This window comes from Engraulis encrasicolus, unplaced genomic scaffold (assembly GCF_034702125.1).
Source record: "Engraulis encrasicolus isolate BLACKSEA-1 unplaced genomic scaffold, IST_EnEncr_1.0 scaffold_135_np1212, whole genome shotgun sequence".
NCBI lineage: Eukaryota > Metazoa > Chordata > Actinopteri > Clupeiformes > Engraulidae > Engraulis > Engraulis encrasicolus.
The window spans coordinates 1-126013 of NW_026944856.1; the positions used below are offsets into that span (position 1 = coordinate 1).

General features: G+C 42.2%; 2 protein-coding genes and 2 long non-coding RNA genes across 5 annotated transcripts; 1 reads left to right on the plus strand and 3 right to left on the minus strand.

Moving 5' to 3' along the window:
• Window positions 1-14316: 14316 nt before the first annotated feature.
• LOC134442265 (tyrosine-protein phosphatase Lar-like) lies at window positions 14317-72032 on the plus strand. The gene is made up of 2 exons (XM_063192505.1): window positions 14317-14349; window positions 67764-72032. The coding sequence occupies exon 2, from the start codon at window positions 67788-67790 to the stop codon at window positions 72030-72032; it is 4245 nt and encodes a 1414-aa protein (XP_063048575.1). The 5' UTR covers window positions 14317-14349; window positions 67764-67787.
• Window positions 17166-18727, minus strand: LOC134442263 (uncharacterized). Its single transcript, XR_010033352.1, has 3 exons — window positions 18682-18727; window positions 17812-17838; window positions 17166-17216 (listed from the first exon to the last, which is right to left on the minus strand). It is a non-coding gene; the product is annotated as an uncharacterized LOC134442263 (long non-coding RNA).
• Window positions 72033-92648: 20616 nt separating the features above from the next.
• Window positions 92649-94819, minus strand: LOC134442264 (uncharacterized). Of its 2 annotated transcripts, XR_010033354.1 has the most exons (5): window positions 94548-94819; window positions 94216-94256; window positions 93590-93678; window positions 93103-93247; window positions 92649-92954 (listed from the first exon to the last, which is right to left on the minus strand). It is a non-coding gene; the product is annotated as an uncharacterized LOC134442264 (long non-coding RNA). The 2 variants fall into 2 exon arrangements; XR_010033353.1 differs by lacking the exon at window positions 94548-94819 and having other exon boundaries at window positions 94216-94501.
• A 21836-nt stretch (window positions 94820-116655) lies between these two features.
• LOC134442266 (WAS/WASL-interacting protein family member 3-like) lies at window positions 116656-121263 on the minus strand (the record flags this gene model as incomplete). Its single annotated transcript, XM_063192506.1, has 6 exons — window positions 116656-117178; window positions 117878-117946; window positions 118333-118398; window positions 118552-118590; window positions 119401-119597; window positions 120964-121263. Coding segments are annotated over 6 exons (800 nt in total), but the record flags the coding sequence as incomplete, so codon positions are not given.
• Window positions 121264-126013: the final 4750 nt, after the last annotated feature.

Genomic DNA, 126013 nt, shown 5'->3' on the forward strand with positions numbered 1-126013 from the left:
GTGGCCCTTACAGGCAGTCAGCACCACAACTTCATCTGGTCACTACAAGGGGTACAGGTCTTTTCGTCGAATGGATTCTTGAGAGGGGACCATTCGAACAAAACGTTGGACCATTAGTATAAGGCAGGGGATCTTTAGTCGAGGACGGTCCGTCTACCGCAAAAGCCTATGAAAGGTCCTTAAAATTGAACTAAAGGACTCTTAGTATTCAACTAAAGGTCCCTTCAGTCTGCCTATATTAGAAATGTAAATCAGCTTTTTTAATGCGGGTTTTCTTAGAATCAGCTTTTTTAATGCTCATTTTAACGGTTTTGTCTATTTAAATATGTTCATTTTAAAGGTTTTATCTAGCCTATTTAAATAGGCCGAAATCAGCCATTTTAACGGTTTTGTCTATTTAAATATGTTCATTTTAAAGGTTTTGTCTAGCCTATTTAAATAGGCCGAAATCAGCTGTTAAGTTTTGTTTTTTGTTGATTTAAACATGTAAATCTATAAATAAAATGTACTTACTCGTTTTTTTACTGGTGAGTGTTGTTGTTTTTTATCACGATTACGTCGTTACATTTTTTGACAATTTAGCCTTTGTTTACGCCCATACATTTTTTTGACAACAAAGTTCGGCATGAACCAGAACACTAGGCTTATATAACAGTGTTGAAAACATTAAAGAACCCATTCAACCTGTGTTAAGACCCATGGCTACAGTAAAGAGAGAGAGAGAGAGAAAAGTTAAATCGTTACATTAACACTGCATATAGTGCTCTCTCTCTCTCTCTCTCTCACACCACTCCTCACTCTCCTCCTCCTCTCTTCTCTCAAATCAACTCTCCCTAATCACTCATCGAGGCTCGCTCTCTCCTGCCCGCCGAGGCAATGTTCGTTGGGCTGGTAAACTTTTTAGGATGCGAAGCACCAGGCAACAAGAGAATGCTGTCTGCCGACACTTTGATGTTTTCTTCTGATTCTGAATGAACAACAAAGTTCGCAGCCATGAGCCAGAAGCACTATGCATATACAGTGTTGAAAAACATTCAAACAAGAACCCATGCACCTGTGTTAATGTCCATGGCTACAGTAAAGAGAGAGAGAGAGAAGTTAAAATCGTTACATTAACACTGGCGATAGGACCGCTCTCATCTCTCGTCTCTCTCTCATCTCGTCTCCCCATCCGTCGTCTTCACCATCTCCCTCCTCTCTTCTGTCTCTACTCTCCTCATTCCTTCATGCCCGGCGAGGCAATGTTCTTGGGCTATAGTTTTATTAATTGAATAAGCTGGTAGCTGCCTATTTTGTTTCATAGCCTGTATTTTTATTGTTGGAAAAAACAAATGTCCATCGATCCATGTCAGAGGCTGCCCTATTTTTATATCCTACTTATTCCACGTGTGTCCTAGGGCCATTTCTTTTTTTTTTTGTCCTAAGTCCTAAATATGTGGTAAAACTGATTTACCCGCGATTCATATAGGCCTAATAGTGGCACAAACTGAAGTTACCATAACATTAGTTCGCGCATGAGCAGAAAAAATAACAGTGTCGGAAAACATTATAGAACCCCTCTGCAAAACCGTGTTAAGTTCCCATGGCTACAGTAAAACAAAAACAAAAAGACTCTAAGAGCGAGAGAGGGGAGATTTGAAGTGAAATCGCTAGGCTAGATTAAACAACTGCATAGGAGCGCGTTCTCTCAGTCTCATCTCTCTCTCTCACTCTCTCTCTCTCTCCTCTCTCTCTAGTCATGTATCCTACTATCTAGTAATCTAGTATGTAAATCATACTGTTTTTTATTTTTTTTTTTTTTTTTTTTTTTTTTTTTTTGCTGTTTTTCAGCCAGATGTGCCTGCATAAATAAAATGTATCTTAGGCCTACTCACTCATTTTAAAGACTGGTATGTTGTCGTTTTTTTTACGCTTTAATGCCGTTACAATTTTTTGACAAATTATCTAGGTTAGGCTACTTTCTACTCCCCTTTACATTTCTGGAACAATATTTTCCAGACAGCTTTTTTTTCCACTTTTACGCCGTTACTTCTTACTCCGTTACATTTTTTGACTAAATATCTTATTAGGCCTAATGTTACTCTTTCTACTGCCCTTTACAAATTTCTGGGAACTAGTAGGCTATTTTGAAGGTACCCCCAAGCTTGCGGGCAGAGAGGCGGAGACCCAAAGCACGACAGCCTTGTCGCTTTGAATCAGGCAGCGTGCGTCGTTACTGAGCACATTTGGTTGTTCCATGCCCCCCCCAAAAAAAAAATAAAAAGCCCGAAGTTTTTCCTGACTTTCCCCGGTAACTCTTTTAGATGAACGCATTCTAGCTACCCGTCTTCTGTAGGTCTGGAATATAAACCTTAACGTGTGGAGTAGGCCTAGAGGGTGGCGCTGGTGGATGTATTATTTCATCCGCAACCGCTTCTTAGAATTTCTAATCCAACCTGCTATCCAAACCCGCCCTCAAATGTTTTTTTTTTCCTCCAATTTCCACAAACCGAATTCCACCGCGCCATTCCGCCATATTAGTTTTTTAGTATTTTAAGATGCCTGAGGCACATAGTCGATCGTCTTTTTTCAAGCAGTGCAGGTCATTGCTTTTACATCCTTGCCCAAGCCTATGTTTTAAAAAAACTCTCTAACTTAGACCAGTCATGCCGATTCCCAAGTTGTTCTCCACCCATCGCAACAACGTGAAAGTTTGAAACGTGCGGAATGCATTTAAGAATGCAGCCTAAATTTTAGCAGTTTAACAATAAAAAACAAAAAAAAAAAATACCATCCATCCGAAGCAGCACAATCGAAACTAATTTGGCTATCTAGCCTTACAATTTTTTGGCTGGTAATCCAATAAGAACGAATCTAAAAGTGACAGTAGAGTCTTGCAAAGCATGCATGAGAGATTACGTTCGCCGCGTTCGTGTGTGTGTGAGCGAGAGAGGGAGAGAGAGGAGCGATTCCAAACTTGGTCTCCATCCATCAGCACAACGTGAAAGCTAACGTGTATGGCTTTATAAATGCAGCCTAAATATGTACCAGTTTTGCCTCCTGCTTCCAAGCACACTTTTTAAGTGGTGGCTAACCATGCTATGTTTTCCTGTGGAAAACATCAGGTCCCTCATGGCGCACGCCAGGCTTTGCTGAAAACGTCGACAAACACATTCAGAATACACATTTCTTAATGGGAAGTTGTTGAGAACAAATGTGTTCCGCCTAATGAGCATAGAAAAGTCTTGTCAGTTTGCAAATTCGATATTCTGAACCGTTTCCAGTGGAAGCATCCCCCTTCGGCGAGTAAAGCGCATAGACAACCGGAAAACCGCTTTTTAAACAAAGGGGGAAATGACCCTATTTTTGTTTAAACTATCCACGCTTAAAGAGTGGACATCGACTTCTGGAATGGGAGAGGCTTGAAATAAAATTATCGATTTTTAATGATTAAAAAGCTATTACCCGCAACACTACAAGAAAAGTAATGGCTATTATTACCGTTGCGCCATGGTAAAGATGAGGAAGGGATGGATAGAGAAGGAGTTTGGATGCCTGTCCCCTAATTGAAGGGCCGTCAAACAGTCTACATGACTCTGTCATTAAAGTCGTTAAATATAGTAAATCCATAGCCTACTGTTGTTTGACAGGCCCCATCTTCAGATAAGAGTGGGCGATCACGGCCATTAGCATGAATACTTTGTTCTCACAACTTCACCTATAACGAGCAATGTGTAACTTCTGAAGCAAGCCTAGTCGTTCTCATTAGGACCCGAACTCTTTCATATGTCAAACTAAAACAATGACCTGTGAGGGTTGCAACTTTATTGCAACTGCGGAGATTGTCAAAAAAAACTTTCTGGCGTCTCGTGGTTCACATGTAACACATCCGAGGTCCTTAAGTATGCTTTAATTCCAATTAGCCATTGATGCAGGATCATCCTCAGCTGGACTGAGACACTATTGTAAGAGGTGAAATTTAGAAACCACACGATTCAGGAACGACGAGACAACCGGGGAGTAAATGGTTATGGTAGTTTTATTTTTACAATTTCATAAAATACAATTAGGAAGGGAAAACCACCACAATATCCCATGGCAAAACCCAGCAGCGTCCTGTAAACTGCTATCGTCTTTGAATAAATGAATAAATAATCACAATCTGGTAAGAACACACAGGACGATAGTAAGCCTAACAAAAGTTAAGTTAAGTTAAGTTACAACGCACAAACCCTCAGACCACTGTCTGCCCAGACGTTGGCTCGTCAATTACTTAATCAAACTATAAACAACGCGCAATAGCCCTACCCCAATGCAACTTACACACAGTTCCCAAAGCGACCGAGGCCGCGCGCCAATGGGATAACCTACAGCAGCCCCCTGCCCCACCCCCAGCGAGTAGCGTCAACAAAGTCTACACTATTGACCGAATGTTGTTATTATCAAAGAAAGCAAAACATGGTCAACTGTGCGTTTCCACGCCGCCGCTGTCGTTGAACGATATATTTATTATCACTAGTATGTGAGTAACACAGTGTGGAGTTCCTTGATAGTTTCCTTAAGAGGTGAAGTAATAGCCTACTCTTTTTTAAGGCTAGCGCCGTTGCCTCCTCCAGCCTAACCATCCGCAGCAAAGTTGTTTCACGCATGTAGCAGGCATCGAGATAGATAGCTAAATGATTGGTCAGGGCCGGCACATCATGGTTTTTTTTTTTTTTGTCTATGCTTTTTTTTTTTCTGGAATACTGTCCGCAGATCAGATAGAAATGATCCTGTTATGAACCCGAGTTTAGTAAGATATACCTCTGTTTTTGAGGCAGCCTGCAAACAGTTTGAAGCGCAATGTGGCTGTAACAAGTTAGAAAGTAGCCAACCTACTGTTGCTTGTTGTTAAACCTGTTTTAAATTATCTGCGTAATGGTGGGGTGAGCGTCCGCGAGCCAATTTCCCATATCCTAGAGCGTATTCGGCTTGCTTCGGTGCGTAATTCCAAGAGCAGTAATGAAAAGGAACAGAAAAGGAAGATGATGGGCTGACCGTGAAACGTTTGGTCCCCTGTCTGTCGGTTTTATTTACTTTTTTCGCTTTGTTTAATACAGTTTTATGATTCTGCATTTCAGCCTCCAGTGTGGCTACTTCCAGTTCTTTCTTTTTAAAATTATGAGCGTTCCACGAACTAATCTTTCTTTTCGCACGCTTATAAAATGGCAAATAGGGCCTAAAAACATGTTACTATAAACTACTGTTTTACTATGTATCCTTTGCTAATGGTTGGTAAAGGCGGCATAAGCGGGATATATGTATTGTTTTTTTTCCACACGTGACTACAGGAAAATATTAATTTTCACTTTTCGAAGCGGAATAACAGCAAACTCCGCCTTCGGCATATGGGGGTGTTATTCCGCCCCGTAGGAAAATATTTGTAGTCTAGGTGTAGGCTACTTTTTTGAAGTGGGTATACTGTAACATTCTCGCATTTTTTGAAGTGGGTATACCAGTATATATATTATGCCATTCTAAATAATGGATCGAATCAATTTTAAGTTGGGTATACTGAATTTCCCCTAAAATTTAGAAGTGGGGTCTACTCCGTATACCTGCGTTCTCCTAACCAATCTTTGCCGTGTGGACAATACATTATCCCTTTAACGTTAAAAAAAAAAAAAAGCTGTTGTAAGGCCTACCATTTAAAAAAAAATCTTCGAATATTGTAGCGGTGCCACCCCACAGACTTTAAGTTTTAAAAGTTATGAGAAATGGGTGGGGGCTCCCAGTCCAGCGCAAGCAAAAACACGGCCGTAACCTTTCCAAAAATGAATCACAAATCAGAGACCAAACACAATAGAAATAACTCCGATCATGCACAACGAATATCTTGTCTTATTTTTACTAGTGCACTTTGTGCAAAACCCTTCTCGTTTGCAGAGAACTTGTGCGCTTGTTCTCAATTGGAACAGCTCACATCACTATATCATACTGTATTTATGATTTAGAACAAAAAAAAGAGCTTGCAATTGGACATGCCGCGTTTTTCATTTCGCATTTCTTTCAAGTTCATTTCGGACGATGTCTTTATGGAATTAAAGCATGGGGGACCATTCATTAAGACCTTCCATTCTAAGTAATAATCTGTTTTATATAGACGAATATAGGCCGAGATTGCATTAACAGTTCAGAAAAACAAATACCGTAAACTAGTTAGATGCGTTATATCACAGGACCCAGTTTGACGTTCTTAGGACAATTGTAAAATGCCAGCTTTTGATCTTCTGCAATTCAGGCTCCAGTGTGTGACTCCTTTCTTTCTTTTTAATAATCTTTTTACTATCTTTCTTTTATAATATTCTTTTGCCGCACTGACTATAAAAAAGGCAATAAACCCTGCTACTATAAACTACTGTCTAACCTGTGTAAGTCTATGCTTTCTAATGTTGGAAAAGGCGGGATAATGTATTTTCCACATGACTTCGGAAATATATTTCCATCGGAGCGGAATAAACAGCGTCTCTGCCTTCGGCATCGGGGGTCCTTAATTCCGTAGGCCCCATATAGGCAATAGTTTCCTATAGTCAGATGTGGGACAATACATTAACCCTTACCTTTAAATTACTGTTGTAAGCCTACATTTGAAAACCATTCGTTCGTATTGTAGCGGCGGATGCAACCGACTGTTTAAAGGTTTATGACATGGGGCGCCATCTAGGCAACAATAAGACAGGTCCTTTAACCTTTCCAAAAAATGAAATAAAAAACAGTAACGCAACACAATTAGAAATAACCGTCAGATATATATTATATAGACAGATGTAGTGCACAGGGGGTTAAGGCTGCAATCCTCACTCCGGAAGGAGGCAGAGGCATTCCGCTACGATATAGTATTATTTATAAAATTAGGCTATGAAATGTGCCTAATGATAAAAAACTGAACTAAAAATGAAAAATTAATAAAAAAAAAAAAAAATAATTAGAGACGCACGCACAATGGCACACTTTCTACACGGTGTCGATTTGTGTTTTCATTTGCATTGTGGTGGTAGGACACACCAGTTTGGATAAAATATAAAAATAATAGGCCTAATATAAAATAGGCAGGGGTGGGACTAAAACTACAAACATCTGCCCCATTAAACTATATCAAAGGTCCTGCATTGGGGGTTTGAACCGTAAACGTATCCTTTAGGTCTTCGACGAAAAAATCCTCAGGTATGCTCTCTGCAGCCGAAACGCCCCATCCTTACCTTACTAATGGTCCAACGTTTTGTTCGAATGGTCCCCTCTCAACAATTCATTACACGAATCGTCTCGAATTCACTACAAGCAGACAGCACCACAACTTCATCACTATTATGATTATGATTATGATTATGATGATGATTATTATTATTATTATTATTATTATTATTATTATTATAACATTGCATTTGGCAGACGCTTTATAACCAAAGCGACTTTCAAACGAGGACATAATCATAGCCGACATCACTAACAGATACAAAGTGCGCAGGGATTGTACAGAACATTAAGTGCAGATGCAAAGAGGGGTTCGGGTTTTTTTTGTTTTTTTTTAAGTAGAATACACACACACACACACACACACACACACACACACACACCATGTCAAGAGTCTGGCCTGGGGCAAGGGCAGCTCAGACAATAGTCTAGTAGATGGAGGAGCAGTGAGTAAGCACCACAACTTCATCTGTATTGATTGTGTTTGCCCAGCTGGCCTTGGCCTTATATAGCTTTCCATACAAGGTTCCGGAGCTCTCATCTGAGGTGCCGGAGCTAGCTCCTCCTTGCTCCCCCTCAAATTAAGCACTGCCTACTGCTGATGTGTTGTTGCAATGGTAATCCTGCTCAGTACGAGAGGAACCGCAGGAAGAGATGTTATAGACAGAGATACGTCATTCCAGTTATTTTCCAGTATCCACTTTATGTCGGAGTTCCCTTAGCGCTGTAGATGGCGGTAACGTACTTCTTGTGCAAACACCTCAAAAATAGAAGAAGGAGGGGACATCGCCCCCTTAGGAGACCCAACTTGAGCACACTCTTTTGCATTGGGTGGGGGGTGGGTGGGCAGGTTTTGATTCCTCTTTATTACTCTACCCTCTTTGCCGCAGAGCCTATACATGGGTTCGCAGTGTTTGTAAACACGACAATTATGGGGAGGGGCAAGACACTGGCAGCCAACCACGTGAGCTATTTTTTTTGACTGACAGCGGTTTCCAACAATCAGAGGTTGAGTTGTGCGCAGCTAGGTTACACCTAGAGCCCTGGTGGCGACTCAGTCACATGTTACCCCCCACCAGGGAGTGTTCCACATGCCACATGCCACATGCCACCACAGAGTAACGCAGCACTGGACTGGGACCTAAAAGTGGCCCGGGCATTTTTGGCATAGATCGGACCGAGCATGCACGCACGCACCCACGCAGGCACGCATGCACGCATCCACGCACGCACGCACGCACGCACAAGCCACTTTCATACTTTATCTTGACTAGCTAAATCCACTGTCTATATATTAACGACCGACCAATGGGCCTCCCCCTCCGATTTGTGGGCCCAGGAAAACAACAACCACAACAACAACAGTGTCAGCCCCTGGGGACTGTCGGTCCACCGGGAAAATACCCTGTATGCCAGATTACCAGTCCACCCCTGGAGTAACGGTTGAACCAGTGAGTGTGAATAGCTTGATCTCTATTCTCTTTGCTCTCACTGGGGTGAAGTGTTGATGTGGTTTTACCCACAGAGGAAGGGCAGTTTAACACTGCAACTGGAGCACTCACCCAGGGCGTCAGACTTGCATCCCAGAGGTTGCCGGTTCGACTCCCGACCCGCCAGGTTGGTGGGGGGAGTAATCAACCAGTGCTCTCCCCCATCCTCCTCCTTGACTGAGGTACCCTGAGCATGGTACCGTCCCACCGCACTGCTCCCCATGGGGCGCCACTGAGGGCTGCCCCCTTGCACGGGTGATGCATAAATGCAATTTCGTTGTGTGCAGTGTGCAGTGTTCACTTGTGTGCTGTGGAGTGCTGTGTCACAATCCCAATGGGCTTTCACTTTCACTTTCACTTCACACTTTCACCCCTTTCAGAGTGGCGGTTTGAAGTGACCCAAACCTTGTTTTTAGTTTTTTCCCTCACATGTGGCACTGCATTGTGTTTGTGCGAAGGTAGTCTAAACAGTAAACAAAATGTTAAAAGATAGTTATTATAATTGTAATTATATTATATTATATTATATTATATTATATTATATTATATTATAAAAAGTAACACTTAACACAGCGGAGCGAAAATTGACGAGTTTGATGAGTTTGATCTGTTTGCCATCATCATGTGGTCTCATCTCAGAATGCAAACTTATTACCACACAGGGCACCCATTACACATGTTAACCAACATGGACATTTTCACATCCCAGCTGTGGTAAATGTGCTGTTACTCAACCGATTGCTGCACAAACATCTAGCAAGAGTAGAGTACGAGTTTGACAGTCTTAAAAATCTAACTCTAATTAATATGTGTGCAATATCTAATAATCAATTCGATTCTAGGGTTAGGTGGGGCCCCAAGCGAAAATGCAAAAAATTAACATTTGAACCAAAATCACCACTACTGTGGTGAAGTGTGGGCTATAATTCAATATCTAGGGGCTTAGGGGCCCCAAGCGGCTGCCTGCCTTGTCTGGTGGCAAAACGTGCTCTGGCAAGAGGTGAGGAGAGGAGAAGCGAGTGGAGGAAAGTCTAAAAGTGCCTGCCACTCACATGTGGTGGTGACCAGCAGAGGTCAGTTTTGCATACCCAGCTCCCAACCAAACTCTGAGAATAGATTAATGGCAGTATTTTCTTTATCGCTAAATAAGAATCTGCACGTTAACAGAGATAACGGCCCACCGCTAATTTTTTACTGATATTATCATAGTATTACTCATTCACAAACGTTAAAAAAACTTTAAGGAAATTTTGGGCAATAGGGCAATAGGAGCATGTCAAGAGAAATTAATATATTTCCAAGCTCGCTGTTAAAGAGTTGCATCACACTTTTTTAACTTTATAATAAAGCTTTAAAAAGACTCTTGTTATAAAGTGTCATGCAATTCTTTAACAGTGAGGTTCGGAAATATATTAATTTCTTTTGACATGCTCCTATTGGCCAAAATGTCCTCATTAATTGACCAAAAATTTGTTTTAGCTTTTCAAATTTCAAATTAATACATTATTTAAATCATTGGCTTCGTAAAAGGGCCAGAGTAAAATAAGAGCAGCGTGTTTGTGCCTGTACACGTACACTGAGCTCTGCACATGCTGCACACGCTGCTGCTCCACCACACTAGCGTGGTTTGGCCCACTGACAGAGAAGATGGAAACAGATGCTATGGTCATCGAAATGTTTGGCCTAGTTTGAAATGCCCCCGCCCCCCTTCCCCCTCCATATCAGCCTAAACTGTAGCCACATATGAAGAGTTTATTTGCAAACCGGTGTATCCACCATTTCATTTCATTTTTGAAAATGACTTTTCAGTGCAATGGAAGGCCCAATACAAAATGTAAATTTCCCAACATTCTACAAAATGTCAATACACCGTTTTGCAAATAAACTCTTCATGTAATATAATATAATATAATATAATATAATATAATATAATATAATATAAAACGAATCGGATCGGAATCACAAATCGGATAAAACAGATAGACATGCCATGCTTATGCAGTGAACAGTTATGTTTTTATGCTCCCTATGTTGTTAAGCTTTTATGTTTCTATGTTTTGTACTGTATGCTGCGTGTGATTGAAGCCCAAGAAAAAAATCCCCCGAGAAAAATGAAGTACACAATATAAAACAATATATAAAGGGCCCTTTGTGTTCTGAAATCAGATGTGAATCAGACATATATTTTCATGTGTCTGCTGTCTAAACTGACAGATTGGAACTTCCATTGCTATACAGTACTGTAAATGTTGCAGTGTTAATTCAACACTTGGAGGGTACTCTGGAACCAAATAGACTCTAAAATATGCCAAATAGACTCTGTAAGTGTTGAATGAACACTGTCTTTTACAGTGCAGTTGTCCCGCGCGTCATTAACCTTCTCCGCTGAAAGAACTGTGTGTATACATGCTTTAAGTGTATGCAAATGTGGTGTCCAATGTTTCCTTGTTTGTGTTGGAGACAGATATCCAGATCTCCAGCTACTGTACATGGCTCTGTCGAGCAGTGTTTCTCAACAGGGGTGCCGCGGAAACGTGGCTGATAAATAAATTATGTAATATAATACATATTTGTCTAAATTGATAAGTTAATGTTAGTCAGTAGAATCTTTCATCTGCCAATTACACACAATAAAGTAAATATAGGTGGCCCCAGTCAGCTGCAACGTTGAACATAGGTCGTGTGACGTCTCCAAATGTGTTACTTTTCTAAGCTTGTGTGGTATCGGATGCGATGCCATGTTACGGCTTGTTGGTTTGGGGTGCCTTGAAATTTTTCATGAATTGAAAGGGTTTCTCGCCTAAAAAAAGGTTGGGAAACACTGCTGTAGAGGGATGTGTCCAGCTGTCCACTTCCTGACTCGTGAAAAGGACAAGGCCCATCAGTCATCTCGTCAACAGTCAAGGGCATGGGTAAGACACCCATTTCATACGAGGGGCCATTTCAAATTTTAGAAAGTCCTCCAAGGGCTGTGCTATTACGTAATACAAACCAGGATTTCCCCCTGCACTCTAGGACTGTATTGAAGGCGGTCATCTTTTTTTACAACAGACCACACACCTTCACTAGGTCCAATGAAAATATAAATTCATTGCATTGCAAATGTAATTTCTAAAATTTCTTTACAAACATGTCATATTTTATGTGAAACTGCACAACATTAAAAATATGTCGGGGGCCGGACAAGATGGCCTCAAGGGCTCTATATGGTCCTCGAGACATAGGTTCCCCACCCCTGGCCTAGGATATTGGTGGGGAGTTCTTTTAAACACCCTGGAATGTTTTGTATTTGCTGGTATATTTAATATCATAAAAAACAGTCACTTATAATTAGACTGCTGGAGATGCTTGCAGGATGTGGGGACAGTCCAACACACATACACATACAGACACGTCACACACACACACACACACACGCGCACACACACACGCACACGCACACACACACACACACACACACACACACACACACACACACACACACACACCCACACACACACTCCACACACACACACACACGCGCACACACACACCAGACAGACAGACATACACACACACGCACACACACACACACACACACACACACACATACAAAGATAGGAGGGTGGTGCCATGGCAAAGTAGCAGGAAGCGTACGACTACGCTCACTCAGGCTAAGAACTTGGACGACGAACCAAACTGCCCTTTAAGAGCTTGCTGACGCCTTGTCAAGGTAAGTTTATCAAGATTTTCATCTTAACCCCTTAAGACGCGGCTTTATACATTTGTTGTTACCAGTATGGTAATGACCAAGTCGTGGTGCATTACTAAAGGGCCTGTGTTGTGTCATAGTATTGTAGTGCTATGGTAGGTACATTTCAATGACTATTACAGCGTGCCACTGGAGGTACGGCGCGCATTAAGGGGCTACCTTCGCTGCTGGAGTGGGTTAGCCTACCTGATTATGCAAAGTACATGTTGATTTATCCTGAAATGGTCGACATTTATTTTTTGGCTTTTGTGGAACAGGGACGAGAGCTTAAACAGGATGTTGTGGGACAGGACCATTTAAATAAGTGACAAAAGACGGATTAAATGAGTCATATAAAGACGTCAAGCGTCAATATTCGCGTAGGCCTACCTTTTGTCCCAAACATTGGAACGTTTTCATCCTGAACTTCAACCGTACCATGTTACGCCTATATTACTCTAGATTATTTTACAGCATTCCTCAAAACAGCTGATATGTTGTCTTTGCACAGTTATCCATCTTGTATAATAATAATAATAATAATAATAATAATAATAATAATAATAATAATAATAATAACTGTAGGCCTATTTGTATAGCACTCATACCTGCCGACCATTACGCATTTTGTGTAGCAGAAACGGATTTTGACATCAAACTACGTAGCTGTCGCTTCAAAATACGGGAAAAAACAATAGCAAAGTGTATTCACAGGCCCTTATACATTTCTCTGTAGACTTGCAACCAGCCAGAGCCGTAGATATGGCTCTGCTTGCAACTGTCTCGCGCTGGCATTTCCATCGGCCAGCAACGTGTGGAAAATATTGACCAATCAGAGCGCTAGTTTCAAGGTCTTCATTTGTTGTGCTGCGGTCCGCTCGAGTCGAGGTAGGCCTATATCAGGTATCAGCTGCAGTCAGATAGAAAGTTTGCTTCGAAGACACACAAGCAGAGACTGCATAGGCTAACTGGATAACCAACTTTGCTAAATCCGTAAATTTGTGAATATACGGAATATACGAGGTCTGTCGTCCTTAACACAGGCCTAATGGTTCACCCAATGTTTCGCCATATTTGACGGCAATTATGTTGGTGCTTTTAGCCTTTTTTTGATATTGGGCCGAAACGACATTAGGCCTACTTCCGAATGAGAAAATGTGGTCGACTGCTGACTGTATTACTGCGCTATAAATTAGCAGATTAGCAGCGAACTAAATTCGGGTTCCCTTTGCGTCGGATCATTTTAACTGGGGAAAATAAAGCCATAGTCTAACGGTTGTGCTCAGAGTGTCCGTAACCTACCATGACACCGTATAAAGACATAGGGATACTGGAGTCGTGGCCCATTCTGTGAACAGGCGTAATAGGTCTTGTGCGTCATACCAAAATAGGCTATGCATGACTCCGCGACTAGAACTGTCATCAATGCACAAAGCTACTTTCACTTTCCTTCCTTTCCTACTGCTATAAAAGCAGCCGTCTGCATACTCTTCCTCACACTTCAGCACCTCAGACGACCAGACTGAACTGCAGATCAAGACACACAAGCTTCACATAACACTCTACAGAACGCCTGGTAAGCACTAGCAATTCTGCCATTTTCTTTTTACTGTGGGAATTTCTGTTTTCATGCTGTTGTACATGACATAAGATTTGGAAATAAGATCAGATTCAGACTTAGACATAAGATTTAGAAATGAAAATGCTGATGCATGATTATGTATTGATGGGAAATCTCCTGCAGGATACCTTGTTCAATGACCACATTACTATATCCTCCTTTGACCATATTTGCCAACACTAACAAAGTTCATAGTTATGTTGAATTTTTAAACAATTTTGCCTTTGTCTCTTGTCTTGTAGAGCAGCCATTTTTTCCAGAAGAAGCTCAAGTTCAACCTAGAATTCCAGACGCTCAAGGTCAGTGGAATAATCTCTCTCAGCACCTGCTGCCTCAACCTCTCTAACACTACGGTGTGCAAATTGTATTCTATAGCCTATTTGTCTATTCAGTCTTACATGTAGATGTGGTGTAGTGGTAAGCTATATCGTAGGTTACATTAGCCAAATATTTCATCTGTCTTCTTGATTAGCGATGGACCAAAAAAAAACAGAAGGCCCTCCACAATTTTCCATAATTTTCAGAGTGATTCCCAATAAATTGAAACACTTCACAGCCTAGCTTATGGTATTGATGGTATTTGTTATAGGAGCTCCGATTGCTCGGCAGCCAATCATGATCGGCCGATAATGGCCAAAAATAGCCTGATCGGTGATCGGAAAACATGCCGATCAAAAAAACGATCCAGAGATATTAAATTCCTCACGCAACCATTTTGCCTTTACACCTGGCGCTGCATCCTAGGTGCTGGCTCTGCACAGCTGCTGCACCAAAAGAAGGCATCTTTGCTTGTCTTTAACTTTTCGGAATTCCCTCCTTCATTTTCACCATTTATAATCATATCTGCATCAACAATGATCTGATTTTCCGATCCATGCGCCGTTTACACGACGCTTGTAATTTGCGAATGACGTGCCAGGCTCGCCTAGCCTGGCTCTCGCGAGACCCCTAGTGCTTCGTGCATCTTCGTTACACTTCGTGAGCTCGCACAGGGGTCTGGTTCAGCCTTGCGAGCCCGAAGTCCTCGAGTAGAAAATAAACGTGCCCCGACCATTGGATAATGTCAATGTCAATCATCGTGGAGTGAGGTGTTGACAGGTATGACGTAGCATCTTGCGCGACATCACTGCAGTGCTGCTAGCACACCCCACAGTCAGTGGCTAGCACAACAACGGCGGCCTGGATACTGTATGAACTCCGCGATTTCAAGTGTTATCAAAACTACCAAACATTCATTCTTTGAAAGAGGAACAGAAAACAAGGAATTAGTTGGTGGCAAGAACGTTCTCGCTGTTCTTCAATTATCCACTGAAGGAGATGAGCAGAGCGCAGCGATGTTCAGTCCTCAACTGTTTACAAGACCAACTTTAAGTGGGGATTTTAGTCGAGAGGTCCATGCCACATATAAATGGTGAGTGAAAACCTCTTGGTTGTTTCTAACGTGTTTTTGATGTGTGTGAAACAATGACTTACATGGTAGGCTACAACTGTGAATGCCCCCATAGTGCCGGTAATTCAATATTGTACAAGCCTCATTTCCAGACCTCGCATGCTATGGTGACTGAGTGCTGTTGATCATAATAGTATGCCAAGATGTCGCATTCAGACCAATTTGTTTATGCTAAGTTCGTGTTAAATTAAATGTACTATCCCCGTGATCGCTGCCAATGCGAGAGATGGAATGTTTATTTCACGACGACATTCTGACTTCAAACTCACCAGGATGGCTTCCCCACAGACCTATACATATTGATATAGGTCTGTGGGTTTCCCCATTTCACTTTCTGCCCTAGTTGTTAACCTGTTTCGATGGTAAAGACTAAAGTAATCACAGATTTTGCATGGTTAAGATACCTACTTCGTGTGGAAACAGAATTTACACAAGAGGGTACTGGAATAAAAACAGGGTGAGGCCTGTCACTCACCAGCTACTGGCAACCCCAAGTCTCCCTTTCGGTCAGCAGTAAATTTAAAACTAAGTAATAGTAGCCTACTGCTGTTCAGGTCTTAGCCTTAAATAGGTATGAATTAAAATGCAGATACTAGGCCTATAGAGTCTTTAGAATTACAGTTGCCTTGTTTGCCGATTCTATTTTAACATTGTGTGTTGTTTTCAGGTAGGCAAGTCATGGCGTTGGCAGCGTCTGCTGGGATTGTCATCACAGACCGGGTCATCCAGCTGCTACACATGTACAGTGGAAATTGAATTAGGCTCTTCCCTCACTTGTACTGTTGTAAACCATCAAATGAACACTCTAGGTAGACAAGACAGTGAGTTCAGTAATGGCTGGCACAGACCATGCGCACCACAAGTTTGGAGCCAGCCAGGTCATACGTGTTGCACCTACCACAATTCCATTTCTTTGTTCTTCTGTGTTGAGCCTGTTTCAAAATGCGCCTGTACAACCACATGTGTATAGAATCTACACTACACTACCCCACCAAGATCTAGACATTACTGAAGAGTTGGAAATGTTATCATGGTCTGCTGACAGCTGTACAGAACATGTGTACTTAAATACCAGATGTGCCACTTTCATTAACGAGACTGTCTGCTCTGGGTTTGGGACAAAGCCTAATGAGGCAGCAGTCAACAACAGTCCTTACATTTGACATCAGTTACAAAAGAACCTATGGTTTTAAGGTACTTCATGCTACTGGTTGTGAGCGAGGCTTTTTGTGACTGACTCTCCCTAATGACAGATTCATAGACATAATGGAACATGTAACACAGCATTAGTTCAGAATCTAACCACCATCCATTATGAACAAAGAAGTGGAATCTTGTCACAATATCGAATCGAATATTGAACAAATGGTGTAAATAATGGTGTACACAAGTAATTGGAACATATGTAAATACAATTTTATTGTGAAAAGAAAACACTGTCTAATTTTTTTCAATGTACAGTAATGAAAGTGTACATTCTTTTTTCTTTTAAATATTGGTTACTGGCAATGCAAGAAACATAGCTTACAAAATGTAGCGTTCTTGGTGTTAGGTGATGTATTGTACAAAATGAAAACCCAAATGGTGACGCACTCCTGAAATGTTGCAAGTTCTTTAAGGAAAATGCCTTGAAATCTTGTTCTAATACTTAGAAAGGCATGGAATCTGTGAGGGGATGTGCTGGGTCCTCTATGCTGTCGTTTCTTCATACACCTCCTGGCGTCAGACACAGACAAAGGAAGTATAGAAGTATATTAGACAAACATTTCAGAAGGTTATGTGTGACAATTGTGGCTACATACAAGGTTTTGAACAAAAACAACACGGGAATTGATTGCAACACATTTTAAAATATTTCTAGGTGACTTAAAGTTCATTAACAACAGGGTATGCTACTTACTCTGTGTACAGAGTATTTTCCACCCACATGTTGCATTACTGCCCTTGTACATCACTTTGATCAAAAGCGTCTGTCAACTGTAATGTTATGAGGAGTACAGTCTCTTGAGTAATAAATGTAGGTTTAGGTGGATAGTGGTGCAGGACAGCACATATACTTTTCAGTTACTCTTACTAAGAATTCAAACCTGTAACATTGGATACCTTCCGAGGCCACAGGTACAGGTGAGGTCAGCAAGGGTCCTATTTACCTTGATAATAGGTTCTCAGTCATTTCACATCCCCACCCTGATGAAAAAAACTAATTGTTTACACAAATGGGTTTTACACCCCTTAACAATACGGCTTTGCTTGCTTCAGTAATGTACTCTTTGCCTCTGACCTAGCAATGGATGTAATAAATCAGACATACCTTATATAACCGTGGGTCTTGGGTCACCTAATAATGGAGAGAGAGAGAGAGAGAGAGAGAGAGAGAGAGAGAGAGAGAGAGAGAGAGAGAGAGAGAGAGAGAAAAGACATCACCATTGATCAATTCACAATGGCACAGCGTGTGTGTGTGTGTGTGTCCCAGCTTATGACGGTGAGCACGATTAACTTTGGGTCGTCCGATCAACTAGGGATGGTCACCTACAACTTATCGAAGTGCTTAGCACACTCACGAATCGACTATTTGAATTGACCACAGCTGAAGTGTTTGAGAATACAATCGCGCACAATAACAACGGCAAAAGTGCGACGGCATGCTCCTCTCGTCGAACCGTAATGCAGTTTCTAAAGTGTATAATAGAACTTAAGACGCCCCATCCTGTCTCGTCTGACGTGAACAGCTCTTTATGCCATCCAAGTTAATCAGACCCGAAGTTAATCGTGCACACCGGGAGTAGTTAATGCAATCCTGGTGTATATTTCTCTCATGGTAGGATACAAAACGTATGGGACTGTAAACGGTTTACTGTATTATCATAGGTAAATTGGCATGCCTAACGGTGACCAGAACACAACCAATAATGCTAGTAGCAACTGCATGCTGTTGAGACTGCATTGTTTTCATATGGCTGGCAATTTTGTCTGAATAACATTTTATCGCTGGTCAATCATTTTCAGCGAAATACACATACTTGATTAAGTTTTATTCATCAATATACGTCACATTGGTTGTGCAGGCAAGCAGACGTCCATTTTGTCTGCAATATTTATCACCCCGTCAGAAATGGACAAACCCATGCCCGTGATGTGTTCACTAAAAGAAAATATAGCCATTTCAAGACATCTAACTTACCATATCTTTGTTGTGATTTATCTGATGCAAACGATGCTGGCACCAAATGAGTTCTAGGCGGTCCTCCTCCATTGGTGCTAGGGGCTGGTAGCATGTAACCTGGCTCTCACGCAGATGGATTGTCAGGTAGCATGCCGCTGTTTGGACCCTGCAGAGTACTCGTGCACTATGTCGGATTGCCAACCAAAATCCACCGATGCCTTGTGTGTTTTGTAACCGTCAGTGGTCCGATGTCGGACACAGGTGCATACCACAGGCGGCTTGCCGTTCAAACGCCAACAATGATCCACTATACACATGCTAGCTGGGCTGGAACTACTGTCAACATGCTAACTGCTCTGTTGTGGCTTCTATCTCGCGTCGCTGAAAACTACGTCACGGGCCGCTTCGATGTGACTGGTTGAAGTAGTACGTCACTGTTACCTAATTTCTCCAATCACGTTCGAGCTTTTTTTGAATACACCCACGGGCTAGAACAGCAAGGTTACCATCATAATTCCAGATGGATGACAATCCATCTGAGTGAGAGCCAGGTTAAGGCTCGCCATGTTCGCTATTTTGAGTTACCTGTATGGAAGTTGTCAGTCAGCACGCAACAACTAAACGTTTCCAAAACAAACATCAACGGTGTTATGTACAATATTACGGTGGAATATACTGGACACAGAGGTGTGCAACTCTCGGCATAGCAGCCATTTATTTTTCTGAAACCCGCGTTCCCAGCATGCCCTGCATCAGTATTGCTATCCGCAGCATCTGGGAATATGCGGCATCAACAGGCAATGAAGCAGACATAACATTTCCCCCCCTCTCCAGGGGAGACCCAGGAACATCGTTCATAAAATGTCGAACTCAGAAAGTACAGGTTTTTTTTTTTTTTGTAACACCTACACCCTTTCCCGCACAATATTCGGACATCGGATAAAGTCCAGGCTCAGTCTCAGATTTTCCCGTCCCCTCCCCATGGCAACAGTAGAACAGAAAAAAACACAGTGGAAACGTCTCCTAATCGCTTCCTAGGAATGAAAAAGAGAAAGGTTAGTATGAGAACACTGAAAGCACATAAAACAAGAAACACGTCAGAGCACATGTACGTGTACGAGCTGGACGCCTGGCCGGGTCGTCCGGGCCAGTGGGACCCGGGTCAGGGGCAAGGTTGGCCTCCAGGTCTGCTGCAGTAGGCGGCGGCACCTTGCGAAGGCGGCGGGCATGCCACCTTGTGCCATCCGTCAGCCGGAAAGTGGCAGGCCCCAGCTGCTCAGTCACTTGCAATGGCGCAGACCAGAACGACTTCAGCTTGTGGCCCCGGGTAGGCCTGCGGATCCTCACCCAGTCCAGTGGGGCAAGTGTGGGGCTTTTGACCCTGTGAGAGCGGTCAAAGCGCTGTTTCGCTCTGCGTTGGCGAGTGGCGACCCGGTCTCGCAGCTGCTCCGGTGTCTGGTGTCGTGCGCTGTGCGAGGCAGACGGTGGTGTGCCGACGGGGACCCGCAGACGATCCAACGGCAAAGGCAGTTCCCGTCCCAACATGAGACGCGCTGGCGAGAGTGGTTGAGGCGCTCCACACCCCCGTTGGCCTGCGGGTTGTAGAAGGCGGTGCGGATGTGTTTGATGCCGCGGCCACTGAGAAAGGAGGTGAAGTCGGAGGAGATAAATTGCGGGCCGTTATCTGTGGTTATTGCTGACGGCAGGCCCCAGCGTGTGAACAGAGATTCCAAGAAGTCAATGACGACGGAAGTGGTGACTGATCCTGCTGAGACCGCCTCTGGCCACTTGGAGTGGAGGTCGTAGGCTACAATGAGGAAGCGTTGGTGATGCGGCACGCCATGGAGTTCGCCACAGATATCCAGCTGGACATGCTCCCAGGGTGTGGCTGGCCACTGCAGCGGCTGGAGGGGAGTTGCCGGTGGGGGGCCCGTCTTACCGCTCACCAGGCATGCAGTGCAGTCCCGCCTCATAGCCTCAACCTCACCATACAAGCCAGGCCACCAGACTGAATCTCGGCACCGCTGCTTCATTTTGACGATGCCCAGGTGACCCTCATGTACTATGGCCAGCACGCGGGCTTGGAGGCTAGCGGGGATGAAGGTGCGGTGGCCCCGTCCCACGCAGTGGTCACCCCAGCAGAAGAGCTCATCCTTCGCCCGGTGGAAAGGGATCAGTTCATCGGGGAGGCTGGAGGCTGGGGGCCACCCTGTGTGAATGAAGGAGCGAAGCTTTGCCAGGACCGGTCCTGTTCAGAGGCCTGCTGGAGCTCCTGCAATGACACTGTCGATTCCAGAGGGGAGTGGAGAAGCTGTACGAGGTCGCAGTCCATGTCGTCTGAAACATGGTTCACGGCTGAGGATTGAACGGCTGAGGGCTGAGTGGATCGTGACAGGAGATCCGCAACCACGTTCTCCCGGCCTGGTGTGTACTGTATGGTGAAGTTGTACTGGTGAAGCCTCTCATACCAGCGGTGGATGCGCAGAGGTCTGTGCCCTGATCCAGATGTCGCGAGGAGGGACGTGAGAGCTTGGTGGTCGGTTCGCAGCGTGAAGGAACGGCCGTACAAGTAGATGTGCCGCAGGCCAGAGCCTCCCTCTCCCCTACAGAGTACTTCTGCTCAGCTGAATTGAGGGCCCGTGAGGCGAAGGCGATGGGCCGCTCCACTCCGTCGTGAATCTGAGACAACACAGCACCAAGTGCAAAGTTGGAGGCGTCGCAAGTGAGGAGTGTTGGGCTGGCTGGGTCGAAGTGGGCGAGGACAGGTGTTGAGATGAGTTGGGCCTTCAGCTGGGAGATGGCACCTATGCAGGCCGGAGTCCACGCCCATGTGGCGTCCTTCTTAAGCAGCTGACGGAGTGGTGCTGTAATGGCCGAGTACTGAGGGAGGAAGCGCAGGTAATACGCTGTCATGCCCAGGAAAGAGGCGAGCTGGGCCGGACTGGCAGGCATGGGCAGCCGCTGGATGGCCTCTATGTTGGACTGTAGAGGGCTGAGCCCGTCTGGGGTCAGGCGAAACCCCACAAACTCCACCTCAGGTGCCGAGAAGAGACATTTCTCCCCATTCAGCGTGAGGTTGTGGGAGGTTAAAGTGTCCAGCACCTGTGTCAAACGTTGGTCGTGGATGGCGGGTGTCGGTCCATGGACCACTATGTCGTCGAGGAAGATGACCACTCCTGGAATGCCAGCAAAGATGGTGGACATGATCTTCTGGAAACAGCTAGGGGCAGAGCAGAGGCCGAAAGGTACCTTGGTGTAGCGGAAAACACCGGCATGTGTGACAAATGCCGTCAGGCTGCGGCTATCAGGGTGGAGAGGAACCTAGTGTAAGTAGCCCTGACGGAGGTCGAGCTTGCTGAACAGCTTGGAGCCGTAGAATTGAGAGGTCAACTCCTCTGCAGTGGGCAGCCGGTACTTGTCGGGAATAACCGCTTGATTCACTGCCCTCAACTCGACGCACACTCGTAGGCCCCCTGATTTCTTTTTTGCTATCACCAGGTTGGAGATCCATGGTGACGCGTCCACCGGTTCTATGATGCCGCCTTCCAGCAGCTTCCTTAGCTCCACCGTGACGTCGTCACGCAGTGCCAGAGGAATGTGGCGGAGAGGTTGGATGACGGGGCGCCTTTCCGTGCGCAGGAGAGGCTGGTGCATGAAGGCAGAGATGGAGCCCAGGCCAGAGAAAAGCTGGGGCCACCGCTGCTCCCATGGCGATCCGACGTGGAAGATGGCTGCACCCCTGCTGTCCAGGAGGGTGAAGCCCAGGCTGGTGATCAGGTCCAGGCCCATGAGGTTGGCGCCGTGTTGTGCCACTTGGAAGGTGAAGGCCGGGACGCATTTGTTGCCGTGTCGAACTGCACAGGTCAAAGAGCCCACCAGAGTAATACTTGAATTACCGTATCCATGTAACACTGCTGATGGCGCCTGTAGCTGTATTTGGGGCAGGAAACGCTGTACTGTGGGCAAGTTGAAGAGGGACACAGCTGCTCCCGTATCCAGCAGCAATGGGACACAGACACCATCCAATTCAACATGTCTTGAATGGCACACGGGCGGAGTCGACTGACTGTATGGGCGCAGGGCACGAGCTTACTGAGTGTATGGCAGTGGGACCTGCAGAAGAGGATCCAGGTCGGGGTCCGAGATGAGGGGAGCTTCGTGGTCGGGTCGTGGCCGGTGCAGAACGGCAGACTCGGGCAAAGTGGTTGCTCTTCCCACACTTTTTACACACCTGCCCCCTGGCGGGGCACGCTGGCGCCCTGCTGGAGTGTGAAGAAGAGCCACAATCGCCACAACTGCGGCGTGACTGGAACTGCGGACGTGCAGTGAAGTATATCCCCTCTGCCTCCTCCGTGTTGAGTCAACGCGGGCAGCGCAGAAGCGCGGGAATACAATTTCGTGGCTAGCTCGGTGGCCGTCTCGATTTGCAAGGCAATCTCTAAGGCTTTCGGTAAAGTCAAGTCGTCCGGTGACATAATCAACTTCTCTCTTATCTTAGAATGGCTGGCGTGTTCTGGGGGGAGGCTGAGGGAGGCTAAGCCGCGCAGGTCGGCTACATAGTGTTGAATCGACTCACCGACATTTTGCTTGCGCTGACGAAACAAGATCCGACGAAGGATTACAGTCTGTGGAGCGGCAAAGTGTGCCTCCAGCAACTTCGTGGCGTTTTTATACTTTTTTGCCTGTCCCAATGTCCGAAAGATCCGTTGTCCCTCAGTGCCCAGGCAGTGGATGAGAAGAGCCCGCCTTCGAACGTCGTTAGCTTCGTGAAGTCCCAGGGCATCAATATAGTTTTCAAAAGTTTCAAGCCAACGTACCCAAGGCACCGGGGGTTCACCAGGCAGTGCTAAAAACTGAGGAGGTGGTGGTAGGTTAAGCTCCATCCTTGTTGCCAATGTTATGTACAATATTACGGTGGAATATACTTGACACAGAGGTGTGCAACTCTCGGCATAGCAGCCATTTATTTTTCTGAAACCCGCGTTCCCAGCATGCCCTGCATCAGTATTGCTATCCGCAGCATCCGGGAATATGCGGCATCAACAGGCAATGAAGCAGACATAACAAACGGTATTGTTTTTAAAGTTGTAGCCTAATGGACAGCCAGTTCATTAGTTTGTAGTCGCTGCAACACCAAACAGCAACAGAGGGAGAGTGGACGGTGAAACTCAATGAGTCTGTGCAGGGAATTCTACAATCTATGACAGTGTTACAGAGAAAGAGCTTTCCTCGCAGACACGCTGTGTTGTGCGTGTTGCCTGTTCTTTCAAGTGAAGTTTTTTTTTCTTGTTTTGTGTATGTAGAATCTCAAGAGTTTCAGTCACAATGTAATTTGCGATTGACTACTTCTCGCCAGTTAGCCACGTTATAACCTGTGTAGTTGCCTCGGTCAGCACGCGACAAGTTCACGTTGTTCGCACAAACATGTCAACGTTATTGTTTTCAAAGTTGTAATTGACAGTCAGTCGATTAGTTTGATAGTCGCTGAAACGCCAAACGGCGACAGATGAGGGGAGACGGAGAGAGCTCATAACGGCCCATTCCCACTTTGCCGGCGAGCGCGTTGACGCCGACGCCTTCAATTCATTTTCAATGGAAATCGGTGACGCCCTCGCAAAGGCTTCTGGGATACGCGGTGCGGCTACTTTGACAGTTGACGCGCGTCAAAAAAGTTGAGTGAGCTTCTTCTTTATGCAAATTAATGGCGGCGAACGCAGTGCGTCGTCCAATGTTGTGTAAGTGGCCACTCGTGACGAAATGAAAATATGAAATGTGCACAGCCCCTTTTGAGAAATGATACAACCATATCGAAAAAATAAAATGGAGGAAAGATTGATTACCGCGGTCGGGGGGTTCCCTATCATTTATGATATGGAGGAAAATCGCGGAGGTTGTTGGTGTCCCTGGTGGGTGTCTTTTATCTTTGTTAATTGTACAGTATCGTCATCTCTTAGACATAGCACTGGTAGTTTTGGGTACTTTAGCCCTGTGTAGTTCCAGGTAGGCCTACAGCCTATGTGTAGCCTGTATTTAGAGCAAAATAAAATACATGCAGTAATAAATGCTGTAATAAACTAGATTGCATTCTCACAGAAAATGCTGGAAGCGGGCTTGCCTTTTGGGGCAGAGATGAAACAAAGTTGTAACGCCACATTATGTAATAACGGTGCAATATGTAATAATTTACGCATTTCGTAATACATTTCTTGAACGCATTTCGTAATAACTTTTTTCTCATCTTGTAATAAATTATTACAAAATGCGAAATTTATTAAGGAATGCGGCCGCAACTTTTTTTTTTGATGGAAATGTAATAACATGGTGCATTATGTAATAATCTATATGGATATGTTTTTTCTGCACTTGGATTCAGTAGGCACTGCACACACATAGTCTCAGTGACATGGTAGTCACTGCCCTCTCTCTCTCTCATTCTTCTCAGTTCTCAAACTGCTCGAGAGTCGCGAATGATGCGGTTAAAACCGTTAAGAAATCATTTCACAACTTGTTGCGTGCAACGAGTCCAACGAATGTCTCGCACTTTCTGCTACATTACACCAATTTACAGCAACATTAAATAGGCCAGGTCTAAACACTTCACGAGGTGGTGAAAACTTGTCTTGCACTTGCGTGGGTCTGTGGCGCGAGAGAGAGAGAGAGAGAGAGAGTGTGTGTGTGTGTGTGTGTGTGTGTGTGTGTGTGTGTGTGTACGCACGGAGACAAACCTGGCCCATATTGATCTTAAGCCCCATCTTGGCTCTTTGGAAATATTCTTACCATTACAAAGGCTATTTTAATATTTTCCCCCAAACGACATGAATCAAATCCCAGGAAAAGACCAACCATTATAAGTGACTCGTGGGGAGCTGTCCATGCTGGTGGTGCTTAATTTTTCACGATATTTGCCCATGGAGTAGTGAGTCTTTCATGTCTGCCTACATGACCTTGCGCGCCAGGGTCTGACCATGGTGCTTTTTGCCCGTGGAGTAAGGAGACTGTCTTCTTGCAAAGCAAGAAGTCATAGCACCCGAGAAAAATGCCACTCTTGTTAAAAATTACATAGGTATGCTTATGTCCTATTTTCAATTTCAGTCCACTGTTCAGTATGCCTATTAGGCTGCAATCAAATTCAATAGCCTATGCTCATCCACATGCACGCGAAAAAGAATAACCTAAGCGGCGGGACTAATTCGATTATATTCCTTCCAAAAATGTCAGAACGTCACAAAAATCAGTTATTTGCATTGTCCGTAATTATACCAAACAAAAAGGTATCAATAGAAGCAATCAAGTCTTCAGTTTCAATAATCCACGTTACAAATCCTCAACAACAGCAAGCCATTCCTTCTCTGCTATGAGGCAGGCAACGGAACAAGTGCAGACAGTAGGCTATATGACCACGTTGATGCTGCACGGCTTGAAAGGATTCTGTCTAAATTAAATATCTTGGATAGCCTATATAGACCTAGGCCTAACTAGATTTGTTGCAATACAGATTCATTTTCTATAGCCAGAAGTGTTCCATTGGACTGACGAAACCGAACACGATCAAGTTTGCAACTTCTTTCCCTCATGCGCTGTCCGTCAGCACCATCTGTCATTAGACGTCCGATTAGCTTTCATTACGTGCTGAGGGAAAAACTCTCGCCATTAGGCCTATGTGCTGTTGCACTGTTGTGAGGGATATCACCAAATAATTTAGATAAAAGTCAGAACATTATTTTGGCAATGAAAGGCACACAGGAGGCTGGAAGCTCAAGCAGTCTTCAGTCTGTTCATTTAAGTTTGTTGGGTGCTCTTGGATATCGGGGATCAGTTAATGTAGAGAGAAGAGTTCATCCAGGCACTCCAAAATAAGGTGTCCAAACGGGAAGTTACATTAAAAAGCCTTTAATGGTACTGGGCTGGGCTTACATTAAAAAGCCGACATGTTTCGACCTCACCAGGTCTTCATCAGGGCTACGTTCACCATTGAAAAGAAAGGCCTCCCTTAAATAGTGACATCACCACATGTGACCCATTACGCACTACACACATTTGCGCACACCAGAGAAAACAAAGATTAAAAAATAGCCTGGGGTAATAAGTGATGCCACAGAAAAAATGACCAGAAGTACAAATAAGCATCACAAAAATTAAAGTAAAATCAATATCCACATTTAGACCAGGATAGTGCATGGCATCCAGTTGGTGTATCCAAAAAGTCTGCCTCTGATTAAGTCTTTTTAGCCTGTCCCCACCCCTCGGAAGAGGTTTGATATGTTCGACGCCCTGTATGCGCAGCAGAGAATCATTTTTACCATGGTATTCATTGAAATGTTTCGCCATGGGATAGTCAAAATTGCCCACTCTGATAGCATATTTATGTTCTGCTAGCCTATCTCGCATGCGCCTTTTTGTGCGTCCGATATAAAAGAACCCTTCAGCGCAAGGACAAGTTAGGCGGTATATGACAAATGTAGAATTGCAATTAATGAAATCTCTCTGTCCGTATTCTCTCGTTGTTTTAGTATCCACAAAAGATTTGGCTTGTGTAACATTTGGGCAGTGAGGGCAGTTCATACATCTATAGGTGCCAATGGGTTTACGCTGCCAGGTTTCTCTCTTTTTCACCTGTAGGTGCGAGCGCATTAATTTATCTCCTAGGCTGGGTGCACTCTTTAAAGACACCATGGGTGGTTCTGGGAACACCTCACGTAGTTGCGCATCACTTTCAATAATGGACCAATTGTTCTTAATAATTTGCCTGATCCGCGTCGCTTGTGTACTATATGTCGTAACAAAAAAAGGACGGGACTGCTGGTGGCGATGATGTTTCTTTTTGGTCAATAACGTGTTGCGTTGTAGGGAGCGCGCTTCACTGTATGCGTTTTGGATGGCTTCAGGGTGATAGGCTCTATCACTGAATCTTTTCTCCATCAGCTCGGCCTGCTCGTGAAAATCATTTTCGAAATCACAGATACGCCTTAATCTCTGGAATTGGCCGTGTGGAATATTTCTAATGAGATGCGGGGGATGGAATGAATCCGCTCTCAGAATGGTGTTCCGAGAGGTCGCCTTTGTGAATAAGGTGGTGTGCAGCTGTCCCTCCGCGTCTTTATATATCGTCAAATCCAGAAAGTTCATATTAGTTAATGAATATTCCAAGGAAGCCATCCAAAACGCATACAGTGAAGCACGCTCCCTACAACGCAACACGTTATTGACCAAAAAGAAACATCATCGCCACCAGCAGTCCCGTCATTTTTTTGTTACGACAGTTCATAGATGTATGAACTGCCCCCACTGTCCAAATGTTACACAAGCCAAATCTTTTGTGGATACTAAAACCACGACAGAATATGGACAGAGAGATTTCATTAATTGCAATTCTACATTTGTCATATACCGCCTAACTTGTCCTTGCGCTGAAGGGTTCTTTTATATCGGACGCACAAAAAGGCACATGCGAGATAGGCTAGCAGAACATAAATATGCTATCAGAGTGGGCAATTTTGACTATCCCATGGCGAAACATTTCAATGAATACCATGGTAAAAATGATTCTCTGCTGCGCATACAGGGCGTCGAACATATCAAACCTCTTCCCAGGGGTGGGGACAGGCTAAAAAGACTTAATCAGAGGCAGACTTTTTGGATACACCAACTGGATGCCATGCGCTATCCTGGTCTAAATGAGGATATTGATTTTACTTGTTTTTTGTGATGCTTATTTGTACTTCTGGTCATTTTTTTCTGTGGCATCACTTATTACCCCAGGCTATTTTTAATCTTTGTTTTCTATGGTGTGCGCAAATGTGTGTAGTGCGTAATGGGTCACATGTGGTGATGTCACTATTTAAGGGAGGCCTTTCTTTTCAATGGTGAACGTAGCCCTGATGAAGACCTGGTGAGGTCGAAACATGTCGGCTTTTTAATGTAAGCCCAGCCCAGTACCATTAAAGGCTTTTTAATGTAACTTCCCGTTTGGACACCTTATTTTGGAGTGCCTGGATGAACTCTTCTCTCTACATGAACTGATCCCCGATATCCAAGAGCACCCAACAAACTTAAATGAACAGACTGAAGACTGCTTGAGCTTCCAGCCACCTGTGTGCCTTTCATTGCCAAAATAATGTTCTGACTTTTATCTAAATTATTTGGTGATATCCCTCTCAACAGTGCAACAGCACATAGGCCTAATGGCGAGAGTTTTTCCCTCAGCACGTAATGAAAGCTAATCGGACGTCTAATGACAGGTGGTGCTGACGGACAGCGCATGAGGGAAAGAAGTTGCAAATTTGATCGTGTTCGGTTTCGTCAGTCCAACGGAACACTTCTGGCTATAGAAAATGAATCTGTATTGCAACAAATCTAGTTAGGCCTAGGTCTATATAGGCTATCCAAGATATTTAATTTAGACAGAATCCTTTCAAGCCGTGCAGCATCAACGTGGTCATATAGCCTACTGTCTACACTTGTTCCGTTGCCTGCCTCATAGCAGAGAAGGAATGGCTTGCTGTTGTTGAGGATTTGTAACGTGTATTATCGAAACTGAAGACTTGATTTCTTCGATTGATACCTTTTTGTTTGGTATAATTACGGACAATGCAAATAACTGATTTTTGTGACGTTCGGACATTTTTGGAAGGAATATAATCGAATTAGTCCCGCCGCTTGGGTTATTGTTTTTCGCGTGCATGTGGATGAGCATAGGCTATTGAATTTGATTGCAGCCTAATAGGCCTACTGAACAGTGGACTGAAATTGAAAATAGGACATAAGCATACCTATGTATTTTTTAACAAGAGTGGCATTTTTCTCGGGTGCTATGACTTCTTGCTTTGCAAGAAGAAAGTCTCCTTACTCCACGGACAAAAAGCACCATGGTCAGACCCTGGCGAGCAAGGTCATGTAGGCAGACATGAAAGACTCGGTAACACTTTACTTTACGGATCGCTAATAAGGTGTTAATTTCGTAGTAATTTCTCAGTAATTTCAGTCTAATTTTATGGTAATAACGGCTTGTTATTAGTAATCACAGCAAAATAACCATATGGTTTCCAGTGCAATTACACTATAATTTCTCATTAATAACAGCAAAAATAACCATACAGTTTCCAGTGCAATTATGCTGTAGTTTCTAGTTAATAGTAGGCTAATGGAAACAGCTACTGTGTCATCATAGTAGTTAGGTGGTAGGTATGCCAGTAACTAAACGGTATCAGCCGAAGTAGTTTCATACTAATTAGGCTACATCAGGGCCGTAATGTGCAATATTTCCTCTTCCTATGTTATTGCATAGAAATGACCACCCAAGCATCCTTGTATTATTTCTGCTTAATTACCTTGTAAACAATTGAGTAGTTATATGGAAATAAGATAGAATCAGGGCCGTAAAATGCATTATCACCTATTCCACTCAATTTTATGGAAATTACATATTTTCATGGTCTTAAAATGTCTTATTTCTTATTTCCACTCAATTACTTAGTTATTATCATTTTTAATACAATATAGACTAGCCTACTATGAAGTGATTCAAGTACACAGACAAACACATTGTGTGCAAAACTTTGTTTATTTTTCCAATCAGTTATGAGATTCATGTTCACTGATGTGAGGTTGTCAATCTGCCACCATCCAGAGGAAGTCCTGTGAACACAAACAAACAAACAAACAGAGAAGTCAACTGCAAAACCGGTTTCACCACGTTTATTTTTTTATGTTATCAATTCGCCATCGCTAAATTTGCTTCTGAAATGCAGTACCATGTTAAATGCACGTTGTAAATCTTCCTCAGGCTGACATCGTTGCTGATTTACAAAGGCAGACTCTAGTTAGCACCTAGCTTCAGTCATTGAAAACATGGTGGGCAGAGCTAGCTAGAACTAGTGGTTTCCATTGTAAATGTACCTCTGTAGGCTATGCCATTTCAGCACAAACACGGCTGATAAGACGTGTTTGCAATGTATACAGTTAAAATCCTTCAATGCTCAGAGACAAAATGAAAGCAGGTTAAAGCTAGAACTACATTAAAAGTTCGTTGTCAGGAAGCTTACCTTGCCTGGCTCTGCTGCACTGAAGTTGAACTAGCTCGCGGTGGCGGCGAGTCCTGTTGTTGCTAGGCAACGAAAGTTTGGTTACTGCAGAACAGAAGCGTCTCAATCAGTATACTTCTGTACTTCAAGCACACTCGTTCTAGTTGTACGCTGCCCGCTCTGCTTGCAGTATGGCTCAGAGACGCTGACGTTGTTTAATTGAGTACACTGACACACAAGGGTGGAGTTTGAGACGTACAACAGAGTGCTTTCGCACGCAGGCAGCAACCAGGGTAACTTTCAAGGTGAGCTAAAATGGTCTTGATGTTGATTTCATCCACCTTCAATCGTCGAATTACTTTAGCCTTATGCAAATATGTTTTATGAGTTAGTATTAGGTTTATGTTTGTTCTGGAAATTAAACGGCATACAGAAGTACCTTTACAATGGAAACCACTAGCTAGCTCTGCCCACCATGTTTTCAATGACTGAAGCTAGGTGCTAGCTAGAGTTTGCCTTTGTAAATCAGCAACGATGTCAGCCTGAGGAAGATTTACAACGTGCATTTAACATGGTACTGCATTTCAGAAGCAAATTTAGCGATGGTGAATTGATAACATAAAAAAGTAAACGTGGTGAAACCGGTCCTGCAGTTGACTTCTCTGTTTGTTTGTGTTCACAGGACTTCCTCTGGATGGTGGCAGATTGACAACCTCACATCAGTGAACATGAATCTCATAACTGATTGGAAAAATAAATAAAGTTTTGCACACAATGTGTTTGTCTGTGTATTTGAATCACTTCATAGTAGGCTAGTCTATATTGTATTAAAAATGATAATAACTAAGTAATTGAGTGGAAATAAGAAATAAGACATTTTAAGACCATGAAAATATGTAGGCCTAATTTCCATAAAATTGAGTGGAATAGGTGAAAATGCATTTTACGGCCCTGATTGTATCTTATTTCCATATAACTACTCAATTGTTTACAAGGTAATTAAGCAGAAATAATACAAGGATGCTTGGGTGGTCATTTCTATGCAATAACATAGGAAGAGGAAATATTGCACATTACGGCCCTGATGTAGCCTAATTAGTATGAAACTACTTCGGCTGATACCGTTTAGTTACTGGCATACCTACCACCTAACTACTATGATGACACAGTAGCTGTTTCCATTACCTACTATTAACTAGAAACTACAGCATAATGGCACTGGAAACTGTATGGTTATTTTTGCTGTTATTAATGAGAAATTATAGTGTAATTGCACTGGAAACCATATGATTATTTTGCTGTTATTACTAATAACAAGCAGTTATTACCATAAAGTTAGACTGAAATTACTGAGAAATTACTATGAAATTAACACCTTATTAGCGATCCGTAAAGTAAAGTGTTACCAAAGACTCACTACTCCACGGGCAAATATCGGGAAAAATTAAGCACCACCAGCATGGACAGCTCCCCACGAGTCACTTATAATGGTTGGTCTTTTCCTGGGATTTGATTCATGTCGCTTGGGGGAAAATATTAAAATAGCCTTTGTAATGTTAAGAATATTTCCAGAGCCAAGATGGGGCTTAAGATCAATATGGGCCAGGTTTGTCTCCGTGCGTACACACACACACACACACACACACACACACACACACACTCTCTCTCTCTCGCCACAGACCCACGCGTTTTCACCACCTCGTGAAGTGTTTAGACCTGGCCTATTTAATGTCACTGTAAATTGGTGTAATGTAGTAGAAAGTGCGAGACATTCGTTGGACTCGTTGCACGCAACAAGTTGTGAAATGATTTCTTAACGGTTTTAACCGCATCATTCGCGACTCTCGAGCATTTTGAGAACTGAGAAGAATGAGAGAGAGAGAGGGCAGTGACTACTATGTCACTGAGACTATGTGTGTGCTGTGCCTACTGAATCCAAGTGCAGAAAAAACATATCCATATAGATTATTACATAATGCACCATGTTATTACATTTCCATCAAAAACAAAAGTTACGGCCGCATTCCGTAATAAATTTCACATTTTTTAATAATTTATTACAAGATGAGAAAAAAGTTATCACGAAATGCGTTCAAGAAATTTATTACGAAATGCGTAAATTATTACACAATGCGGCAATTGTCACCGCATTATGTAATAATTTGTTACATTATTACATATTGCACCGTTATTACATAATGCGGCGTTACAAAAGTACTATTGAGAAAACAAAGCAAAAAGAAATCTTGGAAAAAATCCATCCACCCAGTCAGAAGTTATGGGCCAAACAATTCAGCCATCTTGGATTCAGCCATCTTGAAAGTGTTGTAGCTCTGTGTTTTGGGGATATACTAAATGACATACATGGTATTTTAAGTTGGCTAAGGAACACTGCATATAATATAATTTTGAAAATCAACATGGCTTTGAGCGGGATTCGAACTCACAACCTCCATATCTGTAATCCAGCCCCTTTGCCATTGATATTAAATGGCATAAAGCGTGCCTTGATCATTGTTACGGTAACATACCCGATGCCTTTTACGCGAAGGCACTACCCGGTCTCGGGAATTCGGACCACAATATGATTAAATTAAGCCCTGCCTATGTGCCTAGGCTCAGGCGCGAGAAAGTGAGGAAAATGAACGTGAAATGCTGGACTGTTGCTGCGACTGGCGCACTCCAGGAATGCCTTGCAACCACGGACTGGGACGTTATAACGGATGGGACAGATAATATCAATGACGCGGCGTTTGCCATCGCCGGATATATCAAATTCTGCGAGGACACAATAATTCCCCAAAAGACAATTAAAATGTTTCCCAACAACAAACCTTGGGTGACGCCGGAACTAAAGCAACTTCTCAATCAGAAGAAGAAGCTTTTTAAATCAGGGGGTTCTACAGAAGACAAAAAGACTGTACAAAGAAAGATTAAACATATGATCAAAGACTGTAAAGCTGCATACAAACGTAAACTCGAGGGTTTCTTTAACAGTGACCCAAGACGAGCATGGCAAGGGGTACAAACCATAACAGGGTACAAGCCCAAGAACCATCTAATGGCAGTAGACAATGAGCTTGATATGGCTAATAATTTAATGATTTTTTTTGTTGGTTTGATGCACATGATTTTAAATTAGAGCAGCACTTGATTACCTCAGAGGTTAAAGGTATGGACTGTGCAAGTATGGACATCTCTGTTGAAGATGTCAAACTGTCTTTCAGACGATCAAACCCACGCAAAGCTACTGGGCCGGATGGTGTCAGTAACAGGACTTTGAAAATGTGTGCAGAGGAGCTGGCGCAGCCCTTTCAAAAACTTTTCCAGTGGTCCATAGACACTGGTGTGGTCCCCAGTCTGTGGAAACAATCACTGATAGTCCCAGTGCCTAAAAACAACAGACCTAAAGAACTCAATGACCTGCGCCCTGTCGCACTCACATCCACTGTTATGAAATGCTTTGAAAAAATCTTGCTAAACCAACTTCTCTCTGAAGTGTCACACTTACTAGACCCCTACCAGTTTGCTTACCGGGCCAAGAGGGGGGTGGAAGATGCTCTTCTTACCCTGACGAACAATGTGCTCGAGCATCTTGAACAGCCAAAGAGTCTTGTCAAAATTGTATACATTGATTTTAGCAGTGCTTTTAACACAATTCAACCTCATTTGATGGTGAGAAAGTTATTGGACTTAGGTGTCAACGCCAGACTGATATTGTGGATTAATGATTTTTTTTAACTGAACGTAGCCAAGTAAGATTTAACTCCCACATCTCCTCACTGAAAACTATTAACACTGGAGCTCCACAAGGTTGCGTTATTTCACCTATTTTATACACACTGTACACTAATGACTGCCAGGCATCCTCCTCAGATCACACCTTTTTTAAATATGCGGACGACACAGCACTGGTGGGCTTTTTACACCCAAACACTTTTTCTGTTGAATGTTTTGAAAGGGAGGTTGATGGTTTTATCAGACATTTTTTTTACAAGTGAATGTTAAAAAGACAAAAGAAATGGTGATAGATTTCAGCAAAAAGCCAATGTCCATCTCCCCATCTAAGATCAATGGCGAACAGATAGAGAGGGTCGCATCATATAAGTACCTAGGGATTGAGATGGACGACAGAATGTCTTTTAATCAATGTGCACAAAACAAATGTAAGAAGTTGCAACAGAGAATGTTCTTTTTAAGGAAGCTCAAAGATTTTAAACTAGAGTGCAGTATTCTTCAATTATTTTACCAATCACTTTTACAAAGTATTTTATCATTTGGACTTATTTGTGTCTATGGCAATATGCATGTGCAGGACCACAAAAAATTGCAGCGCATCATCAAATCGGCCAGCAGAGTGATTGGTGTTGACCAGACATCTGCAGTTGAGTTGTACAACGAGCTTATTTTAAGAAAGATGGACCAAATTTTAACTGACCCTACACATCCCCTTTACCCAAAGTTTGTAAAGAGTACTAGGTTAAATGACAGACTCCTGCAAAGAACAATCAGGACAGTAAGATACCAAAAGTCATTTGTACCCACAGCGATCAGGCTATATAACAGCAAGCCCAAAGCAACTTCAGCACTTTAGTTCTCTCACTTGCCCCTATTTATTTATTTAATGCATTTTTACACAGCACTGTTTTTACTTCTATTGTTTTTACCTATTGTTATTGTTATTTCATTTTACATCAAATGTTCTTATCCCTTATTTATTTTAATGTGGTATGTCCAGCGTCCACTGTCTATGTGTTGAGGAGATGTGAAATGTTGACCACTTGAGTTTCCCCCTGAGGGATAATAAAGTTTACCTTGACCTTGACCTTGACCATACAATACATGATATTTGAAGTTGGCTAAGGAACACAGCATATGATATAATTTTGAAAATCAACATGGCTTCGACTGGGGTTCGAACCCCCAACCTCCATATCTGTAATTCAGCACATTTGCCATTCATACTAAATGGCATACATGGCATTTTAAGTTGGCCAAGGAACACTGCATATGATATAATTTAGAAAATCAACATGGCTTTGACTGGGGTTCGAACCCCCAACCTCAATATCTGTAATTCAGCACATTTGCCATCCATACTAAACGACATACATGGCATTTTAAGTCGGCCAAGGAACGCTGCATATGATATAATTTAGAAAATCAACATGGCTTTGACTGGGGTTCGAACCCCCAACCTCAATATCTGTAATTCAGCACATTTGCCATCCATACTAAATGACATACATGGCATTTTAAGTTGGCCAAGGAACACTGCATATGATATAATTTAGAAAATCAACATGGCTTTGACTGGGGTTCGAACCCCCAACCTCAATATCTGTAATTCAGCACATTTGCCATCCATACTAAATGACATACATGACATTTTAAGTTGGCCAAGGAACACTGCATATGATATAATTTAGAAAATCAACATGGCTTCGGGTGGGATTCGAACCCTCAACCTCCATATCTCTAATGTAGCGGCATGCATTACCACTAAGCCAAGCAGCTAGCTGTCATGCACAGTCCAGCAAGACTATATTACATTGCATTGCAGAGCTGAACAATAGACTTCTAGAATGGTTGCTCGCACCTGCTCGTTAAGAATAGAATCTTGAGACAGTGACAGTTGAAATGGAACACTTCATTGACTGCACCTGTTCTGAATGACAGTTAGTATTGTCCTCTAAGCAGAGGCCAAAATGAGAATGAGTTTTTTGTCTTTACAACATCGTTGTAAAAAAAACTAAAAGGAGTTGGCACATGTCCTTTTCACAGATCGGAGTCATGCTTGTGATCTCTCTAACAGTCTTTGAATGAAGTTTATAGGTTAAAGGGTTCAGGCACAAATGGACCTCCGTGTGGGACATGCGCTGATCTCTTGAAAAATGCATTTTTGGAAAGACTGGGATTCCCCATAGACCCAGGCCTGTTTTTTTTACAAACCTGCCATTTAAAAAGTATTGGGAGTTGGGAGATGAAACTTTGACAATTCGGAGATATCCCATAGAGCTCGCTAACAACGCGTCAACTAAACTTCTAGGTGAAAGTGTTGATGTTTTATGACCGAAAAAGCCTCCTACACTCTAATCTCTAGAGTGGCGGAACCTTGGTTCATGGAGGTTCCACCACTGTTTTCAATGGGGACCCAGGCTTTAACAAAATCGCCAAAAACGGGAAAACGACAAGAGACACGGAGAAGCCTATAAATATACGTGATCTCCAAGCCGAGCCGGTCGTTTTAGTGTTTGAACGGTGTCTCTATCTCGAAAGGCCTAGGAGGAGATCCATTTTCTATTTTTACTGCCCCTGCACAAGACCAAGCTATAATAATAACGAGAAATGCATTCTCACAGAAAATGCTGGAAGCGGGCTTGCCTTTTGGGGAAGAGATGAAACAAAGTACTACTGAGAAAACAAAGCTAAAAGAAATCTTGGAAAAACTCCATCCACCCAGTCAGAAGTTATGGGCCAAACAATTCAGCCATCTTGGATTCAGCCATCTTGAAAGTGTTGTAGCTCTGCGTTTTGGGGATATACTAAATGACATACATGGTATTTTAAGTTGGCTAAGGAACACTGCATATGATATAATTTTGAAAATCAACATGGCTTCGAGCGGGATTCGAACTCACAACCTCCATATCTGTAATCCAGCCCCTTTGCGATTGATATTAAATGACATACAATACATGATATTTGAAGTTGGCTAAGGAACACTGCATATGATATCATTTTGAAAATCAACATGGCTTTGACTGGGGTTCGAACCCCCAACCTCAATATTTGTAATTCAGCACATTTGCCATCCATACTAAATGACATACATGGCATTTTAAGTTGGCCAAGGAACACTGCATATGATATAATTTTGAAAATCAACATGGCTTCGACTGGGGTTCGAACCCCCAAACTCCATATCTGTAATTCAGCACATTTGCCATTCATACTAAATGACATACATGGTATTTTAAGTCGGCCAAGGAACGCTGCATATGATATAATTTTGAAAATCAATATGGCTTCGACTGGGGTTCGAACCCCCAACCTCAATATCTGTAATTCAGCACATTTGCCATCGATACTAAATGACATACATGGTATTTTAACTTGGCTAAGGAACACTGCATATGATATAATTTTGAAAATCAGCATCGCTTCAAGTGGGATTCGAACTCTCAACCTCCATATCTCTAATCCAGCACATTTGCCATTGATAATAAATGACATACATGGCATTTTAAGTTGGCCAAGGAACACTGCATATGATATAATTTTGAAAATCAACATGGCTTTGACTGGGGTTCGAACCCCCAACCTCAATATCTGTAATTCAGCACATTTGCCATTCATACTAAATGACATACATGTCATTTTAAGTTGGCCAAGGAACACTGCATATGATATAATTTTGAAAATCAACATGGCTTTGACTGGGGTTCGAACCCCCAACCTCAATATCTGTAATTCAGCACATTTGCCATCCATACTAAATGACATACATGGCATTTTAAGTCGGCCAAGGAACGCTGCATATGATATAATTTAGAAAATCAACATGGCTTTGACTGGGGTTCGAACCCCCAACCTCAATATCTGTAATTTAGCACATTTGCCATCCATACTAAATGACATACATGGCATTTTAAGTTGGCCGAGGAACACTGCATATGATATAATTTTGAAAATCAACATGGCTTTGACTGGGGTTCGAACCCCCAACCATAATATCTGTAATTCAGCACATTTGCCATCCATTCTAAATGACATACATGACATCTTAAGTTGGCCAAGTAACACTGCATATGATATAATTTAGAAAATCAACATGGCTTTGGGTGGGGTTCGAACCCTCCACCTCCATATCTCTGATGCAGCAGCATGCATTACCACTAAGCCAAACAGCTAGCTGTCATGCACAGTCCAGCAAGACTATATTACATTGCATTGCAGAGCTGAACAATAGACTTCTAGAATGGTTGCTCGCACCTGCTCGTTAAGAATAGAATCTTGAGACAGTGACAGTTGAAATGGAACCCTTCACTGGCTGCACCTGTTGTGATTGACTGAAAGACGGTTAGTATTGAGCTCTAAACTGGGGAGAAAATGAGAATGAGTTTTTTGTCTTTACAACATCGTTGTAAAAAAACTAAAAGGAGTTGGCACGTGTCCTTTTCACAGATCGGAGTCATGCTTGTGATCTCTCTAACAGTCTTTGAATGAAGTTTATAGGTTAAATTTTTCAGGCACAAATGGACCTCCGTGTGGGACATGCGCTGATCTCTTGAAAAATGCACTTTTCGAAAGACTGGGATTCTCCATAGACCCAGGCCTGTTTTTTTTTTACAAACCTGCCATTTAAAAAGTATTGGGAGTTGGGAGATGAAACTTTCACAATTTGGAGACATCCCATAGAGCTCGCTAACAACGCGTCAACTAAACTTCTAGGTGAAAGTGTTGATGTTTTATGACCGAAAAAGCCTCCTACACTCTAATCTTTAGAGTGGCGGAACTTTGGTTCATGAAGGTTCCACCATGGTTTTCAATGGGGACCTAGGCTTTCACAAAATCGCCAAAAACGGGAAAACGACAAGAGACACGGAGAAGCCTATAACTATACGCGATCTCCAAGCCGAGCCGGTCGTTTTAGTGTTTGAACGGTGTCTCTATCTCGAAAGGCCTAGGAGGAGATCCATTTTCTATTTTACTGCTGCCCTGCACAAGACCAATAAATAATAAAAGAAACAGGACTTAGAGATTACTATAATCGGGCCTTGCTCTGCATGGTCCTTGCTCCGCAAGCCCGCTTAATAATGAAACAGGACTTAGAGATTACTATAATCGGGCCTTGCTCTGCATTGCTCTGCAAGGGCCATGCTCTGCATGGTCCTTGCTCCGCAAGCCCGCTTAATAAAAGAAACAGGACTTAGAGATTACTATAATCGGGCCTTGCTCTGCAAGGGCCATGCTCTGCATGGTCCTTGCTCCGCAAGCCCGCTTAATAAGGATCGGAATGTAAAACTAATAGTAATGCATGAGTTATGAATGGAATCAAACTCCATGAGTTGGCTATCTTAGCATTATGGAAAAACAACACAAACTCACAGTATGCAAACACATCAAAACAGCACCATGGTCATGTTCTCATGAGGTTTGTGTGTGTTATTTTTAATCAGAGAAAGCCTGTAGGGATAGATGGAAATCACTCAGGGACACCTACATGAAGGAGAGGAGGAAGGAGAAGGACAGGAACAGAAGTGGGGCCGGGGCCTCATCACAAACGCGCTGGTGTTTCATGGGTGTGATGGGGTTCCTGGCCCCTTTCACACAAACTAGGGAGACCAGCTCCAATATCCCTAGAAAGTCAGTCCCTGCGCTCTCGGCACCCTCCACATCTGCACCACCCACACCCTCCACATCTGCGGCATCGACCGAACCCTCCTTCCGTCCATCTTCCCCGGAGCTCTTTACTCCTTTCGGGAGTGAAAATGACCCCGATGAGAATACCCTGGCTGACCTCGAAGAGGATGCCACCCCTGCCGCTCCTGCCACCCCTACTGGCCCTGCTGCTCCTGCCACCCCTACTGGCCCTGCCGCCCCTGCCACCCCTGCCGCTCCTACCATCCCTGCCGCCCCTACCATCCCTGCTGCCCCTGCCACCCCTGCCGCTCCTACCATCCCTGCCGCTCCTACCATCCCTGCCGCCCCTGCCACCCCTGCCACTCCTACCATCCCTGCCACCCCAGCTCGCCTTGTGGCTCCAACCCTACGGGGGCGCAAAAGGCCGGCGTCCCAGGCAGTGGATGGGCTGACCCCCTTCCAAAGGGAGCTTGTGGAGGCCCTCCGGGCCAACCCAGTGATTCCTCCTCCTCCTGCGGCAGGGCTTGTAGCTTCAGACGAGGATGAGGTGTTTTTTCTAAGCCTCCTGCCTGCAATGAGGCGGCTCCCTGAATGGAGGAAGGCCGAGCTGAATCTCAGAATACATCAGCTTTTTTTTAGGCAGAGAGGGCAGAGAGGGCAGAGAGGGAAGCCTATGGAAATTAATAAATATTCAATATTGAATGAATACCGGTAGCCCCCACAAAGACACCGTTTTGTTTTATAAATGGTAAAAGTTATGTTATGTTTAAGTTAAGTTTATACTGTTGTTTATGTTTGTTTCAGTTTATTGTGTTCAAAAAGTTATTAAAGCCTATTTTTTATTTTAAAATCTGTCATTATTTTTACTATAGGGTGCATACACATTTGTAGAACAAGACATCAGGGTATTGCAACCATATCTAATCTTAACCTTATCTTTATCTATTAAATTTTAATCTACCACATCTAATCACACTGCTGCTTGAAGTTCATACATTAATTAATGGTATGTTTCATTAACATTGACTATTTAGTATGACAATTTTAATATCATAACAGTCCAAAGTGTCCCATGAACACATGAACAATAAGATAATTACTTGTGTAGAATCGGTTATATTCACAAACTCATTTACTGCTCTTCTTCGCCTTAGTTTACATATTGCCAAACAAATAATAATATAAAAATAATATAAACAACCCTTGTATTGTCGCTACTCAAAATGAATGGTACATATAATTATACTTATACTAATATCCATTTACATTCTGTTTTAAACTAAAGCTATTAAATGTAGCATTACTGTCTTGCATAGTGTAGTATAGAAACCAATATCAATAACGAATAAGTAAGTGGTGGTATAAGTATATATTTTTATCATTTACTGTTTGACAATACACTAAGCTGGGGCCTATAGTACAGTACAAGGGTGGTTCAGGAGTAAACCAGGTAAAGTTAAGAGGTAAATTATCTAATAGAAGATCCTGGAGTCATCATTGAATTTGTAGTATAGGCCCCTGTTATGAAGGGCAGAAAACACTTCAGTAGACAACATGTATGTTCTACAGAGACCATGTTACTCGTAATGTGCATAATGCTTCTAGATAAAATATGTTGTGCAGTGCTTGTGCAACTCAAAATGCAACTTGGAATTCAGCTTTTATTGAGTATTGAGGTGGCTCTTAAAAGAGCCTTTGTGTGATCCTGCTGTAGGATCAAGGCTGCCAGGGAACAGCACCTTCCTCGTTGAAGTAGGTCGTGTAGCGGTTCCGGACCCTCATCGCCTCCCGGGATGCGTTGTTCGATCCCATCTGGTCACAGCGCTCAAAGCAGTCACGGCTGGTGTCCTGCCTCTGGTAGGATGGTTGTATTGTCCCATCACCACTCCGCAGGGTATGGACGCGCAAGAAATTGTGCAGCATACCTGTAGCCTTCACTAACGTCTCAGCAGTATCAGGGTCGACGCCTACCACACGTTTGTAGAACCTCCACTGAGCAGCCAGGATGCCAAAAGCACATTCTACCACCAACCTTGCGCGACTAAGCCGGTAGTTATAGGCTCTCTGCTCACCGGGGAGTTGCTGGCCAGGGAAGGGTCGCATGAGGTTCCGGCGAAGGGGAAATGCCTCATCACCCACGAACACAAAGGGCATTGGTCCGCGGTGCTCCGACCCAGGGATGCCAGCATCCTCAGGAAGGCCCAGGGTGCCTTCATGGAGTCCCTCACCAAAGGAAGAGGCATGTAGGATCCCACCATCGCTTGTCCGGCCGTATCCCCCGACATCGACTGCCCTGAAAAGGTAATCAGCATCAACCACAGCCATTAGGACAATTGAATGCGCGCCCTTGTGGTTGTAGTACATAGAGCCTGCATTGCCAGGGGCCTCGATGACGACGTGTTTCCCATCCACGGCGCCAACACAGTTGGGGAAGTTCCACCTCTCACCGAACCCTTCCGCGATGGCACGCCAGTCATCTGTAGATGGGACAGGCATGAACTCATCCTCCAGGGCGTCCCAGATGGCAGCTGCAACCTCTCTGACAATGCGGCAAACAGTGGAGAGGCCCACCCTGAAGCTCAGTGCGATGGTGATGTAGCTGTCCCCAGTGGCAAGATGTCTGTGAAAATCAAAAATTCCTTATCAATATACTACACTTAAAAAATGTTTCACATTAACAGAGGCTCTACATTTCATACAGCCTAAATTATGACGTTAACATCACATTGTTGACAAAATAAATTTCTCGGTCTGATCAAATAACAGGTTTGCCAAAACTGTTTCATTTGCAATGTTTACATATCTGTAGCCAAGATCAAAGTGACAAACTCTGATTCTGATTCAATTCTCAAAACCATTTTACTCTGCTAACGGGATGAGTCAAAATTAAAATCAATAATAATCAATAATCAATCAATAATAATAAATAAATAATAATAAACTTACCGCAGGCATATTGCCAGGCGCTGAGCGGGCTCAATTGCCTTCCTGAACGTGGTGTCCAGCTTGGCAATTTTGGGGCCCACTCGCGCCAGGAGGTCGTCGAAAAGCTCCGGCGACATCCGAAAATACCGGTGATGGAGGTCGGGGTGCAGTCGGAGCTCCGCCACCAACCGGTGAAACTCGCCGTAGTCCTCCCGGGCAGCAAGGATGGGATGCACCCAGTAGCGACGAGCACCCCCCGTCCCCTCGTCTTCCAGACCCTGCTCCTCCAGCAGTATGCAGACAATTATCCCTCGTCGCGGATCCATGGTGTAATCAAAACACACTTACTTGTGCTGATTATAGACATTAAATCCCCCCAAAAAGTCAGAATTTACGAGGGAAATACTACAATTGGCTAAAATATAGTTCTTGGGAGCCAATTCGCTTCCCCCGCCACTACCGTGAGACACGCCCTTGCAATGAACTTCCGACAACGCCCACTTGCGTCCACACAACCAGGCGTGTCGCGTTTATGAGCGTCAAATGGCCGTCAAAGTGGGAACGGGGCGTAACGGTCGCGGAGCACTGCAGCTGTGGACGGTGACAGAGAGGGGAGGGGCTCTCCTCACGAGGCTGCTCATTTAAAGCGACAGGGTTTTTTCTCGTATGTAGAAGACTATTTGATGTAATGTTTCAGTTTCAATTCAATCTTAAATATTATAGTTTGTAATTATATGCAATAACTTATAAATTGATTAATACTGTAGACTTACTTGTAGGCTATATTACCAACACTAGTCTGAAAGAGCTGAAAGATAATAACAATAATAATAGTAATTAAAGCTGCGAGCAGCCTTGGCGGGCCCTCGCACCTACGGCCCAGGGGGCATGGCACATCGCCCTGCCCTAATACACCCCTACCTGTGAAAAACGGATGAAGTGTCACAATTTTCTGACAGGTATGAGGAAGGAAAAGGCGTCATTGTCTTAGCACTGCTATCTTGTCCACTTCCCCTGTTTGTATCCCTTTGCATTGCCATTTCAATCATATAGACACATGCAAAATGTTTAATTTCCACATTTATAGCCATTAATTCGCCTAAAACATGGTGACACGGCACCTGGTAGCCACTGCAATCACGTATATGCCAGCTTCGGACAGGTCTCTGCAGGGGGTTCTATTGAGTCTGACATTTTTGGATTTGTAAATGCACCATACTGAACAACCATGCCATGTAAGTTTTACAAGCAGAAATGGGGACCTAGAAGTTCTTGTGGGAAGTCATGGGACAATGAGAATGTGTGTGAAAACTCACAAAAGATTCTTACTATGGGTTGCTGAGATATGACTTAACTTCCTGTTTGGAGTGCTAGGAGGATTTTGATTGGCTGTCCTGGCCAAACCGTAAAAAATGTAATAAAACCCTTTCACAAATCTCTTCAGAGTGCTCCTGAAATCATATGTATCAAATTTTGAGAAAATCAGACCGAATTTCAAGGATTAGGACCACGTTATCGATTTTCACCAAATCCAAAATGGCGGACATTCTGAAAATGCGGGTATGATGTCATGGGGTTCGTTGGATTCGTCTTGGCCCAAGGATTTCAACGCTACCACCAGAATTAAAATTGAGCATGCGGTTCAAAAGTTACTGGCAGAAATGTAGCTAAAACTTTTGCCTGCTGTTGGGTGGTGACTTTGAACTTTGAACTGCTGGTGGCGCTAGAGTGTTTGAGCTAGCGACCTGATATTTCTTGTGGGGGGTCATGGGATGGTCAAGGATGTCTGTTACAATTTACAGATGGTTCTGACCATGGGTTCCCAGGATATGACGTCACTTCCTGTATGGCAACTTAATCCAAAATGGCGGACATTCTATAATGGCGGATATGATGTCATAGGGTTCGTTGGATTCGTCTTGGCCCAAGGGTTTCAACGCTACCCCTGGATTTACAATTGAGCGTGCGGTTCAAAAGTTAAAGCTAGAAATGTAGCTAAAACTTTGACCTGCTGGTGGCGCTAGAGAGTTTGAGCTAGCAACCTGAATTTTTTTGTGGTCGGTCATGATATTGACGGAAATGTCTCTGACAATTTAGAGAACATTGTGACGATGGGTTCCCAAGATATGACTTCACTTCCTGTTTGGCGGGTTTTATGCGACTTTTAGTCCGTTTTTGATTGGCTCTCACGGCTAAACGATAAATTATATCCAATATTCTTTGGGACCCCATGTGTAGCTAAGTCCAGAGATACTATATACCAAGTTTCGGGCGAATTGGTCAAAAAGTGCGGGAAAAATAGCTTTTTTATTGATTTTCACAAAAATCAAAATGGCGGGAAAACTATCCTAGCGGACAATGACGTCATAGGGTGCGTTGGATTCGTCTCGGCCCAAGGATTCCCGTGGTACCAAGTACTTTAAAATTGGCCCAGCGGTTCAAAAGTTACAAGCAGAAATGTACCTGAAACTTTGGCCTGCTGGTGGCGCTAGAGGGTTGGGGGTGGGGACCTAAAAATTTGGTTCTGAATAGCGGTCGGCATGTCCAACCACTTTGCAAAAGGGCGTACCACCAAATGCTTCTCAGACAAAGTGCTAGACCAGAACAATGTGAATATCCGATCAAATTTGAAGGATGAGGATCATTTTAAATGATTTTCACTAAATCCAAAATGATGGACATTCTGAAACTACGGATACGATGTCATACGGTGCGTTGGATTCGTCTTTGCCCAAGGATTTCAACGGTACAGCCAGATTGAAAATTGAGCGTGCGGTTCAAAAGTTACTGGCAGATATGTATGTAAAATTTTGACCAGCTGGTGGCGCTAGAGAGTTTGAGCAAGCGACCTGAATTTTTTTGTGGTGGGTCATGGTATGGACAGAAATGTCTGTGACAATTTAGAGAACATTGTGGTGATGGATTCCCAAGATATGACTTCACTTCCTGTTTGGCGAGTTTTAGGCGAGTTTTAGGCCGTTTTTGATTGGCTGTCACGGCTAAACGATAAAAGATATCCAATATTCCTTGAGACCCTATGTGTAGCTCAGTCAAGGGATACTTTATACTAAGTTTCGGGCGAATTGGTCAAAAATTGCGGGAAAAATAGCATTTTTATTGATTTTCACAAAATTTAAAATGGCGGGAAAACTATCCAGGCGGAAAATGACGTCATTGGGTGCGTTGGTTTCGTCTCGGCCCAAGGATTCCAGGGATACCAAGTTTTTGAAAATAGGCCCAGCGGTTCAAAAGTTACAAGCAGAAATGTTCCAGAAATTTTGACCTGCTGGTGGCGCTAGAGGGTTGGGAGTGAGGACCTATTAATCCGGTTCTGAGTAGCGGCGCACATTTCCGACCACCGTGCCGAATTGCGTCCCACCAAATGCTTCTCAGACAAAATGGCGGACCCGAACAACGAGCAAAAAGAAGAAAAAAAATAATAATAATAATAATTAAAGCTGCGAGCAGCCTTGGCGGGCCCTCGCACCTGCGGCCCGGGGGGCATGGCACATCGCCCCGCCCGAATACACCCCTACCTGTGAAAAATGGATGAAGCGTAACCATTTTCTGACAAGTATGAGGAAGATGAAGGCGTCATTGACGTAGCAGTGCTGTCTTGTCCACTTCCCCTCTTGATATCCCTTTGCATTGCCATTTCAATCATATAGACGCATGGAAGATGTTTTAATTTCCACATTTATAGCAATTCATTCGCCTACAAATGGTGGCACTGCACCTGGTGGGCCACTGCAGTCACATATATGCCAGCTTCGGACAGGTTTCTGCAGGGGGTTCTGTTGAGTCTGACATTTTTGGATTTGTAAATGCGCCTTACTGAACAACCATGCCATGTAATTTTTACAAGCAGATATGGGGGACCTGAAAGTTCTTGTGGGAAGTCATGGGATAGCCAAGAGTGTGTGTGACAATTTCCAAAAGATTCTTACTATTGGTTGCTGAGATATGACTTCACTTCCTGTTTGGGGGCATCAGAAGGATTTTGATTGGCTGTCACGGCCAAACCGTAAAAGATGTAATAAAACCCTTTTACATATCTCTTCAGAGTGCTCCTGAAATCATATGTATCAAGTTTTGTGAAAATCAGACCAAATTTGAAGGATTAGGAGCACGTTATCGATTTTCACCAAATCCAAAATGGCGGACATTCTGAAAATGCGGGTATGATGTCATGGGGTTCGTTGGATTCGTCTTGGCCCAAGGATTTCAATGCCATCACCAAAATTGAGCATGCTGTTCAAAAGTTACAGGCAGAAATGTAGCTAAAACTTTGGCCTGCTGTTGGGTGGTGACTTTGAACTTTGAACTGATGGTGGCGCTAGAGTGTTTGAGCTAGCGACCTGATATTTCTTGTGGGGCGTCATTTGATGGTCAAGGATGTCTGTTACAATTTACAGATGGTTCTGATCATGGGTTCCCAAGATATGACGTCACATCCTGTATGGCGACTTAATCCAAAATGGCGGACATTCTATAATGGCGGATATGATGTCATAGGGTTCGTTGGATTCGTACTGGCCCAAGGATTACAACGCTACCCCTGGATTTAAAATTGAGCGTGCGGTTCAAAAGTTACAGCTAGAAATGTAGCTAAAACTTTGACCTGCTGGTGGCGCTAGAGAGTTTGACCTAGCGGCCTGATTTTTTTTGTGGTCGGTCATGGTATTGACGGAAATGTCTGTGACAATTTACAGAACATTGTGACGATGGGTTCCCAAGATATGACTTCACTTCCTGTTTGGCGAGTTTTAGGCGACTTTTAGGCCGTTTTTGATTGGCTGTCACGGCCAAACGAAAACATTATCGCAAAATCCACTCGATAAGTTTTGTAAGGCTCAGTCCAGAGATGCTATATATCAACTTTCAGAACGGTTGATCAAAAATTGAGGGAGGAGTAGCGTTTTTATTGATTTTCACAAAATTCAAAATGGCGGGAAAATTATCCAGGCGGAAAATGACGTCATGGGGTGCGTTGGATTCGGCTCAGCCCAAGGATTCCAGGGATACCAAGTTTTTGAAAATTGGCCCAGCGGTTCAAAAGTTACAAGCAAAAATGTCCCTGAAATTTTGGCCTGCTGGTGGCGCTAGAGGGTTGGGGGTGAGGACCCTTGAATCCGGTTCTGAGTAGCGGCGCACATTTCCGACCACCGTGCCAAATTGCGTACCACCAAATGCTTCTCAGACAAAATGGCGGGCCCGAACAACGAGCAAAAAGAAAAAAAAAAATAATAATAATAATAATCCGAGGGAGAACAATAGGGCCTCGCGCCCTACGGTGCTCGGGCCCTAATAATCCGAGCAAGAACAATAGGGCCTCGCGCCCTACGGTGCTCGGGCCCTAATAATAATAATAATAATAGCCTAATAATAGGCCTACATTGTGAAAGTGACATGTGCAAATTAAGATTGATTGGTTTATGGGCAGAGATGGTATTCAATAAGGCTATTAAAAAAATAGGAAATAATTTCTGTGATCGGCAATGATCGGTGATCGGCAGATAAAGATTTTTGGTGATCGGGCCAAAAAATGGTGATCCGAGCATCTCTAGTTATTGTGTAGTTAGCCATTCCCTGCACATTTCCTGGATACTGTAGTCCAAGCCAAGTAACTCATTTTACAGTTAAAACAGAATTATATATATTTCTCACCCAATATTTTTTGGGGGCCAGAACATTCTTAAGTTCCTAATTGAGGTAATGTGTTGAATTCTCAACATAGACTGCCACCCAGAAATCCTATCTTGCAAGTGGCAACTTCATTTTTCTAATATGAATCCATGGAAACCCACTAGTCAATATTTTGTCTGTTGCCACCCTCTTAAAGGATAGAGACAATTTCAACATGGAGTTGTTATGCTCACACCACCCTGGACTTGTCAGTACCTGAGATTTGTTGTCTTTTCCAAGATCCTGGTCATTGTAATAGAGAGTAGAGTAGAGTATAATTTATTGATCCAGAGGGAGAACCTGTGTGAAGTTGGCACCCCATATGTTGAAAATCTGAATAAAAGCATTTTGGTTCATTTGTGCATCGTTTGTGCACGATTGTGCAGGCAAAATGAGCGTTTGTGCACAAACCCTCTTTAAGATATTTACATTTCAAGAGGTTGGTGACCTTAGGTCACTCAGCACCCCATTAACATCCAAATGACTCAAAAATGGTTGAAATCGTTTGTGCTTAGTTTGTGCATGTTTGTGCAGGCAAAATTATTGTTTGTGCACAAACCATTTTTTTTATTTAACTTTTCATTTATTGAAAGTAGGTCACTCAGCACCCCGTCGAAATCCAAATGACTAAAAAATGGTTGGAATCGTTTGTGCACATTTGTGCAGGCAAAATTAATGTTTGTGCACAAACCATTTTTAAGATATTTAACTTTTAAGAGGTTGGACCTTAGGTCACTCAGCACCCCATTAACATCCAAATGACTCAAAAAATGGTTGGAATCGTTTGTGGCCATTTTAATGTGCTCACTTGTGAAAGTAAAACACAGAGAACTCAGCCCTTAAAGTTTCTGCTCAACCCACACCTGATTAGTACATAGCCCTCCCCCTGTAAAGTCCTCCCTCTACATGACATCATGCTAAACCCTCCCACCTACCATACAAGCTGTCACAGGCTGTCAGACTGATAACCATTGACAGGCCAGAATCGGGGGATAAGTACTGTCTTCTGTTAGAGTGGAGAGGTTTTTGATTTGATAAAAAATGGCTTTTGCAGAATGGGATGGCAGTCAGAAACCATTATAATACTGTATTGATATTAAAAATGTACATCATTTTAATTGTTAAAGCATTATTAATGGAATGTTTATGAAAATATTCGGGCAGTATGGCACAGCAAAGAACAACAGTAAGGCATACAATTAGTACATTCAACTATCTTATCCCATTTACCTTCTCGTCCATGCACACATCTGTATACACAGCTATTCTAAACCCAGCAATCCCCCATGAAAATGTGCATTACATTAAGGAGACACTTTCGCCGAAAGTGAATTACAAACAGGGACATCATCAATAGCCTAAAATGCGCTCAATGACTTTTATAATAAAAAAATGTTTTTGGTTTCTACACACGTTTTGGGTCACTTTGTATTTGATGATATTAGTCATACACAAAATGTACCAGTCATAAGGCATTCTTACATTTCATTGGTGTTTTATAATATGGCCTTTACTGATTTTTGAACATCAGAAGTAAGGTAGGACTGTTTGCTGAATATGTAAGTTGTCAAACATTTGTGATATGGTAAAAGTAAGGAGTGAACATACTGCTCTATGCCCCGTAGCCGTCCATGATCTGCTCTGTAGATGTTGAACATGGCTTGAAGCACATACACATTGAGGGACGTGGCATAAAATCAAGGATGGTCCATCACACACTGAGGCTGAGTGCCCTCTACCTGCTCCATGCGCCTTGCGACCTGTTAGGTAGTAGGATGATACAGGTAAGCTGAGTGTTGCAAGCAAATACTATGGTGGCCCTGTCACCTGAGGAGGCCAAAGTAGAAGTAGCCTAGTGTGGTGAGTACTAACTGGCACATGATATTTGTTACATCAGTTACTACATTGCATCTAATGTGTGGGTGAGATGTTACTGGGGGGATGCCCTAAAAATATCCTCCCTAAATTTGATCTAGCCAGTGCAGGATCACACAACAATCTAGCCTACTGCAGACCAGTTACTCTACCAAAGTATTGTGTTGGAAGGAAACCATGGCATGTTTATTATTATTATTATTATTATTATTATTATTATTATTACTATTATCATTATTATTATTATTATTAACCTCTACTTTTACTTTGGCCACCCTTGTTTACGCTGACCCTACATGACAAACACCAAGAGATAGGCTACAGACCACGTGATGGAGAAAACATAGTAGTTACCTCTGGGACCTCCTAACAGCACAAGCTCTCCTGTTCAGTAGGCATTGCACCACAGAGTTCCCGCATCTGCACCTATGAAAGGATGGGGGAATGAGTCAAATTTCCTCCAGCATTGTACAGTCTAGATGATGTCCTTGACCACGTCCCCTGTAAAGCTTAAGGCTTTTGTATTGTGTTGTGTCATTGTAATTTCTAAAGTTGCTTTACGAAGGCAAGCTATTTCTTTCTGAAGGTTCCATACCATTTCAAACGATAGCGCCTGGGTGGGAGACGTGACACCTTGTTTTTTCGTAACATTGGTTAAAAACCTACAAAACTGTTATTTTCCTTTAAAAAATGCATGTCAATGAAAGAAGATGTGGTACATTATGTTTCGTATTAGTCTTAGAAGAGAAGAAACATTTTTGTTAAGATTTATGTAAAGGTTTATATGTCAAATTTCCTGCGGTGTGACTGTAACATTAATGAAACAATATATAATAATATATATATAAATTAACCAACAACATTTTGAATAATGTATGAAGCATTTGGCATGATTGCATAAATCTTAACTTTAGATTAAGATATGTGAATGTGTAAAAAACTCAAGACAGTAATATTAACTACAAGTTCAATTTCGTAACACAAATTGTGTCCTGTGGGGTGACATGTATGTCAATGTTTGTGAATGGGCAGCTGCAAGGCCAACTACAAGGGTCTTAAAGACTGGCTCCTAACCAGTCAGTACCTCAGTTATTGGAGAGTACTGTGGAAGTTTAAGGTGACTCTTAACCTCTTAATATGTCTTCATATTGCAATCTTTCTGTCACGCAATGCTTAGGTTCATTTTATGATGTCCTGTGGTGTGACTGCTCTTATAGGAGGAAAAAAAAGTTTTTTTTATTAATGAAAACACATATTAAGATTAAACACAATATCATTATCAAGTTAGCATGAGCTCAGATGTCAGTCATGTATACAAAAGGATTAAAATGGCCATAATGCAGTGAATTCCCTGTGGTGTGACTCTATTTTCCTGCGGTGTGACATGCCTATGCTATGTGTTGATGCAGGACACATTTTCCCAAAAATGGCAAAAATAAGGTGAAATTCCACAGACCACTCAGTGCTTTATTTTTTTCTATTTTTTTCCAATTTTTATCCATCATTTTTTTCAGGAATTTGAAAAACTTTTTTTTTTTTTTGCGTTACGCCCTTAAACGTCAACCACCCGCCTATGGAATGGTACAAAAAAATCGCCTCGCCTAGCCTTTCCAGTCAAAACACTGTTCAATGTTTACATAGACTACAGGTAATAGACATACAGAGGGATGCAATATGATTGCTGCAATCATATTGTTTGGACAGTATGATCTCTAACAGAACAATTAGTACAGTAGGCTACTTTTACTCTGCTAGACAGTAGCTGGCTAGCCTGCCTGCTGAAACTTGAGAGATCAGCGATGCAGATGGAAAGAAAGTACAAAATTGACTAACCATTCAGAAACTGGTTTTGGCATTCGTGGGGATCTAGGTGGCTCCACTTCCTCTTGTTCGGTGTCTGGGTCTGACAAGGGGTCAAGCACGTATGGGTGGATAATAGCCGGTCTGTTAAAAAGCCATTGCGATTTGGTGGTGCTACGCTCCAGTTCTCACGCTGCAAGCCAAGACGGGGTGTGGCTAGACCTGGGACCGAGCAGAACGGCGCAATTTAGAAGTGACTGGCACTGACAAGATTTCAAGCTGGCGAAACTTCGGTGTTCTGATGATTTTGAATAAATAACTTCATGGACGTGTTCTGTATAGCCCATAGACCAATTCTAACTGCTGTATGAAAGGGTTTAATCTGTCACCTTTAACTACTATAGTACTACACTACTATGACAGTGCACAGGGCCTTTAGTAATACATTACCACTTGGTCATTGCCATTCTGGTAACAGCTAATTTATAATGCCGTGTCTTAACACATTGAGTACCGACGACGTAATAATGCGTTTTTCACGCCCATGCGTTGTATACCAAAACGTAAAAATACGTTTTTGCATTTAAATATCATATTTTGAATCTACACCCTTCAATGGACAATATATGTGATTTTGGTAGCTCTGTGATGGACATAAATGACAACATTTGCAGTCCAAAGTTGTTTGATTGTTATGATGTTTGAGTGTTATGATTTGGATATTTTAATTTAACTTACCAAGCGTCTGGATGCCAACCCATGTCGCCTATCGCGCTGCCTGCATTGATTTCTCTAGTACGGTCACTGTAGCATGTGTTGTCTCTGACTTCACGCAATAGGTAAACACCATTGTATAGTGCCTGGAGTATCTTGAACTTTCTGGACTTGCTAGACCTTTACCAGATCCTTGGATCCAAATGGCACCCGATATGTGATTGGAGTAATGCGCTCCGATTTGGACGTTTGATCGCCAAAAAGATAAGTTTCTGTGTCTTCCTGTATGTGAGAAGCCAGAAGCTAGCATGGCTACATATCATGATTCCCTGATTGTCGCTCCCAACGCAGGACGCTCCCCTGTCGGCTCGCTCCCACTAGCCAAACTATCGATCCCACCGCCATATAACGGAGCTAGTTATCTTTTTGATGTTAGTTTTTTGTTTCTAACCCTAGCCCTAACCCTAAATTAACCCTAAACCTAACCCTAACCCTAACCTTAAATTGCTTGTATGTGGCAGTGTATGATAATACGTGAAATATAATCGGGTGGGACTACACGTCCGGGAGTGATAGAAACACCTGGGACTACACGTCCGGGAGCGATCTCAGTTGGGAGTGTCCATCTGCCACCGCATATGATTCGGATCGGATGGGCTAGGCTACATCTAAGCATCATATCATTTGGATTTGTTGTCAATGTTGGGCTATTATTTCGGGAGTCATCGGGAGCTATTTTAGCAAATGTCTCACCCTCTGCATGTGTGCAAAGAGTTTGTGTTCAGTCCACGTGAAAAACGGGGATTTCAAAGGGCATCGATTGCTGGTGTCGTAGTGTGACAGAGCAGGAGGTGTGCTGCCGTATTCGTGAATCGTGCTATGTTGTTGTTTCCCTAGTAGCCTACGATCGGTAGCGTGTATTGTGTCTGACTTCACGCAATAGGTAAACACAGAGACCTATATCGTGCCAGGAGTATCTTGAACTTTCTGGGCTTGCTACCTAGACCTTTACCAGATCCTTGGATCAAAATGGCACCCGAATTGTAATTGGAGTAATGCGCTCCGATTTAGAAGTTTGATCGCCAACCAGATAAGTTTATTTGATTATTCACCCCCATGTTGAACTGTCTTCCTGTATGTGAAAAGCCAGAAGCTAGCATAGATGGCTACATATGGATCGGATGGGCTACATCTAAGCATCATATCATTGGGATTTGTTGTCAATGTTGGGCTATTATTTCGGGAGTCATCGGGAACTATTTTAGCAAATGTCCGACCTTCTGCATGTGTGCAAAGAGCTTGTGTTCAGTCTGTGTGAAAAACGTGGATTTCGAAGGGCATTGATTGCCGGTGTCGTAGTGGTTTAGAGCAGGAGGTGTGTCTTGACGAGCAGGAAGATGTGTGTCAGAGCTAACCTTGCACCAAATTGTGATTAAAACCAACTCATCCCCTTTCAAACTCGTCACATTCTGAAGAAGCGCACCCTTCACAAAAACCTCAATATCTCCGATTGTAGCTGAATTCCATAGATACCCGCTTCGGTTTAGCGTGGGTTTACTCGGCAATAAAAGCTCGTAGAGACACACAGTTTTCACCTACTAAGAGGGCAGCGTCTCCACTTTCAAACGAGTCATAACATATTTCAGTGGCCCTATCACATAATAAGCTGTGAGTCTACAAAAAAACGTCAAAAAGGGCTTAGAACGCTGGTATTCTACGACATAATTCCGTGAGCACCGCCGGTATTCAATGTGTTAAGGGGTTAACGCACTTTGTAACAATTCGCCTGACAGAATCAACGCCAGAGAAAGTCAACGCTATATTTTCACGGGTGGGTCTATTACTGACAATACGGTAACTGCTATACCTTTTTTAGATAGAGCGCAATGTAATTGCCAAGTGCAACACTCCTCCAAACCCCACTAACACTAAACATTAAATTAAGCAAAATAAAGAACGACAACATAGGCAGTAGTCAAGCACACCGTTCACGCTGTATTGAAGGATGTTTTAAGCACAGCTGCAGCACGTGGATCAGCGCAACATTTCAAACATTCACTCACTCTACACAGCACACTCCCGACTCCCGTCTTTTGAACCGGCGGGGTGTGCAGCTATTCTGGACTTTACGGTCCCATTCACTTCAATTCGTTTTTGGGCGTTTTACAGATTTCGGACCGTGCGGACGCCGCTGTAGTCGTGCGAGGAAAACAACAATTGTCTCGGGTGCTAAACATGTCATGGAACCAGAATGATGTGTGTTGTGTCATTTCGAAGATAATTAAAGAAAATCTTATTACAATGGGATTTCTCATAGGCATGGTTTTGCATGTCTCTTATCTCTTTTCATGTTGACTGAGCTATCACCGTTACAAGTTTACAAGGTGCACAGCGCACATATGTATGCATACAAAAAGGAAGAATACATTTCACAGTGTAATTCTGAAAATAATTCACTTCAAAGTTAAGTGTTATTACATAGGCACCATGGTCATCAATATGTGTGTAAGAACAAGTGAAAAAACAAATCGGTCAGTTTATCAAAGAGGAGATGGTAGATATGCGAACCTTCGGCCCATCGGCCCATCGGCCGGTTATTACAACAACAATAACAATAAAATAAGTAGCACTAATAGGCCTAGTTATGACATTTGTTTCATCTAGTAAAGAAAACTAAAATATGTTGAATATTTTGTGTGTGTTATAATAATAATAATAATAATAATTTTATATATTGCCTTTCAAAACAACCAAGTTAGCTTGATAAATCCAAAGGCCCATGCAAAAGATGGGTGCTGGCACTGACATTTCCTCATTAATTATTATATTTCCAGTGAAATACTGGACGACATACAGATATATGAACACACAGCCAAAGTCTTCTCTGCCATCTCTACTGATGTAGTAGCAATTTCTTCCATCATCACATTATCTGCCCCCCCCTGCCTTTGGTTTCTGAGCCTTTTCCCAGAAGGAAAGAATGCTCTTCTGTTTCTTCCCTGACATTCTAAATAAACAACAGCCTGTTACAAACGTGTAGAAAAAACATATGCATATCTGATCACAAAACAACATCCGGTCGATCGACCACTTCCTGGTTTATCTGAATGTTTTATCCCTGTATTTTAGATATCAGAGATTTCTAAAACCAATGAAAACCATAGTTACAAAGTTAATTATATTTGCAACCTTTGTCGCGGAAGGAGGGATCAGAAGCATCAGGCAAAGAGAAACATCAAGGCCCTTCAGTCCCGGCCAGGATTGGAGCATGAAGGTCGACTTGGACAGGAAGCTTCTGTTTCCCACAGAGATTACCACCACATCTCTCCGGCCAGACATAGTGGCGTGGTCCACAAAGGCAAGAGCGGTGGCCCTCATTGAACTCACCGTGCCAAGTGAGGAAGGAATCGAGGCTGCCTTCGAGCGGAAAAAGGCCAAGTACTCTGAGCTGGCTGCTGAGTGCCGAGAGGCGGGTTGGAAGACTACCATCTACCCAGTGGAGGTTGGATGCAGAGGCTTTATGGGGTTGTCGACTCTACGCCTCCTAAAGGACGTGGGAGTCACCGGAAGGAAGCTTAAGAAGGAAACAAAGGAACTGGCAGAGGAGGCGGAGAAAGGGAGCTTTTGGCTCTGGCTGCGGAGGAAGGACAGAAACTGGGGGAAGAACACCTAACCCCCAGACAGCAGCTGCAGGGAACAGCAAGCCTATCTCCCAACCGGCTTGCGCATTCGGCACTTCACTCAACACTGTTGTCACCCCAGCAACCAACGCACCCGAGCACAGCTGCATTGGAAGGGGGTTACAGCCAGCAGCCAACGAACACCAAACAGCTGAACTGCCTCACAAACAATTCGTCAGTAAGCATTCAGCGCATTCGGCACCTTCACTCAGCACTTTTTTTTATTATTATTTATTTTTTTATGCTTATCAAATGTATGAAACGTATGTATTGTTGGTGTGAGCTGTACGCCAGGGGCAGATGGGCAGTGAGCCTGGCCACTCACTGTTGGCCCACTAGCTGGAGTTGGCGGTGTTGTGGTTCAGGGCCGAAACACCGCAGAGAAGGCTGGACACCACCTGACGACATCTGCTTCTGGCGTAGGGCTACAGCTACCTGCGAAGGTGGTTGAGGAAGGCACCTCCTGTGCATGCATGATGAATGTGAATGTGTATTCCCGGTTTGTCTAGTAATTTATACAATAAAGATGTTTGTGTCACAAGTCTTATTTTCTCTCGCTGACCCATGGGCACCGGAGGAGGTGCGACAGGCAGCAATGCCCAGCAGGTATTAACAGCTACCTGTACAATCCTGCTGCTGGTTATTTTCTGTTATTTTGACGGAGAATAATGATCATGATCGAGCAGTATTTTTGCCGCGACTTCAAAGTTGCGTCATTCCAACAGCATTCAGTCAAAGTAAACAAAATATTAAAACACGTTTTTAAAAACAATGTCTCTGTTAGTTGTATAGCAGATACCCACACATATGAGGTATCAAAATGATGGTTGAGATGTCTAGTTTTCAAAAAACATGGGTTGGACTTCCAGTTATGTGATGTTTTTGTTTTAATTACGTCAATGTTCAACATGTCAAAAGCGGCACAGAGTTCTGAGGGTTAATGTTGGTCACTCACCACGAGTAACACTACAGCCTACTAATGGAACTAATGGAATATATTTGTAACGTGATTTTTTTTACCTGCCGGTCCGAAGTCTTGGGAAGGCCAATCCAATTCCCTTGTCTGTCACAGCTGTGCCGTTCTCCAGAAAAGTCAGAAAAGTTTCGAATCTGACAGTTGTTCGCGCGCTTAGACACCCTAGCGGAAACTCCACCCTCTTTGACTAGGTGTGCGCAACAATCTATTATTCTGATTGGCTCAACGACAGTGCTGTGTCTGTTACTTCCTGAAACTGAGCACGCTGGGAGTGGGTTATGCTTATTAATGTTTATGGTTTAAAAGTGTGTTTGTGAATGTTCAATGTACTGGGGGTGTAAATATACTGGGGATATTATTGTGAACATTTTATGATCGCGATGTTGGGGTGGATGGATTTATTTTATATTTTAAATAGTTGTCACCAGAGGTGTGACCAAGTCACTAATGTGCAAGTCACAAGTAAGTCTCGAGTCTTTCCACTCAAGTCCGAGTCAAGTCACAAGTCAAGACACATCTGACCAAGTCAAGTCCAAGTCCAAGTCGTACCCCAGCCAAGTCAAGTCCAAGTCCAAGTCTCATTTTTTTTCAAGTCCTTAACAAGTCACAAAGGGATTTTCTATTTCCAATCACAATTTCGATCATAAATTCATTAGTATAATAATGAGACCTGAGTAAAAAGATGACAATTACTAAAACAGTTGCTGAGAAATCAGTCTAAACCAAACTACTGCTTGTGCGGTGTATGTAAAATGACATTTAATTTCATATTTTTTTTCACATAAAAATACATTTCATGTGAATTTGTACTTAAACAAAGGAGCAACCATATGCCAAATATTTACTGTCCAGTGGGAAAATAGTCCTGTTTGCAAGAATGTGTGCGTATGTGTGTGTGTCCGTTCCATCATCTGATGGCATAAACCTATTCCACTACTCCACCCTGGTCTTGGTGGTGGGCCGGTCATATCTAGTCAAGGTTGTAAGTTATACAGACTCTAGCATCATAACGCTGAGGACAGGACTATGGTTAACAGGGCCGCTGACAGCTTTGGCTGGAAGGTTTTGTCAAGACATTAGGGGGGCATATTACACTTCCGACCTGAAAACGTGGATTCATACTTTCAGCGTACTATGTTTGAGTTTACCCACAAAGGCCAAGGGTGAAAGTAGTAGCCTATTCATGTCTTACAGGTGCTACCCACCCTCCCCCCTCTCTTTACTGTAGCGTAACACTCGACTAATGTAAACATTTTGGTTTGGCTTTAAAAGACGCCATTTTCCCTAAGGTACCATATTAAGCTCACCATTCTCATCAAGATATGACATACAGCAGGGGTAATCAATTTCTTTTTTTTAAATTGAGCCCTGTGTGTGTGTGTGTGTGTGTGTGTGTGTGTGTGCGTGCGTATGGGGGGTGGGGCTACACATGTGAGACAAGATGATGAGTTAACAGCACAGCTCAGCAGGCAGCCCTGTCTCAGCTGGTCCATGATGTTCACTTCATCCCATTATCTGTGAACCAAAAGCTGAGCATTGACAGTGTCATAACTGTGAACCCACCAATGAGCACATGCATGGTGCAGCACTAGGCTATAGTCTGCTGTAGGCTACGTGCCAACAGTATTTAGCCTAGTAGACACTTGTCCATATGGGCTAAGAGATGGGGACAATGTAGGCCTAGTTAGTTGGATTAAATTCCTGGTAAAGTAATGATGAATTTCCTGAATTTCCCCCTGGGGGTCAATAAAGTTACTCTACTCCTCTATTGTTGAAGCTGATATCGCCATTGTCGCTTTCCCCCTCACATTCTCGCCGCAATGGCCCATCACCAACCATTTTTACTGCGTCACAGTCCAAGTTAACTAGAACTTCGTTTGCACAGTCATCAATCCACGTCTTGTTAATTATATTAGGCTACTAGACTATTCGCCAGCACGCTGTCAATTAAACATGGCGTTAGCGCTGCAGAATGTCAGTTATGGCAACGAGGCAACCTTGTTCTGCGCTTCTACAGTGTAGGAAGAAGGAATGTGTGTAATGCCCTATCCAACATTTCGCTCTCATTTTCCCGAACGAATATGCGCCTCGCGCCATGCTCTCGTCTCCCTGTTCTCCCCAATCGCGCTCTCCTCCCCCACAAAGGCACTTGTATGCTGTTCATGCCTCTTCAAAAAGAAGTTCACCGTCCAGGTCATAGATTGTAGCCAAACAAAGTTCTGCTTCTATGTTTCCTAATTTTTGTTAATTTGGAAAACAGGGTTACATCCCAGTTCTCCAGTGCTGGCGTCGTGTAGCTCTAACGTGTCATTTCCAAGCAGCGGTAATTGCGACTCCAAACTCCCCCAAAATACCAAACAAAGCATGTAGTTCGAACTGTGAGAAACATAAGATAAAGCGGTGTCGACAGATACAAGGTTCGCGCACGCAAGAATTGGGCTGGGAGCAGCACGCGAGAGGGAACATGCTTGCAACCTCTACCTCGCATTACATTTAAACTTCACGATAGGCTGCATTATAGATTGCGTTTGAACTGATGTGGCTGACATGATAGTGTGTCAAGGCTGAGTTTTAAAACTTTCAAGGAACAGGTATGGCATTATCTTACCATTTGACACATGGGACACTGCTACTCTGCTTTCAGCTGGCTGAGGCGGTATTCCAGGAATCAAAGATAGCCCTGATGTCCTTAGAAATGTTTCGATTCAAGTCATCGAACAACAAGCAGTGAGGTTCGGGGCGCATAGCTTGTTTATGTTTTTCCAATAGCCAAGTATTCCTCATCTCGCGCCTTGACCAATTATTTGACAATTTTGGTCGTTTGTCTTGTCTCTTTGCAAGACTGTCATGAATAGGCTATAGGGTAAATTATTTCCCTTTGGAACCATTCACCCAGCATCTAGGCAACCGGTGGAGCTCTTTTGATGGATGCAATACCAAGTGTTCTCTGCTCGCCTATTTTCGATTGCATGCTGGAAGACTAAGACATGTATAAACGTGTCTTTTTGTATTGATTCTAACACTCAACCGATGGTGGCTGGTCAATGCAAAGAATGTTACCGAGAGGTTATCTTTCTAGACTGAGAAGCGCGAGCTTAACATGCATTTTCAGCGCGTGGAGTTGTGGTCGTGAAATAGCCCTGGGATATCAAGCCATAGCCTACGGACACATCCTGGGTTGGGGAAAACTTAAAAGCAGGCCATATTCGTAACGTTTACCTCGCCACATATCCATCATAACGTGGTTTTGTCCGCGATGGTGGAAATTATTCGCAAGGCTGCACTTCACTTTGAAGTGACTGACTCGCAAGCATAGTGTGTGGGAGCGGAACATACTGTAACAGCCTTCAGGGGCTGAAGGCAAACGCATTCATAAAGGACAGGGAAAGCAAAACGGATAGGCGTAGCCTACTCTTTTATAAAACAACAATAGATTAAGTCCTGTGGTTCGGTTATGTCAGCAGTGTGTGCTTTTTTATTTCAACTGCTTAAATAGCCTAATGTTCAACAATCAATGTCCATCACCATTTAGCTAAAATATTTAGACAGCTTGGTTCTCACTGAATTTCTGTCGTAAGCGAGGGGCGAGAGAGCGAGAGCTTCACGTGTGTAGCCTACAGACGCGTGTTGCACATCACAGCGCCCCACCACACACACTTCCTACAACATTGATAGAAAATTTGTTGATCACAGTGCAAACTTCCATAGCCTACCCTATTAAGAATGCAAAATGAGTTGGGGCTGAGAGGGAGATAAATTAACTTCCGCGATGGTTTAAAATTTAGGCTATGTTTGTTCTGGAGACTCGCAAATGGTGTTTCACTGTTGCCGCTGGTCGCCTCGTCCAGGCCAGCCGCGTCCGGCCGTATGGCCGCCAATGGCATAGCACCGCTTAGGACAATGACGTGATTCAAACAAAGAATGTGGGCGGGCTGTTGCATTCTAAAAACAAGGGTTGGACGTGGACTTTTTTTTAGACCCAACATGGCAAGTCACGCCAAGTCATTGAAAGTTACAACTGTCAAGTCCAAGTCGAGTCCCGAGTCAAAGGCGTGCAAGTCGAGTCGAGTCGCAAGTCCTTTCTGATCTTGAAATTTCAAGTCGCAAGTCTTCACACCGCTGACTCGAGTCAGACTCGAGTCCAAGTCACTGGACTCGAGTCCACATGTCTGGTTGTCACCATTGTTATGCAAGCTGGTGCACAACACCTGTAGGTTGATGCATGCAACCTCCCTCTCACACGTGTCATGCGCGGTACAGCCAGTAGGGCTTCACCTCCACTCAAAGCAAAGCCTAAAAAGCTGCCAGGAGGAAATTTGACTCTGGCGAGTTTTGAGGGCGGGCGTGTGAAAACGCATGTGTGGCGTGTGAAAACGCATGTGTGGCGTATGAGCGTGTGAAAACACTCTGAAGAGTGTGTCACACGCTCAGTGCGTGAGACTTGAGAGCCCTGTTGGCTGCGATATTTGCCAAAAAGCTTAAAATAAGCTAACTCCGTAACAGCGCTGTTTTTCTCAGAATGTCTCATCATTAGATACATTTTGTGGCATGGCAAAACGGCATTTCTCAGAATGTCTCATCATTAGATACATTTTGTGGCATGGCAAATCGATGGTGAAACTTTCATTTTACGCCGGAGCTATCCTTTAACTCATTGGCTGCCAGCCATTTTCATAAAAGAGTAACCCAGAGTGCCAGAGATTTTTCAGCATTTTGGGTGTTTTTTGGGAGGCTCACAGAAAATTGAGTTCTGTGTCTATGTCAACACCATACCTGTCAAAACACAGATTAGACGCTCATCTGTCATCAGAAAAAAACGGTGTCTCTCTACCCCTTTCCGTTCATTCATAATCATCTGTTGAAATTAAGTGGAAAACGCCATTTGAAGTAGAACTATAACTGCAAACGTTTTTGCCCATAATGGCATCGTCCTAACAACTCCAAACCTATCAGATGCTATTACAGAGTCTTCTGTCATCTGTAGCCTGAACAAAAGATCGTTTGTATGATCTTTTCAACCTAATATGTACTGAAATATAACGGGGGTGGACTCGAAAACAAGGGTGTTTTGGTTTAGTTGCTGGCGCGCACAATGGATCATGACAGCAGGTGCCCCTAATTCCGTGAACTCACAGAAATACTGTCTCATCGTCCTCCCTCTGATTGTGCTCTCTCTCTATACGGGCTGTGCTCTCCCCTTCTTGGAGAACGAATCACAGCTGGTTTATTTCCTCCAGTAGTACCGTGTTGTGTGTGTGTGTGTGTTTGAAGGGGAGGGAGGCAGGTAGGCAGGCAGCTCAGCTTAGCTTAGCCAAAGAAAATGGAATATTGTACAAGAACGACCACTAGCTGGTGTGGCCAGGAGTGGCACTGCAGCTATGTTATCGCAGCCAAGTAAATAATGAATGGGTGCCAATGGGGCTGTACGCTTCTCATAGAACTATCTGCCCGTGTGATTTTTTCCCTGGAAACAATGGAGTCGCGTTCGATAGATATGAGCAAGTGAAAGCATTTGCCGACACGTTTGCATCTTGTCAAGTGTTAAGATTCGTGAAAATGACCCTTATTTCAACTATAGCAATGATATAACACGTGACAATCGACTTTACGGCACTACGCCATTTGTTTTGTAGTTTTAAGTCTGACTTCAGATGTCGATGTGTTTAAAGTTATGTTAGGATTGTTGCGGACACCTGTTATTTATTGCATTTAAGGTGGTGGAAAAGCGGCATGTGTACATGGGGTAAAGGAAATGACTGCGCTCATCCTTAAGAATTTGGGCACCTTCAATAAGCCTGTCACGATATACGATAAGTCAATAAATCGGACGATAACTTTTTACAAGAACGATCACTTTTCTGGCCCCGATAAGTAACGATAAGTTATTTGCGTGATGTTTTGTTTTCCCTCTCTCCCTTCCTCTACCGTGGCCGTAAGACTACTGATGGGGCGTTATAGGCCAACGCAGCGCAATGACGCTTACGTGTTGGTGTAATTTTAAGTTTCAGTGCAGTTCTGGTTGGAAAAAGTGCATTGATCTGGCTACTTGCGTCTTTGAAATAGAACGCTGGTGTTCCCGCGCGTCGCTTATAAGCCTCGACAAAGAATCAGCGCTACAGTAGGAGCGCAATATTCTTCCAGTCTCAGTCAGCGCATCTGCAACGTTCCTCAGAGAGGGGAATGAACAGCTCCAACACGGAGGCAAATGTTCATTTTGAAACATGCGCAGCAACCCAATATCCGAATACACGAAGACGTGTTTGTGCAAACATGAAATAGTGGTAACCGTCGCGACAAACTTGCTCTGAGGCTGTTATTTTAAACCTCGCCGAGTTTCCACTATTATTTCAATGCGCCTCCTACCCCGACGTTCGTTGTCTGTTCTTTTTGTGATTTTCGCTATATTTCTTGTTTATTAAGACTTAACAATATGAGTAGGCAGTCCGCAAGCAAATCTTGAAGATAAGATTTGTGGATTTAAATCTGTCACACCAAGAGAATGTGAACGGTTGAGCGCGCTACAGGGGAAACAGAGGCATGCGACTCAGAACTCATAAGAATCAATGTATGGGCGTTCATGAAGGACTTTAAAGTGCGCAGAATTGCAACTTGTTCCAGTCGAGGGTATCGGAGAGAGAGAGAGAGAGAGCTGCCTGCACCTGGAACGTGTGCATCTGTTCATGCTCTTTTGCTTTTTGCTGATGTTGAAATGCCTTTAACAGGGCTGATGGGTTTTGACTGACAATTAGCTAGTAACAACGTGCATTTGTTTGAAATAAGCTGTCTAAGTAATAATTTGTGAATTAACAATACCCCACCAGTAGGTTATATTACATCACACCATGGATAGGCCTATAAGCCATTCAGTGTGCTTGAGAAAGATAAATAACAGAACATGTTAAAGAAAGACTATATAACTTACCCTAATAATAAATACAAAAAAGTCTATTTAGAGCCTATTGTGCTCCATGAGGATGTATTTAAAAACATATATATATATATATCCCCCGCCGTGATGCTTTAAAAATGTGAAGGGGTGTAGTCACATGTTTATTGCATTTTTACGTCATTATAATTGACACATTTCTTCTTGGAGCAGGCGTCAATCTTAATTATTTAAACCTCTGAGTCTGCTGGCCCAAATGTTAAATTCAATGTTTCAAGAAGGAGGCCGCACCTTGCATAGCAGTGTTTTTTTATTGCACATTATATTGTTTGAAAATGGCGAGAGATACAATATTATCGATTATCGCAATAATTTCTTGTTATCGTTATCGTCTGGCAAAAAATGTTATCGTGACAGGCCTAACCTTCAATTAACATGTTGGACGGCGGTGGGGGGTTTTGAGGTGTGTGACCGTAGATGTCTCTGCTAGGATCAGTCAGAGTACGTCTCTCGTCAGCTCTGGTCGTGAATAGTCGCAGAGATTCCTCAGCCAGCAGGTATTAGCCGAATGCTAGCGTGTTGCAGGACAAAACTAACACGTCTTTGGGAGAACAAAGCCAGGAACCTTTAACTTCACTTCTAATACAACTTCCATGATAAGGTACAGAATGTGCACACATCTTTACAAACCAGAGAACAGAACCGTCACAAATCCCTGCTGAGCCATTGAGCCCAATAGGCTCCCATTCATCTTTTACTTGGCTGCGTTCGCCAACGGGGCTATAATGGGAGCCAATGAGAGAGGCCTATCTCATAGCTTAGAGAATTTCTGGCTTAGCTTACTGCAGCTTCTTTGGCAGATTGATGATTACTGTCAGTGTTGCCAGATGTGTCTGACCAAATCCCGCCCAAAAGGTTATCAAAAACCGCCAAAATGCGCTAAATTCCGCCCAAATTCAACAAATTACATTGACTTCTATGGGCCCAAAATGGCTTAAAAAAAAACGCCAAATGGTCAATTTTTCCCGTTTTTGCCCGCCGACGCTCATCCCAAGTAGCCCAATTGGGCGGGCACCCGCCCAATCTGGCAACACTGATTACTGTCATCATGTTTCTGCTATAGTGATCTTGTCATATATTGTTCAATGAATTTTCTTTTGATAAAGTACTGATCACATATCCAACATTTCACAAGCCGATTGGAGTGGTGAAGGCTAGCTGGTCTGAGGCTAAGTGCAATGCTTTCTCATGTGAGCTGAATGCATCTGACCAGACACAAAGGCTACTCTGTTCCAAGAATCTGCAACCCCCCTGTTTTTTTGATGATACAGTAAGCTGATCATACTATACAGATCCATAAAATGTAACTGTAGAATGAGTAAAAATAGTTGACATACCAACGCTCCTTTATTTAGGCTTAGTTGTAAGTTGTTAGCGATTTCGTGCTAGCTAGCTAGCGTAGCAAACTTTATAGCCAAGCATTCCCAACTGAGGTGACACATCACCACTAGTCCCGTGCATTTTCCTGTTAGATGATCTTTTGTACGCATCATCCTGATGTTGTGTAGGCTGATCACATTATCCAAAATGAAACGGTTGCCACACAGATCATCTCAAGTTGAACATGGTATATTTTGGGCAAGCTAGCTACAATGCCTTCTAGCTAGATAGCAACAGGGGGTTGTATTTTGGTCATGAGAGGAAGTTTTTTTGTCAGGCTCTGACACTAAAATCAGTAGCCTACCTGTGTTAAAATCAGAGTGCAAGAAAGTAGACTACTGTCACAGGTGCTTTACTTTCAAAAATGATTTTGCTATGCTACTTTTGAGATTATAATAGTAAAAAGGGGTGCTTATGTCTTGACATTTCCTCTTGCTCTGAGCTAAAGTCCTGCCCTGACTGTTCCTAAGGACACTTCTGCCACCTACAGGAACAGTTAGAACATGCCTAGAGGCGTGAAATTTATACACAACATAGGTCAGACCGTCCTCAAGGCGTGGCTGTAAAAAAAACGCAATTATCGGCGAACGCCGTCACTATTCGAAATGACGTCATTCGCCACTGAAGGCAGCCAATGAGTTAATCTCTAAAGAGTCATTATAGTCTATAATCTGTCCTGTGACTCCTCAATGCGAGCTGCCGTTGATATTGAAGCAATACATGCTCAGTCTATCTGGACAATTTTTCGCGCTGCGAAATTTCTCTACAATTTTAAATGAGACGCTCGATGCGCATTAAAAAAACAAAAAAAAATCATCAAGGTTTTCACTGATCCACAAATGGCCAATCATATCTTAACAGCGTTGCACACAACCAATCAGTTGAAAGAGAGCCACGTCATGCTTGGTCGTGCACACACTCTTGTAAACAGACACTTGTGTAGAAGAAGCTGCTGCAGCGCAAAGCCGGTGAAGTTTCCAGCAAGCCATAATTCCAACCAAACCGTTAAACTAAGCCCAAGGCTAGAAAGAACGAGAACTCTGCTGACAGGACTTCAACAAAGAAAATAAGTGTGAGTAGCCGAGGCTGCTACCCAGGGCGACATGTTGATGATGAGAGTAATGCCTCCTGAATACCTGCTCTTTTCAACATAACGGGGCAAGGCATATGAAGAAAAATCGAAACGACACAAAGACATTTCACACGCAATCACGCAAGTTATCGCAAAAGACAAACTGGCAAGGTGCACTGTCGAAACAAAAAACACTAATGAAAGTGATCGAGCCTTGTTATCAAGCCCGTGGGCGCAAACACTTCCTTACAGTAATCCCACACTGTACTGTACGTGGAGTGGTGTGTTGTTAAAGTGATACTGTCCCATTTTTGGAAATGAGCTTATTTTACACCTCTCCTAGAGTTAAATGATTGAGTTTGACCTTTCACCTGTACTTTCAACCATTCTCTGAGTATGGCAGTGCAAATTTTACCTCTAAGCTAGCAGTTAACATTGATTCCTATGAGACTAGTTAGCCGCCAGCTGATCTCATAGGACATCAATGTTAACTGTTAGTACATACAGTACATATTCGAAGGCCAATGCTTAGTGTAACAATGTAAAAAAAGTCAGCCACGTCATGCATGGAGAATTATGCATAGTTTTCTGATAGTTTGTCTATGACCTAATATTATTTTTGTTTATCTTTCCCTATGTCTACATTTTTTCTGTTCTACAGAAGTTCCAGCTGTGAGCTCCACACATGGACCCACCAACCAGCGTGGAAGTCAAGGAAGTGAAGGCAGATTCCATAACTTTGACCTGGAGGAATCCATCTGATCAAAAATGTAAATGTCTAATTGTTGAATACAAAAAGAAGCAGGAAACTGAATGGACATCTGACCCTGTGAAGAGGGAGCAGGAGACAACAACTCTGTCAGGACTGGAGCTAGACACTGAGTATCACATCAGAGTCATAGCTATAGGTAAACAAGGCGGTTCTGTCAGCAGTGATGTTGTTACGGCTGTGACTGCTAACAACACCATGAAACCACCAACCAATGTGGTGGTCAAAGAAGTGAAAGCAGACTCCATAACCTTGACATGGCGGAATCCATCAGATCAACAATTTCAATTTCTTATTCTTGATTACAAAATAAAGCAGGAGACTGAATGGACATCTGATCCCATGAAGAAGACCCAGGAGACAGAAACTCTCTCAGGACTGGTGCTAGACACTGAGTATGAGATCCGAGTCACAGCTATGGGAAAACAAGGCTGTTCTGTCAGCAGTGATGTTGTTACTGCTCTGACTGCTAAAACTACCATGAACCCACCAACCAATGTAGTTGTGACAGAAGAGAAAGCAGACTCCATAACCTTGACCTGGACAAATCCATCTGACCGAGAATGTCGATTTCTCATTGTTGAATACAAAAAGACACATGATACTGAATGGACTGAATCTGACCCTGTGAAGAAGACCAAGGAGATGATTACTGTATCAGGACTGGAGCTAGACACTGAGTATCACATCAGAGTCACAGCTGTGGATAAACAAGGCTGTTCTGTCAGCAGTGATGTTGTTACTGTTGTGACTTCCAAAATTACAATGAAACCGCCAACCAATGTGGTGGCTAAAGAAGTGAAGACAGACTCCATAACCTTGACCTGGAGGAACCCATCTGATCAAGAATATCGATTTCTAATGGTTGAATACAGAATGACACATAAGACTGAATGGACTGAATCTGACCCTGTGAAGAAGAACCAGGAGACAGCAACTTTATCAGGACTGGAGCTAGACACAGAGTATCACATAAGAGTCACAGCTATGGGCAAGGACTGTTCTGTCAGCAGTGATGATGTTACTGCTGTGACCAAAGCCATTAGTCCACCAACCAATTTGGAAGTTGAAGGAGTGAAGGCAGACTCCATTAAGCTGACCTGGAGGAATCCCTCTGACCAACAATACCAATCTCTATCTATTGAATACAGAAAGAAACATGAGACTGAATGGACATCTGACCCTGTGAAAAAGACCCAAGAGACAACAACTCTGTCAGGATTGGAGCTAGACACTGAGTATCACATCAGAGTCATAGCTATAGGTAAACAAGGCGGTTCTGTCAGCAGTGATCTTGTTACGGCTGTGACTGATAACAACACCATGAAACCACCAACCAATTTTGAAGTCAAGGAAGTAAAGACAGACTCCATAACCTTGACCTGGAAGAAACCAGCGGATCAAGAATATCGATTTCTAGCGGTTGAATACAGAAAGGCGAATGAGACTGAATGGGCTGAATCTGTCTCTGTGAAGAAGAACCAGGAGACAGCAACTTTGTCAGGACTGGAGTTAGACACTAAGTATGAGATCAAAGCCACAGCTGTGGGGCAACAAGGTGGTTCTGTAAGTAGCGATGCGGTTACTGCTGTGACCAAAGCCATTAATCCACCAACAAATTTGGAAGTTAAAGAAGTGAAGCTAGACAGTATAATATTGACCTGGAGGAATCCACCTGACCAAAAATATGAATCTCTATGTATTGAATACAGACAGAGAGAGGAGAATGAATGGACACCTCACTCTGTGAAGAAGACACAGGAGACAACAACTCTGTCAGGACTGGAGCTAGACACTGAGTATCACATCAGAATCACAGCTATAGGTAAACAAGGTGGTTCTGTCAGCAGTGATGTTGTTACTCGTGTAACGGATAAAATTACCATGAAACCACCAACCAATGTAGCGGTCAAGGAAGTAAAAGCAGACTCCATAACCATGACCTGGAGGAATCCATCTGATCAAGAATATCAGTTTCTAATCATTGAGTACAAAAGCAAGCAGGAGACTAAATGGTTATCTCAATCTATCATGAACAACCAGGAGGTAGCAACTCTATCAGGACTGAAGCCAGACACTGGGTATGAGATCAAAGTCACAGCTGAGAGTAAACTCGGCAAAATCAGCAGTGATGTTGTCCCTGGTGTGACTGTCATCATTAGCCCACCAACTGATGTGGCAGTTACTCAAATGAAGGCAAACTCCATCACCTTGAAATGGTCAAACCCAAAAGAATGTAAATATCTGAAGCAGTACATCATTGAATATAAGACTAAGAAAAGCAGTGTCTGGCTGAAAGAAGAAACTGGAAAGGAGGCATATACATCTACTCTGACAAATCTGCAACAAAATACCGCCTACTCCATCAGAATGCTTACAGAGACTTGCCACGGAATGAGTGAACCTAGTGAAGAGATACAACATAAAACCAAAAAAGAAGTCCCAGACAGAACGAGGTTCATCCATAAACTAGACACTGATTCACCATCACTGTATGTCTTAAAGCTACAGTCAGAAGGAGGACCTCAGTTCCAGAAAAAGATTTTTGGAGAATCTCAAGCAAATTGCCTCTCAAATAGAACCATCATGCTTGTTGGTGCCACTGGATCTGGCAAAACAACCCTCATCAATGGCATGATTAACTATGTACTGGGAGTTGACTGGGAGGACAATTGGAGATTTAAACTGATAGATGAAGAGACCAATAAATCACAAGCACACAGTCAGACCTCGGAGGTGACAGCCTATCAGATTAACTGCACAGAGGAATTCCAAATTCCTTATTCGATCACAATCATTGACACCCCTGGTTTTGGGGACACCAGAGGAATCAAACAAGACAAGGAGATCACAGAGAGAATAAGACAGTTTTTTACCAATAAGGATGGCATTGATTCAATTGACGCAGTGTGCTTTGTAGTGCAGGCTGCTTTAGCTCGCCTGACACACACACAGCGATACATATTTGAGGCAATCCTGTCTGTGTTTGGGAAGAACATCGCAGACAACATCATCACTCTGGTCACTTTTGCTGATGGCAAAAGTCCTCCAGTACTGGAGGCCATCAAAGAGGCTCACATCCCATGTGCTATAAAGGATGGTACTCCTGTCCATTTCAAGTTTAACAACTCTGCCCTTTTTGCCGACAACACAAGAGGCATCGGTGATGAAGGAGACTTTGATTTCATGTTCTGGAAAATGGGAAATGCAAGCATGAAAAAGTTCTTTACTCAGCTAGACACAATGCAAACCCAGAGTCTGACCCTGACAAAGCAAGTTCTCCAAGAGCGCAAACAGCTTGGAACAACTGTTGAGGGAGTGCAGCCACTCATCAAAAAGGGATTGTCAACCATGGAGGAAATACGAACCACACAAGCCATTCTGGACACACACAAGACCCAAATTGAAGCAAACAAGGACTTTGAGTACGAGGTAGAGGTAGAACAAACAGACAGGATTGAGATTCCAACGGGAAAATTTGTCACCAACTGCCATACTTGTAACTTCACCTGCCACTACCCTTGTATTTATCCAGACGATGGTGAAAAAATTAAATGTTCTGCGATGACAAATGGAAACTGCACTGTGTGTCCAGGAAAATGTGTGTGGAGTGTTCATTTCAATATAACCTACAGATGGGAGATTAAACGTGTGAAGGAGAAGAGGACATATCAGGATCTTAAGAGTAAATTTGAGACAGCACTCGGACAGAAGATGAGCACCGAGAAAATTGTGGAACAGCTGAAAGTAGAGTATGATGCTGTGAAGCATGAAGTTTCACTTATGATGGCAACTGTTTCCAAATGCCTGACACGTCTGAATGAAATTGCACTTCGGCCAGATCCTTTGTCTACTCCAGACTACATTGACATGTTGATAGAGGCAGAGAAAGCGGATCCCAAGCCTGGATGGCAGCAGCGCATCCAAGAATTACAGGAAGTCAGAGAAAATGCCGTTCTAATGCAGGAGATGAAACAGGGCCTCAGTGGAGCACTGTCAGTGGATGAATCAACAAATCAAGAGACTCCTCAACTTCATGAAAATGACAAGGAGGGATCAGTTGTCCCCACGTCTCGTGTACAACAAGTGTTGCGGGTGTTTAATCCAATGAATTGGTTTATCCAATCAAAACCTAAGCACCTGCAAAAAAAGTCCTGCTGAATGCCCCCTCAGCCTATAAAAACCTACATATCTTAGCTTCTGATGCGCATAACAACATGAAATGAAAAAAGTTGCATTTAACCCTAAGACACTGATCTTGCATTGGAAATATGTTCTTTCAGCTGTAACATACCCAAATTTTTATTTAAAAAGCTAAAATCTCAAGAGCCTGAATGCAGCGTATGTGTGTCTCCAGGCAAAAAGGGAACAAAATATACGGGTCATCAGGCTAAAATGGGTTAAATCATAACAGGAAGGTCTTTGAATTATGTATTGCCAATGATGCCCAATGTCCTGTAAAACTATCCAGAGCTCTCATGCGGAATGTGAATAAACCTCAGTGGAACACTGCCAGTAGATGAATCGATCCATCAAGAGACTCCCTGAAAATAATCCAAATGGATGGATGAATGCGACGATTAATTGTTTTGAAAAAGAAACATTTTAGAAATGATATATTGTCTGTGGTAGGATGTTTTAATGTTTGTATGAAAATGCTAGATGATTTTTTTAATCTGCAATGCTCTTGTCATAACTCACTGATTCTTGAGAAAGTGGCTAAAACAGGTTGTAATGTTGACAGAAAAAAACTAAGTGAATTACAAAATTATATGGTATATCCTCGTAGACTAAGGTCTTGGCTTTTCAGAAATGCACAAGGCCAATCGCCCCATTTTGTATTTTTTTCAGAAATCAGGCTTTTCTCCGATCATACCTTGTTTTTTGTCAACACCGTCAGACACAATTAAAAGTAATTAAAATTGTATTGATTTGGTTGCATATGTATCTGGAGTTTTTAAGTGATTGTGTGTATTTTTTGGTTCACACATATGCCTTTAAATGTTGAAAATTCACTTTTGTTCTATTTTAATACTGTTTCATGTGTTCTAATTTTAAATTATACAATAGTTAGATCCGGTCAATTTATTTTGCGATATCTGATTGGATGAGACGCGTTCTACTGGCATTCTACGCGTCGGTAAGGAGGATGATGTCTAGGTGGACATCATCCTCGGAGACTCATCACACCTAATAATCACTCCGCCGTGGATAGAATGTAACCAGGGCCGCGCATTTTGAACTCGCCATCATTCTATCGCATAGTCTACTGCGGAGAAAGTGAATGTAAGCAGGGCCGCGTAGTTTGAACTCACCATCATTCTATTCCATTGTTCTATGCTGGACTAAGTTGGGCGCACGCACGCCCGCATGACAGAGAGCGTAGGCTATCCCAGTTGGTAGCTGGATTCTGGCAGAGAGGAAAGTTATCTGATTCTAGTGCAGTTGTCTGGGCAGTTGGCAGACCTCTGCGGCTGCTATTTCGTAGTCTTTTGAAGGCAATAGCCTACTTTAAATATTAAGATAGTTTCAAACGGGGGATATGCGAGACAACGGACACTTTTTTGACACAGAGACGGAAAGGCTATGTCAGTCTACTGCAGTGTATGAGAACCGCTATAATCGGATCTCATTTGTGCTGCGGGAGAGGGAATGACGAGGAAGAGATGCTCTTAAAAATATAGCCTAGGCTATCAGCAATTGCCGTCCACCACGTGCAAATTAGTAGGCTACAAAGTGGGCATCTGGAAGCAAGATACCGTGTGCCATGCGATTTAAAATCATGGCCGCTTGGAACTGGAATGAGTTTCCTTTTCGTTTAGGAGGGAAAACGCGAACCCCTTTCTCGGGTTCGCACCCACATCAGACGTTTGCATGAGAAAGTGTTTCAGCAACAAAGTTGTAGCCTGCAGTAGCCTAAACTTTAGCAGACATCGGGGTATCATAGGCCTACAAGGGATTGATTTGTGTGGTTGTGCGTGTGAGAACAGCGCTCGGATCTCATGCGGCACTGGAGAGGAAAGGACGAGGGGGGGGGGGGGGGGTCTTTACGCAGCTAGCAGCAAGTTTGCGGTCCACAAAAATGTGAAAATCAATATCGGCTGAAAAAGGCTTATAAAATAGGCATCTAACTAAAATGTTGAAGTTGCACAGTGTTTTCATTTATCATGCATCATTTTAGTAAGCGAAGCCCAGTAGCAGTCCACACAGAAATGCACTTCACACCGTTTCATGGAACTTTGCGCGCTGGCGCTGTCAGCTTGTCAGCTCGTCATTGCATAGCAACCATACAATCAATTCGGAACTACTTTGCTTAGCGGAGCAGGTAAACAAAGTATGATTAAGGTAACTAATAAACACGAATTCGAACATTTATTCTGGTATTTTGTTGGCAAATGAACTATTGTATAAAAGCAATATGACCCTCGTGGTCGGGATGATGTGCACTGACATCCTCCCTGGTGTGATTGCCGACGGCACTCAGCCTTCGGCTTCGTGCCTATGGCCGAACCACACCAGGGAGGATGTCAGTGCACATCATCCCTCCCACTCGGGTCATATTGCTTAAATATGTACCATCATATGATGCTTACTTAACGCCTAAATAGAACAAACATTTTTTTGTAATTTCAAAAATATTCATATAGGCTTAAATTGGCTATTACTTTGATAATTCAACAACTCCTAAGGAAAATGTTGTAAGCACATTCATTTAAAATGTCCAAAACTCCTTCTTACGGTGGTGACTTAAGAACTGACGGTGGTGACAGTAATCTGAGAGTGGTGAAAGTGGCCTAATTAGTACCTGCATTTAGCAAAATAAATAGCCCTCTCAAGTCAATGGCATCTTGCATTAACACTTTATTTTTGTGTGTGCACAGTATGTTTGTGCATGTGTTTTTTATTCATTTGTTAGATACTCTAGGAAGTAGGCCACTGGTTCTTGAAAATGTGGCAAAAACAGGTTTTAAGTTGTTCAAATCCAAAATATTGAGGTGTATTATCATAGATGTAGGTCTTGGCTGTGCAGTGAATGTATTGGCCAAGCTCCCCATGTTTAACATTTTTCATAAAATGGGCTCTATCTTGTTTTGTCAACAGCGGCAGACAGAATTAGAAGTAAAAACATATGTTTACTGTATTAAAGTGAATTACTTTAACAATTCAACATAACTGTAGATACTTATTGTGTGTGTCACCAAGTGGTAAGGACAGGAGAGTTTTAAACTCTAAATTTCACAGTTTTTCTTACTAAATAGACTACGCCACCCTGGGATAAGAATGGGAACTACAGCCCAGGGACTGTATGAAAACCTTAGATTTGACCCCCACACAAGTTCTGTTGCATTAACGAGGAAACGTGGATTCCGTAACAAAATAATCTCTTTATTAACAATTCCACATATAAATATAAAAATCCGGACAGTTTAAAATATTTCCCACCACAATACACACACACACTCACACTCACATACACACTCACACAAATCGGTACAAAAGGGAGGGTTCTCAAATACAGGGCAGGTGCACCCAAGAGGGGGGAATTATACTAAGCCCCTGGTATAGGTCTTGGATAAGTACACACAAACACTCGTGCCCATGCACACACTAAGTGAAGGTGAATTATTGCACTCACACACAGGTAACACTGCACTGCACTGCAATTCACTGCACACCACGTGACCGGACCCACCACCAGGGGGGAAGAGGACCTCCCTCTGGGATTACCTGCACCTGTTAACAGAAAAGAAAAGGGTAAATAAAGGGGGTAATCAAGGGCCTGCCACTTGCCCAGCAAATAAAGACAAACAAAATGAAATAAACTGAATTGCAGGGCCCACCAGCAAAATCTAACTCGCCACAGAAAGAGGTTGCTACAGGCGAGAGCAGGACTGATGAGAATTAGTAACGACACTCAGGCCAGGGGCATTGGTTTAGGCTACAAGCCGTGCACATTCAGTAGTTATAGAAACAAAAACAAAATAATTCAAATTGAAGTTCTCAACTCAAGTCAAAAGAAAATAATCAAACAAAAGAAAGAAACATCCCTCAAAGAAAATGTACAAAATAAACAAATTAATCATGCTCTCACCACGACATAACAGGACACTCACTCACACAGACTACATTCACGCACACACTGAACTCGGCCACATGCGCCACCTGCGCAAGTTAACTTATGCTGGGCTGCTGAATGCTTTCGGAGTGATAGCCCTCGGATGACCGGACACTACGACGCGTCAGTCCGAAGCACGTATTGAGGGGGGACAAAACAGCAGCAATTCAGAGCGAACCGGGAGTCTGCAGCTACACCCAGGCGCCTACAAATACAGAGGATAATGCGATGTAACTGGGCTATTGTACCAATTTTACAACGTGATGAAAAGTTGAAGCGGTATACTCACGTTCCACAACAGCAGAGGAGGAGAGGACGAAGACAATAAAGGCCGACGAGTCAGAGGAAACTCAAACCCACGCTACAACAAAATACATAATCGGTTAGACCCGAGTCAAACAAATCAAAACTTTAGCGAACGTGTGGCGTCATTTGGGTGGCCTACCTGAGCCAGAAGGAGAGAGCTCTCGGAGCTTTGGTAGATGAACAGGGTAGCCAACAAACAGCTGATGGCACTGGTAGATACACTTGTACGAGGCGGAGAGCGTGTCACGCCAAGTTGAATTTGGCAACAGATCGGAGTGCAAAGAGTAGACCAGAATGCACGTTTGGATGGACAAAGGAAAGCACGTTGACCGACAGCTATTCCTCCTAGCTTGCGAAAAGCCGGCGTCTCAGCTGGAATGAAATCAGCTGTGAGATCAGCTGATAGGTCGGTGTGACGTGATGACGCACGCACCGCAAATGAAAAAGGAACGTCAAAGCCCACTTTGCTACATAGGCATAAAACATGTAAAACGTGTTTTTTGGTGAACTCCATCAGATGTCACCACCGTCAGGTTTTCTGACAAAAAAACCTTCAAATGCACCTCAGTGGTGGCTAGAGTATCATTTTGGATCACATTTATTACTAACATGCCTAGTAATGTTTCATTAACCACCACAATTTAGTAAAATAAGGAACAAGATGAGGAGCGGAACAAAATCTGACGGTGGTGACGGTGTGAGACAAAAAAAACACACTTTTACATATTATGCATTGTTTGTTCACATTAGCCATTTCATTTTCGCTCTGTTTCTTGGGTGCTTCATAACTCTTCTGAAAAAGTATATATTAATTAACATTAATGTAATATAATACTATTAAAACCCCCGACGGTGTTGACAGTTTATGGTTGGGACAGTACCAGTGTCCAAACAAATTAACAAATTGAGGACAAAATAGTAAACTTACAGGAGCTTCAGTGATGGAGAAGTATGCAGTAGAGCTAAAGGTTTGAAAAGGGGTCCTCAGTAATGAAAATGACCTTGTGCATACCTGATTTTATTGTCTTTTAGAAAAAATCTGACGGTGGTGACCAATATCCTGGACACATTTTGAGCAATCAGAAAATAATAGTAAATATTGCTTTACATGCACTATGTGCACATCTGTAGAACCACTTTAATATGGTCTTCCAAATCATGGTGATATAGTTCAATTCTGTTAGTGATTTTTGTATTTTAAGTCAATTGAAATGATGATGCCAGTCCTTGGGACAGGCGTTTTTACAGGGTGTGGACAGGTTTATAGCCATGAAAAGTAATAAAATTACACTTAAATATTTCAAACAACTGTGTATTTGTGTAACAGACCCCTTGGCCATTACCTGGATTCATTTTGTTCGTGAAAATTGAGTTGATTTTCAACAGAATTAGCATTTTACTGCTTGGACATGTTTTTGCCAAACTTTCAAGAATCAGTGAACTACAAAATGTCAAAAGTGTGACGGCTTCGATTTTAAGATTTTTTTCTATTCTCTAGAGACATAGTTGCATCACACTGTTATGCTCATTCTCTTATTAATTTCTCAGATTTACAGTAGTTATTACTTGCATTTTATTTTGTTGGTTCTTTTTCTAAAGGTGTGATGTTTAGATACTTCTGATTTGCAAGTTGTTGTGTATGGATATGGGTTATATAATCATAATGTGTATTACGGTAACTAACTGATTATGTTTGAATTTTATAATCTGGTTAGGTTTGTCTTCACTGTTGAGGATCCCATATGGGAAAAAAGGTACTTAGAACTTATAAGAAATATAATAATTATTGATATAAAAAATGTATGCAGTGCAGTGTATGATTTACTCCTGAAGGTTACCCCTTTTGGTCTTTTCTCATACATTATTATTAGCTGAAACTAGTATGAATAAAGTAAAAATTGAAGCATACAAAGAAAGTAATGGTATCATACACATTATTTGTAAATGCCATAATTGTTACTTAAATCATGCTAGTTTCACCTAATACGTCTCTATGAGAAAACACGAAAAGGAGCCACTCTCAGGAGTAAAGTTAGCAAAAATAAATGTATATCTGTTTTCATTTTAGAATTCATATAAAATATTGTATAACTTGTGTATGATTTTACAATATCCTTTCCCTATTAGATCTGGGAGAAACAGTCCTTGTGCTGTAACTTTGTGCACATATGTAGGCACAGAGAACTTCAGGCTTGCTTGTAAAGATTGCCATCTCCTATTACTCTCCCTTATAATTTGCTGTATCAATGTAATCATGTGATTTCGGTTGAATAAATCATACTTAATCTTCTTTAATGGTTTTGGGTCAATTTCTGCTTGGAATTTATTCTCTCATCAAACTGTTTTTGTAATTGCACTTGAATTCTACGATTGCATCTAGTATTATATTCCAATACTTATTTGAACAGTATTTCCACGGTAATCTGACTTACAGAACTAGCCTAGTAAACCAACAACACCAGGGCTGGTCTGGGAGAACAAAACGGCCCGGGCATTTTTTGGTTCAGACTGGCCCCACATACCGGTAATTAGCGGAGAACTGCCATTAAATTTAGGTAACTTATGTCTTCTAATGTTGTGGCCTAGCAGAAAAGGTGCACGATTAAAAAACAAACAAAAAAACTCTCTTTAAGGTACCAAAAAACCCACCGTACATGCAGTGACTTCACATTCAATTGTTTATTTAAAATGACTCTATGAATTGGTCATGTTAGCTGGCAGAAAACCTGACAATTGAGAGAAGAGAGCCCCTAGCAGCTGGTGATAAATTGGCCTTATCTGCACTCTTCAGTCCAATCAGCTCCTTGGACACACACAAGGGGGGGGGGGGGGGGGGGGGGGGGGGGGGGGGGGGGGGGAGACAGACACCTATTCTAATGTTAGGCACATAGACCTTCACTATTGGGTTTGGAGTGTCTTGCTTCAGATGGTGGTTTAAAAAGGTTTGCAATGTCTGGGCGGCAATAGTAGTTCATTTCTGCCTCAACAGTCTGGCTTGACTAGACAAGAACAGAGGGATAAATTATTCTTTACAAATAATACAATACGTAAACTATATCTCCAAATTTACATTTATTGGTAGTCAAGCGTAAAGAAATCCTGCACACTGTCCATTCCACCAACAAACTTTAATACAACGTTTCTGTCATCCAACCTTTTTCTTTACACTTGAATGGTAACCCCACTAGGATAATGTCCTACACACCTGCTCAACCACAGAGGTGTGTGTAGCAGAGTGGACATTTAGATGTTAAAGTTTACACTTAGATAATTAATTACCAATACCTTGACTACGCCACCTACGGTGGGTAAGTCCGTAGGAAATAATCCCGAAAGGCAACAGAAGCTTGTTGTACAATAATCACGAGGATCCCAAAACACAGTGATGTTTATCATTTACAACAATGATAGTTCATTCTCTTGTGCAAACGATAATTAAAACACTTATTTGTTCACATATACACACAGCCACACATTCATTGCACGCTCAGAGCCGCCGGAGAATGGGCAACAGAGAGAGGTCCTTAAGGGAGGTTTCGCGGTGGGCACAGCCACCAAACACCTCACCCGCAAGTAACGCGGCCAAAGCGGGCAGACAGACACGTAGACAAATCAGCTGCCATGCAGGGGAGCAGAGCAACCCCAAACCAGGTGATTGTACTATGGCACTGCAGCGGGACAAACTTAAAAGAAAATCACACAGGCAACAACACAGAAGGTCAAAGAATCAAAAAGGAAACTAAACAAAAACTTCTCGCCAAACAGCGGCTGAGCGGCTGGGCCCGGGCACACGCCGAGATGTCCTCTTCCTGGAGACCACCAGCACACCAACTTAAGCCGGGCATACACTGTGCGATATTTTCACTCGTGGGTCTTAAGCTTCTGCTCACACTGCACGATGGAATTTCACTGTTTAAAAGTTCACAACTCAAGACTCACGTCCTCACGCTACACGAGCCGACAGTCGGATGCGAGCGAAATGCTTCCACCGTACGACGCGACAGGCATGTTTCCCTGGTCTGCAGAGGAGGGAACATGCGCACCTGAGGTGGAGATGAGGTCGCGCTCAACAGCGAATCGCATGGCCCTATTAATTTGTGCATGTGAAGTGTCAAATCGGGTCCTAGCACTGCTTTAACTGTGCGATTTACGCACGACCACGACCAGAATTTCAAACCGTTTTGATTTTCTTGCGACCCTGCGATTGCACGATCGTGAGGCCAAATCGCTTGTTGTTACCCCATGTACACTGCACGATGCGAGACTCACGATTGACCTGCGATTGAGCAAGAAATCGGCCCGACTCTCAAAAAGTCGTGCGAGTGCCAAATCGGGGCAAAATCGGGGCTAAAGTCGCACAGTGTAAGCCCAGCTTTAGGATGCACGCGCAACTGGCACGCACCAGCCTTGGAGAGCCACCACGTCACACGTCATGCGTCACGGTGATCCAACCTGATATCCAAAAATTCTGTGCTCCTGGACACGGATGTTAAGGACACAAAATCCGTGTCCAGGAGCACGGATTTTGCCAAAATTCCGTGCTCCTGGACACGGAATTGTTTTCCATGCTCCTGGACACGGAATTGTTTTCCGTGATGGGCACACGGAAGTGCTTTCTATAGGCTATTACCACAGCACTGTGTAACTCTATCATTAGAAAATACATACCAAATGCTAATCATAAACAAAATAATGCTATAGCAATTTAAGTTGTGCCCTGACCAAAACATTCCCTAACCTTAACCTGTCATTAAAGACATATTTTTGAGAAATACTTTTTCCAGTTGGTTGCTAGGCTATCAAATTCATATAATGAATGAAAGAAAACTAGCTGTGCCCAGACCAAAACAATCCCTAACCCTAACCTGTCAGCAGGAAATGTTTTTTTTGAGAAAAAATATTTGAAATTAGAAAAATCCTGAGAAAACACAAGACTGTGGAAACATAGAGCTAAGGGAGTAGCCTATAGAGAGAGCACTTCTCTGTGTCCATCACGGAAAACAATTCCGTGTCCAGGAGCACGGAATTTTGGCAAAATCCGTGCTCCTGGACACGGATTTTTTGCCCTTAACATCCGTGTCCAGGAGCACGGAATTTTTGGAGATCATGTTGCGATCCACGACCACGGGTAGGCTTACCCAACACGGTCTGAAACACGGAGCGCTTCTTCCAGCTTATCAGCGCAATACCAACATTGATTAGGAATGCTTGGTTAAGGTTAGGCGATCACGTTTGCGTGGCCTCCAGAGAACACAGCCCGAGCCCACGCCAAACAGTATGGACTGGCTTTGAGCGGAAGACGTCAGCCAGGAAACAGCGCCATGACCAGGTATATAGTAGACTAACGCCCACCTCCGCTGCCAATCAAACGGGTGCAGACGCGCATCGCAGGTGTGCCCTGTTACATGTGCAAAAGCGTCTTCTTGAAATATTTATTGGTAGTAACAATGCTTAGTGGCTACTCACTGGCTACTCTACAGAATCCATACTCTCAATACTCAATACTCTACAGCAATTAGCACATGCCAGTGAATATTTTGGCCTTCGAAATTAGCTAAATTTACAGGAGGATTGAAATGAAGGCTCAGGAATTAAGCATAAACCATTAATCTCCTTTTAGCCTATCAAAACAAATCTAGGCCTATATATTTATCACATGGACTAGAGCAGTGGTGCTCAAACTGTGGTACGCATACAACTGGTGGTACTTGAGACATCTGTGGTGGTACTTGGAATAATTTTTTGGCTGATCAATTTGGTGCAGTTGAAAATGTCTCTTTGGTCTCACATTTTGTAATATTGAATTGTACTGTATGAATCTGAAAACAGAATAATGCAGAATAATAGGCCTACTAGGCAAGCAAGACATTTAAAAACAAACTTGCACTGAATGTGACCGTAGCTAATGATGCCATTATGAACCTCTCTTGTATTGACTGGCAAAAGTGAATATGGAAGGCCTTTACTGTGATATTCTAATGTTGGTTGTCAAGGTGGTACTCAGAGAGCTCAATATTCAGGTGGTACTTCACAAACAGTTTGAGAACCACTGGACTAGAGCATAGGCATATGCTTACAAATCTTCATTGGTACACATTCAACTTGGAAAAGGAAACCAAAACAAATGAAATTCAATGCATTTTCTATGAAACATTGTCAGGATTTAAAAGCATAACTCTGCTTCTATGTGTCATTGTTGTCGAAATGTACATGGCAACTGAATATCATGCATAGCACCGGAAAGAAGAGAGTTTAAGCTTTCAAATGGTAGACCTACCCAACATGTCCCAGTTCACAGCCATAATTTCTTATAAACATGCATCAAAGAGTGTGTGGGGAAAGAAACGTTGTTTTCTTGAACCGCTGACAGGGAGACGTCCCTGTCACTGCCCCGCCACCACGAAACGTTTAGGGATTAAAGGGGCGAAACATTAGTGAAAGGTGGTTCCCGACTGATGACCCTGCAGCTGACCCATGGGCACCGGAGGAGGTGCGACAGGCAGCGATGCCCAGCAGGACGTAACACCTTCCTGTACAAATCCTGTCCAGGGAACCATATGGGCAGGGGAAATTCTGTTCTGCTCACTTACCTTCATCAGACATCTTGGTGTTTTTGTTGTTGTTGTTTGTTTGTTTGCTTTCACTTTCTTTTGCCGAATTAAAGGAATCTGTCTTAATTTTTGTTAAAATTGTGTAACATATTGTCTGCTAATATATTACATCATACTGTATGTAGGACATCATTTTTAATACCTTCAGTATTTAAAAAGTCAGACATGCACATGTACACACAGGATTTGGATTTGATATTAAACTTATAGACATGGCAATATACCATAGACATGAAAGACAATGTTTCTTCATCCTGATTAATGATCAAATCAATTAAAAAAAAAAATAGCCATACGATTTTGCTTAATTAACATAGAATAGCATTGGATAGAATAGAATAGTACAGAATAGAGTTGGATAGAATACAATAAAATACAATTGAATGGAATAGAAATGATGAAGCCTGAAGGTCATATTCTTCTGTTATAGTGCGGTGGTGTTAGCCTACTTGTTGTGAGTTATTGCATCTATACCAAATACATATTTTACTTGTTATTACACATGCATTTCTTCTTTGCGTTTGGTTTGCTTTTAAGTTTACTTTTAATCACCAACAGTCCTGTACACAGGGGTGTAGTCTACGTAGAACGCGGGTATACGGAGTATACCCACTTCTAAATTTCAGGGATTTCAGTATACCCACTTAAAATGGATTGATCCATTGTTTTGAATAGCACAAATATATACAGTATACCGACTTCAAAAAATGCTCAAATATACAGTATACCCACGATAAAAAAGTAGACTACACCACTGCCTGTACACAAATCCCTCTAACGCAAAATATCTAAATGTATGGTCTCGGTGTGAAGCAGTAATATTAGTAGGCTTACTAGGCTATAGTAACATTAGTAATATTAGCAGTAATATTGAATATTATTGTATTCTGTATATTAGGTTGTATCACTCAAAGTGTGGTCTAGTTGGGTTAAATAATGTTAAATACTAAATACTAGAAAGGAGAAGCTGGAGCACACTGCAGCTTAGTTTTCAAGACTTTATTTTGTGCACACACCCAACCAACGTTTCCAACTCCTTTCCAGTGATGTCTGTCCCACTGTGAAGCACCTAAGCAAGCTAAGTGAGGGATGATGCGTAGAGTCCCAATTCTAAAAATACTAAATACTATTTTGTCCACTATGTTGTCCAGTATGATAATTGCACTACTGGATGAGCACAAACGAAAGTTATTTGATTTTCGATTATGCATACTATAGCCTAAAAAGCCCAAATCACAATGAACTTGTTGCGATCATCGCCATGGAGATGAGTGTGGGCATTTCACCTCTATCAGTTTAAATAACCAATGACAAAGAATGGCAATGCTTTAAAAGCAACATTCAAGCAGCATGATCTTGCACAAGTTATGTAAAACACATCTGGACATGTTATGAGTATTTTGGGAAAGAACCGTGGTATGGTTATTTTCTATCTCTATGTGTTTTCCTCATCAGCAGTATTGTATTGCCTTCAACATGAGACATACTGTATATGAATAGCCTGGAAAACCAGCGCCAACTGCTGGACGGCAAAATGTTTTGCCTGCTGGTTGGCCTGGTTTCATATGAACACACTTAGGCCCGATTCGAAACAGGGAAGGCAGCTGTCCTTCCAGTGAGCTAACTGGACATCGAGTCATGAAGTGTGAATCGAAACGAAAAATTGCTTTATTTCCTCCCTCGGCAGTTGACTGCATTTGTGGGCGTAACGAGGATATTTCGAGGATACATCAGATGCTGACTTCGCTGCCTTGGTACCCAACATGCTGTGCGCCACCTCCCTCTCAACCGGAAACCTGAAAAACAAACATGGCTACTACCCAAACTACTACCTTATCATACTCTTTATTCTGATACTTATGTATGTAGATATTGAAAATCGAATGCATAAATCAACATTGTAGTATCTAAATATGCGGTCGCTAGATCTATTTATAGCCTATTTTACGATTCCGCCGTCTGACGATCATTCACCGTTCAAATAGCATGCGTAAGCTATGCGCTAACGTGATGAACGTAACTCCCGCCATAGAATCGCCGGAACATCAAATGCGCAAGGCGGCGCACTCGTTAGTGCCGTTCGGAACGGCTGCCTCATCAGCTAACTTCACCTATCTGATCAGTGACCTGTTTATGTAGGAGGAGAGTCATCGAGTCACTGCCTCCCGTTTCGAATTCAGCCTAAGGCCGGACCCCAAAAATGTCAATTCAATAGTTACCATCAAAGATACAAGCCCATTTTTTGAGTATAGCATTATAAAAACCCGGAAAGTAGTATTTGATTTGTTTCCACCTTTGTTTCGCGCACATTTAGCGAAAATATCGTTTTAAAGCGTCTCATTTTTGAACAGGCATTTACTCAGGACAACTACAGCGAAATTGCGCGTCTCCGTGACAACAAGGCATAAACGTCCTCGGGTTCCACTGTCTGAAGCATTCACGCGCTGTCTGGAGCATTCGTGTTGGGGACTTTTTTCCTCTCTGTCTGGTTGTACTCTTGTACTCATATACTTAAAGAATCTCCGTGGTAAGTGTCAATAAAGAAACCTTGATTTTCACTGAAACATAACCCATGAAAAAACTGCTGATCAATAAGTGTGGCGAATATCAATATATAACGGTAATGAAATCTTGAAGGGTAGTTTATAATGGCACTTGAGTAATATTAGCTTAGAACTAGCTAGCGAGTCCCATTCTCATGTCACCCACTTCATTCATCACGTTGTAATTTAAACGTAGGCCTAATGACAGGGGGGGAAATGACTATTACATACAAGTTGAACAGTCTTGCAACATGCAATCTGCGACTATAGTTGTGAGCCTTCTCTCAAAACAAGTAGGCCAGTGATCACTGAAAGCAAGGTAATGAAAAAGGAGGTGCACCGCACGCATGGCTCGTAGGAGTAGCCGAAAAGTTACAGAAGAAGTATGTCTAAGGAGCAAATGCGTTTAAGAGCTAGTCCATTTTCAATGTCTCCAAGCCTCCAGTCCCTTTTCATAAGGCTACTTTGTTTTTTGAAAGCAATAGCCTACGTTCTTGTGCTGCCATGTCTGCGGGCATGTTCTTCAAATTATGTTCAACATCAGATTAATTGACCCTAACTTACTTCATGCATGTACCAGCTATCCACAGACAGCATATACTCCAGTAATTCATCATCAGGGGCCTCATGTACGAAGCTCACTTACGGACAAAAAAGCTACTTAAGTTGTTTTCCACGGCCACGGTCAGATGTACTAAAACAGACTAGACGTGGAAAACTGCGGATCTCCACGCGAATTTCAGGGCTGCTGTGGAAGTTTCCGTAAGCGTGGAAGTTGTCGTAAGTGGTGCATTGCGTCTTTTTGGCGGCACTCAGAGGCATGCAGCGCAACTACATGTGTTGCACGCGGTCGGAAATATTGCAGAGATGCAGCCAGTTAAACGTGGATTTTAATGTTGAGGCGCGTGATTTAAAAAATGAAGAAAACCACCTCAATCATATTATTGTTGAGGCAGCTGGTTAAAATGAAACGGACTCATGGAACTATCCTGGAATTACAACGAAATTGGATGCCCATCAGCAGTATTATTTCAAGTATTAAGCAGCTATTAAACATTGAATATTTTCTGGATCTGCGTGTCTTCTCGCATTTGTTGGGAACGTCCTCACCGCAGTGCCTGTCTTTCTCTTTTAATAACACTAGGCCTACTGTAAAATTAGTCCATCCATTAACAGGTGATTTTATAGGCTAACTGAGTATTGGCTGCAAGTTATTCATAGGCCTACATGTGGCGTAGCCTACATGTGTCATCTTTCATATTTATAGGCCTACCCGACATAAATGTTTATTTCTCTGAAGCCTTGGCGACTGCCTCATCGCAATGTGTTTTGATGCCTTGTAAATATCAATTGTTGGGAAACCATTGTATAACATGACAGATTTTTCTGCAGTCCTCACATTAAGTATTAGGCTACCGATGCCTGATTTTATACACGCCAAAGTAATTTTGTAAGGCGCGCAGCCTTTTTCCTTTTAAATTGGCTACCTCCGAAACAGCGCCTTCACCTCGCATGAAATATATTTCCCGCGTTCCCCTTCCCGCGTTCCCTTTCCAATTCTTTCAACCAATGAATGCACATGAATGGGTCTGTTCATACTAATTAGAATATTCATATAGAATATTTAAGGGAGGAGGCAAGGCGGAGACTTGGGCCCGTGTGTGCTCGTGCATGTGCGCAAGATTTCACGTCAAAACCTGGTTACGCACTTATTAATACATCCAGATTTTTTTGTCCGTAAGTAACTTCCAAGATTTTCGCGTCCGCACTTTCTTGGTAGGAAATCCACGCACTTCTTTGTACATGAGGCCCCAGATGGGTAGGCTTTGTATGAATAGTTCTAGTAGTCTAATAGCTTAGCTCCAAAATATAAAGGAATCGTTCAGTTTGTGATACAAGCATGAAAATTGGTACACATATAGCCAAAGGCATTCCAAAAAGAACTGGATATGGAGCCATCGTGAATTTTCAACATGGTGGCCATGGCAGCCATTTTTCAAAATGGCCACCAGCAACAACAGTTTTCTTGGATATAATATATTTTATACATATTTACCATTCATACCACTTGGTAAATGTAATATGGATAATTGAAAAGTTGTCATGAATATTTAAGATGGCTGCCATTTTCAAGATGGCCGCTGTCACTTGTATGATTTATCTGATATAGGTGATATCGGTGTCAAATCAGTAATTTTTCATGATGCAGAATTCTAATTTGGAACTTTGGAAATAACCAGAAGCTTCCTTGTATCTCATTCTATACTTGATATACAGTATAGCATCACTGTTTCTTTCAAAATGGCAGCCCATGTCAGATAGTCATACAATAGTGGAGTCTGTTAAAGGCCAACTTCCGATAAAACACAGTTTTACTCACTCCTTTTGAAGATCGGACGGTCACTTGCAAGGCTCTCATAGCGGGGCGTCACCTCGCCTGGCTGTGTTTCCCGGTGTTTCCCAATTGACATAAATAATGCAGAGAAACGAGCGAATCACGAAAGCCTTTCTGTGTTTCGTCACGTCGAAAGAAGGCGTTGGCCACAAAGGTTTATGTCGACCCATTTTTCTAAAAACATGTCGAGCAATTTTTTTCTGCTTGTTTTCAATACAAGCAACGTCTGGTGGCCCGAAATCTAGCTTAGCTTAGCTATCAGCTGGTTGCTACTCTCAGGTACACACACACAGCACAAAGCCTCATCCATAGAGCAGGTCCACTCTGGTTGCTCCGTGCCTGCAGCTCGCCTAGGGGTCGCTGTCGAAAGAGCACAGCCCTGAATGGAGTATGCACGCCTCCGTTGGCGCCCCTATAGTGCAGTACCACCCGGGGAAGTGGCGACTCTGTTTCCCATTACATTCGCTCCAAGAACAGGAGGACTGAGCCAATCAGAGACGCATTTCCACGAGAGCTGGAAGAGTGAGCCAATCAGAGACGCATTTCCACGAGAAACACGGAACACCCTCTCGTTTCTCCACAAGCCACCTTGCTGGCTTTCAAAAACGGCTTGAAACAAAGCAACCAGAACGTTTTTTTAAAACAGGACCAACGCGTAACACATTCAATAACAATGGGGAACACAGCAATAATAATCAAATGACGTTGAGAGGCCATCTTTAAGGGTTTTTACCATTACGGAACAGACAAAAGCACTTTGCATGGTGTTTCCTTAGGGTATATGCTGTAATTCTAGCCTAGGAGGCCTCCGAAAAAAAAACTTTCTACTATGTCATATTGTGTAATGCATTACATTGTTATTACATGACATTATACTTTGCTGACAATGTTAATATAGTCCCGAACTCAGCAGAGATGAAAGGGCAGTGGTAGTCTGCTTGACCAGATTGATGAAAAGTACAAAAATGTACATAGTAGTGGTGTGCATTGGCACTGCCCTCACGATTCGATTACGATTTGGGAGGTAGCGATTCGATTCAATTCTACAATGCATTGCAATGCATTACATTTCTACTGAAAACAAAGCAAATGTTTCATCAGTCATGATGAGGCAATACAAGTAGTCAGATACTGAGCAACTTTTTATTGTCTGTTTTCTGTATTCTGTATTTCAATGCTTTGAAGTGCTTTTATTTAATTAAACATTCATACGTTCCTGAAATATCCACGGAAGTAATTGAAACTTTAACAAAAAAATGCTGCATCGATTGTGGAACTTGCTGCATTGAATTTAATTTTCCATGCCCCGCATTGCATAGTATTACCAAATCGATTATTGTGAAAGTATAAGTCTGTGCTTACATACTTGACAGCAAATGTACCATTGTGAACAATTTGAGAAGATTCTTGGCCTGAATTCAAATTAACATTTCCCACACTAAAACTAGGTGAGAATAGACGACTGCTGCTAATGCTTGCTCAGCAGCATCTGAATCGGGAAGTGACAGTGCAAGATGATATCCAAGGTAGCAGGTTCTCCATCCTCTATTTCCCATAACAGATATTTTTGATTTGTATGAGAGAGGGTAAAAGACAGGATCTCTCCATATGTGCATTTCAGCCGTCTTTACTTGTAGAATGGCATTACAGATTACTCAATATAAATGTAGGCTACAGTATGTCTTCAGTTCAAATTAAATGGAAATGTTTTCTAAGTAGGTGTTGAGTAAGTAGGCAGAGGTCAGTTGTTTTTTTCCTGAATTTGCAACCAAGTCCTCACCTAGTAATTGTGTCACAAGTTGCATTACAGTTAGCTCAGTAATCATTGAGTACTTCAATTGCTACTTCAAAAATGACAGCTGATGGACAACATGTACCGTAGGTCTTACCCACAGGAGAAATATGTTATATCTATATTAAACAACAATTATCATATGGTTTATACTATAAAAGTAAATCATTACCAGTAGTAATTTTCTTGATATGCAAGGCACACAAATAGTCTGTGAGGAAGGAAAGTCTACCATCTCCCCCCCTCCCAAACAAAATGCCACATGACTTTTGTTAACCTTCAAGATTTTGAGTGACAACAGTAACGTAACTCACTACACTTTTTTGCTTTCTACACTCGCCTCCAGAAGAGTTGTCGCCTATCCATCTGTTTGGAATAACAGCTAATAACCTGACTTTCAATTAATCACTTGGCTTCAGAAGTCACTCATATGAAAGCTACAACCCCCTTGAATGAAAATGAATGTACAAAAATAAATTTCATTCACCAAAGAAAGATTGACCCTTTAATGAACACAGACAGGGCAGGTTTTGACAAGACAAAAGTTTTGTCGCCTATCGAACATAATGTGAAAATGAGCAGATAAGTCACTTCAAAACACTTCAAATACGCAGATCGGGTGTCATACTTAATCACTGATTCACTCACACCTCTCCAGAAAATCAACTTTGGCCTTAGGTGTATGTTTAGAGTCACTGTAATCATGGAAAGCAACGCAATGAAAATCAATGGAGTTCAATGAGAGATGGTGACATATTTGCTATTCGTAGAGCAATACATTTTTAACTTCATGATGTAATCAATGATAAAAGCCCTCACACACCAGCAGCATGCATGCAGCTCCACATAAGAGCTGTATCCCTCCCATGTTTGACTTTAGGCAACATGTAATGTTTCCAAATTCTTCACCTTTAACACCAAAGAAGTCTCTCCCACTGTCCTGTCTCAAAAAAGCCAGCCAAGAGTATGTCAGGCCTAATTCTGACAAAAATGAAGGCTAATGGGACTCATACTCTGAAGTCAAGATCCCAAGATCAACCATTTTAGAACTGATAGCATGAAAACTATATGGTGTTGGAGATGAAGAATATGAAAAAAGATAAATGCTGCATAAAGTGAAACATGGCACAGATACAGCTCTTATGAGGAACTGCATGCATGCTGCAGGTGTTTGAGGGCTTTTATCATTGATTAAATCATGAAGTTAAACATGTATTGCTCTACGAATAGCGAATATGTCACCATCTCTCATTGAACTCCATTGATTTTCATTGTGTTGCTTTCCACGATTACAATGACCCTAAACATACACCTAAGGTCAACGTTGATTTTCTGGAGAGGTGAGAGTGATTCAGTGATTAAGTATGACACCCAATCTGCGTATTTGAAGTGTTTTGAAGTGACTTATCTGCTCATTTTCACATTATGTTCGATAAGCGACAACACTTTTGTCTTGTGAAAATCTGCCCTGTCTGTGTTCAATAAAGGGTCAATCTTTCTTTGGTGCATGACATTTATTTTTGTACATACATTTTCATTCGAGAGGGTTGTAGCTTTCATATGAGTGACTTCTGAAGCCAAGTGATTAATTGAAAGTCAGGTTATTAGCTGTTATTCCAAACAGATGGATAGGCGACAACTCTTTTGGAGGCGAGTGTATTGTACATGACCTCAGTATGCTCTACATGTTTCAGTTCTATAGTTGTACAGTACAGTAGAGTAGAGTACAGTACAGTACAGTACAGTAGCATACAGTACAGTGCAGTATAGGAAAGTACAGTAGAGTATAGTAAAGTACAGGACAGTAGCATACAGTATGGTGCAGAACAGTATAGTACAGTAGTATACAGTACGGTGCAGTATAGAAAACTACAGTAGAGTATAATACAGTACAGAAGCATTCAGTACGGTGCAGTACAGTAGCATACAGTACGGTGCAGTATAGCAAAGTACAGTACAGTATAGTAGAGTAGAGTAGAGTACAGTACAGTATTCGGTCTGAGGAGTCAACGTTCTAAATTTCACGCTGTTTTCAGCTCTGTAACGGTAATGGCCTTTTTCTTAAAAATGGCGGCCATCTTGAATATTCATGACAACTTTTAAATTATCCATAAGACATTTACCAAGTAGTATGAATGGTAAATATGTCTAAAATGTCATATTATATCCATTACTCGTAAGAAAACTGTTGTTGCTGGCGGCCATTTTGAAAAATGGCTGCTATGGCCATCATGTTGAAAATTCACGATGGCTCCATATCCAGTTCTTTTTAGAATGCCTTTGGCTACATGTGTACCAATTTTCATGCTTGTATCACAAACTGAACAATTGTTTTGGTTAGCCGCTGCACTATAGGCCAATTTGAAGTGCCACCAGGAATCTTGATGTGCCCTGTATTTAATGTCTAGCCCACCACACACAGTATCCTGACGGTGGTGTATGTAGCTAAACAGATATGAAAGGTCAACACACACTAGGCCTACTGCTAAATCGATGTCAGAAAATGCCAATGTACAGCTACTACAAAGATATTTGCCACTAGAATTACTGAAGTAGAACATGAAGTGACATTGGAGTGATTTACCTTTATGTGCAACGGTTGTTAAAGCATGTATGACATTTTTTGGTTTGTATATGCTTGAACATCCCACAGACAAAACAGCTATCCAGCTATTTTCATACACCATGGTACCACAGCTTCATGATTAAAACTTCCTGGTTTATTTTCTTCATATTTGTTCATTCAGATGGGTGTGTGGAGATCATGAAGATGGAACCTGCCAGCGAGCTCCAGCTCCAGCCCTTTATCCTCCATTTTAATAACAGTCATTTACATTTCATTAAACGTACCTGATGTCTCAACCAATATGACTTAAGTAATACATAGTACTGCTTTCAGTCCCTGAAGAACCCCCATATACATGTACGTCATGAGTCGTGTTGACTTTTAACTCGTTTCTTTTTTTAAATAAACACTTACTATTATCATCCCAATGTTTCTTGTGCTTGAGACCTGTATATTAACATGCCTTTACCATTTGACTTCTCATAATGCTGAACAGAAAAGGCCAGAACAGGCTTTACGTATGTGTAATGTATTTTTATATGCTGCTTTTACTAATACAAATGCACACAGCCATTACTTAATAACTACTTACAATTGCAGGATTTAGCAGTACAAATTGTGTAGTTTATTTACATATTGTTTTGGTTTGTATAAACCAAACAAAACAGTTTTTGTTTGTCCTTGCAATAATCACAGCAACACCATGGAAGGCCCGTCACAGCAGCTGATGATGGGCACCCTGTTTGTCCATGTTCTGAAAAGAGCAAGAGAAAGGGTTGACAAATTATTTTAGACAGTTCAGATAGTCAGGTGTCAGAACAAAGGCCCAGTGTTCTGCCTGTTGTAGCTAATTGTATTATGATGTTATGAACAAAAAGCCGTGAAAGACAGATGAAACTTACGGGCGATGCGGACCGTGTCCTTGCCAGCTCTTGGAGGTCCTCAGGTGGCTCCAGGCCACACACAGGAAGCAGTAGTCTGCGGGGCCGTGGAAGTCCTCCACCTGCTCACGAGTCACGTTGATCACCACCTCCCACATCTGCTGCCCTGAAACACACAGCCATGGATATAGTGCCAGTTATATTTTATTACTATACACAAATTATGAGGGTGATCGCTTGACTCAGGAAATAGGTCTTAGGTATAGAATCAGGAAGCATAATGTAAAAGGTAGTATTTTAAAAAGGTACCAAAGATTACATTCACAAGACAAAAACTGTAACATCTAAGTGTAGGCCTAATTTCAGTCTCACTGATGTGTTAGGTTTATTATGCTTGGGACATTATTTGTACAAATCACTTGGTTACATTTTGTTTATCTTCACCTCATAAGAGCCACACAGGGCAAGGCTATGGATTGCTAGAACCAGGCTTATGATAATGACTCACGTGTGTAATATAGTGTAGATGGCAGTCGTGACAGTAGCTCAAATCCTTATCCAGGAGTGGTCCTTCTCTGGTGTGCCTGCTGAGGTGTACTGTTCAGAGAGGTACAAAAAAGGCACATGGAGGGTAATGAGAACAATATCCATTCTGTATGCAAACAACTTTAATAAGTAGCTGAACTTGTATATTAGTGACAGGTTTTGGGGTTAAAAAATGTCAGCATGGTATGAATATCCAGTAAATAGATACTGAATGAGGTATATTTCATTGAATGGCACTCGACCTGTATGCTACAGCCATGGACATGGACAATAGTCTTGTATTTTATTAAATATAACAATAATAGCTTTACAGAGGAATTGGATCTCAGGTCTAGAATCAGGAAGCATATTGTAAAGGTAGTATTTGAAAAATTACCAAAGACCACATTCACAAGACAATTTACAGTACTTCCAAGGCTCTGAGTTCCCAAGGAGAAATGTGCTTATCCGCAACAGAGTGGTAAGCTTACATCTGCACAATCTGGGTAGGCCTACTTGACTGGTAATAGTCACATTAACAGACTAAAACTGCACAATGTATTGATTGATGTAAATTTGCTTTCTTATACTGGGAGTGTGTGTACTTACATGTGGTAGCCTACTGGCAGATTCTTGTTGGGACATCGCATCTGCAATGACAGAAAACAACACAAGGGAGAAAATTACTCCTAAAAGGAACGATGACATGAAATTGGCCTCCATAGTTTAGAGACAAATATGAAATGGCCTGATCTAAAGGCAGAAGGTTGTTTGCCATTACCCCCATATCATCCTGGGCAGCTGGCACATGACCATCGACGTTATGACCAACAACAATGGCAGCAGAAAAGAGTTGTAGCATTAAAATGATTTACAACAATACAACAATTGAAATACATATATCAAATGTGTAGTCATTATGAAACATTATGAAGTCTTACCTGAAAGTTTCTCCGTGAAGACTTCACACGTTCACACAAGACGAGAACGTTCACTTCCTGGTGTGACGTTAACTCGCCGGAAAATGCCATTGGTGGATGTGTAGCAACCGGCCTTTGGATTGGACCGCACCTCAGGATACGTTAGTAATAATTTTCGCTACATTAATCGCAATTTCCTCATAAACACGCAACATTTCGAGTGGGAAACAACCGGCAATGTGAAACTAAGGATGTTATACAATTTCTGTTAAAAAATGGGCTTGTCTCCTGCAGGGTAATTATAATTTCGATAACTAAGCAAGATAGACTGTCTTGGCCTTCAGTCTATGGTCTAACTGCCCTGAATCTGGCAGATGGCAACTAAACCAATCATCTTCTTCTTCTTCTTCTTTGAGGGTTTAATGGGCGAGTAGCGCTCAGTTTAGGCGCATGTCCGCCCTCTACTGTCCTAAAAGAGCCAGAGTCTACATTCCCTAAATCTCAAGAGTTGTGTAAGGTGTGTGTGTGTGTGTGTGCGTGTGTGTGTGTGTACCTGAGTTTCAAATCCTGTCAAATAAACCTGTTTCTTTTAAATAGGTGAAAAAAGTACTCTGTCTAACACTAGTGATATAATTAACCAGACTGATGCCTTTTCCCTGATTCCTAAGCTCTTGAAGAATTGGCTTCCTCTGAAGAATATATTTATCACAATGAAGTAATGCATGTTCTACTGATTCTTCTTTCCTGCAATATTCACAAAGACCTGATGGGTGTTTCCCTATGATGTGAAGTGACTTATTTAATTGAGTGTGTCCTATTCTGATTCGAGTGATAACTCTCTCCTCCTTTGTACTCCTTATCGCAACTCTTCCCTTTAAACCCACAGTTTTCTGAAAAACAAAAAGATGCCTCCCCTTCACAGCCCTTTCCCAGTCATCCTGCCATTTCTTGATAAAATAATCTCTGACCAGTGCTTTACTTTCTGCTCTGCTGAGAGTTACTTCCATATCTGGAACTTCTGCCACCACCGCCTGCTTAGCCAGTTGGTCAGCTTCCTCATTCCCCTCAATACCCCTATGAGCAGGAACCCACATAAAAGAGACATGCAAATTTTGTTGAGACCTATATAGGCTCTCATAGACCTCAAGAAGTACATCTTGTCTACTAGTAGACCTGAAAGAGTTGATCGCTTGTAGAGCAGAGCATGAATCAGAACATAGGCCTATGACTGCTTCCTTTATGTTGGCACCCTCCAGCACTGGCGTGCACAGACATTTTGGGGGGCAGGTCCTGGGGTGATGGTGGGGGGCATGTGGAACTGGCGGCTGCAATAACGGTTCGGTGATTTTTTTGTTTTTAAATCACATTTGAATGAACATTCTACAGTACGCTAAACAAAACATTTCATTTTTTTAAAAATGAGGAATACTATGTTGGAAAGTTAAAATAATTAGACTACCATGTCAAGTGCATCATTTACCGCATGGACTAAAAAGTGTACTGTCGCTTTAAATGCGTGTCTCCAGCGCAGTGATCAGGAAGCGATTCATTCTAACAGATTCCTTACTTGGAAAACTCTGCATCTCCGGTCATTTTTCCTCCATTAGTACAGATTTTAATTAGTCCATTTGTGTTTCCAAACTGTTAAAACGAATATTAAAGCTTAACTCTCATTTCAAGACGTTGTCAAAAGGATTTAGTCTATTACACGGGTATTGTGAGTGAAAACTGCTACTTTGGGTCGGAGGTTTTATCCGTGTAGGCTACACTTTTCTGGAGGTGTCAAGCACAATCCTCTATAGCCTACCTGTTTCCCCCCACATAAGACATTGCTGTGTGCACCCGAATTTACGCACAACCTTTTTTTCCCCTGGCCATGACCGCTGTTCTGTTCCATGCCGTCTGACACAAATGTGATTTGGTGCGTTGCATAGTTCATCAGGAGGCCAACGTTTCCCAAACATAGGCTACATGAATCCTCTTGCTGTTTCCCAAACATTCTGTTAATCTTTAGACCTGAAACTGTTTGAGCTGGATTCATTAAGCTAATATAATGTTTTTTGCAATCATGTTACACGTGTTAATTGTTGACATTGGCTACCTCTTCTGCGGTAGATTTGATAGGGCCTAAATGCACAATTTGCAAAGTCTCATTATGAAAGCCAGGGCTCTCTTTAGATCACTTCCAAAGTCACACGCAACTTTCAACATCATAAATAGGCTATTGACTGTTACCTGGCTGGAGGGGAGAACGGCATGTGGGGCTGCCCGCCACACTGCTGCCTCTGCAACGCGCTTCCGAATCTGTCAGTTCAAGCGCGCTCACGTTGACAAAGAGAGCGATGTGTGCCGTTGGAGGGGGCATGAGGCATTTTGGGGCATTATTATCACGCGATTTTAATTGACAATTATGTCTAAATGATGATGGGAACATCGAATACAGCGTTAACCCTACATTTAAGGAATAAAATAATTAAAAATAAAAATAAAAACCGAGCTTTCAAAAGGGCACTTTTGTCTGTTAAAGGCAACTTGGTGTTGCCCAAGCAACACCACGTGTCTATCTGTGCACGCCTATGCACTCCAGCCACTGAAGGGCATCTAAAATTGCCAACAACTCAACTGTAAATACTGATAAATTATCTGGAGTCCTCTTTTTTACAGCGATGTGCAGAGACGGGATGACAAATGCGAATCCTGTGCAACCCAACTCAGGGTCCTTTGAACTAAACCAATCACAACGCAGAGATGTGTTTTGAATCAACGCGGGCGGGGCAGAGGGTTCTGGGGCGGGGTTTGGGAGTGACGACAGAGCAGTGAGACGTTGGAAGAAGCACAACAAGAAAGATGGCGGCGGCAATGGAACAGCGCTGACATCAGTTTTGGAAGAATTATTACCTCGTTCAAAAAGTCGATAATCCCAATAAAGCCGACCTAAAACCTCGGGAAAGTGGGCGTGAAGATTTGGTGACGCAATGTCAGATCGATAATTATCGAGGTTGATCTCAGGCGGAAGTATAGAACAACGAGTTCCCGAGCTTGTGTTTTGTATGACGACACACGCATCATCAGCATGGCGCCCATGCATGGAACTAGCATGTAAACAGTATCATAAATGCTAAAATATCATCTTGTAATCACTATCAACAACACCAGTTGATGTCATTCAATTGCAGATGTACATATGTCAGTAATGCTGGTCTCTGCCTGTTTGATTTAGCCTACTTAAGCTAAAATGATATGTCGTGGGTTTGGAGGCTCAAGGTGAGGTGAAAAAAAGAAAAGAGAACCAAAACAAGACACGCATGAATCCCGATGGTTCCGGGGTCTGTTGCGTTTATCTGTCGCCTTCACCAGCTCGGGACCTCTCAAGACAGCTGACGACACAGCTCACATCACAATCGAGATCTGGAGTTTGGCACATGAACGCCACTGATCCCGGAACCATCGGGATTCATGCGTGTCTTGTTTTGGTTCCCTTTTCTTTTTTTCACCTCACATTGAGCCTCCAAACCCACGACATATAATTTTAGCTTAAGTAGGCTAAATGAAACAGTCAGAGACCAGCATTACTGACATATGTGCATCTGCAATTGAATGACATCAACTGGTGTTGTTGATAGTGATTACAAGATGATATTTTAGCATTTATGATACTGTTTACATGCTAGTTCCATGCATGGGCGCCATGCTGATGATGCGTGTGTCGTCATACAAAACACAAGCTCGGGAACTCGTTGTTCTATACTTCCGCCTGAGATCAACCTCGATAATTATCGATCTGACATTGCGTCACCAAATCTTCACGCCCACTTTCCCGAGGTTTTAGGTCAGCTTTCTTGGGATTCTCGACTTTTTGAACGAGGTAATATGGCTCGTTCAAAAAATCGAGAATCCCCAGAAAGCCGACCTAAAACCTCGGGAAAGTGGGAGTGAACACTTGGTGACGCAATGTCAGATCGATAATTATCGAGGTTGATCTCTGGCGGAAGTATAGAAGAACGAGTTCCCGAGCTTGTGTTTTGTGTGACGACACACGCATCATCAACATGGCGCCCATGCATGCAACTGACATGTAAACAGTATCATAAATGCTAAAATATCATCTTGTAATCACTATCAACAACACCAGTCAATGTCATTCAATTGCAGATGCACATATGTCAGTAATGCTGGTCTCTGGCTGTTTAATTTAGCTTACTTCAGCTAAAATTATATGTCGTGGGTGTGGAGGCTCAAGGTGAGGTGAAAAAAAGAAAAGAGAACCAAAACAAAACAAAATTGTTCCGGGATCAGTGGCGTTCATGCGCCAAACTCCAGAACTCGATTGTCATGTGAGCAGTGTCGTCAGCTGTCTCGAGAGGTCCCGAGCTGGTGAAGGCAACATTAGACTTGGGGTTTTCGTTAAAACGTGAGCAAGAGGAGGCTCTACGTTCATTCATTTTTAAGAAGGACGTTTTCGCCGTGTTGCCGACAGGCTATTGCAAAAGTCTTATCTACCAGTTAGCTCCACTGGTAGCCGAAATGATGGGGCTCTTTGAAAATCCGATGGTAGTACCAGTAGTCGTCTCGTCCTTGTTAGCCCTAATGGTAGACCAGGCGAAGGAGGCGAGCAATTTTGGACTCACTGCCATGCAACTGGGCGTCGATAACCCAGCAAACATCAAAATGTGTTGTCAGTGCCAGTTGGTCTTCGGAGCAGTCCGGAGGCATGGCTTTTGCTGAACAAGTGGCGCGACGTGTTGTCTTCCAAGACAAGGTCCTCGGAGTGGACGAGGTTCACCTCATAAAATGGTAAGTGGCATGCTCTTAACAACGTCAGGGTGTGTGTAAAGTATATTCCTAAAAGATGACGGTAATGATTTGGTAAACGCTTCACCCTGTTGCCATTGTAACAGATGGACTGTCGCCCCGGACGTCTCCCTTTTTAATCTCAGTTTACAGTCTTTAATGTTGACTATCTACCGTAAACAAAGTCTGTGGTCGTAAGATTGAAGTTTACATGGACGTTGTGCGAGATGAACGTGGGGCTCGATTGACTGGGGATGACAGATAAACAGCTGTGCACGGCGGCTAGAGGAGACACATGCTGCGTCTTAAGTTAAATTTTATACACTGTTATACACTTTTTGGGCTATGTTATGGACCTAATAGTGCCATACCGGTGGAGTGCTCTACACTAGAATCACACTGATACCGTGTATTCAGACAGTAAATACACAGAGTAAACCAACGAAAACACTTCTGAGACTCATTCTTGTGCGTGATTGTATTCTCAAACACTTCAGTGCGGTGAGCATTCCGAGAAACCATCCCCAGTCAATCGAGCCCCACGATGATCTCTCACAAAGCACTTGCTGAATTAATTGTTCTGTTGATGTGGAAATAACACTAAGAAGCTAGTTTATATGGACTTAATTGCTTTGTGATTGAAGAATAACGTACTGATTTTCCACAGGGGGAAACGTGACAAAGGGAAGGCCTTCAGGTATTGTTTTGGCAAGCTAGGAGAACACATCTGACAGACAACAAGGTTTCACCAAAGACACACAGACAGGTAAGCTAGTTCTATCATCTGTGGAAAGATGTCTTGGTTGTACTTTATCATAGCCAAATGTTGTGTTTGAGTTAAGGACTGTTCCCCACCCCATCTGAGTTATTGAGGGGGGTCTGTGTTAACAATATCCAGCAGTCTATTAGGCCTACAATCTGTTGTCACAAGTTAACACACTGATTGTAATAGGTAGTGTGAATGTTAATGAGGATCATGTCTGTGTGCTTGATCTTAACAATATGCAACGGTACCAGTCCACCAGCGAAAATATAGGCTACTGTTTGTCTGCCAGCTACATTCTTTTTTTTTTCTTTTTTCATATCAAGGACATTGACTGTGTGGATCTCGAGGTGCAGTTATCCAAAAGTTGCTACCCACGGAATACCAGGTTTTGAGGGATCCTGCCAGAGCAGAGAATAAACAGTAAGTCATATCTTAACTTCACACAAATACACATACAAGTGTGTGTGCCCAACACACATGTACTTTATAAGTAATGAGACAAATTGGGGAATACATATTGGCCTGGTTCAGTCAAGTGGAGTTGTTGTATGTCTCAAGCTACAGGTGTTTGCAAGGCAATTTATTATTTGTCGAAATAAAGGCAAATTTCATACATGTGTGTGACCATTCATCTTGCCATCTGTATTATTGTGTAGTAGGAAGGCAGAAGTCTTATGGCAGTGTGATGCTACAGTAATGCTTACAGTAATTTAAAGAGTATAGTTTACCTTCCTTAAAGCAATGTTGGGATATATGCCTTGCTCAAGGGCACTTTAGGCATGGATGGAGGTGTATGCAGTGGTCAGAGATTTGAGTCAGCAACCCTAGTCTGATCTTAAGACCACCTCACTAATCATTATGCCACACTGCCCACCATGTTAACAAACTACAATATGAAGCCCCCCTTTGCCGGTATTCATGACTCATGAATTTTTCTGTTTGATTTGTTGTTATTGACAGGATACATTGAAGAGGAGACTCCGACATGACCGCCGGCAGCTTGTGTTATTCACCCCCACCACTTGTAATACTGAATGCCTGAATTGTTGTTTGTTGCTCAGACTTTGTCAACAGATATGGTCTTCGACATGTTACCCTTAGGTGTGGAAACAGATTGTGACAGTCCAGCAAAATGAGCCAGACAGATAGCAACACTGAAAAAGGACAACGTTGTTCCCATGGCCTCCCACCACTGTGGCGATAGGCCCTAGGGCGGGGGTGGGGATGGGGAATCTTTTTAATTCAAGGGGCCACTTCAGATTCCTCCAAAGGCCCACAGATCCCACCTTATAGGTCCCCAGAAATATAACTTAATTGTATTGCAAATGTGATTTCTAAGATTCCTCTACAAAACATATTTCATGTGACGCTGCATAACATTAAAATGATATCGGGGGCCGGATAAAACAGAGATAGGTTCCCTACCCTGTCCTCTTGTCTTGGAAGAGTTTTAGGTGACCCTTTAGTGAAAGCCCCACTGGGAAACTTCAGCTCCCATTGTCAATGTGACACAGCACTTCACAGCACACAAGTGTTCACTGCACACTGCACACAACAAAATTGCATTTATGCCTCACCCATGCAAGTGGGCAGCCCCCAATGGTGCCCCAAGGGAGTAATATTATTATTATTACTCCCCCCACTCGAACCGCCAACCTTTGGGTTACAAGTCCGAAACTCTAACCGCTATGACTTTAGCTGTGCCTTTTACTCAACAACACTTAAAAACATTGATTCATATTTCAATTCAGAGCCATTTTTATCAAGAGGTTAACCTCTTTTTTGTTTATTGTATTTATACTTTTTCTCTATTACAATATATTCCAAAGAAGACAAGGTTTACATTTTAGAAAAAATATAGAAAACAAAGGACACCATTGCATGACATGGACAAAAGGCAACTACCTACATGTCATATGAAAAGTGCAAGAGTTTAGTGGTAACAGCATTTTATATTATTATACTGTATGTGTCATAGGTTACATGTGCACTACTTCTACCACACATATAAATTACACACACACATATCCCAAAAACATACTTAGAGACAGAGAGAATGCAGTATGTTGGATACTGCATTGGACACTACAAACAACACTGTTAGTCCACGGGCCAGGTGAGATGTCGGTACCACTCAGAGGGGCAAAGGTTGCTTATATTTTTTGAAAAGATACATGTCTGAAGTTAACATTTTTGTATGATAACCCTTCTGGAAGTACAGCCAAGTTAGGGTTATCAGCCGTTAAAGTAACACCCCCCATCAAAAATAAAGGTTTTTAAGATGGGTGCCTGTCTTTCTACTGGCCCTTGTTTAAGACATATAGGGATGGTTAATTTTGTTATGTGTGGTATCGTTGCGAAGGGGAGACTCTGAGCTTTCATCCGACACCTTTCGAGAACATTTTGGTTAAGTATAGCCCTCCCTGCAGCTTTTCAAACATTTACTCAGACACATTTTTTTCCATTTTCGCCGATATCATCTCTTGTCTTTTCATACTGTGGCATCAGGGAGCATCAGAGAAACCTATTTAAAACTCTAAAATATTGTCTTGAGTATCAGGAATCTGAAAATATATCCTTTCACTATGTTATCCCATTTTTAGGGGGTGATTTTCAGTCTTGTATCAGGCATGCCACTTTTTTGTTGCTATTTTTTTTTGTGTGCTAATGTCTCGTATAGTCAGGCCTTTTTGAGACATTCTGCAGTTGGTTATCATAGCTTGTTATATATCATCAAGGAAGCCGACAGGGGGGGACAAAGGGATGTCTTGTCCCGGGCCCAGGGACAGAGGGGGCCCAGAATTTGATCCTTATTACATTGTATGTATTGAATTTGGGGCCCTTTCCGATGTCTTTGTCCCAGGCCCAGCCAAGGCTGTCAGCGACCCTGTATATCATATGAAAGCTTGGATTGTATAGTATACAGATATGACCATGTATTTGGTGTACCTATTTGCATAGTAACCTATTTGCATAGCAACGGTTGCCAATTTGTTGTTATGACTGAAACTTCATTATATGTCCAAAATACCTCAAGACGTTTCAACCTTGAAGATGAATTTGAGTGGTAACCGTAATATATCTGACTCCCACTCCACTTTTCTTTTTTACACTGCATTGTACATGACCCCACACTACTCTATCAGTTCCATGTAGTGGTAAACTGGCAACGCTTCTAGGGCCATTCTGCAATTGGTTATCATAGCTCATTATACACCATATTAAAGCTTGGAGTTTGCAGTGTATGGGATATTATGATATATTTTGCTGTACCTATTTGCTTGGCAACGCAGGTAAAGCATTTTCCTTACCAACCAGCATCAATGATACAGTTTCTCAGCGATTCCATTGTGTAATGATACGTGAATCCTGACTACTTGTCCTAATATCAGTGTTGTGATGCAATACATCAAGAGGTTATATACAACGTCTGCAACATATGTGATAATGGCCCATTTGATGTTAGTCTACCAACCGAAATCATAGCAAATGTGTGAGAAATACAATAGGCCTTTAAACATATCGTGTCAACTTTTGTAGACATATTGTGTCATGTTAAATATGACTTAAAAATGTTTGGTTACTACATGTCAGACATACATGTATCTTAATTTTACATGTGCTTAGCAGAAGAGATGGGAAAAGAGTTGAAGTTGTACTCAAGTGAGCGTAGGCCTATCTTTCTTAAATCTTACTCGAGGGGTAAGTAAAAGTCATGTACTCATCCAAAATCTGCTCAAGTATAGGTAAAGTAGTTCAAAAAAAGTACTGAACTTAAAATGTAATTTGATGAAAAATAGTTCTTTGTTACTTTCAATTAGATGTCCTCTAGTGGCCTAGGCCTCTTTTTTTGGTCTTTTATGGCTCATTTTGTGACGGGAAAGGATTGGCGAGAGAGAGAGGCGGCAGTCTGGTGCCCTATCTAGCGGTCCATGCCTAGTCCTTTTGAGATGCTCTTCATTTAGTGGTTTTGTTTAGTCAATAATGACACATCTGGTGTTCCCAGACAGGCCCTCTTGCAGGAAATCCAGCAGGTCTATCATCTACAAACCTAAAGGCCAACTTAAGTCTTGGNTAGTGATTTGAACAGGCAGCAGGGCTTTGTTGCATCTGGTATTGGAGACCTAGACTGTATCAGAGGTGTCATGATTTATAGCAAAATGTAAAAACTGTCTGTGATATAACAGTTGAAGATCATGAAGAAGTTGAACATATTGCAAAGGAAGAGTGAGGGACAATACCATCAGAAAAGTACAAAAAGCTCATTGATGAATGAAAAACATGTTTGGAAGCTGTCATTGTCATTGTGCAAATACTACTGGTGAGGACTGTATACTGACCATTCAGAAGACAAAAATATAATTTCAGCAGGGGATGTTTTCTTGGCACACGTTGGGCCCCTTTGTACCAATCAAGCATCATTACAATGCCCCAGTCTACTTGAACGTTGTTGCAGGCAGTTAAATGGCTTCTTATTGAAAAAAGGGTAGGCTACAACCCAGTACCCAGCCCAGTACCAGCCCAGCAAGGTGTACCTAAGTAGCAGGTAAGTGCACATCTTCTTTGTGTATGCATTTTTTCTTTCTAAAGTGGTATGTAGTATACAGTATACAGTTTTATGCATAAGTCAGTATACAGGTGGGATTTCAACCTGCAACCCTCTGATCTGATGTCCATCTCCTGAACCACTACGCCACAACTGCCCCATGTGCTGTTATAGTATGTGTAACATGGCTGTTATGTAACTGTATGAATGCCACAGTTGGTCCTACTCTCTACATTTACAGTGCATGTGCAGGGAGTACTATTCAGTGTGATATGAGGTTCTGTGCTATTGTGACATTAGCACATGTAGAGTAGCAGGGCAATAACAAACCCATTACATCTACTGTGACTACCAGGTTCATAGAGGTCAATGCTCAGCATGGTCTCCTATTGTAATGCACTGTACTCTACTGAACTATACTCTACTGTACCATACAGTTCTCTACTCTACTTCACTCCACTCCATTGTTCATTACTGCTGCTTGGGTCTAGGGATGGGTATCAGTGTATTCCTGGAAAGTGAGCTGCAGTTGCTCAGTTGGTACACCAACACATGTGAATACAGTACATGTATGCATGTTGCTTCATCGGTGGCATGGTGTAGTAGTTGTTGCAGCAGTATGAAGTTCAGAACTTCTGCTGTCTTTGCAAAGCTCTGATGACATTGTACCCCACTCTTCCTTTGCAAACCTCTTCATGATCCTCAAATCAAGTGTTCTTGCAGAGGGTTTTTAAATGTTGCTGTAAATCATGATACATGTGGTACGACCAAGGCCTCCAGGAGGAGAGAAGTGCCGCAAATTCTCCAATTAAATAAACAAGTTTTTAATGTGACAACTCGAGAGTGTGCAGCACTTATCTCCTCCTGCAAGTGTGCAACTGCACTCAGGACCCGCCAGGTTAGTGGGGGGATTAATTAACCAGTGCTCTCCACCATCCTCTTCCATGACTGAGGCACCCCAATTATGGTACCGTCCCGCTGCACTGCTGCCTTTCGGATGCCCTTTGGGGGCTGCCCCCTTGCACGGGTGAGGCATAAATGCAATTTTGGTGTGTGTCGTGTGCACAGTGTGTAGTGTGTTGTGGCGGGCTGTGTCACAATGTGAATGGATGTAGGAGTTAACTAGTTGAACTTTCACTTCACTTTCTACTACTAAAGACTACTAAAAAGGGACAAGGGATGAGTTTATGTTGTGTTTATATACAATTGCTATGATTTCAGTTGCAAGACTAATATCATAGGGGACATTATCACATATATTTCTGGTATACAACCTCTGGGCGCATAACAACATTGATTTTAGGACAAGTAGTCAGGATTCAGACACCATATGACACAATGGAATCACTGAGATATCATTGATACTGGTTATGGTAAATGATTTGCCTAGTTAACATTGCTCTGCAAACAGGTACACCAAATATATGATAATATATGAATATGCTACCCACTCCAAGCTTTCATATGGTATATAACAAGCTATGACAACCAACTGCAAAATGCACCTAGAGGTATTGCTTCCTGAACTTTATGAGAAAATGGTAAAACTGTGTTTTGAAAAAAATAACATGCCTCATACAAGACTGAAAATCACCCCCTAAACATGGGATAACATAGTGAAAGGATACATTTTCAGATTCCTGATACTCAAGACAATATTTTAGAGTTTAAAATAGGTCTTTCTGATGCTCCCTGATGCCACAGTATGAAAAGACAAGAGATGGTATCAGCGAAAATGGAAAGAAATGTGTCTGAGTAAATGTTTGAAGAGCTGCAGGGAGGGCTATACTTAACCAAAATGTTCTCAAGAGGTGTCGGATGAAAGCTCAGAGTCTCCCCTTCGCAACGATACCACACATAACAAAATTAACCATCCCTATATGTCTTAAACAAGGGCCAGTAGAAAGACAGGCACCCATCTTAAAAAACCTTTATTTTTGATGGGGGGGTGTTACTTTAACGGCTGATAACCCTAACTTGGCTGTACTTCCAGAAGGGTTATCATACAAAAATGTTAACTTCAGACATGTATCTTTTCAAAAAATATAAGCAACCTTTGCCCCTCTGAGTGGTACCGACATCTCACCTGGCCCGTGGACTATGTACTTTAAGACCAGATTCACACTAGAGCGTGGGGGGACCGAAGCAAGAAGACGGAGATCTTTCTGCTTAGTCTCGGCCGGTATGTTCTACTCAGCCTTTCACACAGACAGCGTCGACATGCCTGGCCAGTCCTCTTCAAAATGTCTGTCGACATGAGCTGCCTCGTCGAGATGAGCTCCCGGTAGCCTAACTCGACAGTGGCGTCCTATCTATTTATGCTGCCTCGTCGAAATTAGCTACCTTGATTTTCATTCCGGAGACGTTTCAATAACTGACTTATTTTGGCTACAATTTTAAAACGAGCAGCGTGTCTCGTCCGTGCCTTTAGACTTTTCCGGAGAAGTTTCTGTATTGGTCTTTTACCAAGTTTCCATTGTGACTGATGAGAGAGTACTATTTCTTGACTGACCACCCTTGCCTCTGAGCACCAAAGTTGAAAGAATGTTGAATATTGAACAGATGGAATGTCCACAAAAGAAAAATAGGTTTAACCTCAAAATGTTGAGGATTTAATTGTATTTCACAGATAATATTAACAAAGAAATGTTCTGGCTTCAGCTTCTCATGGCAGGAGGTAGACGTAAGAAAGCTGTTGCCTCCAATCAGCCACACCTGGTCTGGTCATCAGCAGGTATTTGAAGCCTCAGGTTTGGAGACACAGCCCTCCAGGCCTGTAGAGGGTGCACAAGAAATGCTTCCGACGAAAAGGTTAATTACACTTCAAGACTGTAGGTGGTGCAAAAGAAGTGTTTTCGTGGAAAGGTTAAATTGGCTCTTACACTCCGGCCCCTAATTGTATGGAGTGTGACTATAATACAATTACATAAACATAAAAAAGAGCCTTTAACGATACCAAAATAAAATTTCTTCTAAAGTTAAATAAAACTTCTACATACTTCAATTGTTTTGGTTGTCAGGGGGGCAGACATCTACCAGCAGGCAGACGTTTGTGATGGGGTGTTCAATGCTTGTCTTTGTTTTCTTCATTGAATGTACCGGCCCACTTCCATCTTAAAAAGTGTGAAGGACCTGGCCCAACTTCCAGGACTTTGGGGGACTGCTCCATCCAAATCAAGCTGATGTCTTCTGTTTTGATGTTTGGCTCCACCCATTGTTGCTATTCTTGTAACAGCGGTAAATTTTGTTGGATCCACATCAAACAGGCAGCTTGCTCTTTGTACACCAGGTGGCACCGTTTCCAATTTGTCCAATTTTTTAGAAAATGTCTCACTACTTTCTCTTCCATTTCCAAGTCTTCAATATCAAGATTCTGGCCCCCTAGTGTCGATTTGAAGAATTGCATCTTTAGAGCAACTTCTCTGCTCGGAGAGCGTTTTTGCAATTTCGTTTCTTTTTCTTATAAGGATCTGCAACATGTTCTTAAATTTCAACAGCCAGGCTACTGCCTTCTTATGTTTCAGCCAATCTGAAAATGTGACAGTAGTTTGCAGTTGGGCTTTCTTTACCTTACCTACAAGTACTCAGACAGTGACTTTGTTTCTAGTCTCTTGGTCAGCCATTGGGTTGAGCAGGGAGTCAACAGGATGGACTGGCCAGTCATCTTGTTTGCAGAAAAAGGTTGGATCTTCTATCCATTAGCTGCATTGGCTGCATTTTCTTACTGTCAAGCCTTGTGACATGTCATCGTCTGGGTATGATACTCGATGATGAGCAACGAAGGTGTGGGATTGTGAATGGTCATTGGCAATGCATCTCAGAAGTTTCTGACCGTCATTCCAAAACACTGATCTCTCAAGTTCAAGTTGTAGCTCTATCCCGGAAATTTTATCGATTTTGACTTCAAGCACTGCAGCGGAGAGCTCCATTTTGGGGATCGTAAACTGTTTCAAGGGAGCCAATCTTCCTTTTCCCATCATGGAGACGCAGGCGTCACCCTGACTATTTTTCATCCGCAGGTAAGTTGCAGTGCTGTAGTCATATTTACAGGGATCTGAGAGGTAATGCAGTTGAATGTGTGTTTTTTCAAAGTGCTTTGTTTTGATGCAGCAAGGCACACAGATGTCACTCAACTTCTCCAGACTGGAAGTCCACTCTATCCACTTCTTGGATGTTGTGGCAGGAACAGGTTCATCCCAGCTATACTTGTCACTGCATAACTGCTGGAGCATGTGCAGGACGAGTAACAGGACTACTAAGAAGCTGAGTGGGTCGTACACTGATCTAGCGGGTATGCCCTTTCGAGTAAGTGCTCTGTGTTTCAGTGGGATCTTAAATGCATCATTCTCAACGTACCATTGTAGCCCAAGGGTCTTATCCATTGGCGGTACATTTTTCTCCAGGTCCAGCATTTCCACATCATTGGTTCTATCCCTCTTTGCTTTTTCAATTTTCTTCTTCAGGCCAAGGAGGCGCTGTTCTGCTATAGATTGATTGTTTGGCAGGACATGATTTTCTCTTCTGAAAGGTAAGTGCAGATTATGGTGTCCATTGTTTGGCACTACACGGTTTATAATTTTCACAGGTTTCTTGTTTTTCACTGATATTTCAGGTTTGACTTCTGGTGCCCTTTCATTGAATTGTTGGAAATGATGAATCGTAGGCTCCGCTGTTCTGGCTACTGAGATCCTGTTGCACCTGACCGCTGGACGGTTGGTTGTGTCCGAGTCATGGCCTCTAAGAGGACCACAAACCCACCAGCCTAGGTGTGATCTAATGGCAAATGCTCCACCCTGCTCACTATTAATCACTTCACAGGGCTCCATGACGTTGTGAGCATTTGATCCAATTAGCAATTCAACCTCGGCATCGATGTCAGGTAATATCACCTTTTGCAGGTATGGCCATTTTGACAGATCTTGTTGTCTCATCATGTTGTTCTTTGTTACAGGCATCTTCTTTTGGGTGTAGGCGTCTGGTAAGGTCACAAAATCAGTGCTGTTCAATGCAGCAACTTCAAGTCCAGTGACAAGGTATGAGGGGATGCATTTATCTTGACTCATAGTATGCAGCATAATGTTGGTCTTTCTTCCATTAATGTTCAATTTTGACATTAGTTGTTCCGTGCAAAAGGTAGCAGAACTGCCTGAATCAAGCAAAGCATATGTCTTAATTATCTTATCACTTTTACTGCTTTTTACTTGGACCGGGATAATGGGAAGTGCACATTCTGGCTTACCGGCCCCGATATGCCCATAGGATGTCAAGGCAACAGGTTGGTCACCGTCATGGTCAGCAGAGGGTTTTTGTGCATCTACATCTTTCTTTGTCTTTTGTTGATTTTGTAAGTGCAAAAGTTCAGGATGGGTTTTCTTGCATATATCACATGTGAGGCGCCTTGTGCAGTCCTGGCTGATGTGTCCCTTTGCAAGACATCCAAAGCAGATTCCATGTTTTCTTAGGAAGTCAATTTTTGCCTTGTTTGACATTTTTCTTAGACTTGAGCATTGTGCAATTGTGTGCGTACCTTTACAGAATCCACAATGTGGTAGTTGGACAATTGTTGTGGCGAAGCTTCCAGTAGATGTGGGCTTGTGCTGAAGTTTGGGTTGGTGTGTTTTCTGAGGGCTATCGATGATGTTGCCAAATACTGGGTCTGAGTAGATGCGGACTTGTTTTTCAAGGAATTCTACGAGATGGATGAATGTCACTCTTTTGTTTTCTGTTTGCATATCTGATGCCACTGTTCTCCATCTGTCACGGAGTCTATGGGGAAGTTTGAAGACCATGGCTTTGAGGTTGGATGCCAGGTTCAATTCATCCATGTACATGATGCTTTCCATGGAATTGCAGCAACTTCTGAGAAACAGAGTGTATGCCTGCAATGATTTTGGGTCTTCTGCTTTAACTGGTGACCAGGTATGAGCCTTTTCTATATAGGCATTTGCAATTTTATACTCATTGCCATAGTTTTCCTTCAGCAGACGTTTGGCTGTCACAAAACTTGTGTCTGAGGGCAAATGCTGACAACTCTTAATGAGTTCTTGAGCTGCTCCCTTTGTATACTGCTCTAAAAAAGACAATTTGTCTTCACTGGTCTCAACTTTAGACTCTACAATCAGCTCAAAGGACCGAATAAATGACTGGTACTGCAATATGTCACCATCAAAGGGCACTATGTCACGTTTTGGCAGAGCAGCAATTTGTTGTTGTCTTACCAGAGACTTTGTGATGTTGCTGTGGCTTTCCAGGATTGTGTGGAGTTGATCAGGCTCCGCTGTTCCCTGAGAAGCTTGAGTTTGCTGTGCTGTTGCAGTAGGTGGAGGGTTGTCACTTATCTGTACTGTTTGACGATTTGGTCTGTGGGGTGCAGTTGTCTGTTGAGCGATTGTTTGATGGGGTGCAGTCGTCTGATGAGCCATTGTTTGATGGGGTGATTGTGGCATGCTGACTTTGATATGTTGCTGTTGAGGTGCATTGACTTCAGTTTGTAGAGGGATATGGACAGTAGAATGATGCCAAATGGTTCCAGTTGTCTTTGGTTTTACGCAAGGTGTCATGGCAATGTTTTTAAAGTCCAATGTATCTTCTTTCTCTATGTGTAAACTTTCAAAGTATTCATTCATGCCATCCATGTTCGGTGAATCCATGTATCCCTCAGCAGATTTCAGTACCGCTATTTTGGCTGATGCAGCATCCAACTGTGTTTGTATGTCCAACAGCTCCTTCTTCTTTCTTAACAGTTCCTCTTGTTCCTCTATAGCGTGTTTCTCATGCAGTGCTTTGGCTTTGACTTCAAGTGATTTTCGTTCAGCCTCTGCCTGTATGCGTGAAGACACTGTGCTTTTTACAGATGGGACAGAACGGCCTTTACTTGATGTGCGAGATCTGGGTTTTCCTGCTGCTGATGCACTGTCTTCAGGCCTGATGTCATCAGTAACTTCAGCAGGCTGGTCATGGATCTCCTCTTTGGCCGTCTCTCCGATAGGTTTCAGGTTGGCCCACCATTGTGAAAGAGAGGAAAGGAATTCTGTTATCACTGTCCATTTTGGTTCAAACCACGTTGTTGTATCATTCTCACATTCTTCTTCATTCAATAAACACTGATACTTTGCGTGTGCTTCTTTAAATTCATTCAGTGTTGTGTTGTAAATGGTCTCATTTGCTTTGAGTTCGTCACTACAAGCGGTGTCTTTCATTAATTCTTTGATTATGTTCATGCGCCTAGTCAGCTGGCGAAGCTTGACTTTTCTGGTTGTGCGCACTTCTTCCAAGGTTTGTTTGGTAATTTCAACACCATCTGAGACTTCAACATCTTTAACTAAAGTTTCTTTTGTAATTTCATCAGCCATTTTAACAAACTAAGTCAGCCATTTGGGCCCTCAATACGTGAACAAAAAATGATTTTCTTCTTTCAATCTTCTTAATGTTTTCGTTAATGTTCTTAATTCAACAGAAAAAGTTCCATATCCATTCCAGGTAAGTAACAGAAATCCTCTTCATTCACAGGTAAGTAACAAAAATCTTCTTTTTCAGGTAAGTAATATAAATCTTCTTTTTCAGGTAAGAAATGTAAATCTTCTTCTTTTCCAGTTAACTAACATAAATCTTCTTTTGTAGATAATGAGGCTTTTTTGTACTTGCCTTTGTTCAAGGTTTCCAAGATGGTCGTCCTTTGTTTGCTTCCATGTGCTTTTCCAAACAATTCACTTCTGAGTTCCAATGTTCTTATAGTCCATGATTCCAAAGTAATTCGAAAGCAAAGTCCATTTTAGTCCAAATGTTCCAAGTCTTGAAGTCCAGTACTCCAAAAGGCAGCTTCTTACTTAAATGTATTGGTCTTTTACCAATGTCCCATGGTAACTGATTGGAGGCTTACAGCTTTCTTACTTAAATGTATTGGTCTTTTACCAAGTTTCCATTGTGACTGATAAGAGAGTACTACTTCTTGACTGACCACCCTTGCCTCTGAAGTTTAAAGTTGAAATGTTCAATATTGAACAGATAGAATGTCCACAAAAAGAAAATAAGTTTAACCTCAAAATGTTGAGGATTTAATTGTATTTCACAGATAATATTAACAAAGAAATGTTCTGGCTTCAGCTTCTCATGGCAGGAGGTAGACGTAAGAAAGCTGTTGCCTCCAATCAGCCACACCTGGTCTGGTCATCAGCAGGTATTTGAAGCCTCAGGTTTGGAGACACAGCCCTCCAGGCCTGTAGAGGGTGCACAAGAAATGCTTCCGACGAAAAGGTTAATTACACTTCAAGACTGTAGGTGGTGCAAAAGAAGTGTTTTCGTGGAAAGGTTAAATTGGCTCTTACAGTTTCTAATAGGCCTATTAGCCAACTATTAGCTAATAACTTGCCTATTGATTATTAGGCTATTTTATTTAGTAGGCCACTATTTTAAAACGAGCAGCGTGTCTCGTCCGCGCCTTTAGAAGTTTGTAATAACAAAACAAAGCTATGGGCTTAGGCCTATGGCCTAGGCCAGTGGTTCCCAAACTTTTCCCCCTGTGCACCCCCTTGTACATTTCAATGTGGTTCGCGCACCCCCTAAGCAAATATTTTGGTGTGCTGCAGGCCAGGCAAGTATGGATTCATTGCGCATTGACTGCACATTATGCACAGTTGTTTTAAGAAATCCTCTTTTCCAATAGTCTAGGAGTTAAACTACATTTCAGATGGACACTTACAGCATACAATTTACCATGCAATTAAAAACTACTTATTAATGCTGGATAAAAACTCACATATCCACCATTGCTCAATTTAGCTCGTGCAGCCCCTTATGGCAGGCCGTGCACCCCCAGGGGTGCATGCACCCCAGTTTGGGAAACCCTGGCCTAGGCTATAGAAACGAGCACAGCTCCCTTGAAAAAAATCTGCAAATACTTAAATCCACGCTGAAGGTGTGTTTTCCTAGCCTCGCGAGCCATCCTACGTACTTCCGCCAAATGGTAGTATTATGGGATGGTCAGGACCAGGCTAGTCTGTTCCTAGGACATGACACGAGTCATAATCTAGTCTAAGTGAGAGAGTTTTTGCTTCGCATTTGGTAGGTCTGCACGTTTCGGGCTGGCATGCACGCCGCATAAGACAAGTCTGATGCAACGTCGGGTGTGGGAATTAAATTGCTTGCAACAAACAGAGACAGCCTGTCTAATGACACAGGTGTTAGTTAGAAGAAGTGAAATGCAACGAGAGACAGCCTGGCCTAGGTCAGATTTTCTTAAGGGTTGATTTATTAATAAGTTTTATTAGATTATTAGAACAAGTTTGATGCGGGGTAATTTTGCGCAAGGAAATGGAGAGGGTGTGCTCTCTCACCAGCGTCTGTGGCATGGATATTAGGCTAGCCTACTTAGCGTTGCGTTGTGTTGTTGCAGTTGATATTTCACATGTTCAAGATCGGCTGTTCGGTAGCTCAGCTCGATGGCCAATCAGCCGCTGAAGTCGCGGTGTGGAGGTGCGCATGCGTGTGCATGCTCAGTAGCTAAAAGGATCACATCTCGACAGGGAGCTCATATAGACAGGACACCGGAATCAAACCCGGGTCGTCGGCATAGTAACCCCATGCCCTACTGTTAGGCTACGGCAGGGCCAGCATTGTTACATTTAGGGTGCAAGAGATGTAGTTCTACAATATTTTTGTCAACAACAACAAAAATTTAAATCGAAAAAAAGTAAAGGGATAGTTGTAATAGGGATACAGTTGTAAAGGGATATGTTATCTAAATCTCAAAACAAGCAAAGTCTGTTCTGCACAAGTATAAGACAGGATTAACACCACATACTTCGTAAGAAAGTATAGATAAAAAGAGAGAGAAAGAGACAGACAGACAGATAGATACCGGTAGATAGATAGATACTGCATCCGATGTTTGTTTGCAAATCAAATATTCATAAAGGTTTGGGGCAGGCTTCACCCAAAGGGTGCTGACCAAAATGCATAACTGAAAAGAAAGACGAGGACTCCCAATAGGTTTTTTATATTACACTGACATGTTTCGGCATTCTGCCTGATGCACTGAGGAAGGCAGAATGCAGAATTGCATCTAATATTAATAGCTGACACATGGTGCGAGCTCTCCTTACTTTTCAGTTTCCAAGTGACGAAATACTGGAATTTGCCACACTGTTATTCAACTTGACAATTAACTAGCTTGTTACATGCTAGTATAACCCCATTCTGATTACCCATCAGATGCCTTTCCTGATTCTGACTATTAAACATTTTCTCTGTGAAGTTAACAATGAGGCTTCATTGTTTTTTCAAGCTTCCCAGCATTGATAACTGTTACTTGGGGACATAAAAAACCTTGGCTTGTGATTTCTGTTTGTGGATTTAATTGAAATAGCTGAAATTGTGTGAAGTAGGTAGAAAATCAGGAACACAGTTGTCTTTCCTCAGTTTGTTAGTTGTCTGGTCGGGTGATTTTCTGATCCTCTGCCTCATCACCACAGTCACATGATGTAGACAACAGGGAAGCTGTGGACATGGTGGTAATTTATAAATAAATAATGAGATGTAGCTTGTTGTGAGTGCAGATTTTTCTTCTTTAAGTTGATACCTTTTATTGCGCACCCAAAGTCATTCATTCTTTTTTTCCCAGAAGTTGAGCGCGTCCTCTGACAAAATTGACAACAGGGAAGCCCCCATTCTGTTAAAATACGATTCTGCCCCGCCAAGCACTCTATCTTTTAATGTTTCTAATCCAGCGTTGCAGAATATTTAAACACAATTTGCCCTCTCTGTCAAATTTTAGGCTTGGCCACTTTCACATGTTTTTCTATAAGGCCTTTATTTGAAACTTCTGTGTTACATCAAAAGCTTGAATTTCAAAGCACTTGTGGTTTGAGGTCTGAAGACTTTTTATTAACAGATTTAAAAAAAAAAAAAAACAATTCCTGTTTACTGACCTTCTGCAACGACTATTAAACTACACTACTAAAGGTGCACTGTGATAGTGGCCAAAGTACTGTATTGCAACTATGCTGCTCATCGAAACTGTGCTGCCTATTGCCAAATTTGATATTTTCATTAATATTTACTAAATAAACTTATATTTAAGATTATCTTTTTTTATTTTTATTTCTCCTTTATTTTACTAGGGTAAAAACACATTGAGGCAGTTGCCTCTTTTTCAAGTGTGCCCTAGCCAAAAGAGCAGCAAAAACGCAAAACGCACTCCATACGACACACAGTACAGACAGAAACAAACAAGTCACAAAGACAACATATCCAGACAGCAAAACATAAAAGATTGAGACATAAAAACATGCAAGACATTACCATAGAGAAACATGCAGGACATAACAAAAACAAGACAAACAGCGCTCATCAATAAAATACACAACAAAGACATAATTTAACAAGAAGCATAGACCAATGCAGACACTTACAGGATGAAAATAAGACATGCTACGCTGATTTTTTATTTATTTTTTTTTTTTTTAAAAGAGTAAGAGTACAGCAAGTTTTGCAGCCACAATTTTCAAAATGGGGCACATGGAGAAGATCCACCTTTTCATGTAAGAAAAATGCAATTTTCCCAGTTATAATGATGAATACTTAAAATTTGATGGTGGTGGTAAGTATTTAACAACATTTCTGAATCAGTGGCACAAATTCTGGAAAGAAACTGCTAAATATTATACAGTGTACCTTTAAAGTCATAGAGCATAGATGTTTCTATGCACTTTACGGTGAGATGTTTATGCCCTTTTTGCATTTGTTTAATTTTTTTAAATGAAATGTCTTGTCTTGTCTCGTCTTGCCTTGGCTAAGTCTCTCTTCGAAAAGAGATTCTATATCTCAACGAGATGTACCTGGATAAATAGATAATTAGATCAATAGCTCATAAAATATATTTTTTAAAGAGTAGGCCTATCTTCTCAGATTTGTAAAGGATTGAGTTTAAGTCTTTCAGGGCTTGAGAATGCGTTGATAAGAAAAGGCCTTGTTTGTCAATCATTGGCAATCAAAAATTGTCTATCAACTTCGAGCACGGATAAAGCCTTGACTTACATTAAAAAACCCAATAAAAAACACTCTGGGTACATCATTATCATATCTCCAGTCCTCGACCTGAAGTTATGACCTAGGGGTTTGCTGAGGTCTCGTTTCCAATAAAGTTTCCACGCGGTCAGACTAGCCTTAACAACTTTTGGGGGGACTTTACCCTTTTCAACATCCCAATTGTAACAGAGGAAATAACCTTTGAATTGTGCTTTTGAGAGCTATTGGATTAAACTTCTTCTATTGTCCATGACATCTTGTGACGTTATCACAAGGGCCCACGCACAAGGGAGGACTAGAGTTAGGATGATGGAAAGATCCCTCTTTCTGCTTTAGAAGTTGAGCTTGGCTGAGTATTAGACAGTGGTGTCACTTGTATCAGTGTGGAGAGGAGATTCAACCAGAGAGAAAGTCACTTGTGGTTCCAGACAATCCACCAGGTTGGTACTGGTAGTCTGGGGGTGAAGGGGCGCTGGGTTCAGCAGGGGTGGGAATAACAGGCACACCATATGCTCCGGTTGGACCCTAGAAGAACAAGAAGAAGAACAAGGAGGAGGAGGAAGAAGAAGAAGAGGATGAAGACAAAGAAGAAGAAGAAGAAGAAGAAGAAGAAGAAGAGGAGGAGGAAGAAGAAGAGGATAATGAAGAAGAAGAATAAAAAGAAGAAGAAGAAGAAGAAGAATGATATGGAAAAGCAGGGGGAGAAGTGGAAAGACAAGGAGATTCATTTTAGTTTAATAACTCACTGCAATTGACATTATAATAATTTAATAGATAGGCATCATTTAAAATAGTAATGCCCACGGCTAATTACGTCGATATATATCAATTAGGGTTTTTTTTTTTACAGCTAGGCATTGGGGGTCGTCTCTCCTATGTTGTTTACAAATATCATGCTTCCACGCATATAGAAAGTGGTCCTGTAGGTGTCAGAAGTGTCATTGTGGATAGTCAGGGCAAAAAGAGAGTACATGTAATAAGAAATAGAGGGCCAGACACCAGACAGTCGCAAAGCAGAAGCCCCTTTCTCTGTATTGTGTGTGCTGTCCACAAAGCATTTTGCATATGGTTGGTATGCTGGTTTGAAAATGGCTGCCAGCCAATGAGTTGTATATAGTACACACATGTATTATACAAGGCATAATGTTGCATCTCCAATCAGCTGCTGAAGCGACCTCTATTGGTGAACTGTCTGCAGTCTTCAATACTGTAGAATAAACATACCTCAGGCGGAGCGTAGGGAACATAAGGAACGTAGGGCGCAGGTCCGTTGGCCATCAACTCATCATAAGACTGTGGCAGAAATCATAGGAGAATGGAAAAGATAAACAAAAAACACATTTGCATGCGTTTTTAAATGAATGAATACAAACAAATGTACATAAAATAAAATACTTAATTATATTGAAATAAACAATACATTTAATACAGACACCCAAAAAAACAAGTATGATTAGTTTTTGTTTCTACTACCCCAATATGTTTGTCAGTCAAAGAAAATACACAGAAAGAGTTATTAGGAAAAACGCATAATCTGTGAATGAGAGAGCCATGCCATTGTTGTAATTACTGCGTTATAACAGATATGCGGATATTTTTAATATACATGTAAACAGCTTTTAAGTGATGAATGAATTGATAAAGACAGAGATCTAGAATTTTCTGGGGGCTGAACTTACAGGTGGAGGGCTGTCGTAGCTGTGTGTTGTTGGAGAGTCTCGGATGTCTTCCACTCGACTCTGAGCCTAAAAAGTACATATAAACATGCAGAGAGTCACAGAGAACTATCAGCTATGACACAGAGAGAAGGAGGAAACGAAGAGAAAATACAAAATAGTAAGGCAAAGCAAAATAAAGAAAAACAAGCTTTTCAGAGGAGAAGGTCTCCTGTGTCTCACCCCTGGCTGGTAGGCTGGTTCAGGCCTTGGGACAGGACCCTGCAAGGAACAGACAGAGCAAAATAGGGTTGTGTTTCCTTAAAGTAGCGTTTCTCAGCGGGGGCGCTACAGCCCCCCAGGGGGCATTAGAGAGCTCCAGGGGGGCGTAGAGAAGGATACAGCTGAGTGGGAGCAGGCATTAGTTTCCATTGGGGACCATTAGTCTATTTAATTTTTCAATCCTAAGGGGGTGTTGGCAGGCTTATGATGAGGCCAAGGGGTCGTTTGTTCGAAAAAGGTTGAGAATCACAGGCTTAAAGCGTAGTTGCTAGCCGGTTAGCAACTTGAGTAGTTGTTGCCAATGGGATATTGTATTGCATGCAATTTGGATGGAAAGTGCAGTGACAGAGAATGAGCACAAAAGAGAGAAATAGTGTAGCTTACATAATACAAAGAGAAGCTAATAATTGATTGGATGGTGCTACAAACCAGAGTCTTCCTGATAATTGCATAGTTTGATTATTCGGTTTCTCATAGAGTACTGCAGTGGTCTCCAAATGCTTCCTGATGAAGACAAATCGAAACGCGTAGGCATGTAGCCAGTGTTCAATTAAGACTTTTTAACTTTAGTAAGGAGTGCCTCAAATAGTGTTTTTTCTCTTTTCATGGAAGTTTGGAAGGACAAGTTTTTTTTGAAGAGCACCCTTTTTTACTAATTGGATACAGGACCCAGTGAAGCATTCCCATTTCTCTTTTTGCTACATTAACCGATACATTTGTGGCCATATCCTCGGCTGCGCCATCTAAGTATCAATATGAATGGATTCATACAGTCATCCCTATGCGGCCCAAAGCAACACAAACACTTACATGGATATAGACAGGCGGGTCAGAAGGAGCGGAAGGGGTAGCGGCCGGTGCGGAAGGGGTGGCAGCAGATGCGACGGCAGGAGAGGGGGCTTCCTTCTTTTTATTAGAGCATCTCCTCACACAGCAACCGATGATGAACAGTGTGAGGATACTGGCAGCCAAGGCTATAGGCACAGCCCTGTCTGGAATGGTTGGTCCTGCGTGGAGGAAATGAAGAGCCAGAGTCAGTGATTTAGTGGGAAACTTAATACTGACAAATTTAAATTCTTTCAATTTCTTCAGAATACAATAGAACATTCCATCAGGTGAAATCATGTCTTGAAAACTTTGAGTTTGAACACATAAAACGTATGGAATGGCTTATAAAACTTCTTATGGAACTCACTGGAATACTAAAACTCCTGAATTCCCATCAGAAGTTAGTATTCCATTTCAAACAGGTCAAACCATTTATTTTGAATATACTGTAGAACACTTAAGGGACAACCAGGGCCGGATTCAGATGGCCTGGGGCCCCTGGGCTACAGCTTGCTTTTTGTTCTTGAGTCATTTCAGACTCAGAGATAATGATTTATAGGTTGAACATATTTTGGAAATGACTTGTTTGCTTATTAAAATACTGTTCAAAATGTTACTTTTCAACAGGGGTGTACTCATTATTGCTGAGCACTGCATGCTGTACTTTTACTGCACTAATACTTGAGTTAGACTCTATGGCATAACTTAGTGTGTGTGTGTGTGTGTGTGTGTGTGTGTGTGTGCGTGCATATGTGTGTGTGTGTGTGTGTGTGTGTGTGTGTGTGTGTGTGTGTGTGTGTGTGTGTGTGTGTGTTTACACACTAATGTACTTTTCAAAAAGAACTAACTCTACTTGGCATCTTGTCATTTTGTATATTTCCTGTGCACTTTGTATCTGCTAGTGCTGTTGGTTGTGATTATATCCTTTTGAGTCGCTTTGATTAAAAAGTGCCTGCCAAATGCAGTGCAATATAATAGGGCATTTTTTTCTGTCTTTAAAGGACCAGTTCTGCCAATTTCAATATGCTGTTGTATTGCGCACGCTACCCTTGACTCGTCAGTACCTGAAGATACTGCAGATCTGATCTATTCTAATGGGGGCAGATTTTGTTTACATTTTTAAAAACTATTAACTCTTAACATCTTAACAAAGGCCTACTCCAAATATTTTCCCAAAAGGTATCACTGTTTGCTAGTTGTCTGCTGATGTTGCATGACCTTGGTAATAAATCAAGATGTTTTTTTGAAATGTAAACAAACACCTGCCCCCATTAAAATGACCAAGATCTTGGAAAAGGCTGAATAAAAAGGGTAGTGTGAGCCTTACAACTGCATGTTGAAATTGGCTTAACTTATCCTTTAATCCTGCACATGATGTCTTGAAAACCTACGTATAGAATAGCTGAGCTTGGAAAACTAAAAAAAAAAAAAAAAACCCTTAATTCCCTTCAGAATTAAGTATTCCATGATATATACATTTTTTTGGAATTCAAACGTACAATATATGGAATTATCTGAGCATACAATATGAGACAAATGACTCACCTCCAGAGCCTCCAGCGACATCGATCACAAAAGCTCTGCCTTTCTTCTCGGTGACCACATACCGTCCGACAGCTTTAGAGTCTGCACCTGACATCTCGAACTGCAGCACGTCAAGATGAGTGTTTATGAATAGTCGACCCTTGAAGATCCTCAACGCGTCTTCGGTCATCATGCCGTTCTCGAAGATCACATGCTGCTTGTTCTGGACATCGGTAAAAGTGACCACTGCCTCAGACACAGGAACCGCAACCCTGTCTTCCCATGAGTCATGGGTATCCACATCATGCCACCTGCTCCCCTCTGTAGTTGGGGGAAAGGGGGGAAAAAACGGAATTCGACTGAGATATTGAATTGAGTTTTAGTTGTAGTAGTGCGTTGCAGGGCTTGACATTAACTTTTTTTCTTGCCGACCACTGTGGCTAGTGGTTTTCCCGAGTCACTAGCCATCCAGCTATTCTACTAGCCACATTTTTTTTGTATCATGACGCTTTACATCTAACCTCAGAAGATGAGGTGCTCCAAGAAGATGGGTGCATGGCTTTCTACATGGAGATAAAACAAACAAATAGAAACTGAGTAACTGAGCATTGTCTTATACAAACAATTGATACACAAGTGGTGCAGAATATACGCCATTCTGATATGTCATACCATAAAATAAGCTACCTGCCAAATTGGCTAGTGACACTGAAATTGTTACCAGCCTTAGCCAAGTTTTACCAGCATTTGGCCGGTTGGCAGGTGCCAGTGTCAACCCCTGGTGCGTTGCAGTTTTTCAGTGTAGTTGTAATTCCTTCGCTGCATTCAGTGTAGGGAATTCGACTGAGATATTGAATTGAGTTGTAGTTTTAGTAGTGTGTTGCAGTTATTCAGTGTAGTTCCTTTGCTGCATAGAATTGAACACATTTCAATTATTAGGGGTGGCAACATTTTTGAGTATGGTTAACTAAAGTCTGTGAATTGTGAGTTGAAATAAGGAGCTGTCATCATGCTGGTAAGGTGTTTCCCAGTGTGTTTCTTTTCCACATCGACATCTGGTGAGTGATTAATTTAGTTTTAAAAGCAGTCATGGGGCTCTACTATACCGCATTGCACTTAGCTTCACTTCAATTGTTCTGAATGTATGGAAGCGTTCTGTATTATAATGTGTGTGTTATATGTATGTATTTACATCTTGAAGAGAACCGATTTTAATGTTGTTTTGGCCTGTACAGGCCGGGTCTTTTGTATGGATCGATTCATGCTGTTCAAGTGAATTCAGCTGCTGTGCGATCGCCTTCAAGTACCACCGTGAAGGCGAACCCCAACAGCTGTGGCGAGCCTGGCCTTCAGATAAGAAATTGATATAACTGAATGAATGAGAGTCTTTTGTTTTGTTTTGTTTTGTTTTCTTCTTCTTCTTTTGTAATACACTGTATTCAAAGTTTCATGCTATAGCTTTTATTACCTGTCCTATTTATATATTTCTATCTACTCACCCGGGTGATTTGGCCTAGTTGTTTAATGGACTATATCTGGTGAATGTAGTTGCAGATTAAACTATTTGCAATACAGTGTTTCCCCCAGAAAATTGGTTAGTCAAGGTGGTGAGGCTTCGAGTCTGTCCCTGGGGGGCGGCGTGGCGGGGGGGAGGGGGGCGGCGACACTCGCGATGTCACGCGGGGGGAGGTGTTGGCGGGGTTTGATGTCACGCACGGCACGAATACTGTTTCAGGGGTTTGGGGGGGGGGGTTGAATAATAAGCTGTGTAGAACTGGAAAATATGTATTTATTGACCTGCCATATCAAAACTATTTACAGAAGCTGAAAAGAAAAATGTAACAAAAAGTGCAGTGCAGGTTGTTTACATTAACGAAAAAGAGAAACCAAATGGAGTGCAAAATTGACTGGCTACCTATGACTACCTATGGCACATTTTGCAAGTCTTGTCCTTGCAGGCCATCCTTCTCGGTTTTTCAAAAAAGAGTTCCAGTGCCCTGTTGTAATTAAACTGCCCTACTGGTGGCCCATTTATGCTAATTCTTGGGTTGCAGCTGACGTCATAGTGCTGCCCCCTGGTGGTGATCTACCGCTGCTGGTGGACAACCTGGGCTTGGAGCCATTGAAACCCATTCAAAACTTCATTTTTTCGATCTGACACAGAATATTTTTAATTAGACCTAAAGACACACCATTGGACTTGTTTAAAAGCTGAGAACCTCAGCTTTCCATAACTGAAAGCGGTATTTTCCTAGCATCTACCAATCCGAAGGTAGCCCACTTTAAGTGCGGAATTACTTTTCTAAAGATAGCGTTTTGTTTCCTTGGAAACGGACGCGGTTTATGTGTTACGCATACGCTATTTGACTCGGTTTTGCACTATTATGGATGAATTTCTAATCTTGACATGTTAATGGACAATCTATGCGAATTTCATAATGTGTTTTTATGTGATATGGGAGTAAATGTGTTTACATCCCGTCCGTTAATCTTCCACACCCACACTTTGTAAATATCTGAGGTGCTTCAAGCTTAAGTCCAGTTGCAACACATGAGAATCTTAGACACACTTCTGTATACATACACATTAGGGCTGTAACAATACACTCAACTAACAATTCGGTTCGTATCACATTTTGACTGACAGTTCGATACACCCCACAATTTTTTAAATGTATCTTTTTGATTTACAGTCCCAAGAAAAAGTTTGTACACCCTTTGAAATTTCTTACCTTTCTGTCTTGGTCATAAAACATGGTCTGATCTTCCCGGAAATCACATGAAGGAACAACCAGAGTCTGCTTTAACTAATTCAACCCCAACATTTACAAGTTTTCATATTTTCATTGGCCATAAGATGTAAACATTCACAGGACAGCAAGGCATAAGTAAGTACACCCTAGCATTCAATAGGTTTTAACCCTAAGTTAGTCACAATAACCTCAACCAGATGTTTCCTGTAGTTGCAGATCAGATTAACAAAACAATCTGGATGTATCTGGTCTCCCTCTTCTTTAGAAAACTGCCTCTCGTCAGCAAGGTTTGTGGGATGTCTGGAGTGCATAGCTTTCTTGACTTCATGCCATATAATCTCAATTGTTTTTTTTTGTCAGGGCTTTGACTGGGCTATTCCAGAATGTGTATTTCATTATTATGAAGCCATTCTAAAGTCGATTTGCTTCTAAAGTATGGGTTGTTGTCACATTTCAGGACCCATACTCTTGTGTGCTTCAACTGTTTGACAGACTATCTCACTTTTTTCTGTAAAATATCTCGATAAACTTCTGAGTTCATTGTTCCACTGATAATAGCAAACTGAAAAGGGCCAGAGGCAGGAAGGTAGCCGCATATAATGATGCTCCCACCACCATACTCAAAGGTGGAGATGATGTTTTGGTGAAGGTGTGGTTCTCCAGTTCTCCTCCAAACATGACATTGTGTGTTCCCCTGAACAATTCAACTTTGGTTTCAACGTTGGTCTACAGAATATTTTGCAGTAATTCTATGAAGCATATAAATGCTTTTTCGCAAACCTCAAAGGTGCAGCAATATTTTTTTGGTCAGAAACCCCATTAATTTTAGATTGGCAGAATTAATCCCATTTTTAGCTATTCTTGGTTACATCTCCTCTTCTGAGTATGGTGGCGGGAGCATCATTATATGCGGCTTCCTTGCTGCCTCAGGCCCTTGACAGTTTGCTATTATCAGTGGAACAATGAACTCAAATTTATTGTGATATTTTACAGAAAAAACGTGAGGAAGTCTGTCACACAGTTGAAGCACACAAGAGTATGGGTCCTGAAATGTGACAACAACCCATACTTTAGAAGCAAATCGACTTTAGAATGGCTTCATAATAATGAAATACACATGAAGTCAAGAAAGCTATGCACTCCAGACATCCCACAAACCTTGCTGACGAGAGGCAGTTCTCTAAAGAAGAGGGAGACAAGATACAAACAGATTGTTTTGTTAATCTGATCTACAACTACAGGACAAGTCTGGTTGATGATATTGCAACTAACTGAGGGTTAAAACCTACTTAATGCAAGGGTGTACTTACTTATGCCCTGCTCTCCTGTGAATGTTATGGCCTTATGACCAATACAAATATGATAACATGTAAATGTTTGGGTGGAATTAATTAAAGCAGACTCTGGTTGTTCCTTCTTGAGATTTCCGGGAAGATCAAACCATGTTTTATGATCAATTTTGACAGAAATGTAAGAAATTTCAAAGGATGTACAAACTTTTTCCTGGGACTGTATAGGTAGAATAGGGTACAAGAGGCTACTAATATTTTTCTAGAAAGTTTAAAAATAATAATGATATTAATTTGAAGCTTGCAAGCACTATCACATCATATCATATATCATGTGGTTGTTTTCTGAAAAAAAAGCGTAACAGAACTTTGAAAGAGAGCATCATGATACTGCCTTCTTGCATCATGATAGGCCTACAGTAGGGCTGCACGAGATCAGAAAAAAATGTGATGTTCGATAACAGCATGCAATACCTCGATAACGATATTCAAAGGATATTTAGAAATATAGCCGAGTGTTTTTCTTGTCACTAATTTGTCGGTCTGTGTGGCTTTGGTCATGGCAGGCTTCTTGCGCATTTGTTGATATTCAGCTAGTGATTGGACTGCACAGAAATGTTTTACTTGTTAGCAATCATTTTCGCGATTCGTATATCGCCATTCTTGATATTGCGATTTCGATACATTTTCGATATATTGTGCAGCCCTAATTGTGACTGTGTATCACGATTTATTGGTTCAATACAATATCGTTACAGCCCTAATAAAAATACTGTTTGTGAATGACATTCTGATTTTGGTCAGGTTTGGCTTGTAGCCCCCTGGTGAGCATATACTTACATGAGTCGCATTTGCAATTTGAACATTAAGGCTTCCACTTTTGCTTGACTGGAAAAATAAATTAGGGACAACTTCAGTCCTTGGAATTCTGAAAGATTGCCCAGGGCATCTGAACATATCAGAATATTCCCCTGAGAGAGAGAGAGAGAGAGAGAGAGAGAGAGAGAGAGAGAGAGAGAATTGCATGAG

Bases quoted from the DNA above. Each gene is read 5' to 3' on its own strand.
- LOC134442265 (XM_063192505.1), top strand. From the start codon at position 67,788: ATGGACCCACCAACCAGCGTGGAAGTCAAGGAAGTGAAGGCAGATTCC.